We start from the raw sequence: 144,179 nt of genomic DNA, 5'->3' as shown, positions 1-144,179 counted from the left end.
GCCTTTAGTGTATATGTTTTTTACATTTATTATTTTTTATATTGGCAAAATGAAGTAAAACCTATGAGAAAACTACTCCATGTGCATTCTTTTTAACATACACTGCTTTCAATTGTTTTCCACTAATTTTTCCCCTCAGACTTCTAATGTAAATTTTTATTTACTATACTGCATGGGTATGTTTTTATATATTACTTCCTGTATAGTAAGAATTTGTAGAGTGATTTGGTTTGTGTATCATTTTCTATTGGTTGCTATTTGCTAACATATTCATTTCTGCTTCTATAACATATGGGATGTCTTTGAGACGAAGTGCAATCAAAAGAAATCTCTTAATCAGTTGTTCTGTTTTTCATGGTCAGAAATCCCAGTGTCTGTGCATAAAATATGGTTATTTTTATAATATATTGTGAATCCCAAAACTAATTCTAACATAAGTGTGATACAGTACAAATGTTTTTAGGAGCTTATTTTAAACATTTTTTTTTAAAGCATAAAAATATGTTGCTTACAAAAACTAAACCTGGCTGTGTTTTTAAGGGGTCACTTTACAAACTACCTTTTAACAGTTGAGACTAATTAGATACTCAAAGTTCTGGCATGGTTTTCACACTTCTGTTTCTGTTTCCTCTACTGGTTGGAAGTGTTTTTTTTTCTGAGTAGTTTTGTTATTCCAGTAGGTTTTTCCCACCTGGCCAGTGCAGTTTTTTCAGGGTTTTTGGAGTGAAGTGAAAGCCTGGTTAAAAAAATATGTATTTTTTTCAGGACATTCTAATTGTTGTAAATTTTGTCAGCTTGAACGTGATCCTAATTTATTCCAAATTACCATTAATGACTTGACCTCAGAGTGTAGGGCTTTCTTCTTGTAATCAAAGTTATTTGAAAAATTTAGTCATTAAGCTTTTCTTTGACTTGCTTCACAAACTATAGTAACTTCAAAGTAGGGATGCCCTATTGAATGCCACAGTTCAAATATAATTCAAATAGATTTCAAAATCTCTTCAAAGGCAGAAGCTGACATTTGAATGTGAAAAAAGGTTTGTTTTATGTGGCACTAATTTAAGTATTGTTTTACTACAGTCACTATAGAATATCAAGGTAAAGATATCCATCGACATGCGTCTTATCTAGCCACATCTGATCGTACTTTTTCTAAGGTTTATAGCAGGTATCTATATCTGTCCAAATGTATGGAGATGGTGTATCATGCACTAGCTCCTTGTGTCCAATCTTGTTCACTTGTGTCTCCTGTGTGCATTTTGTATTTCATAGCTTATATTTTTTCATAAAATCAAGTGCATCATAGCCCATGAATAGAACAAGCTTAAAAAGAATTGTGATACACAGCACAGCAGGTGGGATGGTCTGATTTGGACCCAGAAAAGGAAAGAGGGTGGCCAGTGCAATGTGAAGACTGGTGAGGACAGTGATCCCCTTTGAAGACAAGGAGGATGAGTGGTGTCTCTCAAGTCTAACAGAGGTAGATGATTAGGGTCGTTTATTAATCAGATAATAATAATAAACAGTTTTTTCAAGGACAATTAAAGAGCTGCTTATGTCAGAGTGTCAGCCTGTTACTCACTCTCTTCGTCTTACTCAACAATAACAATTTTGAAAAGCAAGGTTCACTTAACGTTTTGTGATATTATTGCATCTTATGCTTTACTGGTATAGTTAACCTCTCCCCTATAATTGTCAAGAGATGCCCGTACTGACTTACTAGAATGTAAGTTGATGGATACCTGCATTTTACAGATTCCTTTTTTGCATGATCCATTTTGATTATGCCTCTTTGAATTTTTAAATGTTAGAATGTATTGTTTTTAGTAGAATGAACAGGTTTCTTTTTCATAAACACACACCTTCACAACACACTTTAGGAGAGTTTTTTTTTTTGGTCTAATCTCTGCTGTTGGAGCTAAACTTTGGGCCAGGAACACATTTGTAAATACTCCTCTTACAGCCTAGAAGTTTTTGTCATATCCTGATCTCTTTAATGTTCAGTTTTAAACCCAAGATCACTGATTTTATATGTGTGTGTATGTATGTATGAATGAATGAATGAATGACTTGGCCATTCAAGAATTTTCCACTTCTTTGCTTTAATAAACTCCTGGGTTGCTTTGGCTGTATGTTTTGGGTCATTGCCCATCTGTATCATGAAACGCCGCCCAATCAGTTTGACTGCATTTAGCTGGATTTGAGCAGAATTCACTCGGCTGCTTCTGTCCTGTGTCACATCATCAATAAACACTAGTGTCCCAGTGCCACTGGCAGCCATGCACGCCCAAGCCATCACACTGCCTCCACCGTGTTTTACAGATGATGTGGTATGCTTTGTATAATGAGCTGTTCCACGCCTTCTCCATACTTTTTTCTTGCCATCATTCTGGTAGAGGTTGATCTTGGTTTCATCTGTCCAAAGAATGGTTTTTCCAGAACTGTGCTGGCTTTTTTAGATGTTCTTTAGCAAAGTCCAATCTAGCCTTTCTATTCTTGAGGCTTATGAGTGGCTTGCACCTTGCAGTGCACCCTCTGTATTTACTTTCATGCAGTCTTCTCTTTATGGTAGACTTGGATATCGATACGCCTACCCCCTGGAGAGTGTTGTTCACTTGGTTGGCTGTTGTGAAGGGGTTTCTCTTCACCATGGAAATGATTCTGTGATCATCCACCACTGTTGTCTTCCGTGGACGTCCAGATGTTTTTGCGTTGCTGAGTTCACCAGTGCTTGCTTTCTTTCTCAGGATGTTACCAAATTGTAGATTTTGCCACTCGTAATATTGTAGCAATTTCTCGGATGGGTATTTTCTGTTTTTGCCGCTTAAGGATGGCTTCTTTCACCTGCATGGAGAGCTCCTTTGACCGCATGTTGTCTGTTCACAGCAAAATCTTCCACATGCAAGCACCACACCTCAAATCACTTCCAGGCCTTTTATCTGCTTAATTGATAATGACATAATGACGGACTTGCCCACACCTGTCCATAAAATAGCCTTTGAGTCAATTGTCCAATTACTTTTGAGCCCCTGAAATGAAGGGATTGTGTTAAAAAATGCTTTAGTTGCCTCACATTTTTATGCAATTGTTTTGTACACCCCACTGAATTAAAGCTGAAAGTCTGCACTTCAACTGCATCTGAGTTGTTTCATTTAAAATTCATTGTGGTAATGTACAGAACCAAAATTAGAAAAAAGTTGTCTCTGTCCAAATATTTATGGACCTAATTTTGTGTGTGTGTATATATATATATATATATATATATATATAATATTCACGGCATTCGTACTCTGTGTCACAATCTGATTGTATGGGTGGTTACCTACCAGGTAACGCTTGTGGTTGGCCAGCAATCTGCTAACATCCGCCACGGTGCCCTCAGTTTGTGAGGAGCAGATCATAGAATGGTTGAAATAGTTTACTGTCAAATAAATGCAAAGAGTACACGACACGTGTTTCGCCCTCATTCTGGGCTCATCAGGTGTACACACTCCACTGCACTCCCTCTCGGGAATCGAACCTCGGACGTCAGTGCCAGAGGCGATGCCCCTAACGCTGCGCCACGGCGTGTGGTTCATTTATTTGACAGCATGTAGATCGGGGTAATTACATTCACGGCATTCGTAGTCTGTGTCACAATCTGATTGTATGGGTGGTTACCTACCAGGTAACGCTTGTGGTTGGCAAGCAATCTGCTAACATCCGCCACGGTGCCCTCAGTTTGTGAGGAGCAGATCATAGAATGGTTGAAATAGTGAACCACACGCCGTGGCGCAGCGTTAGGGCAATCGCCTCTGGCGCTGACGTCCGAGGTTCGATTCCCGAGAGGGAGTGCAGTGGAGTGTGTACACCTGATGAGCCCAGAGTGAGGGCGAAACACGTGTCGTGTACTCTTTGCATTTATTTGACAGTAAACTATTTCAACCATATATATATATATATATATACATACAGTCATATGAAAAAGTTTGAGAACCCCTCTCAGCCTGCATAGTAATTTACTTTCAACAAAAAAGATAACAGTGGTATGTCTTTCATTTCCTAGGAATATCTGAGTACTGGGGTGTTTTCCGAATAAAGATTTTTAGTGAAGCACTATTTAGTTGTGATGAAATGTGAAAAACTGGCTGTGCAAAAATGTGGGTCCCCTTGTAATTTTGCTGATTTGAATGCATGCAACTGCTCAATACTGGTTACTTGCATCACCAAATTGGTTGGATTAGCTTGTTAAGTCTTGAACTTCATAGACAGGTGTGTCCATTCATGAGAAAAGGTATTTAAGGTGGTCAATTGCAAGTTGTGCTTCCCTTTGCCTCTCCTCTGAAGAGTGATAGCATGGGATCCTCAAAGCAACTCTCAAAAAGATCTGAAAAAAAAAATGTTCAGTCTCATGGTTTAGGGGAAGGCTACAAAAAGCTATCTCATAGGTTTAAACTGTCAGTTTCAACTGTAAGGAATGCAATCAGGAAATGGAAGGCCACAGGCACAGTTGCTGTTAAACCCAGCAGGTCTGGCAGGCCAAGAAAAATACAGAAGCAGCATATGTGCAGGATTGTGAGAATGGTTACAGACAACCCACAGATCACCTCCAAAGACCTGCAAGAACATCTTGCTGCAGATGGTGTATCTGTACATCGTTCTACAATTCAGAGCAATTTGCACAAAGAACATCTGTATGGCAGGGTGATGAGAAAGAAGCCCTTTCTGCACTCATGCCACAAACAGAGTCGCTTGTTGTATTCAAATGCTCATTTAGACAAGCCACATTCATTTCGGAACAAAGTGTTTTGGACCGATGAGAGAAAATTGGAGTTATTTGGTCATAACAAAAAGCGCTTTGCATGGCGGAAGAACAAGACCGCATTCCAAGAAAAACACCTGCTACCTACTCTCAAATTTGGTGGAGGATCCATCACGCTGTGGGGGTGTGTGGCTGGTTCAGGAACTGGGGCCCTTGTTAAAGTCGAGGGTCTGATAAATTCAACCCAATATCAACAAATTCTTCAGGGTAATGTTCAGGCATCAGCTACAAAGTTGAAGTTACGCAGAGGTTGTATATTCCAACAAAGCAATGACCCAAAACACAGTTCGTAATCTACAAAGACATTCATGCAGAGGGAGAAGTACAATATTCTTAATGTCACTGCTGAAATACTACTGTTTCCATAAGGCATGTCATATATTAAAAGGAAGTTTCTACTTTGAAAGCTCAGCCAATGATAAACAAAAATCCAAAGAATTAAGAGGGGTTGCCAAACTTTTTCATATGACTGTGTGTGTTGTGCGTGTGTGTGTATATAATATATATATATATATAATATAAAGAGATACATATTTTTTTGGATGTTAAACATCCATTGCAGCAAGCAAACTTGGACTTTTTTCTTATTAAAGACATTGGAAAGTAACTGTCATACGTCTTTTTATTTATTTATTTATTTATTTACTATTTTTTTTTTATACCCAATGACTTTAAAGTCACAATTTTAATGACCCTTTTCAAAATTAGCAGTATTTATTTGACCAAACTTTGCTAACACACAGTTTGACATAGACTCACCTTACCTCTCATACAAAGTATTGTGTTGAGTCCTGTTCACCTAGTCTTTTCAACAACTGCTGTTACAAAGAAGAACTGCTTAATGACTTTGTTAACTGAGGTGTATGGTGTTTTTTGTTTTTTCTTTTACATTATTGATAGATAGAGGCGCAGAGTGCTTTCTCTTTGATTTCATCACTTTGTGAGCACAGAAAATCCCACTTTTGTGAAGGGCTATGTTACTAAATGTCATTTTCATTTGAAGGCTACAATATTCTCCTCCTTTTAGGCAACTTTTTAAGAGTCATAAGCACTTCATGCAGTATTGACAATTTTAATAAAAAACAGAACATGTGCCACAAAGGTACATGTACCACTCAAAATATATTTGAGCAAAGGTTAAAAATTAGATGTATTCTTCTGCACCAGAAGATATCCTAGTCATTTCATCTCCATAATATTGATTTGTTTCCTGCAACAGCTAGGCTTCTGATATATTTTGGAATGCCCCAAGGTATAGCTGTATGTTTTTAATGTGCATAATGTATTTATGCATAGGAGCAACACAGTACAACTCCATGAAAGTGAGTTTAAATAAATCACTAAGTACATCCAAATAATGGAAGACCTGAACTATCTGTTCTTCATGGTGCCACTGTTTCTGCTTGGTGCCCATTCCAATGTATGTGTTCACGTAAAATCTGAAGCGCAAGGTGGGTTAAGCACAGTCTTTATAATGGAAAACCTCGTTCACAGTTTTCCAACAGAAACCTAATTTCAAAATTGAAAACCTTGAAAGCTGAATGCAGAATGTAAACATGGGCAGAGCATTTGTTATTCATTGAATTCTCAGCAGGAATTTCTTTATGTTTGGACTTCTGTTTTGAGATTTCCCTGGTCAAAACTATGTAGTACAAGCCAGGAATAAGCTATACAAAATCTAGTACTACTTGCTACATTTAATGTTGTTACGATTCCTTAAAAGTAAAACCTATCATATTAGGAGTGATTTGAGCACAAGGCTTTAAGCTGATAAAGATGTAGCTGAAGAGTATATCTGTCATCACTGGTACTGAGGAGAGCCACAATCCCACCAAAGATGACATACAAGTACTCCTTGCACATCGTGGAAAAGGGCCTACTGATGACAACTTTGCCCTGTTTCAAAGAAGGGCTAAGTCCTAGTTCTCAAAGCATGTAGTAAAATGTTTTCTCAACTGTTTGCCAACCTGTCTTGCAAACACCTGGCCACAACATGGTTCACACTTAATGCTGTGCAGTTCTAGACTCCTTTGTTCAAATCATGCAGTGTATGTATTTTGCATGTTCTTTCTGTTCTGTTGTGGCTTGTACTTTCTCACTTTAAAGTCATTTGCTTGTAACGTGTTGCTGTTTAGGCTGTTCCTAGTCAATCTATTTTCCTGAGCAGTATGTGGCAGCAAGCACCCAATTGATGCGATGTTGCTGTATTTTGAGATGATGATTTAAGAGGAGGCAAAAATGGGAAGTTTATCCTTTCAAAAGTGATGTTCAGTAATGAGCAGAGTAGGATTGTTTCAATCGAAGCACAACATTTGTCACATATAATACGTGAAGTAGTTTTTTTTGTTTTAGACATTGACAACAGTATTTTATGTACAGTAGTCATTTTGACATCTGTTTATAATCACATTTTGTTGCTTTCAGGACTGCTGTCCTAGGGAAAATTCTACTGTGGAAGATACGGGCATCGATTTTGAAAATGACTTCACTGACATTGAAACCTTTGGCACAGACTCTCTGTCTCTAAGTTCTAAAACTCAGGAAAGTGAAAATAGAAAAAAACCTTTAAAAGACTTAACAAAATCAACTGAACATTGTACTTCTGAATTTATTAAAAATGGGAAAGAGACAAAAATGACATTTGTAACAGGAACTCCGATCAGTACGTTTTTTGGTTGTCATACTGACACTAATGAAAAAATTGCAAATGAAAAAAATTTAAATCACTTACAAAATAATTCAGCTTGTGAACATTACCCGGTTGATAGTGTTGTGAATAAATTTGAAAACTCTTCGGATAAAAGTAGAGTTTCAGTTCAAAAACCTGCCTTTAAGAATTTACATTCTTCAGAGGTTGAGTCTGATGAAGAGCGATTGGTAATTGATGAAACTTGTTGTAAAACCTCCGAAGACCTAAAGGTGTGTCAGTCTGAAGAAAACCAGAATTCCGATCCTGTTTTAAATTCTGTTCCTAATACTCCAGAATCGCAAACAACTGAATTTTATATGGCTCATCAAAAGCCAGATATTTTACCACATGCAAGTACGAATATAGCTGAAAAAAAAAGTAAAGCAAGAAAATTGCCACAGCAGTGTGACCAGCTTGGAGATATCCTTAAAATGCAAAGTGAACTGTTGAGGCCAGTCAGTAAACCTTCTCTAGAACAGCCTTTGACAAAACCAGTGCAAGCTGTTCAAAGCAGTCCGCATTTACTTCTGAAAGCTTCTGTTTCTGCTGTTTTGGGGTCTGGTGAATCTGCAGCTAAAGATGTTCGTTCACCTGAAGAAGTCATATGTCCTTCTGTTTTCCAACATGCTAGTCAGCTAAAATGTAAGTTTTTTGCTTTTATGCATTCAATTTTATGTTGTAGGTCCTTGTCTATTGTTTGGCAGTCTTGTGTGATATGTCTTTTGATATTCTCAGAGATTAAATTTTTAGTGAACAACATTTAGTATGGGGAGTAATTACCTATTTATCCTGTGGCTGAAATATGACATGCACTGTACAGATCGGGAAGTGAAAATCCCCCAGGAGGCGTAGTTTATATACACATTGCACATATACAGTCATGTGAAAAAGTAAGTACACCCTGTGCAATGTTTTTCTTTTTTAACCTATGTAGTCCATTTTATAATTTAACCCCTTATGCACTAAGAGGTTTTTGGCTGGCTCCAAAATTCGATGAGCCTCTGCTCCATTTGCACAGTCATTTGCACGCCCAAGCCATCACACTGCCTCCACCGCGTTTTACAGATGATGTGGTATGCTTTGGATAATGAGCTGTTCCACGCCTTATCCATACTTTTTTCTTGCCATCATTCTGGAATAGGTTGATCTTGGTTTCATCTGCCCAAAGAATGTTTTTCCAGAACTGTGCTGGCTTTTTTAGATGTTCTTTAGCAAAATCTAATCTAGCCTTTCTATTCTTGAGGCTTATGAGTGGCTTGCACCTTGCAGTGCACCCTCTATTTACTTTCATGCATTCTTCTCTTTATGGTAGACTTGGATATCGATATGCCTACCCCCATGGAGAGTGTTGTTCACTTGGTTGGCTGTTGTGAAGGGGTTTCTCTTCACCATGGAAATGATTCTGTGATCATCCACCACTGTTGTCTTCCGTGGACGTCCAGGTCTTTTTGCGTTGCTGAGTTCACCAGTGCTTGCTTTCTTTCTCAGGATGTACCAAACTGTAGATTTTGCCACTCGTAATATTGTAGCAATTTCTCGGATGGGTTTTTTCCGTTTTCGCCGCTTAAGGATGGCTTGTTTCACCAGCATGGAGAGCTCCTTTGACCGCATGTTGTCTGTTCACAGCAAAATCTTCCACATGCAAGCACCACACCTCAAATCAACTCCAGGCCTTTTATCTGCTTAATTGATAATGACATAACGACGGACTTGCCCACACCTGCCCATGAAATAGCCTTTGAGTCAATTGTCCAATTACTTTTGAGCCCCTGAAATGAAGGTATTGTGTTCAAAAAATGCTTTAGTTGCCTAAGCTGAAACTCTGCACTTGAACTGCATCTGAGTTGTTTCATTTAAAATTAATTGTGGTAATGTACAGAACCAAAATTAGAAAAAAGTTGTCTCTGTCCAAATATTTATGGACCTAACTGTACATGTTATAAGAAGGATCTAGGAGTCACATTGGACTCATCAACAATGACAATAAGAACATTTATTTATATAAAAATAATAATAATAATTCATTACATTTATTATATAGCACGTTTTTCATACAAATTATGTCACTCAAAGTGCTTTACAAGATGAAGAAAGAAAAAAGAGGAATATTAAAAAAAGATTAGGCAATAATAATAAGTAACAAAGAAGGATTGGTTCCTGCCTTGTGCCCTGTGTTGGCTGGGATTGGCTCCAGCAGACCCCCGTGACCCTGTGTTCGGATTCAGCGAGTTGGAAAATGGATGGATGGATGATGTATGAAGTACAACTCAAAGGAGGTTATGCTTAAGTTATATAGCATAGTAGTGTGGCCTCACCTGGAGTACTGTGTACAGTTTTGGTCTCCATTTTACAAAAAAATACATTGCAGTGCTAGAGAAAGTCCATAGAAGAACAACTAGACTGATTATGGGTCTAAGAGGTATGAGCTATGAAGAGACATTGAAGGAATTGAACATTTTAATTCTAAGCAAATGGAGTGGCTTGATTTAAGTGTTTAAAATGATGAAAGAAATTTGTGGAATGGATCACAGGTGCTACTTGAAAGTAAATGTTACAACAAGAATATATACAGTAATCCCTCCTCCATCGCGGAGGTTGCGTTCCAGAGCCACCCGCGAAATAAGAAAATCCGCGAAGTAGAAACCATATGTTTATATGGTTATTTTTATATTGTCATGCTTGGGTCACAGATTTGCGCAGAAACACAGAAGGTTGTAGAGAGACAGGAACGTTATTCAAACACTGCAAACAAACATTTGTCTCTTTTTCAAAAGTTTAAACTGTGCTCCATGACAAGACAGAGATGACAGTTCCGTCTCACAATTAAAAGAATGCAAACCTATCTACCTCTTCAAAGGAGTGCGTGTCAGGAGCAGTGACTGTCACAGAGATAGCCCTATTTATTTGTTTGCATTTCTATCTGTTTGGCTTTTAAGTATGCGAAGCACCGCGGCACAAAGCTGTTGAAGGCGGCAGCTCACACCCCCTCCGTCAGGAGCAGATAAAGAGAGAGAGAGACAGAGTTTGTTTTTCAAGCACAAATCAATACGTGCCCTTCAAGCTTTTAAGTATGCGAAGCACAGTGCAGCATGTCGTTTCAGAAAGCAGCTGCACAAAAGATAGCAACTTGAAGATAATCTTTCAGCATTTTTAGACGAGCGTCCGTATCGTCTAGGTGTGCGAACAGCCCCCCTGCTCACACCCCCTACCTCAGGATCAGAGAAAGTCAACGCAAGAGAGAGAGAGAGAAAGTAAGTTGGGTAGCTTCTCAGCCATCTGCCAATAGCGTCCCTTGTATGAAATCAACTGGGCAAACCAACTGAGGAAGCATGTACCAGAAATTAAAAGACCCATTGTCCGCAGAAACCCGCGAAGCAGCGAAAAATCCGCGATATATATTTAAATATGCTTACATATAAAATCCGCGATGGAGTGAAGCCGCGAAAGGCGAAGCGCGATATAGCGAGGGATTACTGTATGTCAAAGTTTTTCTTTTCTTATGTGGAACTCTATTACTTCAGGGTCCAAAATGCTGCTTTTTCTGGCAGATACTGTGACTCATTTTATTTTCTTAATTTTGCAGATTTACTTCCTGATGACCTTCTTCTGGATGAAGAGGTTGTCTCAGAGTATACACCACCGGTAAAGGGAAACATCATCTATAAGCTTTACAGCCTTGAAAATATACTTTTAATGGTTCGAAGTAATTTGCAGAAGCTCAAATCTGTCTCAAGAAAATCTTGTGCAAAACAGGTATTTTTTTGTTAAGCTAATGTAATGAATGCATGAACTGTGTTTTATATGCAATACCATTGATTCCAAAATGAACAAAATAAAATGCCAATTGTGAAATAATTATATATGCTGTACTTTTGCATGTGATCGAATTTGAGCAAAGTAGAACTAAAGATATTATGCAGCCTAACATCTACAATCAAGGAAAAGTAATAGACTGAAAATGATTAGGCAATAGGAATAGGTTTAGCCCACTGGTTTTGATTAACAGATGACCAAAGCATCATGAAAAGGGTCATTCTGAAATAAATAACACTGCTATTAAAAGAGACATTCAGAAATGTGCTGTTCTGAAAAATTGCATTGTGAAGTAAATATCGTCTATAAATATAAGGTCATTTTGAAATAAAATCTGTAGTAATAATAAAATGATGGCATTGTATTTTATAATAATTGGATGACTTTCCTTTATACATTTTTTTCAGAATTTGTTGACTCAAATGTTCTTTTACATGTGATTATTTCATTATTGCTGTTTTATTCATTTCATTTTGCCACAAAGTGCATTCCAAAGTGTCATCCACATTTACTGTTAACAATATTCACTACCTTTTATAATTTGTGTTATTATGTGAAAAATAACTTTATTTTCATTAAAATGAAAAAAATTTCCATTGACTGTATCTTAAGCCACAGAATATAGTACATTATAGGGAATTGAAGTTGTGCTTATGTTTTGCAGGCGGCACGCGTTTTCTGAAAGCTTAACTTTCTTATTTCTTACTATATTTGACGTCGCTACATATATATATATATATATAAAATCCAACGTCTGTCTGTATGTCTGTCCGCTTTTCATGAGAGAACTACTTAATAGATTTAAATCGTGTCTTTTTCTATAATTTGCTTGAACATTCCGATTGATTTTACGACTTCTCTCACCACACTAAGTATCATAGTTCGCTTGCAGGAACGATATATTCACTCTGATCCTAGACAGAGGCTGTGGGCTGAGGGGGAAGCATGGCGTCAGAAGTAGGAAGCCGGGCAGGTCCCTCCTCACTCATGTGCCAGCCTCCGTTTTAGTCGCTCTACCTCTGTGTTTTGGAGTGTACAGTAATCCCTCCTTGATCGCGGGGGTTGCATTCCAGAACCCCCCGCGAAAGGTGAAAATCCGCGAAGTAAAAACCGTATGTTCATATGGTTATTTTTATATATTTTAAGCCCTTATGAACTCACCCACACTCTTATAAACATTTCCCGCACAATTATACAGCATAAACCCTTTGTATTCTCTTAGATATTAGGTAAGATTCATTGAAATTTATGTATGTAAACACACTGATAATATACAGTAAAACCTAAATATTATTTTAAAGATATCACGCGTCTCCGATATCACATATGTTACAGCCATTACGACAGGCAGGCCACCAGCAATAAATATGTACAATGCAAGAAAAATTGTATACAGTAAAATGTGTGTACAGTGATACTAAACTATGTACATGTAATAAGTACTGTACGTAGAAAATTAATTATGTTACTAACCAACAATGACACGGTGACTTGTCCGATAACGATGAGTTTAATTTTACTGCACAACAAAGGAGAGCGTTACAGTTCTTCTAAAGGAGCCTCTTCAGGTGACTGTGTAGCACTGCAGTTGTTCTTCTTCTGGCAGTCTTCAATCCAGATCCCTAAAGCAGATTCCATTTGGACTACCGCCTTATTACATCCACTTACAACTCGTTTTGCACCCTGGTTAAAGGACACTGCGGCCATAGATCTTATATTCTTTTCCTCCTTTTTAAATAAAAAAGAATCGTGGACTCATTGATTAATGAGTAATGGCGTCCTGCAGCGGTGTAGCTGTTCCCTTCCTTCAACATATCCAAAACTTTTACCTTTTCGGAAATCGTTAGCATCTTCCGTTGGCGCTTGGGCACGACCCCTGAAGCAGTAGCAGGAGCACGTTGATGCTGAATGAGCGAGACAAGACTTCCTGGTTAAGGCAGCGGAATTGAATTCTGTGCTCCGTTGCTGAGCCAATCAGCACACAGGAACTTAACTGCGTGCTCTGATTGGGTAGCTTCTCAGCCATATGCCAATAGCGTCCCTTGTATGAAATCAACTGGGCAAACCAACTGAGGAAGCATGTGTCAGAAGTAAAAAGACCCATTGTCCGCAGAATCCCACGAAGCAGCGAAAAATCCGCGTTATATATTTAGATATGCTTACATATAAAATCCGCAATAGAGTGAAGCCGCGAAAGTCGAAGCGTGATATAGCGAGGGATTACTGTACTTTGCCGCCGCTTAGCTAGAGATACCTGTTTGCTTATTGATTTTTAAAGTTTGTCCTGTGGTCCTCTGGAGACGCCTAGTAATCTATAATCTACAAAGCGAGATTCAGGCAGCTGGTCAATGGTGGCGTGATGCACTTGGCCAAGCATACACTTCATTTACTTTGTATACTATATGTTACAATAAATCTGCATAGCTGCATGGGTTTGTGTTTTTGAAAAAGCCAATACTCTTGTCCATCTGCTTTATTGTCCTTAAGTGCACAATACCAATCAATGATCAGTGTTAAGCACTTTTTGAAGTTAAAAAAACAGAGGAAATAAACAAAACACACTACAAATTATCTAGGCTCAATTGATCGGTGATGCCCTTTATTATGAAGTTCTACTGCAATCTCTTTCAGACCAACACAACCAGGGACATAGAATGTTCATAGAATGTTCAACAGTAAGCAGTTCAAGTGAACTAGCAATGTTACCCCTGGTAAAAATACAAATATGGTATACTGAAAAGTACATAGTTGCTTAGTACTTCTGAGACATCCGATTCAACAATGACACTATTACCGAGGCACCTTGATTTACAAAACACAGCTTGTATGCCATATGAAAATTTCAGATGTTTTAAGCAAGCATTCCAGGATTAATTTTATTTTACATTACCCTGCTCTATTAATTTTCTCCATTACTGTGTACTTCATTTCCTTTTAGTTTTTACCAGTTTACATCCTACCTAAGGTTGAATATCAGGCCTGTTATGGTGTAGAAGTTGTCACTAAAGATGAAGCCTGCCGTTTATGGATGGAAAAGCTTTTACATTCAAAAACTAAGCTGTATGTAGGTAGGTCTATTTTCAGGTTTGTGTTCTGTGTTAATTTCCTGCTACTTTATTTCTTATTTAAAAACACCTTTGGAATCTGAAGTATTTTTATTGTCTCATATCTTGAGGTCGCTGATTTTAATTGTTATTCAGTGACAATAGAGAGGAGTTTCTTAAATATACAGTGCATCCGGAAAGTATTCACAGCGCATCACTTTTTCCACATTTTGTTATATTACAGCCTTATTCTAAAATGGATTAAATTCATTTTTTTCCTCAGAATTCTACACACAACACCCCATAATGACAAGGTGAAAAAAGTTTACTTGAGATTTTTGCAAATTTATTAAAAATAAAAAAATTGAGAAAGCACATTTTCATAAGTATTCACAGCCTTTGCCATGAAGCTCAAATTGAGCTCAGGTGCATCCTGTTTCCCCTGATCATCCTTGAGATGTTTCTGCAGCTTAATTGGAGTCCACCTGTGGTAAATTCAGTTGGTTGGACATGATTTGGAAAGGCACACACTGTCTATATAAGGTCCCACAGTTGACAGTTCATGCTTGGTTTGTGCTCTGACATGAAGTCAAAGGAATTGTCTGTAGACCTCCGAGACAGGATTGTCTCGAGGCACAAATATGGGGAAGGTTACAGAAAAATTTCTGCTGCTTTGAAGGTCCCAATGAGTACAGTGGCCTCCATCATCCGTAAGAAGAAGAAGTTCGAAACCACCAGGACTCTTCCTAGAGCTGGCCGGCCATCTAAACTGAGCGATCGGGAGAGAAGCGCCTTAGTCAGGGAGGTGACCAAGAACCCGATGGTCACTCTGTCAGAGCTCCAGAGATCCTCTTTGGAGAGAGGAGAACCTTCCAGAAGGACAGCCATCTCTGCAGCAATCCACCAATCAGGCCTGTATGGTAGAGTGGCCAGATGGAAGTCTCTCCTTAGTAAAAGGCACATGGCAGCCCACCTGGAGTTTGCCAAAAGGCACCTGAAGGACTCTCAGACCATGAGAAAGAAAATTCTCTGGTCTGATGATACAAAGATTGAACTCTTTGGTGTGTGAATGCCAGGTGTCACGTTTGGAGGAAACCAGGCACTGCTCATCACCAGGCCAATACCATCCCTACAGTGAAGCATGGTGGTGGCAGCATCATGCTGTGGGGATGTTTTTCAGCGGCAGGAACTGGGAGACTAGTCAGGATAAAGGGAAAGATGACTGCAACAATGTACAGAGACATCCTGGATGAAAACCGGCTCCAGAGCGCTCTTGACCTCAGACTGGGGCGACGGTTCATCTTTCAGCAGGACAACAACCCTAAGCACACAGCCAAGATATCAAAGGAAGTGGCTTCAGGACAACTCTGTGAATGCCCTTGAGTGGCCCATCCTGAGCCCAGACTTGAATCCAATTGAATATCTCTGGAGAGATCTTAAAATGGCTGTGCACTGATGCTTCCCATCCAACCTGATGGAGCTTGAGAGGTGCTGCAAAGAGGAATGGGCGAAACTGGCCAAGGATAGGTGTGCCAAGCTTGTGGCATCATATTCAAAAAGACTTGAGGCTGTAATTGCTGCCAAAGGTGCATCGACAAAGTATTGAGCAAAGGCTGTGAATACTTATGTACATGTGATTTCTCAGTTTTTTTTATTTTCAAAAAATTGGCAAAAACCTCAAGTAAACTTTTTTCACGTTGTCATTATGGGGTGTTGTGTGTAGAATTCTGAGGAAAAAAATGAATTTAATCCATTTTGGAATAAGGCTGTAACATAACAAAATGTGGGAAAAGTGATGCGCTGTGAATACTTTCTGGATGCACTGTAGCAAAAAATTTTTTTCAAAGCTACCAGTCCCATCTTGTGGTATTATGCTTAATTTGAAAGTGTTCATTTAAAAAGTAGTGGCTCCTAGAACATAGTGATTCTACTGCTGTTTTAAAATAAATGTAATTAATTTTACTGAAAAAAGGTTTTTGTGCATTATTTAATGTTTTTTCTTGGTTTTTCTCCTTACCTTTCAGTGAAGTCCAGTTTACTCTGTTGTTGTAAAAATAAGCACTTTAGATTATTTTTCAATTATGAATTTATCCAGTATTGGAAAATGTGTATTTATTCACACGACTATAAATTAGTGTGGTCTGTCCTGTTGACCTGCCCACTGCTGGTTATAGCTTTCTGCCTATTGCTTCCCATGTCCCTGTAGAGGAAAGATTTGTTTTATTAAAAGATGCTATTTAATCCAAATTCCTCTCTGGTTGTTCATATCATATTACACCTTTTATGATCTAGCGTTTTATTAACATTATAAACTCAGAAGATATTAATAAAAAGGTATCTTAGAGCTGCTGCATGTCATCTGGTAGAGCATCATATGGTATGTGCCAGCATGGATGGAAAAAGTTTGGGTATCGGAAGCATACAGTGAAATCTAAATTTAAAGAACATGCAATAAGCATGAATGTATTTTTTTTTTTTTTTTTTCTTGTAATAAGTATGGAATTTCCCTAATACCAAGTTCTGTTGCTAGGGCACCCTTTACCGAAGTTATAGATCATAATAACCCAAACCACTAATTTGCGTCATTATGAGCTTAGTGACGTTAAGAAAAGTATAGACTGCACATGACTACTACTCTTATAGTTAGCATGGTATAATTTTATAAAAGTTTTCTGTAGTTTTGAATAGCTGCTTATTTTTACAGCAAACAGCAGTCTGCTCCTTACAAGACATTTTCTTAATTTGTGGTGATATTACATTTGTATATACTCCCTCCAAGTTCTTCCACTATTTTTTTCCACTGTGTTATTTTTGACACTGATTACACCTCTAGTTTTCACCTTTACACATTATCTAAGTGCTACTGTTTCTAAATAAGAAATATTAAAATAAGTATTTTGTTAAATATGCATTGTATAGAAATGCTAGTTCATTTGTTTGTATGTAGCAGAAATGACTATTGTGGTGCTTTTTTAGGATGTTAAACCTTTTCTGCTGTACTGTCTAACACACCTAACTAGGTAATACTGGTAATAGAAAATGCAAACTAGTAATAACATTAAAACCCACATTAAAAGAGCTCTCAGATGTGAAATGTGATCCTTTTGTAACTTGTATACATGTTTCTCCTTACCTTGCCTTTACAGTCTGTCTAGGTTTGAGACATTCTGTCAAAGTTGAGGGTAAAATTGATGTACCCTGTACAGCTTTAAAATGAGAAGTTGACCGCTCCAAGATGCTGGGTCAATTGATGTGCCTAGCTGAAGCGAATGTGGCATCTATTTGTATCTTTTTTATTTTGCTAAATAATTAATTGTGTCAGTTTGTTTTGCTGGATGTTAGTAAGCCCAAATTCTTTTCTCTTCTTTGTGTCCTTTAGTTGCGTGTAGTGTTAGTGACAGATGCATAAATCATCACAAATGATTAAAGAAACCACGTAATTCCATTTTACTCCACTAAAATCAGTACTGGCTTATACCATATTACTCAGTGGAATGCCAAAAAAAATTGGTCCTTGGCCAATTAGCCACACCATTTCATAAAAGTATATATCTTCATGTGTACCAAGTGATCTAATAATTGAGAAAGCAGGAACACCACACACATGCTGTATTTTTCCATCTATAATCTACAGAAACCCAAGCAAAAATATCAATCCAATTAAATGCATTCATTAATCAATTTTTCCTTTTCCCAGCATTTTTTTCAGTGTATGTGATTTTGAACAAATACAATCTGCACATGATTCTGACATTAGTGTTGTTTCTGTAATATTGAAGCTGAGTTAGTGCTGAAAACAAATTATGGATCACTTTAAAACTACTACAAATCACAGGGCATGGCACATTATTGAAGTTCCTTCATTTAGCCAGAGACCCCAATGTGTCAATATACTGAAATCTGAGTCTGACCTTAAATTAGAAATTTTAGTTGCCTTTAAAATGTTTTCCTGAACTATGTAAAGATTTTGTCACTTAAAAATTAATAACCTTTGTGTAATAGTAAGAATAACTAGTAAGCTAACACTGTAGCAAGTTGGTGGGCTTTTACAGTTCTTTTTTTACATAATGACTTTTCTGAAGTTCTTTCTGTGATGAGTGACATGATTCTTTTGAATTGTGAACTAAATGAGATTTTGAATTATCTTTAGGTAGAAAAGTATCAAAATGCGCAATAAAAAGGGGAAGCCTGATCTTCCTAAATGCAGTGACATACTTGTATACATAGACATTCTTGTTTAGTTTAGTGTTGCATATCAACCTGTTTACCTTTAGACTATAGGATTAAATCTTAATCACCAGAGGAAACTGAGGGCGACATGCCATCATCACCCAGAAGCCAGCAAATCTCGGAATTGGAACTGAGAATATAAAAATCTGAAAGACTGTTAGTGATTCATAGATATGTTAATGTCAAGTTGCATAAATACTCGTGTAGTTTAATGTCTGTTGTGATTAGTGTATGTGTTTTACTGTAAATGTTATTTTTATAAAGTTATGCTTTGAGCCTACATACTGAGAAGGGTCTATCTGCCTGCCTGTCTTGTAACCTCTGTATCCAGTTCATCGTCTTAAATACTAGATGATTTTACCAGAAGCTTTGGGGGCAAGGTGGAAGCCAGCACTAGTCTATTAAACTCACATTGAAACAAGTTAAAGTTTACACTTAACTTCATATGCAGGTCTTTGGCTGCAAGGGGCAATGTGGAACACACAAGGAAAAAACTATACTTCATGCTATTGTACATTAATCTTATTGTTGTTCGTTCTATGTATATTTTTACAGAGACAATTTTTTGTTTTTGGTCATTTCAATTTAATAAAAAACAAAAAAAAACTGCTTAATCCCGATTTGGTATGCAGTATGCCAGAGCCTATCCTGGCAGCATCAGATATGAGGTGCGGGACCAACTTTGTGTGTGTGTGTATGTGTACCAGTCCATTGCAAGACACGAGCATTGGTCCAATTTGTAATCCACAATCATCCTGTTATGCATATTTTTAGGATGTAGAAGGAAAGCCCAAGTCTGCAGAGGCAGGTGTACATAGACATGGGGTAAATATGCAAACTCCATCCAGACAACGACTGGTAATGGATTCAAACCTGACGTACTGGATCTGTGTGGCAGAGGTGCTAACCTCTATGACGTCATGCCACCTGTTAATAAATCATTTACCCAATGAAAATTATGATGTAAAATATGCAATAAGTGTGGCCTACAACCATGGAAGATTGTGGGTTCGCTTCCCAGTTCCTCCCTGTGTGGATAGCGCTTTGAGTACTGAGATGGAATGTACAATTTATTTGCAAAAATAGAAAGTTGTGATGAATTCAATAGGAAAGATACTGTTAAGGTGAATGAATACATAGGACATGGGAATACATGTGCTTGGATTGCTGATTTTAAATAGATATAAGTGATGATATCAAAATTGAAAACATCAATAAAATAACTTAAGAATTATTTTGAAGAAGTAGAAAGGGAAGGAATCTATGAAAATTTGCAGAAATTAAGTTAAATGTCAAAAGTGATTATTAACGTATATAGTAGAATATGTATAATAATATACCTCATTGAAGAAATAAAGGAAAAACCTTTCACAAATATGAACCTGTAATAGTGCTACTTAAAAATATGAACTGTGTTGCAAAATTGTAGGATATTTTAATAAATATAATTTAGCAAGTTGATTGCTTACTGTGTGCTAAAATAAAACGCCACAATCTTTACTCTTATTAACTACTTCTGATTTCTTTTAAATTCACAATACAGGTTCAGTTGACTTATAACTTATTCCATTTTTTACAATTATTTGTTTGTCAGTTTACCAGTTTAGTAGGTTTTCTGTTTCACCCATCAATGGCTAATTAATAGATACCTGGTTTAGGAGTAATTTCAAGTCTTATCTTAAACACAAAAGTTACATTTAAAGCACTTTCTTGTTTAGTCATTTTCTAAGATGTCTTTTCTGAGCACTTTTTTGACTTCTGCTCTGTTGCAACCACTTATTGTGTAACTTCATTCACAACTCTGAAATGCTTTTAAGATACTCCAAAGAGAGCCAGCCATATCTCAGACTTCTGACTGTTGTGTAATCACTGACTAAATCCAGGCTCTGGCTTTTCTGTATTTATCTTGGGTGTGTTTCTGTGTAATGTATGAACAGGCATAAAGCTTAGAATGAGTTTTAACAAGCTTTTACTTTTTATGAAGCATGCATTTTTACACTGAAAACAATAGATATGTCATGAAAAATTTTTCCTCTTCATTGTACACCTTTGTTATCTGCGTAAAAATTAAATATTTTCTAAAGTAATTTAAGCATCCATCATGTCAAAGTACAAGGCTGGAATAATTCTGTACTCAATTGCAGTTAATTTTTGCCTCATCAGAGTCATAGTAAATCATGTGCAGTATTATCCAAACATTTTTATAATATTTTGCATTTTCAAGAAATGGATTGGAATTTTAAAATAAATATAAATGGGTCATTGCTTTTGGGGCAGAAATGCTCTTTCTAATTAGGTAATATGGATCAGGGTTGTTTGATCCGTCCAAAACTGAAGTGTAAACACTGCACCAATTTATGCCTTGACATGCACTGCAAACTCCTCTAATGCTACCCTGTTTCCCTCCAATAAGTAATGTGATGGTTTGTTGTTAAGTTTACCCAGTATAAAAACATTCTAATTTTAAATTGCAAGAAGACCTGATGCAACTTGCAGAGTGCTTATGCTGGGCCTTTGTGGTTGGTTCACCAAACCAGATAAAAATATGGACTAGTATTTAACATGCTTTAAGATGCTAATTAGTATCGGTAGATAAGAAATATATATATATATATATATATATATATATATATATATATATATATATATATATATATATATATATATAAAATAAAAAAATATATACTCAATGTCAAATATACTGGCCACAAAATGTACACTCAATTTTAAACAGTAATAAGTGAAGTCCAGAATCTGTTTTATAGTAATAAAATAGTACAGAAATATTGCCTAATCATAGGTTTTTGTTTGTTTTTATTACATGTAATATAGGCTTTCGTGTGCCGAGCTTATAATTGAAAGCATTATAGATTTAAAAATAGTCGTTTTTTCATATAAATTAGCTTACATATCACAAAGTAGTCCTAAATCTTTGCTGTACAGGTGTATCTGCCTCCTTTTAAGTTCTTATTTGTTGTGTGTAATAAATGGGTACGTGACGTTAAAGGTAGACGGGAGTACAGATTTGGAGGGGATCGAATTTGTAAGCAGCAGCACAGGGTGAGCCTATTGCATATACATTTCAGTGTTCACCGAGACTAATTCAGATATAGTGTAGAATTTTTTTATATGTTATTATTTATTTATGTACTCTTTGAAGTGATCAAGATTTCTTCCCTTTCAGAATCATGTAACAAATTTGAGAACTTTGGGGGGTTTTTTGAATAGCAAATGTATACCTATAGATAAGCAAAAGTACTCATGCAAAGCCATTAGACTGGATGAGGTTTAATTATAGTGTAAACATGGCTCCTATGGTTCAGAAGCATTGATTCAAATTCTATGTAGTGTAATCATGTCTAATTTTCACTGTTACCATAGACATGTCTACTGTATCCACAGTTTTATCCTGCACTTTACCACAAGTGTGTACTGGAAACTTTTATGAGTTATGACAGGAATGAGACTGCTTCTTTGCTGTTTGTGGGCACTGAAGTTTTCAGTAGAAAGCGGAGTATGATCCACAAGATGTATTGTGTGCACCCCAATTTATACAAATTAAAAAAATTAAAAACTTTTTTTTTTTTTTCTAATTTTTTCCATTGTTATTTTTCATATTTGTAGTTGAAGAACTTAACATATTTGAGGGACATTCTTAAGGTCTGTTTTTTTTAACTGACACCAAGAAGTAAATACTAGTAGTATAAACACTTTATAAATTTGGTTATTTATTTTACAATTTTTCTAATTTAATGTTTTTCTTTTGATGACAATTTGAAAATTGTTTAGTGTAGACCAAACTTGGTAATAATGATCTTACCATTATTGTAAGTTAAAGGTTTTTTAAATATGTACAGTAGTTCTCATGCCACACTATGTAGTTTTAACTGTAAGTTTTATTTACTTTTAGGTCATATTGATGTTTTCACATCTCATTTGTTTATGATGGAAGAAGCAACAGATAGACTTGCTGAAAAATGTGAAAACTTTAAGTAAGTTCTATTAATATAGTATTCAGTTCACATTTTTTAAGCAAAAGTGCTCAGTCATTGCATTGTATCATTTGCATAAAACAGGAAATTAGTTTGAAGTAGGGGTGTGTGATATTGGCAAAAAAATGATTTCTCTATTTTCTGGGACTTTGACTCTATTTTGAATTCTTTAAAAACATGTTTCTAAAAGGCTTCTTAATCTACCTTGGTCTTGATAATAGGTAGCTTACTAATGGAAACAACAATTAAGCTGAAGTAAAATAACACAAAAACATTACAATCACCATTCAAAGTATTACTGAGATCAAACAGTTCAAGTATGAGTAAACCATTTCAAAGTGGGCTACAAGGTTTACACAAAAAATTGCACTACGACCATCAAAACTATTGTAATGAGAGCATTTTAAACAGACACCCTTAATATAAACAACATATAAATCCAAAAGAAATGAAATACTTGAACTACAGCATTTGAATATTATAATCTGGATTCACATAAACTGCTCAGCTGTAAGGTGAATTGTGCAGTATACAAGCAGTAACAAAAATCTAACATACTCTACTATAGTGTAAAAGTCCAAATTACTCTGTCAAATACTGCACAGGGAAAAAAAACACTATAGCATTTGTAAACAAGTTCTGTCATATTTTGCACAAAGATACAAAAAAGCACAAACCTATACATTTTTTTTTTTCTTTTTTGCTTCCTCTGATGTGACATCACAAGGCAAGGAGGCAGGGATCTGTACAAGTGCTTTAAATAATAATTAAAATAATAAAATTGTGCTTTGGAATTGAGGACCCCCAACCAAGATGGCTTGCGAAATAAAACGTGCCCAATAGGCATACGCTTCTTTTAGAAATAAAAGAATCAGTTTGAACGAATTAGTAATTTGGGACTCTCCACTAGATCAATTTCACTTCACAGATGGTGAAACAAGTGAGTTGTTGAGCTGTCTTTAGTGGCAAACGATTTTTAGTTTGTAGATTGCTGTCTTTTAAGCAATATAAGTATTTACAAAGCCAAACCACCTCCATGCGAGTGATGGTGAGCCAGGTTTGGCAATTTAATCTAACAATGTAGATTGTTAGATCCTTTGGTGCTGTTTGCCCACTCAGATTTAGGCAGCTACTCTAGCTTCACTTATGGTGTGCTAACCGTGAATGCACGCACAGTAGTCTATCCTGTTAGGTTACATGAGACAATGATTGCATGGACTCTGTGGCATGTTTTTTTATTGTTTTTTTGCTATTTCAGCTTGAACATCTTTAAAACAACAAATAAAGTATTATCATAGACGATACATGTCACACACTCTCTTAGTTTGAAGTCACTTTGCATGTTGAGCTTCCATTTTTTTGCTAGTTCAGTTGATTTTGAAATTGCACTAACTATATGACATTGAGACAGTTCTGGCATGGTAGTTTGCTGAAAATACCCCTTTCAAGCACCTTAACTTCATTAATAGTCTGTTGAATGACTTACCACGGAATACTAATAGTCAATGCCACATTTGTTAAAGACATTTTTCTGACAACACATCCTTTGAAGGATATACCATGCATTCTGTAACAATGCTAGTAATTGTAGTGCATACCAATCATTATTAGTATTAATCTTTGAAGACAGTAGATGTGTCCAGTCCTATTAGTTACATTCATTGTTGCATCATGGTAGAGGTGTTGTAATTGTAGCTTTGCTTTTTCCAGGATCTGGAATTGAGCTGCTACTGAGTTGGTAAGGCAGGCTCGGCATGAGTCAAACACGTAGAAAAGAACTTTCTCAGTCCAATAAAGTTTGTTTTTAAAGGGTTTAGTGAAAATTCAAAGCAAAACAGTTCACGCAAAAATAGAAAAAAGTTGCTACTCATACAGAAAAAAAGGAAATGTTTCTTCTTTGAAATGTTTCTTTTTAAACTTCGGTTGTTTTCTATACTTTATGCTTAATACATTCTGTACATTCTGTACTGCTGCAGTGTTCAATAGAGCATGTTACATTATATACATCACGGCATGGTTTGATACTGTGTGCCCTCCATGCCTTACACACTGCAAGGCAGATCACTAACTGAGACTAATCTGCAGTCAGAGAGACAAGAAATAATTCGAATATTCCATTTCAGTTCAGCTTGTGGAGGTTATAATAGAACCTCCCATATACTATGCACTAATATATAGGCAAACATTTAACATACTGAAACCAAGAAAACACTTATCTCAGCTTAATCTAAATAACTAACAAATAGCTTTTACAGTAATTGTTTACCGAAAGTTTGAATCATTTACCGTATATGCATGTGAAATTTTCAAGAACATGTCACCTAACCATATTTTTATTGTTTGTTAGTTGACTGGCAAAATTTATAGTCACTTTGAAAAAGATATTTCTGTACAGTTACTATATCCAGGGATCACCTGTGCCTTCATCACTCAGATCCACTGTTATTTTGCAAACATTAATGAGCTGAGCTGTTACTTAATACATGTCCAGACACAAATCAAATAGCAGCTGGTAAAATATTCTTTTATACTCGTACATCAGTAGACAGTTGGGTCTGAACCACATTATTATTCTTGACTGCAAGCATTCTGGGATACTATTTACATATCACATACCTTTTTAGTTTAGAAAATAAGTATTAACTGTGTTTTTAATGCACATCTAACTTCCAGTCTTTTTTTCTTATTTAAAACTATATTTGAATGCTTTAGTAACATTTATTTTTTTCTGTAAATACAGGCCATCAAGTTCTTTAAACATCCTGCATAATATTTTAAACAAACTAATCAGGTAAGTAAAATATTATTCTTCATATTTTTATTTGAAATGATCTGGATGTAATTCAGTATTTTAAGGCTGTCCTTTTTTGTGAAATAAACAAACATGTAAACAAAGCACCATTACTCCAGCACTGTCTGTTTTTGGTGCTTGATGTATAGTCTTTACCGGCTATGTTTATTGACATGACTTTCATTTCTGTTGTCTTGCATACTATTGTTTGTTGTTGTTGTTAGAGCTCTGTTTTTATTTTACACTCTACAGTTGTCAATCTTTATAACTGTATTCAAATACCACTTACAAAAGTAAATTATTACATGTTAACAGAACGTGACTAAATAAGTTTACAAGTTGAAACAACAATTTAAATATAATTTAGTTTTAATTACTATCTGCATATTTTCCTATTAGAGCTGAAGGATAATACCTTAATGGTGATTATTGAGTATTTTAATCTTGATAATAATAAGCTTATGGCTTTTTTTTTTTTTTTTTTTTTTTTCATGGTTTTTGTTTTTATAAATAGATTGTACGATTTACATTTACACCTGGAGTTAAATTCCGTCTTGAGTATTCACTTGTTGTTATCTGTGCAGTACAGTCCACTGCAGCTACTAAACAATTGTTAGAATGGAAACTGGCTACCCATAATGATCCAAAAAAAAAAGACAATGATATGCAACACTGCCCTAAAGAACTGTTGCATTTTAGCATAATGCTCAAGATTGGCCAGTCTCATGAACTAGATGGTTGCTTGAGCTAACACATGCTACCTCTACGACTTCACTCTCTGTCCACAGGCACACATTTTAGGGATGGCCACCCTTCCTTGGCCTACCTGTCTTGATTACAGTAGGTGGATAGAAAATACTTTTACATTTCCTTTAATGTTAAGTGTGATTACTATTCATTTTTGACCAACTCCTTATTTGCTCTGTGTGATACATCACCAGTGCGATCCCACTGGATTTTATTTTATGTGGTTTTAATATCACATGATTGTCACACAAGTTAGTGCAAGCGTAATCAGAAGTACTGCTGCTCCCATTTGACTTTATGTGCTGACGTAACTTTTTCATTGAATGTTGATTTTGGTCACATTACTGCTGGTAGCTTTCTAAATCTGCTGCAATTTCCAAGAAAAGAAAAACTGATATAGAGGGAAGGCAGTTTTTAAGAAAGATGAGAGGCAACAGTTTTGCTTTTCTTTTCTTTTATTAAAACCCACTTGTGCATATGTTGTAAAGTTTACATCCTTTCCACTTAAACACTTGAGTCCCACCTGCAGCACAAAAATTGAATCTTGTTCTATGAAGTATTAAGGAGGGTTATGGAAGACTCGCTGGACTTCACCTGGAATATGTGCATTTAAGTGTCAGTTATGTGCTATGTAAATTAAGTAAAATGCTTTCTCATAAATTTATATAATGTGGTCAAATATGCTGACAACTAAAATGTTTATTTTTTTATATTATTTATTTTCTTAAGAGTTTGGATGTTGATAAAGGTATTGTGGCAGGCAGTGTGGTGTGGTGACTAAGACTCTGGACTCCAAACCTTGAAGTTGTGGGTTCAAATCCTACTACTGATGCTGTGTGACTGGGTAGGGGTGGACAAAACAAAGAATTTGAACCAGTTATATCTCAAATGTTGTACATCACCTTAGATAAAGGTGTTCATCAAATAAGGCAATGTATTATTTTAGCTTGGAGTGGAAGCTATAAAATGAATGGCTGAAAGTGCAGTCTGTCAGTTTTAACTTAATGTTGGTGACAGACTTCAATGGTGTTCTGCATTTTTCTCATTTGGAAATGAGCAGATGGTTTCATAGGCACACAGTGGTCCACACATTTTTGATGAATCTGTTACTTATCCAGTTCTATTATGCAATCTATAAACAGTATTATCTTTAAACATTTAAACTTCTTAATTTTCTGCTGTAGCATAAATAAGAATAAAGATTTGATTGCTGGGACATTTCTTTCTTGGGAATTCAATTTGCTGCAATTTACTCTTATATTAAAATTCCATGATGAGAAATCAGTAGTTTCTGGTTAGTTTTAGGAATTTTTGGCCACCTCTAGGTTCTGGACTTGCACTTGCTCTGACTTGATTATGGTATCATGTTTTCTTATTCATCTGTGGTTTAACTACATTTTGGCAAAATGTGGGAAGAGAGGTTTATTTACTCTGTAATTAGACTTATACTTTTAATGCTACAAAGTTGATCACAGAATGTTTTATTATTATTCACTTTTTTAACCCAAACTCCTTCATATAATGAGCTGTGTGCCATGGTTCCATAGATGTATTTTATTTTATATTATTTTTTTTTTCCTTCTAGCTTGCAAGAAGGATCTTACATTTTGAATCACAAAGCTGGGGATTCTTTTCTCACAATCTATAAGTCATGTAAACAGCTCACCCGAACTTCCTACAAATTACATGAAGCCCATAGTTCTCTGCCTTTGGAACCTGCCACACAGACTGTCCCTTGGGTGCCTGTGGATCCAAGCCAAGCTCTGCCATATCACTCCAAGCATGGAAGAATTCCTTGCACATTTCCTCCAAATCCAGAACAGAAATCAAAAGATCAAAAGGTATTAGTCTAAAAATCCCAAACCGCCTTCTGTGTGTGTGTGTGTTTTTAACAAAATATTCTATGTGTTCCTTTCATTCTTTGTTTGAATGAATGACTTCATATTCTCTTGTTTGGCAACTCATCTCTAGGCAACAAGTATTTGGAGAAACTCCAATATCCCTGTTTATTGTGACGTTCAGTGAGAGAACAATTGCATAACTGATCATAGTACTTTCACAGGGAGCTTCCATTCAGATGTAGTTAACACTAGAATCCCTGAAGCCTATGAAAAAAGTTGTAATCCCGGGCCACCTTAAATTTCTTCAAACCTCTCCATCAGCGTCTTTGTTTTGCAAATGTGTCAATCAGCACAAGCAGCAAGCAGCCTACTATCTCATTCCCCCAAAGACGCAGATGAAGTTCTCCCAGTTCAAGTCTCTTTATCTGGGTGCGAGGTGCCTGGAGATGTATAAGGTAAATAATGTATCATTATTTGGAATACATACTGTGACGTGTGAGTCACTGTCTTGCACTGCAAAACACGAGGCTGAGTCACAGTACTTTAGCAAAATCAGCTTTATTCTACTTGAAACAGGAACCGTACGGTTGTTTATTGTAGCGGGTTCTTCCAGTCCCCTATACATAGACAGAGCAAATGGGCAGGGTCGGAGCCAGTTTAGTGACCAAGTTACACTTTTCCCTGCATTTATAATGTTCTTTGCATTATCCATCAGTGACAGGCACTTACAGAGAATCCATGATCACCTCGTGGTTGCTTTTGTGGCGCTATGCTGCTGCGCTGTGAACCTGCGTTTGCCTCGGTGACAGCCAAGTAGCCTTCCACAGACGTGACACTCTTGCTTCAGAGTGTCATTCTGTTGGGGAGGGTCCCAAAAGGGTTCAGAAACCTCACATACAATTCATGTGTGTTCTGTGTCTACAACAATCTGGGTAAATGTAGGATAACAGGAAATGTGAGGCAAGAAATGCTGAACACATACCTAAAACAAACATTTTCCATGTAATAGTAATAATTACGTGAAGTGTACAATGTGTGAAGACTTTAGTCCAAATATCAAATAAATGTGCACTTTTATTCAAAAATATAACCAAAGAAAAAATAAATATTCAGTTTACATGTTGCTGTCAATGAGTTAAAAACCCATGCGCAAATATCAATCAACAGAAAGTTGATATGTCTTCTTGGATGGTGCAGTGGTAAGAACTAGTGCCTTATAACCAAAAGGTTGCAGATTTGAGTAGTGAACTGCTATTATTATTGCTATAATAAAAACATAACATTTGATTTGAGTCTGTAACACCCAGTGTAAATTTTGGCTACTTGTAAAAGTTAGCACCATTTTTATTATTATTCAGCTTTATTCTGTCAGTGATGTTCACGTGGTACAACAAACTTGCCTCTCACTATGGCATTGTATCTGATTGCCGGTAGAACAAATAGTTCTGAGCAGGCATCAGCCACAGCACCAACTGTGGTCATCGCTGCTCTTGTGAAAAGAATGGAGATAAACGTCATCGGAGAGGGAGAGTCAAATTTGTTGTACGACGTGAATGTCACTGACAGAATAAAACTGAATAATATAAAAGGTAGCGCTTTTTTTTTTTTTTTTTTTTACACCGAGTGTTACAGACTCAAATCAAATGCATGTTTTTATTATATTTTAGTAATAATAATAGCAGCTCCCTACTCAAAATGAGGAGCACCCAGACTCAAATCCACAACCTTTTGTTTATAAGGCAACTTTTATTTCCAAAACAAAGACACTGATGGAGAGGTGTGAAGGAATTTAAGGTGGTCTGAGATTACAACTTTTTTCGTAGGCTTCAGGGATTCTAGTGTTAATCCAATCAAACAAAATGATTCCATTGTTCTGCATGTATATTCTATCTCTTTCTCCCCTTTTCTCCATCTTCCGCTCTAACGACTAATTTTACTGACTCCAGTAAAATGCTGTGTACCCATTTTGTTAGTTGTGCAGGGTACATGGCTAGTCCACCATGGGCATAATTTGCATGGTGTGGATGAGGGGAGGGCACCACACAGCACTTAAATTTCTATTCAGTGACCTTCATGTCCTGGTTATGCATAAAGTACCTGTAACCAGATCTCTGTGAACACGCATATGGCATGATCAACATGCACACAACAGCCCAGCTTCACTCCATGAACAAAAGTGAATCTAGCAGTGAGGTTACGAATATAGGACAAAACATTAACATTACAATGAACTGTACTGGTCTTATGAGTAACCCATTACTTATAGAGCCCACATTTTGAGCAGGAGTTAGGTATCTTTGTACCTTGTCATCCATTGCAAAGATACTGTATGCAGTATGCAACCAGTGTGAACTCTCCATCCAGTAGGTAATACCAAAGTTTATCAGCCACCCATTTATTACCCTGAGCCTCTTCCACTCAAGTCTTCTAGCACTGTTTCCATCTTGCATACATAACTGAGTGTTGTTCATCTACAGCAACCTTTGCCGACATTAGCATTTGTCTGGTAAATAAAAGGTTGAGGGACGTTAGACACGGTTAACAATCTAGGATATCCAATGGTAATCTTAAGGTAATTCAATGCTGTTTTGGCCATTGAAGTGATTTATGGGACTCCAGCGAGAACCAACTAATTCTAGGAAAGGTTGAGAATTTCTTTATTTTAGGTTTAGATCATTTGAAAATTATATGTACTTTGAACATCCTAGTTATTTCTTGTAACATTTGAATGGGTTATTGTGGAGGTTGGTAGATTATAATTTTAAGGATGACACTAGGTGGAGTAAGTGTTCCTTCCGAAGTGTTCAAAAAGACTATAATATCATCTTTATACCCCACAATTTTAAGTTCTTTCTGCTACTAGTGCACTAGGCTCTTTGGGTTTTCTTACTTTTTTTTTTTTTTTTTTTTTTTAACATGTTCAATGGAAATATCCCAAAAAAAAAAAAATGTGAAAATGTTTTGTATCTCCCACTCAGCTTACCTTTTTTGTTGATGTTAATTAATTCTGCTTTGTTATACTGGGATTTCATTCTGTGATGCACCGCACTTAACTATAACATGGAAATATTGTGATTAAATATTCAGAGTACGCACAGCTGCTGCCATTTTGTAGACACAGGTATCCCAATGTATGTAGTTGGTTCTCCATATCTGCAGGGGATTGGTTCCAGAATTCCCCGCGGATACCAAAATCTAGTAGTATTTGCTCAGAACCCCTGCTCATTCCCACGTATACTTTAAGTCAAATCAACCAACATGTTACTTTTCAAAAGATTTTTTAGACAGTATTTTATGCCCTTTCTTAGCCTTTAAGGGATTTCTTTGACCACTTAATTTCTTTTGTTTTTTTCACAGAAACAAAGGGTGTAAATGTAACCCCTCTTTTAAATAGGGTCCCTCATTTCCTGGCATCTCCCATAATAAGATGCAAGTTCAAATTCTTGTAAACTCCAGGTAGTGTGCTCTGCATTGTGTAAACTATGTCTTATCTGGTCAGATAAAGTCAGCCACAGATCACTGTTTAAATACCCTTTAAACTTTATTGCCTGTTTTAAAGTTACAATTAGGCTCAGACGCTAAAAAGAATACAGAAATAGTTGAAATCGGCAGAAAAAATACAATACTTTATAAAGTATCCAAACCTTTGAACATTTCTCTAGTTTTACTGAATAACAAATCCTACTCAGAAATTTTGTTCTTCCCGATATTAAAAGGCTATATAGCTCCAAATTAGTTTATTGTAACGGTTATTTTAGAATAATTCTGGGGGGGGGAGGATTGATATGCCCTGTTTATGTAAGCATTCAGTCCCATTGTTGTAGAAGCTCTGTATTTACACAGGTGAAAAGCAGTTGCCTAACCTAATAATTACATCGCAGTTGGCCTCCACCAATAATTAATTCAAATAACTAGTACACTTTCTGGATAAGAATCTCCCATTTAAGCGTTAAGCAATTTTTTAAATAAATAATCATGGGAGGGTGTGAGCGAGCTTGCTTTGCTCCCTGGTTAATTGGTGTGCATTGTTGTGAATACAGTATGAAGGACAACTGTGATAAAGAAAACTAAAAAGAATCATAAATAAGTACTGTATATAAATTAGGGAATGATCCAAATACTTGAATATTGTTTTGTATGTGGGCTTTTTTTTCCTTCTTTTCATTTATCAACAAGTACAGGCTACATCAAACTACATTGATACTGCCTGGAAAAGTTTGTGATTCAGAACTCTGTGCAAACAAGGAAGAGACATGTGAGAGAACTCACAGAAAAATCAACAGACACGCTGAAGGAGATATACAGTTCAATAACAGACACTGGAGCAAAGGAGCAGCAGTCAAGCAGAGCTCTAGAGTTCTGCTTAATATTCAGAATCAGAAAACTTTATTTATCGTGAGGGAAATTATTTAATACTAGTTGTGTAAGCAGCATGGGGTCTTAGAAACTATCGAAATCGTCAGAAAAAAAATTGAAATGTACAGATGTCAGGTAATTGAAAGGAACTACTCGGGGCATCCTGGGAGGTTTTGTGTTAGCAGCCTTAGCATTAGCAGCTAAGCAACTGTCTGTCTTTGGAGTCGTGCTCGCCTCGCTTGTGTATTAGTGGCGGGAGGAAAAGTAAAAAGGATACTGTTTTTTGACGATGTGCTCGCCTTGCTTCTGTATTAGCCGCCTAGCAAGAGACTTTCTTCGGAGGTTTCGCTTTGCCGACGTGCTGGCCTCACTTTCATATTCTCGGCGGTGGAGGCCTTAGCCCGACTCCACCTCTCACTTCCAGGATGGACAGACACACACATTTCCACGCGTAGATGTTTATATATAAGATTGCTTTTTAAGGGAAGGTGACATAAAAAAAAACATTTCTAAATAAGAACCTTTTGCAAGAAAGCAAGAGAGTGACTCAGTTGTGATGTGGGAAAAGGTTTTGTAGTCAGATGAGAACAAGATGGAGTTTTCTGGCAAAACTGCAAAGACATGTATTAGATACCTTAAAAATGTTCTTTTCCTGCAGTTACTTTATGTGGTAGCTGTTGAGATGCTGTGGCACAATTTGAAAATTTTGGAGTAGAAGCATCATCTAACTAACCTGAGCCATTTGGAACTAATTTGACTGTAAGAATATGCCAGGATTGCTCTTGAATAGTGTGTGAAACTGGCACAGACTAACTCAAAAGAATGAAATTAGTTATTCCTGTATTTTAAGTGTGGGAATTGATTACACATACAAACAGGAAATCTTATTTTATCCTTCTTAAGACATATTCCTAACCTAAAACAATGTCATATTAAAAAAAACCTCAATTTTGGTGCTTTGAAATAAAAACTTCATAGAAAACAAATTTTAGGATTTTTTATTTCAATAAAATTAGCAAGTTAATCAATGGTCTGAATACTTGTGCAAGGCACTGTATTTAACCAGTGATTATACTATACTTTGAAAAGCTCAAAGGAAAATATAATTAAGAATAAATCTTTTGGCCTGCTTGCTGTATCTCAAGTCCTTATACAGTATATGAAAGTACATCCACCATGATATTACTCACCAATGTGTGTAGCGCTCAACAAGGTACCTGTGCTCATATGAGACATAGCAGAGTGAAACTGATTACTTCTGCAGTGATGTTACATTGCCATGTCAAACAAATTATGTAAACGGGGAGTAATGCATCTGATAGAAAAATGTAAGGGAATAATGACTAGCAAAAAACCCATCGGTGAAGCCTGAAACCAATGCCCTGTGCTCACATATGCAGTGTAACAATGTATGTGTGTAAATAGAACCTTTTTTTAGACCAGGGAACACTCCTAAGCATTATAGTACATATATTTGTAGTTGAAATGTCCCTAGCCAGAACAGGAAATTGTTTTTGCCCATGGTCATTAATATGTGCAGTATGTACATATGTCAGTATCTTTAAAGAAATAAAGTGTGCATCAGTTGCTATAAATACAACATGTAAGTGTACAAATTAATGTTATTTTGCAGTTGCTTGGGCTCCGTACTAAATGCTATAACAGAGATAGACATGGCATCTTAGTGCAAGTCCAGCACAGCCAGAGTTAGAAAATATGGTAAAGTAAGATATACACACACAAGATGATATATGCTGTTGATAAGACAGAGCGAAGTATGTCTGTGTCATGGCCTTTTTCCTGCCGTTGTGAGTTAAGCAGTGCATCTCTCTTTCTCACACCATTTTGTGCAGTGGTATGCATAAGAGATTATAAGCAAGCACACATTTCTACCAATACGTGCCAGAGTATGCGAGAAGGAGTGAGATTATAGGGTGGAGCTCATCTTGCTGATTTTTCATGGTGTGGTGAGAATGACAGAACACACGTACAGGTACCATGGATCTTTGGATAGTGAGTAAGAGAGAGTTAAGAGTAGGTCTCTTCTAAGACTATATAAGCAAAAGCACCACTCTGATTTTAATTTCTGTATTTGTTTCTTTATAAAGTTGAATGTGCATATTTTTAATTAACACAAAGTTTTACTGTATCCTAATAGGGTTAAACAAATATTGTGCAATTTTTCTTTCAAAAACAATGTTCATTAGTTGATTGATTGTTTGAACCCACTTATACATTTACTGGGTCACTGGGTCAGAGCTTACACTAGTAGGTTTAAGTCAGCCCTTTACAAATAATGATTATCTGTATACAGTATATAATTCACTAAGTCCATGGCAAGCAAGACAGAGCCCCGCCCACCAAATGGGATAGGACGACAACTCACAGAGCCACGCCCACCAGCTTGGACGCGACAACTCACACAACACGGCGTCCGACAACTCACAGAGCCACGCCCACCAACTTGGACGCGACAACTCGCAAAACACGGCGTCATTTGCGTTCGTCTCTGCTACAGTCCACATGCACCTCTGAGCCACGTTGACTTTTCGGTTACAGCACACGAGCGTGTCCACCATCGCAAACTGTTTTACACGCTACATACAGCGATTCACATCTGCGACAAACATGCTTCTTCTTAGATGGTCCTGCAGGAACACAGAAAACGTTTGTCTACACAATACTCCTTATTCCCCGGCCCGCGTCCACCCTCGCTATCCAGGCAACAAACACCATGAAAGTCGCTTTCGTCTCCATTGCACACGCACAACAGAGCCCCGTCCACCAACAATTCGCGCGAGGGCGAAAGCAATTGCCAAGAATGTTGTCATTAATCAAGAATGAAAGTCGGAGGTTCGAAGACGATCACATACCGTCGTAATTCCGACCATAAACGATGCCGACTGGCGATCCGGTGGCGTTATTCCCATGACCCGCCAGGCACCCGGCATGTTTGTCGCGGATGTGAATCGCTGTATGCAGCGTGTAAAACAGTTTGTTTGTCGACCGGGGCACGCAAAAAGCAGCACGCAAGACAGACCATGTGATACGCACGACGGAGCCCCGCCCACCAACAATTCACTAAGCAGCCGACCATGGCACACGCACGTCAGTGCCCCCGCCCACCAACAATTCGCGTGAGAGGGAAGGCATTTGCCAAGAATGTTTTCATTAATCAAGAACGCAAGTCGAAGGTTTGAAGACGATCACATACCGTCGTAGTTCTGACCATAAACAAATGCCGACTGGCGATCCAGTGGCGTTATTCCCATGATCCGCCGGGCAGCCAAAGTCTTTGGGTTCCGGGGAGAGTATGGTTGCAAAGCTGAAACTTAAAGGAATTGACAGAAGGGCACCACCAGATGTGGAGTCTTTGGCTTAATTAGACTCAACACGGGAAACCTCACTCGGCCTGGACAAAAAGAACAATGAAAAGTCAACGTGACTCACAGGTGCATGTGGACTGTACACAGACGAAAGCAATTCAGTCGAGGAGTTGGGGGTGGGCACGTGAGCAGTCAGTGTGTACTGAAAGATGACTAAGAGATGACTGTTCACCCATCAATACATTGTCCTCACTGGGCGTCCTTCCCCTCACACCCCGTTCCGCCCGCCGTCCTGCCCCGTCCCTCGCTCTGGGAGGTGGGGGCGTGGTGGCGGTCCTTTAGTTTTCCGTCACGGACAATTGTATGTTGGTCTCTCCAGAGTTCCCTTACAGTCGTATCCTCAAACCCACCCCATAAGAAGAAGCATGTTTGTCGCGGATGTGAATCGCTGTATGTGGCGTGTAAAACAGTTTGCGAGGGGTATCACATGGTCTTACAGTTGGTGGGCGGGTCTCTGTTAGTTGCTCTTGCGAGCGGGCACATGACCAGGCAGTGTGTATGCTTCGAGAGCGAGGGTGGACGTGACAGGACCATCTAAGAAGAATCATATTTGTCACGGATGTGAATCACTGTATGCAGCGTGTAAAACAATTTGTTTGTGCGGAAGTGAATCGCTGTATGCAGCGTGTAAAACAGTATGCGAGGGGTATCCTATGGTCTTAGCAGTGTCTATGCTTCGATGTGAATCGCTGTATGCAGCATGTAAAACACTGTATTGTATGTTGTCCTCTCCAGAGTTCCATCTTTTCATTCACCTACAGTCATATCCTCAAAACCAACCCCATTTGAACAACTGTGTCTTTCAGGAAGTGTTCACCCATCAATACATAATTATGCGGCGAAAGCTACGCCGCGGGTTGGCTAGTGTACTATACATTCTGTACATGAGAAGGGAATGCATGAACTCCAGTAGGAATTAATTTTCTTTCCCATGGTGCAACTAACCACTACCTCACTCTGTTAACTTTCAGAGAAGACTGTTTTCAAGTGCTGCGTGAACTGCTAAAAGAAATGCTGTACATATTGTACAAACGATAAGAAACTGAATTGTCAAAAAGGGTTGAGTTCCGAAAAACCCCATTTACTGCTGGAATGGCAATATAGAGATGGAAACAAAATAGCAAATAAAGGATGTAATCTGTGCTTCATCCATGCTGGTGTGTCTTGGGTATGTTTTGATCCTAAATTGGGGTTTAGGGTTATAGTCTCTGGAGACCCAAAGGGGTGATGCTTCAGGTCAGAGGCAGACTCGGAGGTATTCTTCCAAGTAGTAGTAACTCCAGCTATAGGGTAAAGGGACAAACAGTCAGTCCTTAATTTAACCTCAGTATCCTTTCCCTAGTCCTTTTGAAATTGCTGTTACGGTGTGCAGCGCCTCTAGCATGTGACTTCATTAAATATATATAGTGGTTTAGCTTTTGTAACACTTTTATTGGTAAATATCCATCAATTATTCAACCCGCTATATCCTAACTACAGGGTCACAGGGGTCTGCTGGAGCCAATCCCAGCCAACACAGGGCGCAAGGCAGGAAACAAACCACGGGCAGGGCGCCAGCCCACCACAGGTCACACACGCACACACTAGGGACAATTTAGAATCATTGGTAAATACTGAATATCTTAAATCACTTTTTAACACAGTTTTTACAGAGCTGCCTATGTGTGATAGATGTAGTGACTAAGTTGGTTGCACATTAAGCTAGAGTTTGTAATTACAGCCTTTCGGTTTTTAGCCCAATGTTTTAAATAAGGCCCTACTGCCTTTGCATATTTTATTTGCTTTATTTTTTTTTGTTAACTTTGTAAGAGAGGAATACGCTTTGCAAGTTAATGTATGTTAGATGTTATTGAGCCACACTTCACCACAAATTAATGTAAACATGAGATAACTGGCCATTCTTGTCAATGCGTATGCAATTTTTATGTCTTTAGGCAACTTTAACATACTTTAGACAGAAACCAAACATTTTATTTTTAATTTATACTAGGTTGAGAAACAATTACTAAGATAAGGGGACTTCATCCATTTTGACCTCTTAGTGACCATTGAAGTGAGAACCTTCACAGAATCAACAATGGATGAACATTTGGCAGTGTGTTTAAGTGAATTTTCAGCATGGTTAAGAGGCAGGCAGCACCCCTGTGTCAGCCACAACTAAATTAAACGTTTAAAAGAAAGTTCAAATTAAAAAAAAAAAAAGTGTGTTGTGCCTTATCTGAAACACATGCTTCATGCTAGTAAAGACAGACACTAAAAACTTATTTTTTTGCAGTCATAAAATTGCATAACACTTACCATAGCCAGTCTGATATGCTGTTGTGTCAAGTGTTCTAATAGGTTACACAATTCAGTGTGACTGAATTCTTGACACTCAGATGTTAAAAATAGAGGTAGAGTGGCCAGAAAGTATTTCATAAACTATTTGTGTTGAAATACCATTGCCTTTGTTAAATGAAGCCCTAATGCTAATAGTAGGTTTATAAAATAATTTCTTGTTGATGTTATTTTTATTTTGTCACCACTAAATAAAGTCATAACACTGAGGCTTTTACATCTCAACCATATGTAATATAGTTAGTATTACATTTGCCAACTCCATTCCAACCTAGCCAACAACAGAATATCAGACTAAAAGCTTTGCGTATCTTTTTGTATATGGCACATGCGCTAGATTTATATACTTTTCCTGCAGTGACATTGACTCAGTGTTCATGAAATTGTTCAGAATTCTGAGCCATATTTATGCTCGCAGAAGCATATGTTGATGTTAGAGTTAAAAGAGTAAGATGGATCTATGTAGTGGATTTGTTGTTTCATTGTGATTTATCAGCTCTTTTTTAAAAAAAAAAACAAAAAGGGGTGAAGTACAGGGGTTCAAAAATTTCTTTTGATTAATATTACTCTTATGGTTTATAATAGATGTCAGACCACATAAATTCCAAATACAACAGCTTTTCATTATTGTTTTAAACATGTAAAGGTACAGGGGCCAGAGCAGATTGCAGAAATAATGGGTGCAATACAGGAACCAGCCTTTAACTCTCCTACTCATATACTGATAGTTTAGAGTCACAATTTTTTGATAGCATGTTGTACCATGCTCTGAGGTGTCACTACCTCTTACTACAGATGGAAGGAAAAGTAAAAATGAATTTGCTTAAAGTTTGGAAGCTGGTTATACTAATTGTTTTAATAAACTCACAAACCTGTTACCCACCCTACATCAAAGAGTACCTTTTTCTTCTTTTCCGTGACAACATAGCAAATAATTGTAGGACTACATTTTATGTGAAATTAGTGAAAGTAAAGCATTTTTTATCTAACACAGTAATGTGTAAACCATTAAACTACCTTAAGTAAAAGTATTTTGCATATTTGGTACTCCTTATATTGATATAGTATAAATGGTAAGTTTAAATAAAAACTGTCTGAATGGTAATTACACCCAAGGCATCTGGGCTAGTTTTAAAATAACTCAAGTAAATTGCATTATAGATGACTTTTTTGACACAATAAAATTATTTAAATCCTAAGATTAGTGTGGGAATCTCAAACAAATTACTGAGCCATGTAGTTGAAATAGAAACTTTCACTACCTTAAAAGTGATTTGGCTGAGATACTGGAAATATTTAGCTATTAGCTAACCAAGTTAGCTTTATGGACAGAATGGAGTCCTCATGTGTCAAATTTTTTGTATGTTACAGTCTGTGTCAAGCATGTTAAGAATGTATCTTGGATGGAATTTGATCCCAGGATTATTTAAGGTACTGGTACTGGCCACCTGACATAAATCTTTTATTATAGAATAGTTGGTTAATATGGATTGGTTGGCCAAGTAAGAGGAGCAGTTAAAACAGAACTTGGAAGTGCCTCTAGGGTCTCCCATTATAACTGTTTTGAACTTTTTCTTGCAGTGGGGCAGCTTATTTATATACTGTACCAAGCTTACATATTCAATCTTACCTGTCTTCTTGTCCATATTCTTAGCTCTTTCTTATATATCTTTCATAATTCCAGTTGTGCATCCATTTAAGTATAGTGGTTGTTAGTGACACAACTCCACTTTTTCCAAGGTCCTCATAACCATCTCAAAGGCACTATGTAGTTCAGGACTTGCATAAAAAGTCCCGGAGCATCACTTTGGGGAGGGAAGAAAAGGTTTTTGATTCATTTAAAGATGGTAAGTTGATGTTAGGACAATTATTTTTTACAGTGTACCTCTATGCAGTTTATTAAAATTTGTAACCTTTTGCTTTGTATGAACCTCATTATACTACTTGCTTTGCTAATTTTGAAAACTGAAGTTGTTCAGAAATTCTTCAGTTTGAAATACTCCAGAAATTTAGTATATGCAGATTTGTAAAATCAGTGAATTGTGATTAAAAGTTAAGCGAAACCATTACTAGAATAGAGGACTTAATTTGTGATCCATTGGCAAAGTGTGATCTTTTGTATGTGTAAAGTCAAAGGTTTGATGTGGTCCCATATAAGGGAATAACCTCTTGAAAATTGTTCACTATAGACTTATTATCTTATTTGTTGAGGCAAGGGACCTCCCTTACCATATATATTTCAACAAGCTAATGACAACTAAGTTTTGGGAATGGCTAGGAGTAAACGTGTTACTATACATGTAATGGGAACTAATGAAAAGTAATGCAGATGCATGACACAACTAGACTAGATTTTTTTCATTGGTGGACAATGGTCACAGAGGTGGTTTCACTTGATAACACATAGCCATGTCAATGTAGCTCTCTAGGTCACACCCTGTACTTAGTCAGGGCCCACTTCAAATGTCTTCCTCTTTAGTGAGTCAACAAACACACCCACACCCAAGCTTTTTTTTTTAAATATAGAAAATGGGGCATACACCGCAAAGGTGGTTTTGTGTGCCTGACCTAGTTAACATTGTAGTTAAATGTCATAGATGTAGTGTGTCTGGTGCATTCTAGAAAGCAGTTTTCGTCAATACTTAATTTCTGAACACAGGACAGAGTATTTTTAAGAACCACCAACATTTGCAGTTTGAGCTTAAATCCTGAAATTAAACTGTGTCAGGAGAAGGACAGACTATTAAAGTTGGAGAAGCAGGCCTAAGAATGTCAACCAGACCTGGAGCAGTTAGTATGAAATTTCCATATGTATGATAAATCAGTATAAAGACAGGTGAGAGCTGTGTGTGTTACTGAACCAGGGATCCACTTTCATTGTCCAGCCTGGTAAGTGTATAGAGTTTTGCACAATCACTGTTTATATTTGGATTTTGTCCATGTATTCATTTTTCTACTCCTTCCCCAAAACATGTCGTTATGTTAATTGGTGTTGCTAAATTGACATTTTCTAAGTATGGGATGACTGGTGTACCACCTAAGGTTTGGTTTCTGCCTAGCTTCCAGTGATGCCAAGGTAGAATGTGGCAGACCTTCAAACTGTAACATAAAAGTGAAGTTTAGAAAACAAATGGATGAATGGAAATGTATAAAGTAAATAGAATGGTGTCTAGTAACTTACGTTTAGCTTGATTATCAGAATCTGCACAGTTTAAAGGGACGTTATGGTTCAAAGCTTCTATATTGATAGAGGGAAAGAGAGAGGTTGGGAGCATGCGCTGATAGCGTTTTGCCGCACCCAACACACAACGAACCTTCTGGATTGGGACCCGAGTACAGCGACATCACAGTGTGATGTTGATAGACTAGACTTTATTTTTGCTGTGTTCTTCATTACATCAATGTACGACTCCAAGTACAGTTTAGATTTTATAGATTTCAATCTTGCTATTCCCAAGCAGTGTATAGTATAAAGCTATGCAACCTATTCAAGGGCGGAGTGGTGGCCCTGAGGCTAAGGATCTGTGCTGGTATCCCGAAGGTTGCTGGTTCGAATCCCCGTCACTGCCAAAAGAGATCCTACTCTGCTGGGCCCTTGAGCAAGACCCTTAACCTTCAATTCCTCCAGGGGCGCTGTACAATGGCTGACCCTGCACTCTGACCCCAAGGGGTATGCAAAAACTAACAAATTCCTAATACAAGAAATTGTATAAGGCAAAATAAAGAACAAAAAAAAAAAACCTACGGAAATGAATGCAGTGAATTTGTAAATAATAGAAAATACACATCAGAAATTCCAATTTGGACAAGCCCCATAAAGAATACAGATTTTAAACCTGATGCAAGCATGGTGCCATTTATTCATCTCTGTCACTTGGCAAACTTTAGATATTTTTGGTATTAATTTATCACTGGTTTATACCTATGACTTTGTCTATACCAACCTCAAGAGCAAAAGTTAAAGTTCTTGGTGCAGAAAAGCAAGGAAAACTAATTTCTAATAAAAACTGAGCGTTTTACTCAAAATATTGTGCATAAGGAACTACTTTCTGTGTAAATTTAATTCAAGAAAGAGTTATGTAAGCATATACGTATATTGTATACAATTTTTATGTATATATAGAAGCATTTAAACATACAAGTTATTTGTGCATTTTATTATCCTTCATTTGTCCTTACAGGTGTAAGCAGTACCCAGGTAATATGAGTTATTTCCATGGGCATCATCACATGCTGATACAGTCAGTACTTTATAAGTAAGAGATGCATGTGGTAATTTTTTTAATTTGACTTTTTTCACAAATGTATTGAGTTTCTTGTGGGAATAATACCATACCTCTGCTACAAAGTATTTAAAAACAAAAAGCAGAAAACACTCCCAACTTCCAAATCAGTTAATGAAGTAGCACCTGAATGTTACACTATATGTATACATTTACTAACTTCTTAACATAAGAAAGTGCTTCTTTTGCCACAATTAGAATGTGTAGACAAATAGATTTAAAAACATGTTTTCTGTCATTTAAATATTGTTAATGGTATCTATGTCCTTTCTCATCCGTTACACTATATGTATACATTTTCTAACTTCTTAACATAAGAAAGTGCTTCTTTTGCCACAATTAGAATGTGTAGACAAATAGATTTAAAAACATGTTTTCTATCATTTACATAGTGTTAATGGTATCTATGTCCTTTCTCATTGTGATGACTGACTGATAAGCCAATTTAGATTGGAGCCGTCCTCTTGGAGTCTGCTGAATTGGAGCCTACATTACACAGACCATCATGCAGAAATTGCACAATCCTTGTTCTTTTTCAGGTTTAAAATAGCTGGGTTTTGAAGGTGGATGGATTGATATCAATGATTGACGAGTCATTGAAATGTGCAGTGAAATGGGACTGTCACGTTCACTTTATTGTCCTGCATCCTGGAGTCACTAAAATTCCAATGCCAAAAATGTCTTTGTAGGACTTAAGGATGGTTGAAACTTTCCATAGCTTTAAGCAAATTTACAAGCCAAGTTGATATTTTATAAATCCTGACTTTTGTGTAAGAGATAGCTAACACATTTCCGAGCGTAAGCAAGTTGTATACATGAGGCCCCATTGACAAGATATGTATAACAATGTTGTCAGTTTTGATTGTTTATGCTAAAATTTGTTTTTTAGGCTTCCATTTATCACACAAATCAGAGGCAAGATAATGTACAAACATTCTTTGTGATGTATTTCTTTCAGGGAAATTCTGAACTTAGTAAAGAGAAATGTGTGTTTTTATTTTACAGTGATTGCAAATGTGCAGTATGTTTTTTTTTCTTATTCAGAGTGGGAAGTGTTTCTTTTTTCCATTTATTTTAGGCCCACGATCCTGTGGTAAAGTGTGCTCCTTAACTATTGGGTTTATGACGTTTGTTACTGTGACTCATGCCAGTGGAAAACTTTGGAGTATTCCACATATAAAGCTGGCTAGCCATATTGTAGTTTGGCCACAGCTTCAAACAAGCATGTTATTAAAAATAGTAAAAGTAAAACCAAAATGCAGAATGCTTTTCGTTAAAATATGTCTTGATTACATTTTCTCTCTGTGGTTTTATCATTAGGACATACAAGTATTTATTCCCTTTACAACAAATTGTTTGAAAATAATTTTGAAACACTGTTCGTAATTGAAAAAGAAAACAGAGTTTTAAATACTAAAATAATCAAAGTGTAAAGTATTGTATACTATGCCTTTTCAGTATAGTTTTTCTAAAACTAAGTGAATTTCTAAGATAAAGGTAGCAGTCAGTCAGTCTTTTTATGTATGTATTTTTTTTAAGTTGTAAGGCTTCCAAGATAACTGCACAAGTTCTAACATTTTTTCTCTGTTGCTGTTTTGTTTCAGAAGGGTAGGGCAAAGTGGATAAAGCACACAAATCAAGAAGACAAGACTGTTGACATAGAAACCAAGTCTGAAAGGCTGCTAAAGCAACCTGGGGGACACGGGGGTAGGGTGAACAAAAAGAAGAAAATCAACAAAAAAAAAGTATGGGTACACAAATTGAGCCGTTATTAAAAAAAAAAAAAACAGATTTAATTACAGGAAGCTGCACTTTTTATTTTTATATAGTTGGTTTTGTATTTTATTGTCTTTTTTTTCCTTTTAACCTTCTGCCTTGTCCCCATCCCATTGAATCATTTCCTGAAATTTGGAAGCACACCTTGCACTATGAATTTTTTTTCTTTAAAAAAACAAAGAACACGAGAGTGGAAAAGTGTAAAATTAAATGAGCACATTCTAATATTAATAATGTATTTTGTAATAAACCATTTATATTAATTACATTTTGGTTGTGCTTTGGCTTTTTATGTTTTAAGTTCACCACAATTTGTAAATCAAGATAATTCATTTTTTATATGAATAAATATTTAGCTGATAGAAAACATTGTTTACCTTTAAAAGAAGAGCTTTTTAAATTCCTGTTTTAAAGTGGATTTTTTGTTGTGTGAGTTATTTAAGTTTAATACAGTGGTGTCCTTGCTGTTTTTGGTTCATATGACTTCTTAACAATTTTATATCCACATGAAATATGAACTTTAGGAAATACTTGTGACCTAGAGAGATCTGTCACATGGTCCAGGTATTATTTTCTCTTTACACTCTTCTGACTTAGAGACCCAAGTTGATGTTTGTCCAAATACAACCATTGTATATAATGCATCAAAATGGAAAATCATTGTTGTTGAAGATTCAGAAGCTGAAGCTTGCTGGTTAATGGCATGTGTAGTCCTAGGAAGTAGTATTTGTCCCTTTTCTAATTTTCTTCATTAGGGCATATTTTTCTTAGTGAATTTAAGTCAGATCTGTTTTGTAGGTTGGAGCAGCATATTAAAGAGATGGTGGCGCAGTGGTACCGATGAGCTGGCGTCCCGTCCAGGGCTTGTTCCTGCTTTGTGCTCTATGCTTGCTGTGACTGGATGGATGGAATAATTAAACATGTATAACAAAGATTTTTTCAGTGTTCCTTAAAAGTTTAAAAAAATCAACATTCTTAGCTTGCAGCTGGTTTTTAATTAATTACATACAGGCACTTATTGTGCAGCAGATTTGGGGGTTAGTACCTTTTGACAGACACAGTACCGCTGCAATAAATTATTCCATCCATTTTTGTGCACATCACATTTGGCATCTTGCAGAACGCAGGAACAATCCCTGGATGGGGGCACAAGCTCATTGCTATGACAGCACCAAAGTGCCCCCACATGTTTAATACAAGCTTTAATGCATTTCTTCATGAAAATGATATCAAGTATACATCTTAATATATTCTAAAATGTTCAGAGAGCTGTAATATCATGAATGTAAAGTATTCTGTGTGGTGATCGCTGCCTGCATGCTCCTGTCGGCATAAGAGAAAGCTGCTTTAAGAAGCACATAGAGATTAACAATTGGGTCGGGGAACACTTAAAAAACAAAGCATTTAACATGCTTCTTTAGGTACATTGGGATCTGAGAAACTAGTAAATTAAACATCAATTTTAAGATGAAGTTTATGATGTTTTACTTTAATGACAAAATAAACTACGAGATTGATTATAGTTTAATTTCGAATTTAATCTTGACATAGAATTTTTTTTTCATCAGTGTCCCCCAATTTTTTTTCTTTGTGTCCCTAATATGTTTCCAGGTGACACTCTGTGACTTGCCTTTTCACATTGACTGACATTGGACCCATTCTTTTTTGAAATTCTTTTATTTATACTTGCTCTTACCTTTGTCTTTTATCAAAACAATGAATAGAAGGAGCTATTTAAATTGATTAAAATTCACGTTGATTGGGATTTATTAAGGGGAAGTTTGTGGAACTTTGCCTACACACAGTTGTATGCATCTGAATTTTTTTATGCATAAGCACATTTCTATTTTTGTCCATACGCCATGTTTTAGTGTGAATTCTATGTACGATATTATATGTGAGGCCTGTGGTCTACAAAAAGCAGAGACAGCTTTCTAATGCCTTCGAAATGGCCTCCCTCCCTTCCCCGGCTGTGTCTTTTTAGCCTGTCCATGTAAATTACAAAGAGAATATGAGACAAAGCACACCCCTGGCAGAGTCCCACAGCTACTGAGGACAGTTCTGATATTTTCCTGAGTATACAGACACAACTTTCACTGTGATTTATACAGGGACTGAATAACCCTTATTAAAAAGTCCCAGAACTCCCCCCAGAACCCCTCGAAGAACATGGTCATATGCCTTCACTAAGTCCACAAAATATAAGTAGATTGGTTGGACATACTCATGTGCCCCGTCCACGATACATCATTACAGTATAAAGTTGTTCCATAGTCTGGGCAGAGTCCACATTCCTTCTCCTGGATATGAAGTTCCACAACTGGCAGAGATTCCTCCTTTCCTGTACCCTAGCATAACCTTTCACAGGGAGGCTGTGGGTTGTTATCCCCAGATAGTTGGAGCACACCCTCCATTCCAAGGTCACTGCTCCCAACAACCATGCAACATTGGAAGGCTTGTCCGCCATGACAGCCCAACAATGCTTAGAGCCTTCAGCATTTCTCTTCTACACTTGGGAGACCTTGCCAGTGTGGAGCTGTTTAACAACATAAGTGACCTCCCTCTTGGAAGTGGACAATTAATCTCGTATCAGCATCTGGCTCTACCTCCTCCAGAGCCAGAGTTGGTGGGTGAGGTGGAGCACTGTCAACTAGAGAAGCTGGGTTCACATCCAAGCTTCCACATCGTTCTGGAACCAAACCTCTCGAAAAAAGCTAGACTATCTTTTATTCTGCAGCTGCCCCGGGAGAAAGGCGTTGGGAGAAAGTATGATTCTTTTTGAGCTTCTGTCTGGTCAATGCCATGTAGGGAGTTTGTCCCAAAGAACAAGAGGGCTGCCTTTGTGTGGAGAAAGTATGATTCTTTTTGAGCTTCTGTCTGGTCAATGCCATGTAGGGAGTTTGTCCCAAAGAACAAGAGGGCTGCCTTTGTGTGACTGAAGGTTGCAGAGGGGTGGACCCTGCCATATGTGCTTATGCATTAAATGGCAGCTCGAAGTACCAGGCCTCCATGGAGGGGATCCGGCTGTGTGAATTAAACGTTCATGTAGGTTATGAAAGAGAGACCTGGGGAGTTGTAATCGGGTGGAATGACCTGTCGGATCTAAACCCGAACAGTGTTTTGTTATTAGACTCCTGTGCTAGGCATAGATTCTCCATCATGAACGCCATGTTCAAGTATAAGGTGGTTAATAAGTGTACTTGGTACCATAGCACCTTAGGCCAAAGATCTATTTGATTGATTTTATAATCATCAGATTTGTGGCCATATGTTCTGGACATTTGGTTGAAGAGAGGGGCAGAGCTGGAAAACGTTCAACTCACACCTCTGAAGAGCTCTCCCCACATTCTTGGGAAGGCTGAGGACATATAGTCTGAATGGATCTTGTTCAAAACCTCCATTGTGAAAGCAACTGCCAAGATCTGTGGCCTGAAGGTCGTAGGTGCCTCTTGAGGTGGCAACCCAAGGACCCAGTGGAGGACACCAGAAGTGAGTGATGACATCAATCTGCAGAATGAGGCTTTTTGTGTATGTTTAGTAAGAGAGACACCCAAAGCCACAGAGTGGTACCGACTCGCTAAAAAGGCTTTGGTCGTAGCACTCGGAAGCAAAATTCCAGGTGTGAGAGGAGTTCGGAGAGACCATGGAAAGCGACTATCAATCACTGCTTAAAGAGGTTCTGTCAAACTGTCTGATGATTCAGCTGGGGGAAGGCAGGGCTCCACCCAGACTGTTCTCAACAGGGATAAAGTAGTGCTAACTCAGACCGAGGATGTAGTCTGGTGGTGGAAGGAACACTTTGAGGAGCTCCTGAACCCAATGGGCCCACCCACTATGGAGGAGGCAAGCACTGCAGAATGTTTCAAAAACCTTTCAAACAGATATTAATATTAGGACAGAAGAATAATGGAAAAGTAGTTGTATTTAACATGGTGCTGGAGAGTGGTGATGTGTTGCATGTTGTTTAGCACCTGTAGGTCCAAATTTGACTGTACTCTGCACATTTGATAATATCGACAATGTTACCTCTATAAAGTAGTTTTAAACTATAGAAATTTGAGACGCGTTGTTTACGTAGGAGTGCCTATTCTGTAAATACAGTGCCAGTAAAAAGTATTCACCCCCCTTGGAGGTATTTACATTATATTGTTATACAGCACTGAGTCACGGTGGGTCTAGTTTGGCTTTTTTTTTTTTTTTTAAACTGATTAGAATTTAAAAGATCAACTTTGGTCACTCAGTATGGTGATCTAACCTTCACAATGAAGACAAAATAACACTCCATGCAACTCCATGAAAAGAACAAGTCATGGGATGGAGAAGAGAAAATATCCAAGTCACAGAATATTCCTGGAGTCCAGTTAAATCAATCATGAAGAAATGGAAAGAGTGTGGCAAAGCTGTAAATCTGCTAGAGCAAAACTGAGTAGTCATGCAAGAAGAACAATATGATATTTATAACTAGGGGGCTTCGCTCGTCAACCCCCCGGCCTGCGCTACACGCCAGCCACTTCACGTCTCTGCCGCTCGTGTATGTGGATTTCACTTTCACCAAACAAGAAATCTTTTAATTCTCGTGGATACGCTTCTTCATTGGGAAGAAACACTTCTTTTCCCTGATGGTAACACGAATTAGACGATCTACAAGTCATCCAAACAATGTATTCAATCTCTTTTCGCTGTTCCGTTATTTCACCGAGTAATAATTTCCATTTGTTTGCGCTAATGTGATCTTTACTATCATTTTTTTGAGACTTTCGAATTTTAGTACTTTCATTATCTCTACCCTGCTCTACATGTGTATAGCACCAACGTTTTTGAATTCTTTACGAAGTTCTACTTTGTCATCTACTCCTTCTCTTTTGTTTCTGGCCCCGGCATGGTTAAATCTCTTGGCACAAAGTCTCGTTTTGCGGGACGTGAAAGTAGCTCTCTGAAAAAGTCACATCTCGTCCCAGGATTTTTTTTTATTATAATAGAGATTTGTTACTAACCCTCACCTATTATGTTTCTCTTCTCAGTACTCAAATGTGGCACTTGGTGCCACTGTCCACCTGCCAAGTTGTTTTGCCTGCCTAATGTAAAGTCATCCCTGATGGAGGATCGCAGGAGTCATTGGGCAGAGGGGTCTTTTCATTGGATTGGCTGGCCCAGTGCTGTCTCAGCTGTGGAATGGCCAAGTGGGAGAGGCAGCTTGATGGCCGAGGTCTCCAGGACTCTAAACAAATCCAAATCATGTTTTGTGATATCAGCTACTGTTAAATTCTGCTCTCTATTTGTAATATTTTTATTTTACTGTATTGAGGATTACTTGTGTTCTGTTTTGTGTATTGTATTGACCCCCTTCTTTTTGACACCCACTACACGCTCAACCTACCTGGGAAGGGGTCTCTCTTTGAACTGCCTTTCCCGAGGTTTCTTCCATTTTTTTGTTAGGAGTTTTTCCTTGTCTTCTTAGACAGTCAAGACTGGGGGGCTGTCAAAAGGCACGGCCTGTTAAAGCCCATTGCAGCACTTCTTGTGCGATTTTGGGCTATACAAAAATAAATTGTATTGTATTGTATTGCAAAAGCAAAGGAGGCCACCAAGTGACCTGTGAGGGCTGTGAAGGTGTTACACGCTACAGTAGCTAAAAATGAAGTGAGTGTGCATACAATAACTTTGACATTAAAGAGTCTTCTTGATCAATGTAAACATTTCTAAATAAAATCCACTGTGATGCAATGTTGTAGAACAATAAAATGCAAGAACTTCCCAGAAGAAAAACACATTATATTTATAGAGTGCTTTTCAAGACACTCAAAGTGCTTTACATTGAGAGGGGGAGCCACTTCAACCAGCACCAGTGTACAGTATCCACCTGGATGATGTGACAGCAGCCATTTTTGTGCAATTGAGCTTACCACACCTTTGTTATTGTTTCCTTAAGAGGCATTAGCTCTCTGGAAATGTGTTCTTTTATATTGCGGCGTTTTAATTAACCTGAATTATAAATTATTATAAATTAAAAAGGTATTATCCTACCCAGCATGCAAAATGACGGTTACAAGCTTACACGACAAGTTAGGATAATTCTAGCTCTTTATTGACGGTTTCACGCGGCATTACAAACGGGAAGCTTATGAAAGACATATCAAGCCGTGGGAATCTTGATCTGTGCAGTCCGTCATCTTTCGTTGCCACGCTGAAAGAATTTTAGCCGGACCGAAGACATAATCTTCGGCCCGGCTTCGAACGGAAGACATACTCTTCCGCCCGGAAGCTTCAAAGTGTTGGCCGTAGGTGTCCATCCTTATATGCTGGTTGCTCCATGTGCAGGTTCTTTGCTCCGGGTCCAAACAAGGACAGGACAGGACTCAAACCCCACCTTCAAACATACAGGAATAACACAATGCCTACATACAGTTCTCATTCTCCCAACAAGGAAAGAGGATTTTTATGCTGACAGAAGACCGAAATATACTAGTCTGTCTTTAGGCTGACTATTCAATTGTCCAGTTGTCTTTGGCTCTCTAGTCCTGTGCTTTGCTTGGCAATTCTAAATACTGAAGCTGTGCTCCTGTGTACCATATTTGGTCTGCCTGTATGAATGAGTCTATAACAGTGGGCACAGAGAACAGTGACATTAAACTTAATAAAAACACATAGTTATCAGGTGGTGAAGGGAGTAGAGAGATACTTAGGCAGTTAGAGATGGGGATGATTGATGGGCCAGAATGGACGAGGTCATGATGGGCAATTTAGCCTGGACATCACGATCAAGTCCACTGGTCTCAAAAGACAGACAGAGATCTTTAATGAGCTTAGAGTTTTAGGACCTTGGTTTTGCATATCATCTGAAGGATAGATAGATAGAAGGATGGCACTTTTTTGTTACAGCACAGCATCCCTGTCACTGTGTGACTGTGCGGGTCGGCTCCTTGCTCCCACTGCCATTTTGGGAGCCCCTTGAAACCGACACAGTCGATGACGTAATCGAATGAGCGTGGCAGATGAGGACAAAACACACCTGAAGCAAGGGGACGGTGCAAAGTGTTCAGTGCTTTTATTAAAAACAATCCAACAAAACAAGCCTCCATAAAGTGCAGTGCTTCAAAAAAAGTTCAGTAAATAAATAATCCATAAAAACAAAGGTGAGGTGGAAGTTAAAGTTCAAAGAAATAAATCCATTAAAATGAAATATAAAAACGGCGAGCCCCCAATGCTCCCCTTTAAAAACTGGCCTCTCTTCCACTTATTCCATTCGTATTTTGCAGTGTAAGGAGACGTCCATGACAGGTGCCGTCAGCTTTCTTCATGGGGCTCCGTTTCCTGGCCGCCCTTCCTTCAGCAATTGCAGGGAAACCCGACAAACCCCGCATGTCTCTCAGGCCGCTCCTACTCCCCGAGAAACTGCTCAGTATAGTAGCGCCCTTATCCATAAGCTCAGGTGCTCTGTCTCTCTCCATCTCTGCCTCTCTGTCTTCCATTTCCCTTTCAATCTTCTTCTTCTTCTCCTGCTCTCGGTCATTGGCCAGTCTGTTTTCCTCTGTTTTGTCTTGGTAGAGTAATATATTGCTCTACTTTCCCCTTTTGTATTATTAATATGTAGCCTTTGTCAGAATGCCTAATCTCACAGACTTTCCACTGTTTATAAGGTATTATTGTATATAACTTATCCCCACCTTCCATTCTATATCTATAACCTCAGGCAATTAGATGTAGTAAAAAGACAAGCAGAAGTTAAGTTACACATAAGATAATGCATTATTGATAATTTTCATAAATAATAACAAAATGCAAAGTACATTTGAATATTGGCAACCATACAACCTGATTAAATGGTGATATGTAGTTCAGGCGGCACACAGACTTGTAGTTACTTAAATGTCTCTAGTTAAGGAATCATTGGTGCTCAGCTTTCTGCCACATGTCTGTTCAAAATGGCTGCTGAGCTGTGTTCTTCATTGTGTTGTCTTCATCATCACAGGTTAGCAAGAGAGATGCTTCTTTCAGATGTTGGTTAGTAAGAGAGAGAGAATGTGGTTGAACAAGCAGATTTATAGATTCTCTGTCCAACCCCTACAGCCAATAGGACATCATGGTACTTAAAAGCTTCTGATCCAAGTCAATTCCAAACTGCCATACTTCAGACCAATGGGGGAATACAACATCTTAAAACCTGCCACCCCCAAGACCATATGTCTTTACGGCTTTCTTGAAAGACTAAAGCAGAGAAACACTCGCCAAACTGGTTTAAAGCACACCCCCCAAATCCTGTTGTAAAATTCAAAGAAACTCAGTCGTAAAAGGGGCAAACACAATGCCTCTCACCAAAGTAACACTAAATTACATTGCTTTGCCTAAATTACAAATAAAGACATACAAAATATTTATCAAGTTATATGTAAAATCTCACATCACAACACCTCCATTCCCCCTTTTTTTTCTATCTACTCACACATCCCTTTTAAAAGCAGGGACGTGGCACAGCTACAGCAATCAGCACCTCCCAGTGCCAATTAGGGTCGCGGGCAATCCTACACCTGTGCACCGAGTGCAGGGCCACCCACTCCCGCATTGCGCATGGGAACTGCTCTCATCACGCGTCCACACCCTCCCTCCACACACACAGAGACACCAGTGCGGCAATTATTTATTTAAAATATGGCAATCAGCTGCGGACCTCACTTTACCACACGTTGCACTGGGGTATTGGAATCCGTACATCTAGTTTAAGCGCCCCCTGCTGGCCTCACCAACACCTCTTCTAGCAGCACCCCAAGCTTTTCCTAGATGCTCTCTTATCCAAGTACTGGCCGGGCCTGAGCATGCTTAGCTTCAGGTGGATGACCTACTCTGCGGTCAGGGTGAATACTTCTAATAGGCACTGTATTTCTCCCCAGGACAAGTTCTCACGTTATCTTTGAAGTTACTTGGCTACAAATCTGAACAACTGGGGACACGAAAGACATTTCTCACCTTGGCTAAAGTAAATTTTTACTATCGGGATGGTAGAATGAAAGAACAACTACAACATTTATTTCTGTAGCACGTTTTCATACAAATGATGTAGCTCAATGTGCTTTACAGGATGAAGAAAGAGAAAAAATATATAAATTTGGCAATATTAATTAACAAAGAATAAAGTAAGACCTGATGGCCAGGGAGGACAGAAAAAAAAACAAAAAACTCCAGAATGCTGGAGAAAAAAAAACAAATTCTGCAGGGGTTCCAGGCCACGAGACCACCTGGCCAGCCCCCTCTAGGCATTCTACCTAACATAAATGATCTCAATCAGTCCTCAGGGTTTTCAGGCTTCACGTGGAAGAATTAGAGGATGATGGTGGACCTCTGGCCTTCAATCCATCAATGTAGGGACATCACAGTACTTTGATCAGATGGTGGTGCAGATCACCACAACAGGAAACCGGAAAGAGAACAGCACAGAAAGTAGGGGTTAGTACGGATTCAGGAGACATGAAAAGAAAAAATGATAATTAAATGCATATACAGAAAATCAGGGTTACACTAAAATGAAGCTCTGAGAAAGCCACGTTAAAGTAATGAGTTTTTAGCAGTTTTTTAAAGTGCTCCACCTTATCAGCCTGGTGAATTCCTATCGGTCAGCTATTCCAGATTTTAGATGCATGACAGCAGAAGGCCGCCTCACCACTTCTTTTAAGTTTAGCTCTTGGAATTATAAGTAGACACTCATTTGAAGATCAAATGTTACGATTTGGAGTGTAAGGTGTAAAACATTCCGAGATATAGGATGGAGCGAGATGATTTAAGGCTTTGTAAACCATAAGCAGTCAATTCTAAGTCAATTCTAAATAACACAGGTAACCAACGTAGTGACATCTGAACTGGGGTAATGTGCTTGGATTTTATTTTCCTAGTTAAGATTCTAGCAGCTGCATTCTGCACTCGTTGTAATCGATTGATGTCTTTTTTGGGTCGTCCTGAGAGGAGTGCGTTACAGTAATCTAGCCGACTGAAAACAAAAGCGTAAACTAATTTCTCAGCATCTTGCAAAGTTATAAGAGGTCTAACTTTTGCTGTATTTCTTAAGTCAAAAAATGCTGTCCTAGTAATCTGATTAATATGTGATTTAAAATTTAGGTTAAAGTCAATAAGTACCCCTAAATTCTTTACCTTTGTGTCAAGGTAGCAAGTTTGAAAGCGATGTTCACAAATAAATTCATGAGTGTTGCGAAAACGTTTGCACTCAACACAGATAAGGTGGAAAGAAATCTCTTGCCAATTTGCACCCCATATTACATGGTAAGAACCTCAGATGATCAAGCATGGTGTAATATGAGTCATTGCTGGAAAATGCTTTGCTGCGTGGATGACTGTCATTGAAAGAATCTTTCATTTTGCTGTCTATTGTAGACTTGCAAGGGGAAAGTTGGGCAATCTGTCTGCGAAACAAAGCTGAAGAGTGTTTGGTGAAAAGGTAGAACAATGGCCTAAAACATCCATCAAAGAAAAAAAGAACTTTTGAAATTCCCATTGGTCTAAACTCTTTTGAGAGGTAAACCAATACTTAGTGCTCAGAAATGTCATAGGGCTTAAGTAGTTCAGCAGGGAGGCGTGGAGCAAAATTATTTTGCCGTGAGATACTGATTAATAATGACAGGAGGTGCCTGGCTGAAGTTATTTATTTATTTATTTTTTACTAAAGGTGGCATAACTGGTTATCCATTCCAAAGAGCAATTACTTTTTATATTGAGTATTGTATAATTTTCTTTAATGAGTTAATGAGTTTTAATGAGTTTTAATCTTAAAGTTTAGTTGAAAGTCTAGTTGTGTTCCCTCCATCCATTTTTCATATAATAAATGCAGTTTAGGCTGGTAGTGGCATTGGGCATAAACGGATAACAAAACCAGGATGTGTTACCAGTCCGCTTCAGGGCACGCTTACGCACACAGTCACACTCTGTAGTACCAAGGCAATTTTCAATTAATTAATCTATCTAGCACATTTTGTGATGTGGACAGAAATGCCTTATGAACATTGACAAGTGTTCACTGTGAAAAATATGACATTTTGAAAAAAAGAAAAGAAAAAAAGGCAGAGGGGAGGACCTTTTACCAAAGATATCCAATGTTAAAAAGTTATAGCAGCAAGGGGTGTCTGTCCTGTTTTACAAAGGTGTCACCACTTGGGTCATTCCAACACCCCAAACCCCAGACACAAGTCCATCCATTTTCCAACCCGCTGAATCCAAACACAGGGTCACGGGAGCCAATCCCAGCCAACAAGGCAGGAACCAGTCCTGGGCAGGGTGCCAACCCACCACAGGACACACACAAACACCAAGCACACACTAGGGCCAATTTAGAATCGCCAATCCACCTAACCTGCATGTCTTTGGACTGTGGGAGGAAACCAGAGCGCCCGGAGGAAACCCACGCAGACACGGGGAGAACATGCAAACTCCATGCAGGGAGGACCCGGGAAGCAAACCCAGGTCCCCAGGTCTCCCAACTGCGAGGCAGCAGCGCTACCCACTGCGCCACCGTGCCACCCGACACAAGTCCCAGTTTGAATAAAAGGTTTGTTAAGAATTAATTGCCTAAACAAAGGCTTTTTTTTTGTAACAATTACACAACTGGAGCACTTCTTCATCTTCATCCTCCATAGCTGAATCCAGTTCACCTGGATGAGGAAGATCAGCTCCTTTTATGGAAGACCCGGGAGTACTTCATTACCAATAGGAAGCACTTCTGGATCTGGCAGAAGCCCATCTAAGTAGGGATCATCTATCCCTGCAGCACCCATGGAACCCAACAAGACTGCTCCACAATAGTACAGTTCCCAACATGCCCTGCAAGTGTCCGTATGGTACAGAAGCACAGGGATGCTGCCATCTAGTGTATCTGGGGAGACTGTAGTTACGTCCGGTTGCCTCCCCCTGTCCTTCTAATATATTGGCCTCCTGACTGGGTAAAGATCTTTGCTCCATCCCAGTACTCTGTATTATTAGCATCTTCTGCCAACCTCCTGGCAAAGACAGGAATTATTCTGTCCTTTCTTCATCCTGACCTCCTGGAAAGCTAATAGATCAACACTAATCCCAGAAGAGATGCCAACCCATAGTTTGTGTCTATCACAAAGGTTAAGGACAAAACTTTTTTTTATCTATTATGAATACTGACGTCTTGCACCACAGATGCGATGTTTGCTCTGAGGATGTTGAAAGAGAACTATAGAGAAGGCCAGAAGGAGTTGCATTGTGTCTTTGTGGACCTGGAGAAAGCATATGACAGGGTGCCTCGAGAGGAGCTATGGTATTGTATGAGGAAGTCGGGAGTGTCAGAGAAGTATGTAAGAGTTGTACAGGATATGTACGAGGGAAGTGTGACAGTGGTGAGGTCTACAGTAGGAGTGACAGACACATTCAAGGTGGAGGTTGGATTACATCAAGGATTGGCTCTGAACCCTTTCTTATTTGCAATGGTGATGGACAGGTTGACAGATGAGATTAGACAGAAGTCCCCGTGGACTATGATGTTTGCTGATGACATTGTGATCTGTAGCGATAGTAGAGAGCAGGTTGAGGAGGAGACCCTGGAGAGGTGGAGATATGCTCTAGAGAGGAGAGGAATGAAGGTCAGTAGGAAAAAGACAGAATACATGTGTGTAAATGAGAGGGAGGTCAGTGGAATGGTGAGGATGCAGGGAGTAAAATTGGAGAAGGTGGAGGAGTTTAAATACTTGGGATCAACAGTACAGAGTAACAGGGATTGTGGAAGAGAGGTGAAAAAGAGAATGCAGGCAGGGTGGAATGGGTGGAGAAGAGTGTCAGGAGTAATTTGTGACAGACGGGTATCAGTAAGAGTGAAAGGCAAGGTCTACAAGACAGTAGTGATACCAGCTATGTTATATGGGTTGGAGACGGTGGCACTGACCAGAAAGCAGGAGACAGAGCTGGAGGTGGCAGAGATAAAGATGCTAAGATTTGCATTGGATGTGACGAGGATGGACAGGATTATAAATGAGGACATTAGACAGTCAGCTCGAGTTGGACGGTTGGGAGACAAAGTCAGAGAGGCGAGATTGCGTTGGTTTGGAGATGCGCAGAGGAGAGATGCTGAGTATATTGGAAAAGGATGTTAAGGATAGAGCTGTCAGGGAAGAGAAAAAGAGGAAGGCCTAAGCGAAGGCTTATGGATGTGCTGAGAGGACATGCAGGTGATGGGTGTGACAGAGCAAAAATATGATCCACTGTGGCAACCCCTAACGGGAACAGCCAAAAGATGAAAAAGATGAATACTGACTTCTATTAGTATTGTTTAAGTAAACCTGAATGATACTGAAATGCTTTTGGATCTTTCAGGATCATGATGATTGAAAACATTACAGAAGAAGATAAATACAATTCCAGCCCTCAACTCCCATCTCAACAGGACCTTCTAGCATCAATGCTCAAAACGTAATGCAGTTTGCCAGGTAGGAATGAACTAAAAAAATCTTTCATTATTATTGTGTGGCCAGTCGATTAAAGGAATTGTTTGGAGGCTTAAACTAAAGAAGGTGCGACATGTTAAGGTAACTATCCTTGGATGATGGATATCTTTATTTTTTCACTCATGTACACTTCACCTATTTAAAAGATTTGCCAGTATTTTGATAAGATTCTGCACCAGACATGAGCAAAGATTTAGGAAAAATATAATAGAGTGTGGGCGGCACGGTGGCGCAGTGGGTAGCGCTGCTGCCTTGCAGTTGGGGGACCTGGATTCGCTTCCCGGGTCCTCCCTGTGTGGAGTTTGCATGTTCTCCCCGTATCTGCGTGGGTTTCCTCCGGGCGCTCCGGTTTCCTCCCACAGTCCAAAGACATGCTGGTTAGGTGGATTGGCAATTCTAAATTGGCCCTAGTGTGTGCTTGGTGTGTGGGTGTGTTTGTGTGTGTCCTGTGGTGGGTTGGCACCCTGCCTGGGATTGGTTCCTGCCTTGTGCCCTGTGTTGGCTGGGATTGGCTCCAGCAGACTCACGTGACCCTGTGTTCGGATTCAGTGGGTTGGAAAATGGATGGATAATAGAGCGCAAAAACATTTTCATAAGACTGTTCTGTGTTTGAAAGCAACTTGAGGGAATGCAGAGCTTATAAGTAGGACACATGGCTGATTGAATCATTTTTTTTTAACATTGCACAACAAAACATCATTTCATTTTTTGTTTAGAATCAAAAATGTTACAGGATTAAAGAGTCTTTTTTTATGAACAGCTATCTTCTGTAACATTCCAGAAGCATAACAAAACAGTTATTGCATCCAAAATCAACACAGGCTTGCATAGTTTGGATAAGAACAGAAACATGAGAAAGCTGCTACTCTTCTTCCCTGGCTGGCTTACTAACTTTGCAATTGGTTGTATTTTCTGGACATCAATTTATCACAGCCACCATGATTCAAACTCATTTCTTGGTCTTTTATCAGCATGAAGTTTCTCCTCATGTCTGTTAGTCTTTCTACAGGTACTACATGACGGTAGTGAGACCAGCTGTGCTATATGGGTTGAAGACGGTGGCACTGACCAGAAAGCAGGAGACAGAGCTGGAGGTGTCAGAGTTAAAGATGCTAAGAATTGCATTGGGTGTGACGAGGATGGACAGGATTAGAAATGAGGACATTAGAGGGTCAGCTCAGGTTGGACAGTTTGGAGACAAAGTCAGAGAGGCGAGATTGTGTTGGTTTGGACATGTGCAGGGGAGAGATGATGAGTATATTGGGAAAAGGATGTTAAAGATAGAGCTGCCAGGCAAGATGAACATAGGAAGGCCTAAGAGAAGATTTATGCATGTGGTGAGAGAGGACATGCAGGTGATGGGTGTAACAGAACAAGATGTAGAGGACAGGAAGGTTTGAAACAAGATGATCCGCTGTGGCAACCCCTAACAGGAGCAGCTGAAAGAAGAAGAAGAAGACTTCTGTTTCATTCTACATCTTAACAATGAGTGACTCATTTGGTCCAGTGAATGAGAGAGCATTCCCTAGTAGTGACGTAGTTTCTCTAGGGTTGAATCCCACCATAAAAATAGCTGTGCCTGTATTTATCAAATGTCTTAAAAGTCTAACTCTGCTAAAATGTGTTTGAGAAGCAGTTGTGAAGTGTCCCACCCCTGCTCCCAGTGAGGATTTTTTTTATTTGATAAACTTTATTAATCCCCCAGGGGAAATTGTCTTTTTGGATGACCTTTGGAGGTCAGAGTGCAGGGTCAGCCGTTGTACATCACCCTTAGAGCCTTGCTCAAGGTATCCCCCTGGCAAGAATGGGATTTGAACCAGCAACTTCCCAGATACCAGCATACATCCTTAGCTTCAGAGCCACCACTCCACACTTGAAGATTTACAATAAAGGATGTTATGATGTTACGACACAATGGCACTCATAAAGCCTCTTGCAGTTTCCTTTGAAATCATAATGATATCTTGCAGTTTTCTGATAGTAATACTAAGGCTTAACCACAAAGATACTAATAGTAATAATAATATCAAAGGGACATGACTACATTCAAGTAAAAGGTTTATGCCACTCATATGAAGTACTTTAAAGTCTTGTGTTGAACTGGGCCACTTTGCAACAACATCAAGAATAATACTGGAATGAGCATCAAGATGGAAAGACTAAGACACACACACCAAATGACAATAAAGGCCGATAATGGGTGAGTTTTTTGAATAATACTGTAGACCCGTGCAAAGTTGCGGTTCAGGGTTCGCGGACTCAGTCGTTCGCGGATTGTTCCTTAGAACCTAACTATTAATTGTTGGCATAAAGCGCAAATATCCTCTGCAATTTTTTATGGCTTTTTTCATGGCAATACTGTGCTGTAGAGAGAACAGGAAGCAACCGCTGAGGGAAATGCAGTTTGGGATGGTGAAAGTAGCCAATCTGAGAGCGTTATTCATTTCTCCTTGCTGCTGATTGACTGCTGCCCTGTGACGCGTCTCCAGCTGAGTGTCCTCGTGTTTTCCGTTTTGTTATTATATTCGTTTTGTTATTCTTAAACGCACAAGATGTCGCCGAAACACCCTGCACCTTCTAAGACTTCTGGCACTGAGCCTAAGCACCAGAAGAAGTTTATAACACTCCAGGAGAAGGCTGAACTACTGGATTTGCTCGGGGAACTAAAAAGTTATGCTGCAGTAGCGCACCACTATGGCATTAATGAAAGCACCTCACGCTGCATAAAGAAGAACGAAGCAGCGATCAGGAGTAGTGTATTTGTAAGTTTCTGTGATAATGCCAAAAAGATAACAACCGTAAGGAATAAAAATATCGTCAAGATGGAATCTGCCTTGGCACTGTGGATGTCCAACTGCAGGAAGATGAACATCCCCTTGGACAGTAACATCATCTGTGAGAAAGCACAGAAATTGTACCAGCAGTTCGCTACAGGAGACAATGTAGCAACTTCCCATCACAATGTTCCTGAGACCTATAAAGAAAAGCCAGCACGAAACCCCACTGTACAAAGATTCGACTCCTCCTGAAGCGCCTGAAGAAGAGGCGCCACCCGAGGAGTTTTAGATCCTGTGCATTGTACTGCACAGCTGCTTCATCATCAATATCATTCATCATTGGTGAGTACCCGTATATTTTACTGTATTTTAATTAAATGAAATTATTATGCATTTACTCTACTTATAACAAAGAAAATGACAGTGCATACCAAAGAAAATGCGCTTGCATGAATTACAGTACGTACAGTGCATCTGGAAAGTATTCTCAGCGCATCACTTTTTCCACATTTTATGTTACAGCCTTATTCCAAAATGGATTAAATTCATTTTTTTCCTCAGAATTCTACACACAACACCCCAGAATGACAACGTGAAAAAAGTTTACTTGAGGTTTTTGCAAATTTATTAAAAATAAAAAAATTGAGAAAGCACATGCACATAAGTATTCACAGCCTTTGCCATGAAGCTCAAAATTGAGCTCAGGTGCATCCTGTTTCCCCTGATCATCCTTGAAATGTTTCTGCAGCTTAATTGGAGTCCACCTGTGGTAAATTCAGTTGACTGGACATGATTTGGAAAGGCACACACCTGTCTATATAAGGTCCCACATATGACAGTTCATGTCAGAGCACAAACCAAGCATGAAGTCAAAGGAATTGTCTGTAGACCTCCGAGACAGGATTGTCTCGAGGCACAAATCTGGGGAAGGTTACAGAAAAATTTCTGCTGCTTTGAAGGTCCCAATGAGCACAGTGGCCTCCATAATCCGTAAGTGGAAGAAGTTCGAAACCACCAGGACACTTCCTAGAGCTGGCCGGCCATCTAAACTGAGCGATCGGGGGAGAAGGACCTTAGTCAGGGAGGTGATCAAGAATCCGATGGTCACTCTGTCAGAGCTCCAGAGGTCCTCTGTGGAGAGAAGAGAACCTTCCAGAAGGACAACCATCTCTGCAACAATCCACCAATCAGGTCTGTATAGTAGAGTGGCCAGACGGAAGCCACTCCTTAGTAAAAGGCACATGGCAGCCCGCCTGGAGTTTGCCAAAAGGCACCTGAAGGACTCTCAGACCATGAGAAAGAAAATTCTCTGGTCTGATGAGACAAAGATTGAACTCTTTGGTGTGAATGCCAGGCGTCACGTTTGGAGGAAACCAGGCACCGCTCATCACCAGGCGAATACCATCCCTACAGTGAAGCATGGTGGTGGCAGCATCATGCTGTGGGGATGTTTTTAAGCGGCAGGAACTGGGAGACTAGTCAGGATAAAGGGAAAGATGACTACAGCAATGTACAGAGACATCCTGGATGAAAATCTGCTCCAGAGCGCTCTTGACCTCAGACTGGGGCGACGGTTCATCTTTCAGCAGGACAATGACCCTAAGCACACAGCCAAGATATCAAAGGAGTGGCTTCAGGACAACTCTGTGAATGTCCTTGAGTGGCCCAGCCAGAGCCCAGACTTGAATCCAATTGAACATCTCTGGAGAGATCTTAAAATGGCTGTGCACCGACGCTTCCCGTCCAACCTGATGGAGCTCGAGAGGTGCTGCAAAGAGGAATGGGCGAAACTGGCCAAGGATAGGTGTGCCAAGCTTGTGGCATCATATTCAAAAAGACTTGAGGCTGTAATTGCTGCCAAAGGTGCATCGACAAAGTATTGAGCAAAGGCTGTGAATACTTATGTATAGTGCTCAGCATAAATGAGTACACCCCCTTTAAAAAGTACGAATTTAATCAGTAGGTCAATGAACAAAAGAACAATGTCCAAAATTTTCACAAGGCTGAGTTTTATTGAACACTTGTTAAACTCCATAACATGAAATTAAGGTTAATAATATAACTTAGATCACAAAATCTTCACTCAAATTGGTTGAAGCAAAAATGAATACACCCCGCAACAAAAACTACTACATCTAGAATTTTGTATGACCACCGTGATTCTTAAGGACAGCACCAAGTCTTCTAGGCATGGAATGAACAAGTTGGCGACATATTGCAACATCTATCTTTTTCCATTCTTCAAGAATAACCTCTTTTAGAGCCTGGATGCTGGATGGAGAGGGATGCTCAACTTGTCGCTTCAGAATTCCCCACAGGTGTTCGATTGGGTTCAGATCAGGAGACATACTTGGCCATTCAATCACCTTCACCCTGTTCTTCTTCAGAAATGCAACAGTAGCTTTAGATGTTGTGTTTTGGATCATTGTCGTGTTGGAAAAGTGCACGACGACCAAGTGCACGGAGTGATGGCAGCATCTTCTCCTTCAGTATAGAGCAGTACATTGTTGAGTTCATGATACCATCAATAAAATGCAGCTCCCCAACACCAGCAGCACTCATGCAGCCCCACATAAGGACACTGCCACCACCATGTTTCACTGTAGGCACCATGCATTTTTCTTTGAAATCCTCACCTTTACGACGCCATACAGTTTTGAAACCATTAGTTCCAAAAACAGTGATCTTTGTCTCATCACTCCAGAGTATAGAGTCCCAGTAGTCTTCATCTTTTTTAGCATGGGCCTTAGTAAATCCTAGGCGTGCTTTTTTGTGCATGGGCTTTAGGAGAGGCTTCCTTCGTGGACGATATCCATGCATGCCATTCCTCGGCAGTGTGCGCCGTATTGTGTCACGGGAAACGGTCACTCCAGTTTGGCTTTCTACTGCTTTAGCTAACTGCAGTGAACTTGCATGCCGATTTTCTTCAACCCTTCTCATCAGAAGACGCTCCTGTCGAGATGTTAACTTCCGTGGACAGCCTGGACGTCTCTGTAAGATGGTTGCACTTCCATCTTTCTTAAATTTTTGGATCACTTTTGCTACAGTATTTTGACTAATATGTAAAGCTTTGCTGATCTTCTTGTAGCCCTCACCTTTTTTGTGTAAAGTAATGATTTCCTTTCTCAGATTTTTTGACATTTCTCTTCCATGTGGAGCCATTGCTGACAGCATGAAATGGGAAGGGCTTTTCTTTGTTAAGTAATGCCCTTTTATAGTCTGCTGGACACCTCTTAAATGAATCATTAGACTCACCTGTGGTTGAATGCCTGTTAATTGGACTTTTGTAGTCTTAAGTGTGGCTTTTCTCCTAAGACTATAATTGGGGTGTACTCATTTTTGCTACATGGGCTTGAATGAATTTGTTAGGATAATCACTTTTTTGTGTGTGCAAATTAACAAATCTTGTTTGCAATCAATGGCCCACATTTGTGGGAGTATTTTGTAGTACAGTATCTCATAGACAATATTGATACTGAAAGGAAACTAAAGGTTTTCTGACAAATGTAGTGGGGTGTACTCATTTACGCTGAGCACTGTACATGTGATTTCTCAGTTTTTTTATTTTTAATAAATTTGCAAAAACCTCAAGTAAACTTTTTTCACGTTGTCATTATGGGGTGTTGTGTGTAGAATTCTGAGGAAAAAAATGAATTTAATCCATTTTGGAATAAGGCTGTAACATAACAAAATGTGGAAAAAGTGATGCGCTGTGAATACTTTCTGGATGCACTGTATAGCGGTAACATCAGTATTTTACATTCTAGCACCGCGGGAGACACAGCAGCACAGTACTTTACAGTAGACGGGTTTACCTTTACATTCTGTTTTTAGGTAATGTATTAAGGTTATTTTTTAGGTAATGTATTAATGTATTAAGCTGAGTTTTCAATGAAATTAAAGTGCTTTGGGGGCATACTGTATTTAGGGTTTAAACTATAAAAATAGGCATTTAAAAGGCATTTTTAACCACATCCAAAAGTTGCGGTTTTTCACAATTTGTGGGTGCTCTAGGAATGTAACACCCGTGAATTTTGGGGGTGTACTGTATATGATTCACAGCCATACTTCCTGAATTAATTGCCTTCCTGCTGTTTAGACCATCAGAAATGCCAGTACTTTCAGTACCATCCAGCCATCCCTGTTAAGGGGTAAAATCAGAGATACGTATGTGGGTGGATGATGCAATGGTGTTCTGGATACTCATCTGTCTGGCAGGCCGCAGTATTGGAGACTTCAAGGACTGCGTAAGCAACACTGGCACACCACAAAGAACAGGTCTGTCTGCTTCTCTCTTCATTCTGTACACCTTCAACTATATAGACAACAGCAGGACAGGTCACTTGCAGAAATTCTCAGATGATTCTGCACTTATGGGGTGTACTGATAAGAGGGAGGAGACAGAGTTGAGAAGTCAAATGGAGAACTTTGTTTCTTGGTGCAAAGAAAATTGTCTGCAACTTAACATTAATAAAGCCAAGGAACTGGTTACTGACTTTTGCCGCAACAAAGAGCCTCTATGTCCGGTCAGTAGAGGTTGTCCACTCCTACAATCACTTGGAACTGCAGAAGAAAGCAGCAGGCTCTTCATCCTTATGAGACTGCATTCCTTTAATGTGGGAAGTGACATTCTTCACATCTTCTACAACTCTGTAATTGCAGTCTAGAGTGATTACAGTGTAATTGCCTATGCTGTGGTGTGCTGGGCTGGTAACATCACTTCAAGAGAGGCCCACTGAATTAACAAGCTAGTTAAAAGGGCAGGCTCAGTTATGGGACACACTCTGGACCCCCTGGTGGTGATAACAAAGGGGAGAATGAAGACAAAACTGAGTGCTTTTAAGAACAATGTTGCACATCCTTCCTCTGACACACACAAATTAAAGGAACACTTTGAAAATACATCAGATCTCAATAGGAAAAAAAATCCTGCTGGATATCTCTACTGATATGGACTGGGTAATGTGTTATGAATGAAAGGATGCCACATCGTTTGCTTGAAATGAAAATTATCAACCTACTGAGGGCTGAATTCAAAGACACCCCGAAAATCAAAGCGAAAAAATGATGCAGCAGGCTAGTCCATTTTGCCGAAATTTCATTGCAGCAACTCCAAATGGTACTCAGTAGTTTGTATGGCCCCCACGTACTTGTATGCATGCTTGACAACTTTTTTTGCTCCTAATGAGACAACGGATGGTGTCCTGGGGGATCTCCTCTAGATCTGGACCAGGGCATCACTGAGCTCCTGGACAGTCTGAGGTGTCGGATGGACCCAAACATAATGTCACATCCAGAGGTGTTCTGTTGGATTGAGATCAGGCGAGTGAGCATGGGAACAGTCATTGGTATCAATTCCTTCATCCTCCAGGAACTGCCTGCATATTCTCGCCCCATGAGGCTGGGCATGGTTATGCACCAGGAGGAACCCAGGACCCACTGCACCAGCATAGGGTCTGACAATGAGCCCAAGGATTTCATCCTGATACCTAATGGCAGTCAAGGTGCCGGTGTCTATATACAGTATGGTGACACGTGCGTCACTGTCTTGCACCCCAAAACACGAGGCTGAGTCTCAGTATTTTATCAACACCAGCTTTATTCAGCTTGAAACAGGAACAGCAGGGTTATTAATTGCAGCGGGAGCTACCAATCTCCTATACACAGACACAACAAACAGGCATAGTTGTGGCCATGTTATACTATTCTCACCATTTATAATTTCCCTTGCATGACCCATCGCCCACAGGTGCATATAACGTGATCTCAATCGGCTCATAGTTGTTTCTGCGGCGCCCTACTGCTGCGCTGCGAACCTGTGGTTGACTCGGCAACGGAGAAGCAGTCCTCCATAGATGTGGCAGGTGCGCTTCAGTATGTCATCCCATTTTGTCCGAAAAGAGTTCAGAAACCTATCTATCTATCTATCTATCTATCTATCTATCTATCTATCTATCTATCTATCTATCTATCTATCTATCTATCTATCTATCTATCTATCTATCTATCTATCTATCTATCTATCTATCTATCTATCTATCTATCTATCTATCTATCTATCTATCTATCTATCTATCTATCTATCTATCTATCTATCTATCTAGCTCTGGCTAGTTTTCTGTATAGAAAAACTTCCTAATGTTTGTGTGAAATTTACCCTCAACAAGTTTCCAACTGTGTCCCCGTGTTCTTGATGAACTCATTTTAAAATAACAGTCTCGATCCACTGGACTAATTCCTTTCATAATTTTAAACACTTCAATTGTGTCTCCTCTTAATTGTCTTTTGCTTAAACTCTAAAGGCTCAGCTCTTTTAATCTTTCCTCATAATTCAACCCCTGTAGCCCTGCAATCAGCCTTGTCGCACTTCTCTGGACATATTTAGCGCTGCTATGTCCTTTTTGTAGCCTGTAGACCAAAACTGCACACAGCACTCCAGATGAGGCCTCACCATTGCATTATATAGGTTGAGCTAACCTCCTTGGACTTGTCCTTCACATCTCAGGGTGCTATATAAACTGACATTCTGTTAGCCTTCTTAATGGCTTCTGAACTCTGTCTGGCATTTGACAGTGATGAGTTCACTATGACTCCTAAATCTTTCTCATAAAGTGAACTTTCGATTTTCAGACTGCCCATTGTGTATTCAAACCTAACATTTTTACTTCATATGCGTAATACTTTACATTTACTGACATTAAATTTCATCTGTCACAAATCTACCCAAGCCTGTATGCTATCCAAGTGCTTCTGTAATGATATAACTACTTCCTTAGAAGGCTGGCATCCTTCAACATCTGTAATAAGATGCTGCAGATGTTCTATCAGACGGTTGTGGCAAGTGCCCTCTTCTACACAGTGGTGTGCTGGGGACGCAGCATAAAGAAGGACGCCTCACGCCTGGACAAACTGGTGAGGAAGGCACGCTCTATTGTAGGCACGGAACTGGACAGTTTGACATCCATGGCAGAGCAACGGGCGCTGAGCAGGCTCCTGTCAATCATGGAGAATCCACTGCATCCACTGAACAGTATCATCTCTAGACAGAGGAGCAGCTTCAGCGACAGACTGCTGTCACTGTCCTGCTCCACTGACAGACTGAGGAGATGTTTCCTCCCTCACACTATGCGACTCTTCAATTCCAACCTTTTGGGGGATGGGGGAGGGGTTTGGGTGGGTAAACCTTAACATTATACAAAGTTATTGTCTGTTATACCTGCATTGTTATCACTCTTTAATTTATTGTTTTTTATCAGTATGCTGCTGCTGCTGGAGTATGTGAATTTCCCCTTGGGATTCATAAAGTATCTATCTATCTATCTATCTATCTATCTATCTATCTATCTATCTATCTATCTATCTATCTATCTATCTATCTATCTATCTATCTATCTATCTATCTATCTATCTATCTATCTATCTATCTATCTATCTATCTATCTATCTATCTATCTATCTATGCTCATCCACTCTTGCAGCAATGACCTTTATGTGTGTTCCATCAATCACACCAACAACTGCAGGAAAACCAGCAATTTACATTACCTCACGTGAAGTGGTGGGGAAATGTCTCAATCTGTGTATTACCTCACATGTTCAAAGTTTGGTGCACAGTTTGGGAAATGGTTGGTTGTGAAATACTCAAATCATTGCTATTGTAAAATTGCATTTTTACCATAGCCAAAAATATAACGTTACTAACACTTTCATGTGGTTGATAGCACATGACTGATTATTCCATCTCTGTCAAAAATGATGTCTTTTTACGAGTTCATCATTGCCCAATTGAAAATGTATGCCAATCTCTGTCTGAATGCCATCTTCTGCCAGCTGTTAGAGAGTTTGGACACCTCTTAAATCAGAAGTAGTTTTCTAAATTAGGAAAATGGATGAAATGCTGTTTTTCGTTCTTCTAAGGGTAGGACCAAAGTTGTGTCACTCTGAGATGTTTTGAGTTTATTTTAGGACCACTTTTCTACTCTGAGATGCTTGATAAATACAGGCCCTGATCTCAGAATTTTGTTATGGAAAAGAAAATACAGAAAAATGGGTAAAGGGTACTGTTCTTAAAATAAATAAGTAGTGTGGTCTCTTGATTAATGGTGTGACTTCTGGTGCTGACTAGTCATCCTGGGGCTTACTTGTTTGTTTGATCTGCTTCTTCTTCCTCTTAATCTTTTCCCACTTCTGTGTGGGGTTGATGTGTTTGATAAACCTTCTCCAAACAGCTTGGTCCTGCACCTCCTCGCCAGTCAAGCCCTTTTTCTTCAGATCTTCTTTTGCTTTATCCATCTGCCTCCACTGAGGACTCCCTTACTTTATCTTCCTCTGTACTTCCATTGCCATCCCTCTTTTCCCTACATATCTGTTGTCTCTCCTCATCACTTGTCTACTTCAATCTACTTTCCTGTACTTTCTTACATATCCCTCCCACTTTGTTGTACCTCTGATTCTCTCATTTCTCATTCTGTCCATTTTTTTATTACTTCACACATCCACCTCAACATTTTCCTTTCTACCACATCCAACTTCTTCTCATGTGTCCCCTTTACTGCCCATGTCTCAGCCCTGTACCTCAATACAATACAATACAATACAATACAATACAATACAATACAATTTATTTTTTTATAGCCCAAAATCACATAAGAAGTATCGCAATGGGCTTTAACAGGCCCTGCCTTTTGACAGCCCCCCCAGCCTTGACTCTCTAAGAAGACAAGAAAAAACTCCCAAAAAAACCCTAGTAGGGAAAAAATGGAAGAAACCTTGTGAAAGGCAGTTCAAAGAGAGACCTCTTTCCAGGTAGGTTCGGTGTGCAGTGGGTGTTAAAAAAAGGGGGTAAATACAATAGAATACACAGAACAGAACACAAGTAATCCTCAATACAATATAATAATGTAACAGAAATATTACAACTGCTGAGCAGAATTCAACAGTAGATGATATCAAATAATAGGATATGAATTTGTTTAGAGTCCTGGAGACCTTGACCATCAAGCTGCTTCCCCCAATATGGCCATTCCAGAGCTGAGTCAGCACTAGGCCAGCCAATCTAGTGAAACAAACCCCTCTACCTGATGATTCCTGTGATCATCCATCAGAGGTGAATTTACCTTAGGCAGACCAAACAACTTGGCAGGTGGGCAGTGTCACCAAGTGCCACATTTGAGTACCGAAATGAGAAACAGAATAGGTGAGGGTTAGTAACAAATTATAATTCGTATTACTTATGTTTTAGTGCTAATAACTAACAACAGAGATGCAGTCTGTACAGTTAATCAGCAGCTCTAGTCAGGGTATGCTAAACTGAAGTAGTGAGTCTTCAGCCGGGATTTGAAAGCTGAGACTGAATGGGCCTCTCTTATAGTAGCAGACAGACCATTCCATAGTTTAGGGGCCCTGCAACTATTTAGGGGGTCCTGCAACTACATCACTGCTGGTCTTACCACTGTCATAAAAAACTCACCTTTAACCTTTGGTCACGCAATACTCCTGATACCTTCTTACAATTGTTCCATCCACACTGGACACTATGAGTTATCTCTGTAACTAGTCCATCTTCGTCTACCTCTGATCCTAGATGTTTAAATTTATTCACTCTTTTTCCAGTACCTTTCCTGCAGGCTAACGTCTGAATCCTGATCATCATTAATCCTTTATTAACCGTTAAAATGTTGCGCAAGCAGGTGGTTAAAATAAACAGACTTACAAGCTTTCATTGTGGGCTTTGACATCAATGGTATTTCAGTAACAAAGCTGGCTGCTTTTCTCTTGGCAGGAAGTGAAACATGTACCAGCCCAGTCTTGAAAGCAAGCTTACTGTTGGAAGGAAAACAGCATTTTTTATCAAAGGTGAAAATCCTTCTTGTTCATTAAATAGAGTAAATTTAAAATGTTTGGTGGAGTTCTAGGGATATTAAAAGAGTTGTGTCTGTGGTCTATTGTTCATAAAACCATCAGTGTTATCTGTCAATTAACAGTTGTATGCTTCTTTTTGACATTAGCAGCCAACCAAACAGGATTATAGCAGGTGAAAGGATGCCATACTAACTGCATGTTTAGGATGAATCCATTCTCATGGTAAGTCCCTTCTTTGTAATTTATATCCTTTTTTTCCCAACGAGCCCTTAGAACAACAACAACATTTATATCTTTAGCACATTTTCATAAATTAATGTAGCTCAAAGTCAAGATTAACATCCTTCCCAAGCTTCTATTTCCATTACAGATCATCCCTATATACATTAACAAATCATTCTTTAAGAAACTAGACTTAATTAGAACCTGGAATTTGAGATGGCCAATGCATTCAAAAGGTGACTCCACAAAGACCTGAAGCAGACGGTGGCATGGCACTATCTAACTTTCAATTCTTGTATTACTGGATGGCAAATATACAAACTATAAAGACTTGGGGGCCTCATTTATAAAGCTTGCATACAACACAAAAAGAGGCTTGAAATGTGCGTATGCAACTTCCCATACAAACGTTAGGATTTAGAAAAGAAAACTTGACACGAATGCCTGCTTATATTTACAGAAACTTGGACCCTTGTATAAGCAACTTTTCAGAGAAACTGGAAAATGACGACACCTTAAATAATAAATCATATCACCAAGCTTTTATTATTATGTGTGTTGAAATGACAAACATATTAAACAGCAAAAACAATGAATATGATGCACTGACTGTACTTTAGTTCCATTTTAAATGGCGCCATTGATACATACTGAAGAACTATTTTATAGTTTATAGTTTTGCTAGGTTATATCAGCTAGCTGTTGTCACTTCTTAGTACTGTATATTGACTGTCAGGTCAGATGGCCAGGGAGGACACAGATATAAAAAAAAACTCAAATGGTGGGATGTTAAAGAAAATAAACATTTAGAGGTTCTAAGGCCAACATACTGCCCAGACCTTCCAGGGCATTCTACAGTCCATGAATTTGCCACCATTACTTTTGTAAAGCTCTCTTCGTCTTCCTAGCATACTTGGGCCATAGTGTCACCACAGAGTACAGGAAAAATAAAAGGAAACAAAGGAAACTAGTGATGAGTGACCAGTCTTTAAAACAGCAAACAGAACTGAAGTTCATAAAATGGACTCATTTACTCCTCCCCTCCCATTTGAAGAAATGTTATTTGTGCTACTAACTCCATAAGTGATCATGAAAGCCAGATTAAAGAGGTGTTTTTTCATTTTTTTTTAAAGTTCAGCAAAACTGCTCTGATGTCTCTAATGGTAAAAAAATTCCAGATTACATCATGAAGACCATTAAGAAGCTGAACCTAAATCAGCTACAGGCCTAGATTCAGGCTAACTGCAGAGGATCCAGATGTTCTATCACGCTGTTATAGGTGTGGTAGATGCTCTGATCTACAGAGTCTAATCCCACCTGGACAAAGACAGCACCATAGTCAGGATAATGTTGTTTGATTTTTCCAATGTGTTTCACACCATTTTGCCTTATCAACTGGGGAAAAAAATCAAGGCTTTGCATCTTGATGCCCCCACAATCTCCTGGATCATGAACTACCTGACCAACAGACAGCAGTTTGTGAGGCTGAGGGACTGTGTGTCAGAAATGGTGATGTGTAGTACTGGAGCTCCTCAGAGAACTGTCCTGTTTACCCCATTACACAACAGCCTTCCAGCACAATACCAGCACTTGCCATCTACAGAAATTTTGAAATAACTCCTCCATCATCAAATGGATGGAGATGAGTCAGGCATTTCCAGAAAATTATGGGTTCTCAGAACTCAACTTTCTTAAAGGAACGTTGCATACTTTTTACTACCCAGGTTCTTCTGTCCTAGGTTCTTCTGTAGCATGCTACCCTTAGCAATATTCTTACTTGTGCTGAAATGGTGACCTGCATTATCCCAACTAGTTTAGGTTTTGCTCTCTCTCTTCTTTGTAGGAGCTGGCAGAGCCCTACCACTGCGATGTGGCAACCATTTCTAGCCACCATTCCCCTTTTGACACTGCCATCCACCACACTATCATGGTATATCTTAAAGAGCAGACCTCAGTATGTGCGTCTTGGGAACTGCACGTCTGACATTGTGTTCAGCAACACAGGAGCGCCACAAGGGACTGTACTTTCTCCGATCCTGTTCAGCCTATATACATCGGACTTCCAACACAACTCGGAGTCCTGCCACATGCAAAAGTTCGCTGATGACACTGCAATCGTGGGCTGCATCAGGAGTGAGCAGGAGGAGGAGTATAGGAACCTAATCAAGGACTTTGTTAAATGGTGCGACTCAAACCACCTACACCTGAACACCAGCAAAACCAAGGAGTTGGTGGTGGATTTTAGGAGGCCCAGACCCCTCATGAACCCCGTGATCATCAGAGGTGACTGTGTGCAGATGGTGCAGACCTATAAATACCTGGGAGTGCAGCTGGATGATAAATTAGACTTGACTGCCAATACTGATGCTCTTTGTAAGAAAGGACAGAGCCAATTATACTTCCTTACAAGGCTGGCGTCCTTCAACATCTGCAATAAGATGCTGCAGATGTTCTATCAGATGGTTGTGGCGAGCGCCCTCTTCTACGCAGTGGTGTGCTGGGGAGGCAGCATTAAGAAGAAAGACGCCTCATGCCTGGACAAGCTGGTGAGTAAGGCAGGCTCTATTGTTGCCATGGACCTAGACAGTTTGGCATCTGTGGCAGAGCGACGGGCACTGAGCAGGCTCCTGTCAATCATAGAGAATCCACTGCATCCACTAAACAGTGTCATCTCCAGACAGAGGAGCAGCTTCAGCGACAGACTGCTGTCACTGTCCTGCTCCACTGACAGACTGAGGAGATCGTTCCTCCCCCAAACTATGAGACTCTTCAATTCCACCCCAAGGGGGGTAAACGTTAACATCATACAAAGTTATTGTCTGTTTTTACCTGCATTATTATCAATCTTTAATTTAATATTGTTTTTTGTATCAGTAAGGTGCTGCTGGAGTATGTGAATTTCCCCTTGGGATTAATAAAGTATCTATCTATCTATCTATCTATCTATCTATCTATCTATCTATCTATCTATCTATCTATCTATCTATCTATCTATCTATCTATCTATCTATCTATCTATCTATCTATCTATCTATCTATCTATCTATCTATCTATCTATCTATCTATCTATCTATACATTTACCTTAGAGTCATAGACAACAATGAACTTGACTGTAGTCTATTACAGGCCGGTTTTAACCATTTTTTTTTTATAGTGTAAGGGAAACCTGTGCAAGCGCAACAACAACATAACAGGAGTTTTTCGGAACAGTCAGCATGGGTTCAAAAGAGGGAGGTCGTGTTTTACTAACTTGCTGGAACTATATGAGGAAGCAACCAAAGAATGTGATCAAAGTGGAGCACATGATATTGTTTATCTTGACTTTCAGAAAGCATTTGATGAGGTGCCACATGAGAGGTTGGGCATCAAACTAAAAGAAGTGGGAGTTCAGGGTGATGTTTTTAGATGGGTGCAGAATTGGCTCAGACACAAGAAGCCGAGGGTGATGGTGCGAGGAACCTCATCAGAACTGGCAGATGTTAAGAGTGATGTCCAGCTGGGCCCAGTGCTAGGGCTGCTGCTATTTTTAATATATACTGTATAAATGCTTTGGATAGGAATATAAGTAACGAGCTGGTTAACTTTGCAAAGGATACCAAAATAGGTGGATTAGCGGATCATTTGGAATCTGTTATAGATAGATAGATAGATAGATAGATAGATAGATAGATAGATAGATAGATAGATAGATAGATAGATAGATAGATAGATAGATAGATAGATAGATAGATAGATAGATAGATAGATAGATACTTTATTAATCCCACGGGGAAATTCACATACTCCAGCAGCAGCAGCATATTGATGCGCCCACAGACGAAAAAAATAAAAAGTATTTGTTTATTTTACACGTGCCTTCCATGTCCAGTCTGTGTCAGGTTGGGAGCTATACAGCGGCCATCTTACACTGTTTAAATTCTACATCCACATCCCAGTGTGAGAGCGGCAGGCGCGCAAAGACGCTAGCGTGTAACGCTGGACAGGGGGTTGGCAAGCGAAGTGAGCAGGGGGCAAAGTTTAACTAAAATTAAACTCTCACACTAAATGGCACATTTGTACTGATACTGTATCAGATCAGAGGCCCACAGGACATGCAACTATTCAATTTTATGGCTTCACAAAAGGTTTTTTTTTTCTTTTACAGTCTCACGTGAAATTGTGTGGTAAGACCATTGGGTGAGATTCTCAGCACCCATGCAATTTGATACTGTGAAGAATGATGGGATATTTTGGTACATTTCTTTTTTTACCGAAGTTGAAATTTGGCTACTGTATGCTCAACTGTCAGTGTTCACCCTGCTTCTTAGGACTGTTGAGCTCTGTTACATATGCTAATCTGTTCATAGTACAAACATGCAATGCTACCAGGAAGACCGACCTTCAAAGTGTTTCTTGCGGTGTTGTGTCAATTTGAGAAAGCACTCAGGAGATCACGCCTCGGGCTAAAATTGCACAGCATACGCCTGCCCTTGGAGTGAGTGGCATGATGATTTAGATGTTGTACGTCAGACTCCAAGGTTGCTGGTTTAGTCCAAGCAACCAACTCATTGTGTCACTTTGAGCTATTTGCTTAAACTGCCTGTGCTCTGGAGACTTACAGTAGTGGCCATTTAATAAGGTACACCAAATAGCATGCTCCTCTAAACAACAATACAGTCGATTTAAAAAGTATTCAGACCCTGTCACTTATTGCACGCTTTATTGTGTTGAAGATTTAATTTAAATGGATAAACTTGTCATTTCTGTCCAACAATCCATGCTCAATAACCCATAATGACAAAGTGAAAAACATGCTTTCAGGAAAGTTTGCAAGTTTATTAAAATCAAAAACTGAAATCTTTCCTTCATAGAAGTATTCAGACCTTTTACTGTGGTTAGGTGCAGCCTGCTTGCTTTAATTCTCCTTGTGATGTGTCTAGAACTTGATTGGAGTGGAAAAATGAATTGATTGGACAATTTAGAGAGGCACACCCCTGTGTATAGCAGCTCCCACAATTCACACTGCATGTCAGGACAAAAAACAACCCATGAAGTCCAAAAACTCTCTATTGACTTCCATGATGAAATTGTTGTAAGGTATAGTAGATCAGGACAAGGAGATAAAACCATTTTCTAAAGCTTTGAGTGTTCCCAGTGGTCTCAATAATTGTGAAATGGAAGAAGTTTGGAACCACCAGGACTCATCTTAGAGTTGGCAATCTGACCAAACTGAGTAACCAGGCAAGAATAGCCTTGGTCAGGGAGGTGACCAGAAACTCAAAGGTCATTCTAACAGCCTTCTACTGAGTTGGGACAATCTGTCAGAAGAATGACCATATCAGAAGCACTCCATTCATCAGGTGTTAATGGTAAAGCAGCTAAATGAATGCAACTCATGGAGAACTCCACCTGGAGTATTCCAAACACCATTTGATTGGAGAAAAAATGGACTCTTTGGGCAGAACTCCAACCAGTATGTCTGAAGAAGACCAGACAATGGTCATCACCTTCCTACTATCATCCCTGTGGTGGAGCATGGTGGCGGCATTATACTATTGGGGTTTCTCAGCAGCAGGGACAGAGAGACTAGTCAGGGTTGAGGGAAAGATAAATACATGCAGCCAAATGCAGAAAGATCCTTGAAGAAAACCATCTCTAGAGTTCATGCAGCCTCATACTGGTATACTGGTGTGATGGTTCACCTTTCAGCTCAACAATTACCAGAAACAAACAGCCAGGACAACACTAGAGTAGCTTTAGGACAAGTCTTTGACTGTCTTTGAGTGGCCCAACCATATCCCAGATTTAAACCCCATAGAACATCCCTGGGGAGTCCAGAAAATGGCAGTTTACAGACACTTCCCATCCAATTTAACAGAGCTTGACAGGATCTACTAGGAAGAATGGGATAAACGGCCCAAATCCAGATGTGTGAAGCTTGTAGAGACTTACAAAGGAAACTCACAGCTGTATTTGCTGCCAAATGGGCTTCTTTAAAGTACTGAACTATGGGTTTGAATACCTACACGCATGAGATATTTCAGTTTTTGATTTTTAATACATTTGAAAAACTTTCCTGTTTGCAGAGAGATGAATGAAAAAAAAAAACCATTTAAATGGAGGCAGTTTTGTGGAATATAAACACCCTGTGGTCAGATTAGAAAGGCCAGGCTACTTAACTTAACTTAACTTGTGATAGGAGTTACTGAGCATAGTTTGATAAAACATTAAAAAAGAATACAAGGAAAACGCATTACGCGTTAGTCTGAGTGATTAAATATTTTAAATGAATATCTGAATATTTCTTGTGTGTGTGTTTTTTTTTACTTTTATTTCACTAACATTTTGCTCTTAACTGGTGAGAATAACTCAAATCCATAACCACTGATGATGAATCCGCCTGGTGCTTATTAATTTCTGGTGAGGACTAAAAATAACTATTTTGACCTAAATGACTGAAATTAGTATATTGTACATCTGACAAGATTCAATAAATGAAACAAGATTGAGTTATGTTCAAAAGTGGAACATAAACAATACATGTAATATAAAGTAAATACATTTTTGTAAATATACCAACCTACCATTTCTGTTTTTTCAGTGTAAGTGATATATTAAATGTTTGCCTATATATTAGTGCATAGTCTATTGGAGGTATTATTATAACCCCCACAAACCACCTACAACTGAACACCAGCAAAACCAAGGAGCTGGTGATGGATTTTAGGAGGCCCAAACCCCTCATGGACCCTGTGATCATCAGAGGTGACTATGTGCAGAGGGTGCAGACCTATAAATACCTGGGAGTGCAGCTGGATGATAAATTGGACTGGACTGCCAATACTGATGGTCTGTGTAAGAAAGAACAGAGCCAGTTATACTTCCTTAGAAGGCTGGCGTCCTTCAACATCTGCAATAAGATGCTGCAGATGTTCTATCAGACAGTTGTGGCGAGCGCCCTCTTCTACGCGGTGGTGTGCTGGGGAGGCAGCATTAAGAAGAATGACGCCTCACGCCTGGACAAACTGGTGAGGAAGGCAGGCTCTATTGTGGGCATGGAGCTGAACAGTTTGACATCAGTGGCAGAGCGACAGGCGCTGAGCAGACTCCTGTCAATCATGGGGAATCCACTGCATCCACTGAACAGTGTCATCTCCAGACAGAGGAGCAACTTCAGCGAAAGACTGCTGTCACCGCCCTGCTCCACTGACAGACTGAGGAGATCGTTCCTCCCCCACACTATGCGACTCTTCAATTCCACCCAGAGGGGTAAACGTTAACATTATTCAAAGTTATTGTCTGTTTTACCTGCATTGTTATCACTCTTTAATTTAATATTTTCTTTATCAGCATGCTGGAATATGTGAATTTCCCATTGGGATTAATAAAGTATCTATCTATCTATCTATCTATCTATCTATCTATCTATCTATCTATCTATCTATCTATCTATCTATCTATCTATCTATCTATCTATCTATCTATCTATCTATCTATCTATCTATCTATCTATCTATCTATCTATCTATCTATCTATCTATCTATCTATCTATCTATCTATCTATGTACAAGGTGAATTGAATTGGTACAGTATATTCTAACTATTTCTGGTCTATCTGACTATATGGGCAGAGTGGTGGCTCTGAGGCTAGGGATCTGCACTGGCAATTGGAAGATTGCCGGTTCAAATCCTGTAAATGCTGGTCTCTGCTTCATTGGGCCCTTGAGCAATTCCCTTAACCTGCAATTGCTCCGTAATGGGTATGACGTTAATCTGCATGTAGGCCCTCCAACCTGGAGGGAAAAACTTGGGGGTTGGTGGCAGAATTGGCACTCCAACCACCATAAAAAACCTCACCCTGGTTCCAATGTGATGTCACCCATTGCATGGCTACACTCAAGTCTTAATCTGGATCCTGAGTTGGTTTGTCATGTGGTGGGTGCGGCAATGCGCTGTATCAGTACATGCTCCTAGCCTCTGACTATAGATAAGTCTCAGTTAGTGACCTGCCTTGCCGTGTGTAAGGCATGGAGGGCATACGGATTTAAACCAGGTCTTAACGTGCTCAATAATTGAAAGTTAACGTGCTCTATTGAACGTACAGTGCCATACATTCAGAGCGTACTGAAGGCGAAGTAAAGCATCTTTAAGTATATAAACAACTGAATTTTGACAAGAAAAGCTAAGTTTAGAGAAGAGACATTTTTTCCAATTTTTTTGCCTTTTATTCTACATGTGTAACACCCTTTTTCTTCATTCTTGTGTTGAATGTTTGCTTTGAATGTTCACTAAACGTTTTAAAACAAATTTTTGGACTGAAAGCTTTCTTTTAGCACGCTTTTGACCCGTGCTCGATCCTACCTTACTCACCTGCAGCAACACTAAGCAATAAGGTAGTGCCGCAGTTACTGATGTTGCCCCCTATCTCCAGGAGTCCGGGTTTAAACACTGTCCTATCTCCTCATGTGTAGGGTTTTCAGTTTCTTCTGACATAGCAAACATGTGTAAGGTGGGTTAACTGGTGAGTGTTATTATGAATGTGGGTGAGAGTGTCTCATTACAGACTGACAGGCCAGTTCATGTTTGTTCCCATCTATGTTTCCACCAGACTAGGCCTATGGCTCCCTAAAAATCAGTTTAGAATACAGAATAAAATCAGAATACAGTTTATAATAGGGAGAATGAACCCATTCAGACATTAAGGGAATGTGCAAACTCTAAACAAACATCAGCCAGGCTGTGATCTGAACCACAGTTATCCAATGTTTATTTAAACTGCCGCCAACATTTCTATGATGCAACACAGTAAAATGCAATTGACTGTCTTACAGTTTTCTTTTTCTACTTTTGTTTTGTTCTTTCACACCTTAATACTTTCTAATTTCTAATTTCTAAATTCTACATAAATGCTGTTAATGGATTCATTGATAATTGTGATAGAAGCCCAGAGACAGACAGACACTGAGACAGCCAGAAGTTCAAAACACACACACGTTTATTTTCTTCTTTTCCTACAGCACCACACAATGCTCTAAATAGCTATAATTATCTCACAATTCCTTCTTTTCTTCTCTTTTTCTTCTCCTTAGCCTCCCTCACTCCTCCATTTGCAAGTTCCGTCTTCTTCCTCCCGACTCCAGCTCCCTGAGTGGAGTGAGGTGGCCCCTTTTATGATGCACCCAGACGTGCTCCATGTGCCCCGTGATGACCTTCCTGCAGCACTTCCTGGAGTGACGGAATTGCTGCAAGGGCACCCGGAAGCATTACAGGTGTACCTGCTTCCTGTTCCGGCAGCACTTCCTGTTGTGGCAGAAGTGCTGGAGTCCATGTCTCCAGAACTATCCGGGGACCCCATGGCGGTAGCGATGGACATCAACAGGGCTAATCTTCTAAGCTCTGATCCCGTGGCCCCCATGCAAACCGGGGCGGCTGCCCTCTCATGGACCAGGGGAGGTATTGTCCAGGCATCCTGGCCATCCGCCTCATAATTCGTACTTATTCCCAATTTATTAGTCTGGTGTATGTCTACTTATGTTCATTTAAAATATTTCTGCTTTAAATTCAGAATGTCTGATTTTCCCACCTGAATCTAAATTTCACCCTCAAAATCAGATTTGTTTTCTCAAGGGCTCTGGAATGGACCCTTTAAGGAACCTGAAAATGAATACGTTCTCAGATACCTTCAAATAAAATGGAATCTGTGTTGGTAGGCCCATCTGAAGGCCCAGTACCTCCTTCTGTTTTCAGTCTTCTACACTATATATAACATTACATTTCCAAACCGCTTGGACTATCCCTCACACTCACATAAGGTCAATTTGGAGTCAATAATCAACCTAATCAGCAATTGATGTATGAAGAAACCTGAGGAAAACCCACACAAAGGTTCTTGTCAAAAGCACATCAGCGAAAGTTACTGCTAGCAAAGTCATATGCTGCGTTCCATTTACCTTGAAAGTCGGGTGTCAGAGCTGGGAGTGATGTCACACCTGAGTTGACTGTATTACTGTGAAAAATTCAGAAAACTAATATGGATGCATCCAGGAAAACCTTTATTTGTGCTTGCTCCATCAGAATAAATAGCAGTTGATAACAATACAATGCATTATCTGTATTTTCCATATCCAAACACCATAGCAACATGTCCAAAGATTGGAGTTGGACAGTACTGTGTGAATGACTGATTTAATAAGACACAAATAGACAGACATGTTAATATACTGTATAAAACTACTGCTTTCACTAAAGTTTGTAGTGTACATTGCCATTTTGGATTGATGTCATAATCTAAAGTCGGACAGGCTCTGAGTGTTTGAGTTAGAAATCCAACTTAAGTGGGTATTCCAGTTAAAAATTAAAACTAAACAAAATTCGACTACCTACTTCAGATGGAGTGCAGCAAAGGACACTGAATCACCACTGCCTGCATTTCCAGACATACTTCTTAAGCAATTGGCATGTTCTCAAAATGTTCTTTCTACCTTCTGACATTATCTTTAGTAGTTATTCTTCATTGTTGTGGAAAATAATGAGTATTGAGCCATCACTATAAATAATCTCAAACATGGACATGCTTTATTTACACCACCTGGTGGAGTCCCTTGAGCTCTTATTAATACAATATAACTGGAGAAATCTAACAGATTAGCTTCCTTTAATCAGCTAGGTTCATTATATTGTAAATGCTGGAATGGATGGATTGGCCTCCCAATTAAGACAGACAGTGAAGCCTTACCTGGCCAGGAGGCCATAATGGGTGGACTACATAACTGGAGATGCAAACCAGCCAGGATGGCTCTAGGTTCCTATTCCAGTCGGGGCAATCCTATAATGGATGACCTGTGAGGCCTGGTTATTGAGAACAGTTTACCACCGCAAGGTGAAAGCTGGCAATGCTACTCTAGTTATGTACCAGTTACATGGGGCCTGTAGTTTGGAAGGGCAACCCTGTCATGGTCCCTCGGTACTTCTAGAAGGTGCTGCTGGGAGAGGATGTCCCTACTTTAGGGAGCTTCTGAATGACAAGTAAGTGCTTCCACTATGCTATAAAAGGAGCCATCTGACCTCACTTAGGTGAGTCAGAGTCAGGAGGCAGAGGGCAAAGCTCACCTGGAGGAGTTAAAGGAGAGGATTATCAAATCATTTAGGTAATTCTAAAGCAATCGCTAAAGCATTAAAGGACAAGGTACATTTTTGTGACTAGCTAATTTGCCATAACTGGGTGTTTCATCTTAGAAATAAAATAAGCTTCTTTGTATATGTCCACTTTTTAAACATTACAAGAAAAGTCATTTTCTTTCCAGAAGACTTCTGGTCATTTCTCCAACACCATGCTGTCCTCAGGTCTTCATGCCTCAAGCATTCAAGTCATCATTGTGACCCATTTGAACTTTTGTAGCACCACCCTAAGTTTTGGCCTACACACTGGGGGAAAACCTAAAGAGCCTGTCTGACTAGATTCATGACAGGTGTGCCATCAATACTATGCATTATTCATGTTGACTTTGAATTTGTCTTTCTTCATTTCTCTTTAATCAGTTGTAAGCTAAAAGCACCATATGGTGAAAGAGATTATCCATGTCAAAGTATAGATGAACAATTCTCATTTTGCACCCATCTGCATTGACTCCTAAAGGCCCAGTCAGGCAGTAACTAACCATAAAGTAGTAAATTAATAATGCTTCTGTCAATTAGGCTACAGTAGTATAACGTCATATTTATAACATGATTAGGAGTTAGCGTCCATGACGTTCGAGATAACTAAGAAGGTTTATCTATAAAAGGCAATAAGAACAAGCGAACAAGGCGAGATTATCATCGTGTCAGGATGTTTGCGTTGCACCAGAAATGCCTTGACAACGACGCATTTGTGTTTGAACGAAACTGAGTCATTGGAAAACACAAAACTGGTGGTCAGTAAAATGTACCAGTCCACTTACTGACATGTGAGAGTTGGACTGTACTCATGAAGTTATGTGCACCTGTCCGGAAGGATATTTGCGACCTGTAGAAATATTTAGAACACTGCTACAGACTGATCAGAGGATTATGCAATATACCATCAAAACTCCTTTCTTATGTCTTTCAACTTTCTACAGAGATGTTACACTATTCTGGAATTCCAACTAGACAACCTTGATAGAGAAATTAAATGTGCCTTAGGTGGCCAGTTCAGCAACTGTATGACCTCATGCCATGATACACATCTACTTGTATCTTTCACCACAGACATTTTACTCAATACAATCTGGAAAATCATTATTTAACTGGAGATCATGTAGAGTAGTTTTTAATGTTCATTGAACCACTGCTTCTGGGTGGAGACATTTTTTTTGTGTTTATAAGAAAACACGCTTGGAAATCACTTCAGTTCTTTTTGTCTGGTGCTTCCTGACTCACCGGTACAAGACAGAAAAACTCCAACTGTACAACTCGTCTTGATGTCTAGTTATGCAAGATGCCGAGCTTTTTAGGGATCCCCCCTATTTTTCACCCTCTAGAACCTTTATTTTCAGCCCATTCTTGGACATATTTAGTGCAGGTGACTGACTATATACTGTGGTGGGCTGGCGCCCTGCCCGGGATTTGTTCCTACCTTGCGCCTTGTGCTGGCTGGGATTGGCTCCAGCAGACCCCCGTGACCCTGTGTTAGGATATAGCGGGTTGGAAAATGACTGACTGACTGACTGACTATATATAATTGAAAGCAAAAAAAAAAAGATGTAAGGAAATACACAGTAAATGTGGAGTTCTCCAAATGAACTGAACTAAGATGGCAGATCTTCTGGTTTTGAGGACTTCCAGCAGGAAGTGGCAGGTTCTGGTGGATGAACACTGGAAGTGATGCCAGTAGTGGTAAACCCATCGATCATCCGGTCTGCAGAGGGAGGAAGAGAAGAGACATTTTTGCACGGCACCAACTCGTGGAGCAGAGTGGAATTACAATTAATAGAGCCCTTAAGCTGTCCCCTATGCACAGAATTGTGAGAATTGTTTTCTCCAAATTGACTAATTAAGAGCTCCCAGTTCAAAGGGTTTTTGCATTAAATTTATGAATATGAAGTTCATATTTGCTATCTGTTTGATATTATGTGAACGCTGAATTAGAATTTCTATAGTGGGATTTAGATAGATAGAGCCTACTGTGAAGAGAGGATCCCCTCATGGTTAGAAGCCTAATTAGTCACTTAGGCCGATCAACTGGCTAAAGCAGTTGCTTTCCACACTCTGCATTAGATGCAGACCTTCACATCCCAGTGGCTTGTTATCCTGTGAAGGGAGTGCTACAAATCCAAAGAAAACCCATTTGAGAGAATGTCACGTAAGACTGGCCTCACCGTGTACAACCAGGCTTTCTCTGACCACCAAAGAGCTTACAGAGAAGCACTAACTTCTGCCAAGAACACCCATTATGGCAGAATAATAGAAAGTGGCCATGATAACCCAAGGGTTTTGTTCTCTGTAGTTAATAAACTACTCGAACCCGCATCTGGTCTAACTACCTCTTCTACTGAAGTCTGTGAGGAATTCCTCCACTTTTTCCGTAACAAAATTAAAGATCTAAATAATTCAACTAACATAAATATATCATCTGTTTATATCTCTCCCTGTTTTCCCACTCCATCCAGCTCCTTCTCTAAGTTCTCACCAGTCACATCTGCGTTTGTTAATAACCTGCTTTGTAAGATGAGGCCGACTACTTGTGTACTGGACCCCATCCCCACCACACTACTTAAATCCTGCCTTCATGCCATAATCCCGACTGTTACAACAATAATAAACTCATCCCTTGACACTGGCTCTGTGCCGCTCACTTTTAAAATTGCTTCTGTAACCCCAATGTTAAAAAAGTCTGGCCTTGATGCTGACAATCTTAACAATTTCCGGCCTATTTCCCACTTACCTTTCCTGTCAAAAGTTCTTGAGCGTGTTGTAGCTTCCCAACTCACCAATTACCTAACCTCTAATAATTTGATGGAACCCTTTCAGTCTGGTTTCAGGGCGCGGCACAGCTGTGAAACTGCTCTGCTACGGGTAACCAATGATTTGCTTATGGCAGCAGACTCTGGACAAACTAGCATATTAATTCTGTTAGACCGCAGTGCAGCATTTGACACTGTTAGACATGACATCCTACTGTCCAGAATGGAGAACATGCTGGGTATCTCTGGCACTGCCCTCCAGTGGTTCAAGTCCTATCTGACTGATAGGCAAGAGTTTGTTAGTCTTGGCAACAGCAGATCCAGCTCAGCGCCAGTCACACAAGGAGTCCCTCAGGGCTCTGTCCTCGGTCCTCTGCTTTTCTGTATTTATATGCTTCCCCTTGGCCATATTATCCGCAGTTATGGATTGGGTTATCATTTTTATGCAGATGATACTCAGCTCTACTTCAATGTTAAAAGTGGAACTTCATCAGAGCTTTCTCAGCTCACAACCTGCCTTAGTGAAATTAAAACCTGGATGGAGCACAACTCTTTAAAATTAAATTGCAATAAAACTGAACTCCTGCAAATTGGGACTAAAATGCAACTTAATAAAATGAGCTCCTTCCCAGTCCATCTTGGCAGTGATCTCATCAGACCTGCCTCTACTGTAAAAAATCTTGGAGTCATTTTTGATTCCTCTCTCACTTATTCCGCCCACATAAATCACATTAAGAAACTTTCTTACTTTCACCTCCGTAACATATCCCGTGTTCGCTCCTTCCTCTCCTTCTCTAATGCTGAGAAACTTGCCCATGCTTGTATCACATCCCGCATCGATTATTGTAATTCCCTACTGGCAGGTGCCCCTTCTAATCTTATATCACAGCTCCAGCTTATTCAAAACTCAGCTGCAAGAGTCCTTACTCGAACCAGCAGCAGCGAGCACATCACACCCATCCTGCTCCGTCTTCACTGGCTCCCTGTGTCCTACAGAATCGAATATAAAATCCTACTAATAACCTACAAAGCTTTAAATAACCTCGCGCCAAACTACATCAGTGACCTTCTCCATCACTATGTGCCTGCCCGCCCACTAAGGTCCTCTGATTCTGGTAATCTTGTTGTGCCCCTCACTAATCTACACTCCATGGGTGACAGGGCCTTCAGATGTATAGCGCCCAGACTCTGGAATGACCTACCGAAATTAATCAGGTCAGCAGACTCCATGAATTCTTTTAAAAAACAACTCAAAACTCATCTGTTCAGGAAGGCTTTTAGCTCTGCTTGACTTTATTACCCTTCTCTCAGTTTACTTCTCTGTCAAGATGCTCATGTAACCTGTGTGTGTGTGTGTGCTAGACCATCAATTATGTTGTCTGTTTTTTTTTTCAGAATTTACTTAATCTTCTTTATTTATTTATCTGGTTTGTACAATGCTATATACTGTATATTCTGCCGTTCTTTATTATATTCTGTAAGTGCCTTGAGCATGGGAAAGGCGCTATATAAATAAAATGTATTATTATTATTATCTCAGTCCATCTTCTTTCTGCACTCTATTTTTACTTTCTTGTATACAAAGTAAGGGAAAGCATTGTAATCGTCCAAAGATTCAACCTCAAGATCTTGACCTCGACGTTTTAGACCTCCCTGAGTTCGATTTACTTTCTCATTGGGAAAGTATTGTAATCGTCCAAAAATTCGGCCTTAAAATAAAAGGTGGGCGCTTTTGCTAAGATTTTAAGAAGTGTTTTTTGAATGTTGATTGATGAAAAACGCTCACGCTTTTATTTTACGAGTGATGTATGAGAGACTTATTTTTTACTTTTTAGTACACTTTTAAACTTAATATAAGTGTGGCTTTTAAAAAGTATCATATATATATATATATATACTGTATATTATTTTCAACTTTTTAGTCTTGGGTTTGTTTTAGTATCATTTTGTACTCAATATTTTAACACTTCCTTTAATATTTCTATCCATTACTAGCGCCATCGATTGGTGAAAGTTTTAACTATTCTTCATATGGAAAATTTAATTTCTTAATTAACATGGATTAATTGGTCAATTAGTGAAACTGATTATTGATTCATGTATTGTCATCAGAAGTGAGTTTAAGTGTGAAAAATTTCAAGTCATTTGGACAATAGGAAGTGGGTTAAATATCGATTACAAGATTTGTACCAGACAACAAACAGGTGAAGTTAAAATAATCGTGGTAATAATAATAATAATAATAAAATAAGGATGAATAAATGAGATACAAAAAACAGCAAATATGAATAGCGCAATATGAACTTACATAACAAATATATGCAAGGTAAAGTGAAGTCAGAATTTATTTCCAAGTCTCTAACAAGAACTCTAATGCTATGTTCAAATGGCCAGAGGGAACAGAAAAAATGGACAAGAAGCTGGAGAAAAAAGCCAAAATCTGCAAGGGTTTCAAGGCCTGAAGACCTCCCAGCCCCGACTGGGTATTCTGTCCAACATAAATGTGCTTAGGCAGTTCCTATAATTTTTTTGAGCTTCATGTTAGAAGACTTCACGCAGCGGGGTTTTGTCGACAGTTGGCGCATCCACTTTCGTTCCAATGGAAGCAAATAAATTCAATGTCCAAGTGTATGCCAGCATGATCATGTGCATATTTTTTATGATGTTGAAGGTGTGGTTCATGTTGCCTCCAAAGGCCCACAGGACTGATTGTTATTACACTCATTTGCATTGGCGTTTGTGTCAGTCAATCACAAAGCCATAAATTATGTTCTTATTCTTCATGACAGTACCTTTGCTCACATTGCTTGGTGTTGGCAGGTGGCTTTTATGTGAAACTATGGTTTGTCACGCATGTGCACTAGAGGTTTCACCTAAAATAATGTAAGTAGTACCAGCCCGGGAAGAGTGGGGGTGCAGCCAATCACAGTCTTGTCTCCTTTTCCCCTCCCAGCCTCGAGAAAGTGTCCATTGAGGGCATCGACGCTAAAGAAGCCCCACCCCTTTTGGCCTGCACAATATAAAAGGAAATCACTCACAGAGCATGGTGTCTCATTTTAGATGCTGTCCCAGATTCTGTGCTGATCGAAGCCAGCAACGACCACTAATGAATGTCCCATAATTTATTGTTAAAGAACGCACATTGAAGTGCTTGATTTTCATTTATTGTTGCCTCATTTTTTATTTACAATTACCAGTTGGCACCCCAAGCAACCTGGTATGTTCTGCACCATCATTTTGCCCCGCTACAGAATCCAAACAGACATCACTCTCACCACATTCTCCAGACCTGGACCCGTGTGACTACCTAGCTATAGGGGAGCATTTAAACATAGTTTTGTGAATATTATAAGAAGAGTTATTAGTGTTCACAGGGATAATGCTGAAAAATAAAACCAGGGTTTGTCTTAGTAGATCAGGCTCCAAACTTTCAGATCAGCCCTCACAGACCCTCACGAGTGTTTAGTGACAACTAAGTGTCAGGGCTTAGTGTGGTAGACCTAATGAGGCTCCAAAGACTCCTGCCCCCAGCTCGACCTGGCACTTACTCCTCAGCTATGTCTGATCTCATCCTTTAAGACGGGTCCCACCCTTGTTCTTGCTGCTTGCCTATGCAGTTTTTTTTTTTTTTTTTAAGAGAAACTTCCAGCATTGTGGGCTGAGTCACTGGCTGCCATAGAGACAAGCTGAGTGATTTTGAAAGACAGCAGTTGGGGCGGCTTTTGTGCAGACTTAACTTCATACTGTACATGATGACAGAGGTATTAGCATTGTGTCACAGGGCAAACGAAGGCAGACATTTCCATTTGCAAATGATGTCAAAGAGTCTGCTGGGTATACAGAAGTGTGTTTTAAGACTTACTATAAGCTTTTATTCATGTGTTTGAAGGAGAACAGATCCCCGTTAACAGAGCAAAAAGTCTAAGTGTTCTTTGTTATTTCCTTTCTCTCTGTCCTGTAGTGTAATATGGCCGACATTTGTGCATTAGTTTCTATTTCAGATCACTTCCTTAACTTAATGACAAAAGGCAGCATGTCAAGAAGAGGCCTGCTGCTACTTTGTTTCATCTCCTTTAGCTCAGTTCAGGTATCACTCACATGAAGCTTCCTGCCTCTCTGGCTCTCTATGCATCGTGGGAGTTTTTTTTTTGTTTTTCTGGGGCAGGGCTGAGGGTGGCCACTGCAGGCAGCTGCTTGTATTTAAAAACCACACCCTGCTGAACCATTTCATAGCTGAAGCTCTTCTGCAAGAACGCAGCAAGCCCCACACAAAGGTAAGAAGCTCTCTTTGGCCTGTTTTCGTTTTTCTTTTGCAAACCACATCTTCAAATTTTATTGAAATACACAAAAGATGATAACGTTAGGCATAAAGCCAGATTGTGCAGTTCTCTTGAATTTTTCTGCAGTCGGTTTTCCGTTTGAGGCTGGATGTGGACAGATTGCTGGCACAAAGTCAAGCCCTGTGCTTTTAAGACTTTTTCATCTCTCCCTGCATTTGCAGTGAATATTTTTGCTGTAAAACGTTTCTACTTGGAGCATGAAGATGGTATCTTTTAACGGTGTGGGTTCCGAATGTCAGTACATTATAACAGTTTGATAATGACAAGAAGTTTCTTACAGGACCAATTGATTATCTAAACTAATTATTCTTTGACTCAGTGATTTTTTTTCCTTTATGGCTGCTCAGTTTTGTAATTCCTTTAGCTCCTTCCAAACAAGCCATTCATCCACATAATTTTGGGCAGAACCATCATCTGTTCTTTGAATGATCATTCACTTACACAATAGTGGGATGTTTTTCTTTGGGTGTGGAATCAAATGACATAACCCCTAGTTAAAAAGTTTGGTTGTTGGCATGCTGCCTCCCAGCTCCCAGAGTCTTGGGTTTAAAGCCTGAGACATTTGCAGATGTTGTTTTGTGCTGCAAACAGAAGGATTTGTATAAGGCTGCTGTTAGATGTATGATGGAGGACAGTTAGAGTTTGAAAGTGAAATCTGAAGTGGGGAATAGAAGTGGTACAAGCAAAAGGGCTGGGAAATGCTTTAAAGGAGTTAATCCTGTGGGGAACGTTATACGTGGCAGACTGTGCCCAGGTGGAGATGATCAGACCCATGTTTTGGGAGTGCAGCTGGGCCCAAGGGGTGTGGATAGATGTGGAAGGATTATTGGAAAAGATAGAAGATTCTGATGATTTGTCTTATGATTTCATTTTAAGAGGTGACGGTCTAGCAGGGAATGGCTCAAAGGAAGATGATTATTAGTGGGCGGCACGGTGGCGCAGTGGTAGCCTGGGACCTGGGTTTGCTTCCCGGGTCCTCCCTGCGTGGAGTTTGCATGTTCTCCCCGTGTCTGCGTGGGTTTCCTCCGGGTGCTCCAGTTTCCTCCCACAGGCCAAAGACATGCAGGTTAGGTGGACTGGAGATCCTAAATTGTCCCTAGTGTGTGCTTGGTGTGTGTGTGCTTGCCCTGTGTTGGGCTGGCACCCTCCCTGGGGTTTGTTTCCTGCCTTGCACCCTGTGTTGGCTGGGATTGGCTCTAGTGGACCCCCATGACTCTGTAGTTAGTATATAGCGGGTTGGATAATGGATGGATGGATGGATGGATGATTATTAGTCATGGGATGCCAGGTGTACTCTTATAAAGTGAAATGTGACGAGAGATGTGTAGTGGGTATAAAAGAGTTTGGAAAAGGAGCCACAAATGAAAGTAAAGAGAAGTGGGGATTTGGAGAAATGGAAGGGTTTTGTGAATATCAGGGATGAGGAAATAGGCCTTTTGTTGGGAATTTTTTTTTAATCAAAGATAATTGTATGTAAAATGAATGGATGATTTAAGTTGTGAAAAGATAATATGGGAAAATGAAGTTTTTTTCATTAAGAATTTTTTTGATTATACTGTGTAATGGAACAAGGTAGGGCATGGTGGCGCAGTGGTAGCACTGCTGCCTCGCAGTTAGGAGACCCGGGTGGAGTTTGCATGTTCTCCCCGTGTCTGTGTGGGTTTCCTTTTCCTCTGGGCGCTCTGGTTTCCTCCCACAGTCCAAAGACATGCAGGTTAGGTGGATTGGCGATTCTAAATTGGCCCTAGTGTGTGCTTGGTGTGTGGGTATGTTTGTGTGTGTCCTGCGGTGGGTTGGCACCCTGCCCAGGATTGGTTCCTGCCTTGTGCCCTGTGTTGGCTGGGATTGGCTCCAGCAGACCCCCGTGACCCTGTGTTCAGATTCAGCGGGTTGGAAAATGGATGGATGGATGGAACAAGGTATATAATAATAGCAATTGTAATTCATTGGGGGGTGTTGATATAAGTGATGGAAGCTCTGAAAAAAATGCTTTGTATTTTGTTATGCATAAATAAAATGAAGCCGGGCACTGCCTATGTGGACTTTACACATTCTGCCTGTGCTTGCATGGCTTTTCCAGCTTTCTGTCCACATTCCATTTAGATTAACGGTCTAATCTAAATTGTTTCCATATGAGGGGTGGAATATGTATGGGAGGAGTGGCCTGCAATGAACTGGTACTCCACCCACAGTTGATTCCCGCCTTGTGCCAAGTACTGCCAGGATGGGCACCAGTCTACCGTGACCCTCAAGATAGCTGGTTGGATTGATGAGTATTAGAGGTGGGAGTCAACTGAATGCATGCCTACTTATTTTTCCTTAAATCTTTTTTTTTAAGCACCTAAAATGTTCAAAGAAAAAGCTGTAGATGAGGAAAATGAACATGATTATAATAGCACTTGAGAATATAAAAAATGTAAAATTGAGTTGGGACTATTCAGTCTATTCAGCTCTTCTGGATAGCCAACAGCTACAGTAAGTTGTTCCAAGACCCCATATCTCATCCAGATGTGTTTTGGAAGCTGGCAGGATTTCTCCTTCCGCTGCATGACTCTGTAGTTTGTTCCAGATTGCCTTGATTCATTATCTGAAATAAACTGTCCATCCATTTTTATTCCTCTTATCCAGTACAGGATCAAGTGCAATTTCCTAACATGGAAGCACTGAGCTCAAGTGGGGTATCGACCTGTATGGGGCACCAGTTTTCTTTGGAATAAATGTCTCCAAAATACTTGTTTTTAATGTGTAGCACTCATGGTTATAGCTGTTGAAAATATTTCAAATGATCCAGCTTACTTACAAAATTACAAATGCATTAAATAGAACTTAAAGTATGCCAGCTTTTATGGTACATCTTTATTGCATATCACATATCATCATCCTGCTGTAACTGTTTAGTTTATACTGAATCGCAATGGCATCATTGATCAATAGCTGGCACAGCCATCTCACAAATCCAAGCAGGTTATTCTTAAACTGTATGAAATGCACAGGTCTCCTTGTGCCTTCTTGGGTTCCCTTGCACATGCCAAAATGTGCCTGTTAAATTAATTTTATAGCTCTTACCTGCCCTGGTATGCATTAAGCTTGTGGGCACTCCATGACACTCTAAGGGATTATTTGGAAGTAGCTGCATAGTGCCACAAAGGTTAGCAGTGCTGTCTCAAAGATGCATAGACTTGCTTTTGATTTCCCTCTAGTTGCTATCTGTGCTGAAGATGTGTGTTCTCTCCTTGTTTCTGTAGGTTTCTTCAAACATGAAAATTTAAACACAATATTTTCGAATCTAAATTGGCCTAGTCTGTGGCTTTATCCTGTATGTGACTGTAGTCTGCAGTTGAATTGTAGCCAGTCCAGGCAGGCCTCAGAACAGGTCCGAGATGAAAAGTCATCTCTGATAAAGGAGCACTGGAATCATCTTGTGGGAGGGTCCTTTCATCAGATTGGCCGGCCCAGCCCTGACTCAGCTGTGAAACGGCCAATAGGAGGGAGGCATCTTGTTGGCCAAGGTCTCCAGGGCTCTGAACAAATCTGAATCCTCTTATGTGATATAAGCTACTCTTGCATTTTGCTCTGCATTTGTACTATTACTATTGTACTGTTGTATTTTTTTCCTGAGGTGGCAATGATAGATTGGCCATCTAGATGTGTGAAGAGGATTACTTGTGTTCTGTTTTGTGTGTTGCATTTACCCCAATTTTTGACACCCATTGCATGCCCAACCTACCTGGAAAGGGGTCACTCTCTCGCTTTCCCATGATTTCTTCCATTTTTATCCCTACAAGGGATTTTTTTCTTGTCTTCTTAGGGAGTCAAGGCTGGGGGAATGTCAAAAAGACCATGTCGGCCCTCCTTGTGTGATTTTGGGCTATACAAAAAATAAATTGTTCTTGTTGTTGTTGTAATCCACTTGACGCCAAGGCCAGTACTTGGATGGGAGACTATCTAGGAAAAGCTTAGGGTGCTGCTGAGAGACTTGTTGGTGTGGCCACTTCCCCTATGGTCTGTATGTGGATCCCAGTGCACCAACAGGGACATTTTTGTGCAGTAAAAATTGGCACCATCCTTCGGATGCTACATAAAACTGAAGTCCTGACTCTCTGTGGAAATACTGTCTCATAAAAAGTATGGTGTTCTTGAAGTCCTGGCTAAATTGCACACCATGGTCTGGTCATTCTGAGAGGCTAATTGTCCTTGGTACCTTGTTGGCTAACTATCTCTCTCTTACCCCTTAACCACCTGATAGTGTACTGTCATAAGAATGACTGCCATTTTATCATCTGGGTGAATGTTACACATTGGTGGTGACTGAAGTGGTCCCCCATTGTCTGTGCAAACTGCGCTATGTAAGTGTAATTAGTTATCATTATTCAGCCTCTGGGCACTCCATGACACTATAGCACATTATTGGCAGTAGCTGGCACAGTCGGGGGTGGATCTCCTATTAGACTAATGAAGCTTAAGCTTCAGGGCCGCTAATCCCGTTGGGACCCCAGAATCGACTTTAATTCACATTGCTTAAAAATTTAAGGTGTCTACTGTATGAGAATGTGTTCTTCAAAAATAGTAATATTAATTGAATATGTAATTCAATAACAACCACAACAGCAACATTTATTTATATAGCACATTTTCATACAAATGATGTAACTCAAAGTGCTTTACAGGATGAATAAAAAGAAGAAAAAAAAGACAAAATATAAAAATAAAATGTGGCAATACTAATTAATGTGGAATAAAAGTAAGGTCTGATGGTCTGGGAGGACAGAAAAAACAAAAAAAAAAAACACCAGATGGCTGGAGAAAAAAAAAAACAAAATCTGCAAGGGCTCCAAGGCCACGAGACCATCTGGCTAGATCACTCTAGGCATTCTACCTAACATCAATGATCTCAATCAGTCCTTGTGGTATTAGAATTAGATTATGATGATGGAAACTCTGGTCTTCAATCCATCAATGTAAGGACTGCATGGTGCTTTGATCAAAAAATCGGAAAAAGAACAGCAGAGAAAGTAGGAGTTAGTATGGAGCCACCAAGAATGATAATGATAATTAAATGCATATACAGAATATCAAGGTTAAACTAAAATGAAGCTATGAGAAAGCCATGTTAAAATAACGGGTTTTTAGCAGTTTTTTAAAGTGCTCCACCATATTAGCCTGGCAAATTTCTATCGGTCAGCTATTCCAGATTTTAGGTGCATAACAGCAGAAGGCCGCCTCACCACTTCTTTTAAGTTTAACTCTCGGAATTATAAGCAGACACTCATTTGAAGATCTAAGTTTACGATTTGGAGTGTAAGGTGAGAGGCATTCAGAAATATAGTAAACCGTAAGCAGTATTGTAAAGTCAATACAGCAATTTTAATTAAAATTTGGGATCTAGTGGTTACATTTAAAAAAATGTGGTGATCTGTGGTGGAACAACCCCATTGAAAAAGATAACAGCACTCCCTTAAAAATAAAGGTGCCAGAGAGGTTCTTCAGAGAGATGCCACTGGAGAAACATTTTTCATTCCAAAAAGACCCATCCACATGAAGGTTCCAGAAGGAATCTTTTATTTATTTAGATCTGTAGCTGGCTCCATACAGTAAATAACCATGAACAGATGGTAACAGATTTGAGGGTTATGATTTTAAAAGGACTCATACAGTAACACAGGCCAAGTCCAGGTTTTCTTAATCTGTTAGTGTCCTGCTGGGCAGAATACATTAGAGATGTAGCCATACATTAAATATTTCAGGTTTCTTCATCTTCTTCCAGGAAGTTTTTCAAACCCTTTCCAGAATGAAATGGAATTTGGTCAAGCAGTAGTTCTATGAGGAATCACATAACCTAGCAAAGAACCATAAAATGCCATTGAAGAAGTTACCCTGTCCTTGTTATGGGTTGTGAAGGGGACCCTCATAACAGTAGGTCTGCCACTGAGCTCAGTGCTACACAGGTTAGGAGTCCTGTCTAAAAAAAAAAAAATCCATGGACTTTGGAGTTTGATTTCATTCCAGTTGCTATCTGTGTTGAGTGTGCATGTTCTCACTGTGTTCCTGTAGGTTTCTTCATACATCAAATTGTATTATTTGTTGAATATAAATTCGGGATAGTGTGTGTTTTTATGCTGTACATGAGTGTAGTCTGCCTTTCCATTGCTACCAGTTCAGGTAGCCCCTTCTTATACTATGCTACTTTGGAACTGAAATGCTGAAACACCATCTTCTCGGTGCAGGTTGAGGGTCCCAAGTAGTTGCATACACCCAGAAACAGCTCAAAATCCAGGGTACATTTTGTACCTGGTGCATGATGCCGGTACTGTAAGACAGACTTCAAATCCTCGAGACCCCTAATACATGGACTATTCAAAAGTGAGTGGACCCTGCAGTGGTTGGCACTGTTTTTTCAGAGTTCCATGAACCTTTTTCCTGACCTCCTATTCACTCTCAGTTTATGTTGACTTCTTATATGCTGTCTGTGTATTTTCTCACAGCATCAAACATCATTAGGAGGTTAGTGGGCGCCTCTAACCTGGTGTGGTGCGGATGAGTCTTATTCATTGGACTGACATCCCTGCCCAGCTGGGTTTAGAAAAATGGATGAATTCTCACAAGACGCTACAGAGAGAGAGCTGCTTAAACTCTTGCTCTGCACAAGTCAGTAGTTGCATACCATTAGTCTCAGGCAATCTCAAACAGACTGGAACATTCTAGCATGGGCTCGCCCACTCTTCACTTTGTGTTAATCATTCGCTCTGCACACAGGCGCTAACTGTTGCCAAGTATATTTCAGAGGCGGCGACTCCTAAACAGAACTTTCCAGCCTGAGGCTTGTCAGGGCGTGAGGTGCTGCACTGCTTTGTATAAAACATATTTTAGGAAAACTGGATTCAGCTTTTGCTAATTACATAGAGTACAGCTATTAATCAATGTTAACTTATTTTATAAAGCCTACCATTGCAAAGGAGCTTGGTAATATAGGGCTACAATTCTGCAGTGCACTGCTAATGTTGACTCACTAATGAGATCTGAAGAACTGGAATGTTCTGCCAAAAGTTTTCTTTACAGATGTTTATGTGTGTGTATTAGCAGGACTTGGAGACTGTGTCTTTAAGAATGAACTCAAATGCCAAACAGTCCATCCACTCTTTATGAGCACAGTATGTAGCAGCGGGAACAAATAAAACATTAAGTTCGTTGTGATGCCAAGGAGACAAAACATCAACGCCTGGCAGGGGAACTTAACAAAGGCCCTGGAAAATTCATGTATCCTGGAAATGACTCACTTCTGCTTTCAGATCATTTTTTCAGTGTGTGAAATTTGATCTTGGATGAGGACAGAATAGCAAAGGCTTTTCTCTTGTTTAGGTCGACCAGAGTTATTCAAGGTCTGTGCATAAATTGTATTCTTTGGCCCTTTGGTAAGTTTGGAATGGAAAAAAAAAAAGAGCAAGGCCTCCTCGAGGGGTGGGGGGGAAATAGAAAGGCATAAACACGAGAAATGAGACTTGGCATGTACCTCTCAGGAATCATGTCTACATGTTTTACATGGCATTGTTAGAATTTCTTTTGCATGGGGCTACTTTATACGTATCATGACCAAGGGGGGGGGGGGGGTTGTTTCAGACCCCCAAACTGCAATCACAACTACATTCCACACAAGTGTCAGATTCAAATTCAAATTTATTTAAAAAAATAACTTTGCCAAATCTGCATCTTCTTTTCTTTTTGTCTTTGCTGTTCTTTTTTTTTTCTTTTATGTCTCTCCATAAGAGCTTTGTCCTCCTCCTCCTCCTCCTCCTCCTCCCCCAACTCCGACTCTGTGAAGTTCATTTGCTGATTAGCGATCTCTACTTGTAGTTGCCACACTGGTTCAGCAAGTTGTTGAATGTGGGTCCTGAAGTCCACTTGGACTATCATCATTTTCAGGAAATCCTGTCGACTACGCCACTGTAAAAGAAAGACAAAAGGGCAGATTAAGGGGTGGTGGCCTGTTTAATGTCCAGCGGTTTGAAAATGACATAAAATATGATTGTTACGATTAGTACACTTTATTACTTTTTGTGACTTTCCCTTTGTACTCTTTGCTGATCTGTGCAGCTAAAATTTTTTTTTGTATCTGGGAATCTAATTTTGATATTAGTTACCTCTATCTGAATTCCTTTGAAGCATATTCATTTTTTTTGTCTTCCTGCTACGCCCTTTCTTGTGGTAAGAGTGTCAGCTATTGCCTCGGCAACTCTCCCAGAGTTCTGTGGGAATTCACATCCCATGTTGTTATTAACGTGACCAATATGTGAGTAAGATTCTAATTTATCCCTGTTGGGATAAAAATGCTTTACGTGTAATTCCCTCTCTTTCTGATCTTGGTATTCTGACTTTCTTTTCATTCTATGGTTTATGATTCTTCTACTGGATTAGAAGATGGTGTGGTGTGGTCTTATGTTTCTGGCTTGGTAAGATTGGTTTATCTTTTTGTGTATTGACTCCCCACTTGTAATTTTTGAACATGTTTTAGCTCCTGAACCTTTATTTAAAATCTTGTAGCTGTCTCTTGTTGAGACAGAAAAGCAATGAAGGACTTCTACCACAAGGTGCAATTTTTTGCACAGGTTTTTACATAAGCAAGAGAGAATGCTTCTTGTTATGGAGCTCCATCTCCTTCAGAAACAGGTCACAAAATGAACGCTGACTTCTGGGTGTGTCGTTGTTTATTTGCAGGCAGAGGCAGGCAAGCATAGTCTGGGTGGAAATGATGTCAGTGGTCTTCCAGGGTGCTCTCCTCAGGGAGACCAAAACAGGGTTATCCATTATATATCTTTGTTATCCTTTCCTCTGTGTTTTCTCTTCCACTCACCCTTACTCACATGTCTGAAAATATACATATCCATCCATCTATTATACTTTCTATATCGGGGTCCTCAATCACAGTCCTGGAGGACCGCAGTGGCTGTAGGTTTCTGTTCTAACCCGGTTGGTTAATTAGAAAGCAATTCTTGCCAATAATTTAATTTCATGGCTTGTTAGTGCTTTAACTCTGTTATGTCAGGTCACTCTCATATCCAAGATTTTCTTCCCCTTTCTAAGGATATCATCCAAATGATTTGAAGGCTAAAATGGAGGAGTAATTCTCAGTCCTTCACTTTTTCTCGTCACTTTCCTTCCAAGTATTAATTTAAACCCAATAGTGCACGATAAATACACACGGTTATAAATTTTAACAAGCTAAATGGAGAAATGCTGGTCTCTTTTGTCACTTGCATCTTATTGCTAATAAGGAGAAATTAAAAACCAAGACTACATCTGTTTTAGACTAAAATAAGCAATAAGAGTCTTAACGAGCGAGACAACTAAAGTGAAGCACAAGTGTTTCTTGAGCAATAAGTGCTTTTTATTAAGCAATTGGGTTGGAGCAAAAACCTGCAGCCACTGCGGTCCACCAGGACCGTGATTGATGACCCCTGGTCTACATCAACAGCGAAAGTACATATAGGTTTACACCGGCAAAATGGTTACACAAATTATGTCTTTAAATAATAATTTGAATAATGTCTTCAAATTAGATGCAGTGTACCTGATATATTTAGAATGAAGAAATTTGTAACACAATGTAATTTTCTCAGACCTACTGGATCCAGTTTAGGGAGGCAGAAAATGTCATGGCAGCCTCAGGAGCAAGTTAGTAACCAACCCTGAATAGTGCGCTAGGCCATAGAAGGGTCCCATCTCTCACACACACACACACCAAGCCAGCATACAACTACCAAATATGAACATCTTTGATAAGATGCATTTATATCTGACATTCTCTTTACATTGAGCTCATAGAAAATACAGATGTACTATTTCTTTTATGCATTTTTAAATTACTTTTTATTGAAATAAGATTTGGAAAAGTTTACTCATAGTTTTCAATTCTTTCGTTGATGTTGGTGATTTTGTTCATTGTGTGTTTTTTTGCTTTTTGTATTAAAGTTGAATGATGACATTGTGTTGTGTAGCACCAGAAAAGAGGAAGTTGGAAGAATGGAGAAGGGCTTTGGAAGAAAGAGGGTTGAAGATAAATTGGAAGAAGAAGAAAGAATATATAAGATTTAATGATGATCAGAATTGAGAAATTAGCCTGCAGGGGTAGCTGTTGGAAAGAATGGAGAAATTTAAATATGTAGCATCAGGGGTGGGCTGAGCTGGAAAACTAGATGCAGAGATAACTCACAGAGTGTAGTGTGGATGGAACAATTGGAAGAAGGTATCAGGAGTAGTGTGTGATCGAACGATTAAGGTGAACATTAAAGGTAAGGTTTTTAGGACCAGCAATGACATATGGAGCTGAGACATGGCCTGTAAAAGGGGTTGAAGAAAAAGAATTAGATGTGATATAAATGAAAGTGTTGAGATGGACAATAAAGGACAGAATAAGAAATGAGACAATGCGTGGTACAAAAAGAGGGAGAGATACAGTAAAGTACAGGAAAGAAGGCTGAAGTGGTATAGACACGTGGTAAGGATTGACAATGAATATGTGGGCGGAAGAGTGATGGGAATGGACGCACAAAGGAAGAGAGAGTGAGGTGGATGGGTAAAGGAAAAGAAGATTGGGAGGAAAAGGTCTTGATTTGCAAGGAGTTGCAGAGCTGATTGGAGAAAGTTGATCAAGCACATTAACCCCCTTATAGAAGTAGGAAAAGATGAAGAGGAAGAAGAAGAAGATCCATCCATTATCCAACCCGCTATATCCTAACACAGGGTCACAGGGGTCTGCTGGAGCTAATCCCAGCCAACACAGGGTGCAAGGCAGGAAACAAACCCCGGGCAGGGCACCAGCCCACCGCAGAGCACACACACACACACACACACACACACCCATACACCAAGCACACACTAGGGACAATTTAGAATTGCCAATAATAATAATAATTCATTACATTTATATAGCGCTTTTCTCAGTACTTAAAGCGCTATCCACACAGGGAAGAACCGGGAAGTGAGCCCACAATCTTCCACAGTCTCCTTACTGCAATGCAGCAGTGCTACCAATGCACCACCCTGCCGTCCAAAGAAGAAGAAGATATTAAAATTAAACAATACGAAGGCCAACCAGGACTATTTCTTTTTGCTGATTAAGGACTTTAAAAAATTTTTAAATTCCTACTTACTGTCTTCATTGAGTTTCTCCATTTCGTGTCTTCATGAGTTTTCTCCAAGTCTCAGCAGGTGTGTAATGAAGTCTAAATTGACTCATTAGAGGCGTACATCAGTGTGGTTTACAATGAACAGGCATTCCATGCTATTTGCTTCCAGAACTGGCTTCAACTTCCCATGATCCCGGGGAAAGAGCAAGTTCATAAAATGGATGAAAGGACAGGTGGAATATAATGTCTGAGCGGGATGGCAGTTCATTGTAGAGTACGCTCACTCATACTCTACTAATGCAATTTAGAATCACCAATTAATCAAAAATGTACCTCTTGTACCTTTTGGGTTTGTAGGAAAAATTCAGTAAGACATATGGAGAACATGCAAGTTTTACACAGACACTGACCAGACTGCAAAAATGAACTCCTCAGCATTACTGTAGCACCCACAAGCAGTCACCTAACATACAGTAGAGAAAAATCTTTCATTTTGCAATTAAGGTATCTTATAGATGGGGAGTCTTTTTCTGAGACATTCATCAAAGCATCGTGTAGTAACTAATCCACATCGACTGCAATTTCCTGGCATGATTGTTTCCTGACTTTTACCTTACATTGGAGTAGACTCTGGCTCAGAAGACCCTACTTTGTATTCACTGGGTTTTATATTGAGTGACTGAAAACCCCACCTAGATCCAAATTACAGGCTTAATTACAGGTGTTGGTGAGGCCAGCAGGGGGCACTCACCCGGTGGTCTGTAAGTGGATGCCAATGCCCCAATGCAGTGATGAGGCACCATCCTTCAGATGAGATGTAAAACTGATTCTCAGTGGCCATTAAAGATTTCTGAGCATCCTTTGTTAAGAGAGGGGTGTATGCGAATGTCGTGGCTAAATTGCCCACCATGACTTGGTCATTGTGGCCTCCTAATCATCCCTCTTTTCTAATTGGCTAGCTATCTCTCTGACCACTTCACCACGTGATAACTAATGTGTGGTGAGCGCACTGACAGGGAATGGCTGCCGTAGCATCATCTAGGTGGGTGCTGCACGTTGATGGTGGTTAAAGTGGCTGCCCCTTTCTACATAAAGTGCTCTGAGTGTCTTGAAAAGAGCTATATAAGTGCAAGTCTTCTTCTTCCTAATTTATTATTGTTTTATCTTTCTTTTCTAGCAACAATGATTTCCGAATTCCTGGGTGAGCTGACTCTGGCTTTTGGTGGTGTAAGTTTATTTATTTATTCATTTTTACCTACTCTTTGTCAGTTAGTTTTACCCTTTTAAAAGTATTAACCCAAATAATTTAATATTTTGTGCCATGTCGGCAAGAAACAGTAAGACCTGGAAGTTCAGATTAAGGCAGGTTTATGTTGTGCATAAAGTTCATACTGTAGGTATAACTAACTGATCCTCTAATAAACTTCAAATTCTTAATTATTTTCATCCTAATGGCATAATACCAAACTCCCTTTAAGCAGAGGGACATTTTGTCAAAGCAGGGAAGACACCTAAAGAATGCTCTAAGCAATCCAGGAGGGAGGAAGGACAACCGCTGCCTAAGCGAAAACCTTTGGTGATCCCTTATGTGTCAGGAGTATTGGAACAGCTGAGACACATTTTTTCAACAGGTCTCGGTGGCTTTCAAACCCAAAAACACGTTACGGTAAAAATTGGTCCACCCCAAGGATTCGGTGCCCTGGCACAGACTGAGTAATATAGTTTATGCAGTTAAGTGCCAAGAGGGGAAACCAAAGAACCACTGGTGAAGCAGATGGCACAACACAGAAGAGCTACCTCATCAGGCCAGGACTCCGCAGTCTGTTTACACCTACAAGACAGTGGTCATTGTTTCAGTGATGAAGATGTGCACATCCTGGACAGGGAGGAACGCTGGTTTGAGCGAGGAGTCAAGGAGGCCATTTACGTGAAAAAGGAACGACCATCTCTGATTGGAGGAGTGGGCCTAAGGGTACATCTTTCACCATCTTACATAGGTTGCTGGGATTGCAGCCATTCCCCAACTCTCTGTGAATGGTACTCATGGCCATTGATCAATGGACAATTTGAATATCACACAGCCCGTTGTTAGTCAATGGTGCTAGTTTGGTCATTAGGCCAAGGTACTGTTTATAAGGTTGGAGAAGCCTGCAGTCAACTGAGACTGAGAAAGTCGTTTGGATGAGTGATGAAACGTATCTCCCTTGGAAAAATAAAACTACGTCCAGATGAACAGAATCAACTTTCTAGAATTTCCTGACCTGGATTATTGAGCATGCATTGAGACATTTTGCCACTGAAAAAAAAATGGTTTTTTGGTCATAACAAAAACAAACTGTTTGTGGATTTTGCATAGTCTGTGGTAAAACCCATGAACTGTAATATGGTATCCATTTTATTTTGCATGTTTAAGTTTAAAAAGTAAAACAATGAAAGAAGACATTAAGTATATGTCAGTTGAAGACTTGCCGCTTACTGAAGATTAGAAAATAGTAACAATTATTTCTCTCTCTCTCTCTCCATGAAGTAATTGTCATTGAACTTACAGGCAAGGCAAGCAGTTTTGCTCAGGACATAGCATAGGAAGCATAAAAAAGGTTGGACAAAAAGCTGAGGTCTGAGACTGTAAATAATGCTGTGACAACACATACTGCGAATGAAACAAACATACTGTATATGCTTAAGTAAATGCTAATGATGTTTGATATAGATTACAGAAAATATATTAAAATTTGATTTAACCCCTACAAAAACTATGATGTTACATGGTATCTGTAGACACTGTATCTGTCTATGACTGACATCCAAATGGTCCTTCAGCTTTGGTCAGTATTTTGGATGTTTCCTTTGAAACCTTTCAAACATGCCAAAGCATTTCACTAAATCAGCGTAATGAAGAAAAAGCTTAGATTGCTCCTGGAGGTGATGGTGAGGCCATCAAGTGGCACTTACCCTGTGTGGTCTGTGTGTGGATCCCAATGCTCCAGTACAGAGATGGGGACTCTGAGCTTTAAAAAATGATGCTGTCCTTTGGAGGACACATAAAATTGAGGTCCTGACTCTCTGTGGTCATAAAAGATCGCTCTGCATCTTTCGAAAAGAGTAGGATGTTTCCTAACGTCCTGGATGAAATTGTCCACCACGACCTTGTCCATTCTGGCCTTTAATTATTGCCTGTCTCTAACTGGCTAATAATCTCTCTCGCCCCATCACCACCTAATAGCCAATGTGTGGCGAGCCTACTGGCGCAAGAACGGTTGACATCACATCATCTGGGTGGGTGCTACACATTGGGGGGGGGGGGGGGGGGGGGGTTGAAAATATTGGCAGATTTATGTGAGCATTTGCAACAAAAAAAATATCAGAATGGTGATTACAACCTAAGCTGGTCAGTTCATTAAGGGTGCCTTTTATGAGAGTTAAGGGCTGAGTGCTCCATAAATTCTGCATTAGGTACACAGCGACGTGCCAGTTAGGCATTTGACAGGGCGCATTCACACCGGACACTGAGAGGGACACTGTTTGTGCACTGTTACCCGAGGGGTGCCATATATTAAAAGTTAAGGGGTATATGCATCGTAAATTCTGCAGTTTGTACACAGAGAAATTCCATTTATTTAGCTAAAGGGGAGTGCGTTATGGACACTGAGGGGGGACCCACCCAGTCATTGAATATAATATAATATAATATAATATAATATAATATAATATAATATAATATAATATAATATAATATAATACTGACTACCCACTATGAATACTGAGGGGCACTGTCCTCCAAGTGGGCTTCAACTGCCAGTGCTTGAAATGGTTCCTCACTGTCTATGTAAAACACCATAAAAATGTGATTTAAATATTAAGTTTCATCTAAATGGGTTCTTGTCCCAGACTTCCTGTCACAGTTACTGAATTCTGCTGACCTTTGTGTATAATTAGCATTTGCGTACAATTGGAAGGACACTTGAAATATCAAGGAGTTGCCAGGGTGCCAACCAGATTATCCCTTTTAATCCAAACCTGAATAAATTCATACAAAAAGAATAATCAATGGCATATACAAAGGTCTGTGGTGGGCTGGCAACCTGCATGGGGTTTGTTTCCTACCTTGCTCCCTGTGTTGGCTGGGACTGGATCCAGCAGACCCCCGTGACCCTGTAGTTAGGATATAGCGGGTTGGATAATGGATGGATGGATATACAAATGTAAGAAAATAAACTAAACGGGATTCTTCTTGACTTCTTAACGGGAATCATAGCTCCGTGCTGTTTGCAGTTTGGGTCCAATATGAGATGCCATTCTCTGGGGTGACCATTCTTTAATAGTCCTCCAGCCAGTAAGGTCAATTGCCCTCAGTGGATGTCTTCTCGCTGCTGTGGGTGACAAAAGAGACAACAATGTTGTCAATTGCATCCCCTCTCCGTTAAACCTGGATGGAGATTCTCTGATGCACATTTGTGATACTTTCTAGAAAGCCTTTTTCCCATCGAAGGGTTTTCATAGAAAATAGCCTTTTTAAGAACAAAAGAAACGGAGAACGACTATCCTCATAACAAGACTGGTGTCAACTGTTATCTTGTTATTATTAATAAAAGCATAACCTTTCAATATCAGTCATGCTGTATTTTTTGGGCACACAGGGCTCAGATGAGCGATTCCCAACTGTGGTGGCTGCTGATGACTTTGACGCTGCTAGAGATGCTGCAAGAATAGAAACAGCTATCAAGACCAAAGGTAAGATGGAACAGCTTTGTAGAAACACCAAGAGACACATCAGTGGTTCGGGTATCTGATTGCGCACTATAATCATATGCCAGCTTGGAGAGGACTGCTTATGGAAAAGTGCTTTTATAAAATGCAGACTCCACAGGAACATATGAATCATAGATCTAAATATTCATCTGACCAAAGTGACACATGAGCCAGGGTGGAGCTTGTATTGAAACCACAGGATTGTTCAATTCTATTTGAACTCCACTATGATGAATACATAAATGCAGTGTATTGTTTATCTTTAAAGGTGTGGATGAGCAGACAATTATCAATGTTTTGACAAAGCGAAGCTACCCTCAGCGGCGGGACATTGCATTTCAATATGAGAAGAGGACCAAAAAGGTAATTAAGTAATTAAGTCTATTAATTCCTGGATTGTACCAAGTCATAAAATGTGCTATTAGGCTAATTAGTCATTCGAAAATCAGCCTGGTATGTATAGTGAGTGTACTTAACATAAAACCGGTGTCCCCACCCAGGACTTGGTTCTCCTTTGTCGTTAGTGCTGCCAGAATAGCTTCTGCTCCTATGGGACTTTGTAATGGAATAAGTAGGTTACTAAAGGATGCTTAGCCCTAAATGAACAATCAATTAATCAATAAACTAAATGGTTAGAGAGAGATAATAATAACTTAGCTGACAAACTAATTAATGAATAAAGGGCTCTGGCCATTCATACATCCGTCCATCATTTCTGCTTGGTCCAACCCATAGGAATGAAAAAGGTCTCCTTGATATTTTTTTGGTTTCTCCTAGACGACATTGAGACCAGAAAGAAATGAAATGGAGACATGCTCTTTTGTCTCCTGCTTCTTGGGGTTTTCTCCATAGAAAAAAATACCCCAAATTCCTCACAAGTGTCTCCTTTTGAGCTTTAGTAGCAAAGTCACACAATGGATGGGCTCAGATTTTCCAAATAGTGTCTTGACATTTTTTTTTTGCTCAGTAATACTGTATGTGGTGACATGTATGGACAGTTGTTTGTGGTAATAAAACATTTGGCTCTGATGACAAAACTGTAGTTCTTGCTTGAATATTATTAATTTATCCAATATTTTAATAATAATAATAATAATAATATTGCTATGCTACAGTTAGGTCATACTCTTTCTGGAAGAAAAGGTAGGCAGAGTGGTTAAGACTTTAGACTGAGGTTGTGGATACAAATCCCACTACTGACACCAGTGTGTGGACATGAGCAAGTCACTTCATCGGTCTGAGCTCTAATTAGAAAAACAAATGTAACTAATTGTATCTCAAATGTTGTAAGTCACCTTGAAGAAAGGCATCCATCCACTAATAAGTAAAACTATAAAGTCTTAAAAGACATTAAAATAAGACTAGAAAGGGGTCTCACAAAATATAACATGCTTTTCAAACCAAATTCTCAATTTTGGTTCCTTTTACCTCAGTTGTATGTCATGTCTCCTTTTTGTCTAAATCTGTTTCTCCTAAGGAATTTTAGGAGAAATGTTTAAGTCTTCTAAGTTTCATAAACTGTCAAAAGAGCAATCTTTGAGCAGTAAACATTTCCTATTGGCGCTTCGGCTCATATGGAGCTACATCTTATCCTGCCATTAATGGGCACAATGCACAGACTGATCCAGGATAGATTTTCAGTTCAGCTTTAACTGTTTATTTAGTTTTTTCAAACTCCATGTTTATTTATTATTTTGGAATCAACAGTCCTCATTAAGGGTAGTGCTGCTGCCTCGCAGTAAGGAGACCTGGGTTCGCTTCCCGGGTCCTCCCTGCAAGGAGTCTGCATGTTCTCCCCGTGTCTGTGTGGGTTTCCTCCCACAGTCCAAAGACATGCAGGTTAGGTGCATTGGCAATCCTAAATTGTCCCTAGTGTGTGTGTGTGTGTGTGCCCTGTGGTGGGCTGGCGCCCTGCCCGGGGTTTGTTCCTGCCTTACGCCCTGTGTTGGCTGGGATTGGCTCCAGCAGACCCCCATGACCCTGTCTTAAGATATAGCGGGTTGGACAATGACTGGCTGACTGACAGTCCTCATTAATTGCATAATCTCAAAAAAATGGTTGATGTTAAGGTGCTAGCCATGTTGTTTATTGCTTAGTGTACCCTTTCATTAATGTTTATTCATTTTTATTGTGCATTTTCCTATTTCCTTTTTATACTAGGATATGATTTCAGCTTTGAAAAGTGCCTTGTCTGGTTCCCTTGAGTCTGTCATCCTTGGTCTAATGAAGAGCACACCTCAGTATGACGCCTATGAACTGAAAACATCCATGAAGGTATGATAAACTGAAACCTATGGAGTTGTTTCCATCCTTCCTTCTATTTTGTGAATTGTTTGTTATAAGGTGTGACGGTGTGGGTCGGCTCCACACTACCTTGTCATATCTAAGTGCGTCTTGAACCCACACAGACCAAGATGAGCCAGGCCAATGAGGACACACATATTCAGCAAGGGGTTAGTGAAAAAAGTGTCCAGTGCTTTTATTTCAGATCCAACTCAAAATAAAAAAAACAGTGTTCAAAAGGTGCAGTGCAACAAATTCTTCGATAAATAGCCAATACATAAATAATCCAATAAAACCAAAGTGAACGTGGAGGATATAAGTCATTAAATAATTCTATAAAAACAAGGTTAAAATCCCAGGCAGGAAGCAGTCCTTTAAATACTTACGAGTCTTGGTGTATCCTTCAAAAACTGATGTCTTCTCCGCTAACCCCAATGGGATCCTATACCAACAGGCACAACCAACCCTTTGACTGGATTGGGCCCTTGCTGTCATCACAGACTCCTGGCTAGGGGGCCGCACCGAGCCTCATTCCTCTGACTCCCGCTGCCACTCCCCGGCCTGTTGAGGGAGCCCTCCCGGAGCAGTCATTCAGTTCTGTTCTCCAAGTTGACAGCAGTCCCCTATTGAACGGCAGCCACATGCTCCACTCCTGAGTCTCCTCCCAGCTGCCTGTCTCCATTCCCTCGCACCGGTTCTCTCCTCCCAATCCTGCCTTCTTTCTCCCCTCTTTACCCCCCATGTCTCTTTTCCTTCCTCTTTTTCTTTCTCTCTCCTCTCTGCCGTGCAGGTTCCTTTTATATGACCCAACTGGGTGCAGATGAGATGCGCTGCTATGCCTTTGAGGTATGTGAATGAGGCTCCTGACTGATCCTTTTACCATTACACATGAATGCGCAATCAGCTAAGCACCCCAATCAACACTAAAGCGAAGCACCCGATTGGAGCATGCACTTTATGGGACATGATTATTTATTTAAAAGCTGCACTGCGTCCCAGACCTCTCATCACATAAGCTCATGGAGAACTTAATCCTCTCCCAGCTACTCTAGGCTCAAACCAGCATTTAGGTTTATATTGTGTATACACAAATTAGAGGCGTGAAATGTGCTGTGAAGCCTAACCTGACACCCCAGACACAGACGCACAAGTCCCAGCACTACACAGGCTTTATTTACAGCTCACACAGTAAAACGCCTCACAGTTCCTTTCTTTCCTTGTCTCTTCTGCCTCCACTCCTCCCTCAAGCTTCGTCCTCCACTTCCCGACTCTGGCTTCCCGAGTTGTGGCAGCTGTCCCCTTTTATTGAGCAACCGGAAGTGCTCCAGCTGTTCTGCGATCTCCTTCCGGCTGCACTTCCGGGTGTGATGGCAACCCCGCAAGAGGAGGGCTCAGCCATTCTCCACAGGCCCCCTGGCGGTGGCCACGATCCTCAGCAGGGTTGAGCTTCCCTGTTCCGTAGCACTGTAGCAAGCCAGGGGGGCTGCCCTCTGTCATCTCAGGGAAGGTATTACCCTGTGCAAGCTTCTTCCCCCGGTCCTTCCCTTACGGAGCTATCCCGGCTGCCCATTACAGTGCATATGTGACTTTCCACGCAAATGCTGGCATTTATAAAAGACAACTTGACGGGGAAATGTGCATATGTCTACAGCAACTCTGACTTATGTGTACACAATAATTCAGAGAAAATGGGAAATGACGACACCCTTGATCAAGTAGGAAAATGCAACCAAATCAGATAAATGACAACTTGCGTGCATAATTAATATCACTGAGCTGTGATTATAATGTGCGTTGATGTGACAAACTTATTATGTGATGAAAATGATGTACAGATTGTGTTTTAATTCCCTTTTAATTGGACCAATGCTGCGTATTTGCACAGAAGCACTTTTCTGTTTTTTTCTTCGGCAGTTTAGCGTACCTCTTGTCATTTCTCAGGTAACTGGCTGACAGGTCAGGAATATCTCAGCCAAGCTTCACTCCATCGTGGCTACTGTGCTGGAAGCCATTAACCGGGCGACGAAGTACAACATCCAGTTTTCGTATGGTGTGGGTGCACATATCTTATATACTAGCGTATAAGTCAGGTCTTGAATCCCGAAAAATCGATCATACAATCAGACCCCGACTTATACGCCCGTTCGAAAATTTACATTATTTTTTACATCTTCTTGCTTCCTCCAATCTCACATCAGTTTCTCAGACACATCAAATTTTGTTGCAACAACGCAGTTACCAATTTCTTTCTCCACTTCAATGACTTTTAATTTAAAACCAGCTTCATACTTTCTTCTCAAACCCCGCCTGGTTCCAACCTGAAATAACCATATATGGACCATGCTAATCAACCTCATACATATGCAATCAGGATGCTGCAGCCCGAACACTCCATCGTAGATAAGTGATGCTCTTACGATAAAGGTGTATGAGGGTGTGAGATACAAAAAACACAGATCAGTACAATCGTCGATTCTGAATAGTTCGGGTATTATCGTGTGGTCACGTAGGCACAAATCATAGAAAAAAAGGCCGTGTGCTCTATGGTTACTCTCTCAGGTGGCTGTTAGCATATCACAGTCTCTTGGATTGATAGCGTGAGTTTTCCACATTCGACTTATACGACCGACATTATAAAATACCGGAAATTATACGGTAAAATCAAGCCCTGATTTATCGGCGGGAGAACTTAAACGCGAGTATATATCTTACATATAACATAACATGTTGTTACCAATATAAAAAAAAAAAACAATTTGCACCAGTGTCCATTTTCCTAACGTAACTGGAGCACTGTAATGCACCCATATTGCAATAAGGGCACCTTGCGAGAGAGAAGCTGTTTTTGTTAACTGTAAGCAGTGATATTCTGTTAACATGCAAGTCATCTGTGATGCCAAAATAAGACTAACAATCGTCAGGACTGCTCTGGCATAAGGCCACATAAAAAGGCATCTCTCATTGCAGTTTCCTCTCGCAGATCGAAAATCAGAGATCATCGATGTGTTTTTTCCTACTCCTGTTACATGCACACTCTGCCGGTGACCAGTAATCCGCTTCTTCTTGTTTTTTTTAATATATTATAAGCATAGTGTGGCTGGAGCTCATGGCTTTTACAACAGCAGTAACATGTTGCCACTTAACATATCTGCACTTGTTGCTGACTCCCACGCTTAGGCCACCAAAAATGTAGAGACGCAAAATTCTGTCTTGTGCTAGTGGATGCATCATGTGACTGCACTAACAGCCAATTAAGGGCTGCAGCATCCTGATTGCATATGTATGAGGTTGATTAGCATGGTCCATATATGGTTATTTCAGATTGGAACCAGGCGGGGTTTGAGACACATTTACAATTGCACATTTAGAAGATGATTTTGAAATATAAAGGGTAAATAGTGTAGAACTGTGTGTATGTATTGTTGTCCGCATATTGATTTGGCTAAATTTTACACCGGATCCCCATTTATCTGGGCTTGGGTGTATGCCAGGTTTTATTTATCTAATATTTTTTTGTGTGTTTGGCGTACACATTTTCCTGTTGTTTTGGTGTAGGCGTATTTTTATAAGTTTTATAAATTAGACCCCAGGACGACATTTCAGTCCCTCACATAGTATATTACACCAATACACGTTCACCCCATGCGGCGATTATATGCCCAGCTAAACCAGACTTGTGTCTTTATACTGTAGAAACAAATGAACACAAATCCAAGGAAATCAGGCAGACCCCACAGTGCTCTTGGGAATTTAAACATGGTGTAAAGTGCCGCCATTTCACAGAACTGTCCTTCCATTCATTTAAGTTTCCTTACCAGGGCAATGCAGATAAGATCAGAAGCAGTGTTGTGCACTTGTTCAAAAGAGCGCCTTCATTTAATGCACTAATTTTTCTAAGAACGGTGAACTTAACGTAACGTATCTGCAAGTGAAGAACTTGAACGTGAGCTAGTTCAGTTTGATGTGACGTTCTGGATCTGGTTTAGGTTCAGATTAAACGTTTTGTCTTACCTTGTAATGTAGGGGTGGTGCCGAATCTGAATACGGTATTCAGATAAGCACAGATAGTGGATTTTTTACTAATATTAATTTCATACTAATGTTTTGCCATATATTTGTACTCGGAAAAAATAACATAAAAGCTACTAGGCCCTGTTCTGTGTCTGCCTGCTTGTGCTTAAGCTGCACCCCCACTGACACGAGCTTGCGGTGAAGCTCCACTTTTGCTTTTAGGAAAACATTGTACTTCACGAGGCCTATTTGTATTTTTCCACCTTTGGACATGCAGTATGTGATGCGAATTTTGACCGGCAGCGTAATCGGTTATTTCACATACATGCTAATTCCGCAGTCACCCTTTGTGTCACACGGTTGGAAATAGAGTGGTCATTTATATGAATACTTGCATCTGTTTAATGTCTTTTTTGTCTGGGAGGATATTAGTAATATATGGTTATATGTGTTTGTTACTGGGTATGACTCAATATAATGTATTTAAATTAAAAGAGTCTTCATAATTATTGTATTTTATTCAAGAACACTGTAATAGCTTAATATAAGGCATGCAAAAATGAAAAAATTAAACTCGGGGGTCATTGTTTTCATCCATCCATCCAACCCACTATATCCTAACACAGGGTCATGAGGGTCTGCTGGAGCCAATCCCAGCCAACACAGGGTGCAAGGCAGGAAATAAACCCCGGGCAGGGCACACACACAATTTAGGATCGCCAATGCACCTAACCTGCATGTCTTTGGATGGTGGGAGGAAACCAGAGTACCCAGAGGAAACCCACACAGACACCGGGAGAACATGCAAACTCCACGCAGGGAGGACCCGGGAAGCGAACCCAGGTCTACTAACTGCGAGGCAGCAGCGCTACCACTGCATCACTCCTTAACAAATACACAATGAACTGAACATGAACTAGTTCAAAAATTGAAATGGTGAACTATGAACATGAATTTATTCATTTTAGTCTGTGTGAACTGAACTTTGAGTTAGTTCTTGTGCGGCGTGAACTTGCACAACACTGGTCAGAAGAGTGCAACAGCAATGAAGGCAAGACAGGGACTGGGCCATTGCAGCCCCCTTTTACTCGCCCAGATGCCACCTTATTTGTATGTCCTCATTTGCATTTTTATTTGCATGCTTCTGTCGGGTTAAGTTCTACTGAAGAGCCTGAAACACGTGAACATGACATTCTTTAAATAAAAATAAAACACATAATGCATTTTTTGGGTGACCTTAAATCAAATGATTTATTTAGACTTGAAAATCCTCTAAAAGGCAGTTCAAGTCATGCTGTGTGCTCTATGAAAGTGACCTTCATCTTATAACAATCTGACTTTTGTTTGGTGTTTCTTTTACTTGAAGGTTATGCTTCTTAGGGAATTGATAACACGCCAACTTTGATGAATAAATACTTTACAATCTGCAGTGTCTAGGGCTGCCCAGACTGGTATCATGTGAAGAATCCTGGCCTGTCTGCTTAATTGTCCTAATCCACTCTTATATATTTTTTCAAACTAAATTCCATGGGAGCCTCCAAAAAACAAAACCAGAAACAAAAAAGTGATTGTGCAAATTATAGCCTTTTTTTAAAATGACTTCTATCTATTTGCTGACATTTCTCAGTCCAAAGGTGTCAAGTTGCTAAAGATTATCCTATACAACAACCTGAATGTGGCTCTGGTGTTTTCACGCTTGAGAAATAAATTCTGGCCTCAGTTTCTTGCCTTGTGTCTGATGCTGCCAGGGTAGGCCCCAGCTTCACCACTGTTCACCGTGGGTTCATAAACAGACAGGTAGAAGCGAAGGTTTTGCATTTCTGTTCTTCCATTCCCTCCTTGCCTAAATTTCCTGAATGCATCATACACTAAATTGATAAATGCTAACTCATGCCACCAAATTCATGTGAATTAACTCTATTAACAGAAACACTTACTAGGTCAGGTTTTCATCACTGAATAATGAAAGATTCACTTTAGAGACAGTTTTGAATCACACAAATAATTATTTTGATGGCAGGGTCTTTAAAATTTACACTGTCTAAATATGTTCAAAAATATCACCTATGTTTGCTTTCTGTACTGACTTTTTCCAGTATAGAAAAAGACCCCAGAACAAAGAAAGAAAGAACAATAAGCAGTAATAAGCTTTTGCTGGGACACCAATCCATCATAGGGCAAGAAAATATCCATTGATCCATCCATCCAACTTTCCATTTTCTTACATACTGGTCCAGTTCAGGATCATGGGAACATAGACTCTGGCCTCTCATGACCCCGAATCATTGAAGCAGGTTTGACATACCTTAATAAAATGATAAGTGTCTTGTGTGTCCATCTGGTTACTATGTCTCTGTCATTCCAACAGATGGCGCATCAAAACATTAACACTGCTTTTATGAATTTCAAACCACATTCCAGCAGATGACAAATCACAAACATTTATAGTAATGCATTTTATTACTGCAAATGTTTGCAATGTACCATCTGTTGGAATAACTCATGCAATGCATTGCAAACATTAAGGTCTGTGTTGATTGCTTAGATTTCAACCCATCTTAGATGGGTTGTACAGCATGGTGCATATATGAAATGGTAAGGTCTGTCCATCTGTCATGCAATTTTCTCAAACTACTTCGGCTCTACCCTTAATCTTGGTCTTAATAGAAAGCCTATGACCTTATATGTTCTGGAAATGAAAAACAAATTAGTTAGCAGCAAACTGGTGACCATGACCTGATCACTTCTGACTACAGCAAAGTGATTGAGAAGCCGAATGATAACCACCATTATGGCCGAAAGAAAAAGAAGAGAAGCAATCTCTGCTGAGCATCAAGCACATTGCAGAAGATGATTAACTGATGAAGAATCAGAAAGAATAAGAGGAAAAGATGCTGAAACACACAGATGAGCAAAAAGTAATCCTGAATACCAAATTTTAGGCAGTGGCAGCCTGGAGGCTGTAAAAGACGGGAAAGTGACCTGCGGTTGTGTGCCTATGACAAACTAATCGAGTGACAAAGTGCTAACTGCCATAAAGGCAGAAAGAAAAAGAAGAGCAGTAACATCTGCTAAGCATCAAACACATCACAGAAGGTGATTAAGTGATGAAGAAACACAGAAACACATAGACAAGCAAGAAGTAACCTGGAATTTAGCTTGATATGCTGTGGTAGTTCCAAAAATTTGAAGCCATGGTGTACTGGTGGTTATTTTACTGAAGGCTGGAAAACTTTATATGTAATAAAAGTAGAGTCCCTTTGTTCAGGATTCATTATCAAGTGCAAGTGCCATGCTTATTGATCATCGAACATAAAACTTGATTACACCTAAATAAAAGGACAGCAAAGTCGTGTGTTTATGGAACAGTGATAGCAAAATCGCAAAAAGTGATAACCACCATAATGGCTGAAAGAGAAGTACAGTATTAAACACATCATAGAAGGTGATTAAGTGACGAACAAAAGCTGAAGCACACAGACAAGCAAGAAGTATTCCTGAATATAGCCTGATATGTTTTGACAATTCAAAAAATTTTAGGTCTTGGCAACCTGGTGGTCACTTTATAGATGGCTGTAAAACTTTATTCTAATAAGACTACAGTCCCCGCATTCAGAATTTATTATCAGGTTCACATATTGTGCTTATCGATCATCAAATATCAAACTTTATCACAGTTAAATAAAGGATGGCACAGTGACCTGTGGTCATGTGTTTACAGAAAAGTGACCACAAAGCAAAACCATAATGGCAGAAACTAAAACAAGAGCAGCGATATCTGCTGAGCATCAAGCAAATGGCAGAAGGCCATCATGTGATGAAGAATCAGTCAGTCAGTCATTCTCCAACCCGCTATATCCTAACACAGGGTTACGGGGGATGGGGCACCAGCCCACCACAGGGCACACACACGGACAATTTAGGATCGCCAATACACCTAACCTGCATGTCTTTGGACTGTGGGAGGAAACCCACTGAGACACGAGGAGAACATGCAAATTCAACACAGGGAGGACTCGACATGTGAACCCAGGTCTCCTTACTGCGAGGCAGCAGCGCTATCGCTGTGCCACTGTGCCGCCCCCAATGAAGAATAAGAAAGAAAAAGAAGACAAAACATTAAACTACATTGACATGTAAGAAGTAATCATTTAGAACAATTGAGCAGCAGATTGGCTCGTGTCCATGCAAGATAAAGTCCAGAATGCACAATGCAAGAATGAGAAAGAGGCAGAAATACACGGTCAGGGATGTAGCACAGGACTCTGGGCCCTATACATGAGTAGTCTGTCTGGGCTCCTTCCTCTTGAAAACAAGGTTTTCATTCCAGACTTCAAGGTGTGCCATGGGTAATCATTACCCTTTTTAACCCCAATATGAAGCCCATGTGCATGGTAACAACTGAGAAGATTATTTATCAAAACTTTCAACCACATGAAAGCATTGCATTTACATCCTTTCATTGATATTTCTTTGAAGAACACCACTTAGTAAAGTTACATCAGCGATGTGAACATTGTCAAGCTGTATTTTTTAATGTTGAACATATGAATATGTTGCCAAAATAAGAAGGTTCCACTTCCTCTAGATTAGCCACCAGAGTTAATAAAAAATAAAAGTATGAATAGCTCCTTATAACTTGTTTTTTATTTGCCCTTCTTTTGGACTGTAGGTGTGCTTGTTTCACTGTTAGAATATTTATGCACTTATTATCTATTTTAAATGAAATAGAGCCATCTGCTGGACAATATTTGTCATTCAGTTTCCTCTGTTTGGTCTAATACATACTGTATATGAAAGAGCCATTATCTCAAAATCCTATTGGAAAAAAAGTAGAAGTGTCCAAGTGTTTGATTAATTAGTTAAACTTATTTAATTATTTAATATAATAGAATAATAGATAATATTATACCATTATCTAAATTATCTAAATTGCAAAAAAATGAATGATATTTAGAAACAAATTAACAGAGACTTTCATTGCAGGGTCTGGGAACAGATGAAGACACTCTGATTGAAGTCGTCTGCTCTCGCAACAATGAAGAGCTTGCTGAAATTAGAAAAGTCTACAAGGAAAGTAAGGCAACATTTTATTTTACTCTTTTATGTCATCAAAACTATGTGCAACAATTATTTAAAAACAACTGTGTTTTAAATAGTCCTAGGATGTCGTCTTAATTTCTAAAATCAAGTTCTCTGGAAAATACTGTGTATATCATTTTTTAAATTATTTTTAATAAATTTGCAACAATTTCTGAAATCCTGTGTTTACTTTATAATTATAGTGTTTGATATGGGGAAACATTAATTTAAGTGATTTTAACACAAGGCTGCAATATAGCAAAATGTGAAAAAAGAAAAGGGGTCTTGATACTTTCTAAGCCCACTGTATGTCTAATAAAATCCCTGTCATACAGAGCCCTCCATAACGTTTGGGACAATGATGTTTAATTTACCACCCCTTCAAACAGTCACTGCATGCAAAGGATATGCAAGACAATATTAAATATGACTTCAGTATTAGACCTGCCTGAAATGGGGGGCCTGTGTATAAAAAGTGTTGTGTGACCGAAATGTATGCAAACCCCCTTAAAACAAAGTCTGCAATGTTCACTTTAATCATGTCTGAAGTGTTTGATTTGTAATTTTAAACTGTGGAGCCAAGGGGAAAATCAAGGAAAAGTGTGTTTTTGTCTCAAACATCATGGCTGGATTTTACATTTTTACTACTTTTGTTTAATTCAATACATTCATTCATCCATTTCCTAAACCCACTTTTATTCTGAGTAGGGTTGTGGAAACCTGGAGCCCATCTTAGCAAGCTTAGGGTGCAGGGCAGCAGCAATTCCTGAACAGGCTGCCAGTATAGTGCAGGGTGAGAACACACACACACACACACACGCACACGCACACGCACACACACACGCACACATACGCCCACACAGACACACACACGCACACAGAGGTCAATTTAGCAGCATCAATCCACCTAACCTATATGTCTCACAGACATGGAGCGAGCATGAATCCTGGTCTCCTTACTTCAAGGCAGTAGTGCTGCCATTGTGCCATCCCAATTCAATTCAACAGGTCCATCATACTGTTTGTGACGACACATCCACTCCATCACAAACCAATATGAGAATAAAAATGGAAAAGTCAGGAGTGCTGAATTAAGAACATTTACTTCAAATTAGTAAAGAAGTAATATTAGACAGGAATATGAAATAACAGAAGAAGCTAACTGTTGTATGCTACTGTATGTCAAACATCGTCACCTGTTGTGCTGACTGATTGTATTTGGGAAAACAATCATTGGATGACAGATCATTTTTACGACTTAATCCTAATAAAACAGAAATCTTATTAGTGGGTACCAAATCTGTCCTCTCTACCCTTCGTGGGCTAAAAATTGACGTCGATGGGATCCTGGTCGAATCCTCAGCATCAGTCAGTAATTTGGGTGTCATCTTTGATTGTCTTCTTACTTTTCAACCACACATTCACTCAATAGTACAGATGGCATTTTTTTCATCTTCGTAACGTTGCTAATCTGCATTCTGTTCTCAGTGTGAAGGATACTGAAACACTCATTCATGCTTTCATCACTACCCGCCTGGACTATTGCAATGCATTGTTTGATGGCCTCCTGACTAAATATATCAATAGATTACACCAGGGGTCTCCAACCTTTTTTCCCTGAGAGCTACTTTACAAAATGAAAATGGCAGAGAGCTACTCCTGTTTTCTAACGTTTATCCTCATAGCTTATTTCAACCCAAACAAACTGAATAAACTTGTTTTGCCTGAACATTTACAACATGTTGGTGTTCACAACTCATATTTTCCATTAAAACGTCACAAAAAATATTTAGTTCACCTGCAAGTGAATCTTTGTATGTCTTTATGTATTTCCTAGGGTATCTGACACGAATTAAAACATGAATGATATCAACACAAAACAATGCAATTCCAAATCCACAGATATTTCTTATTCATTTGTCATTTAGTTCCATGTCGCTGTGTCACTTTATTCACAGGTCCAGTTGCATGTGGGATGTGTTTTTTAGTTAGTCAGATGACTGGCACTGAGGTGTCTGGTGGAGTGGAGTCACTCAGGTTCACTCTTATGGGGTCTTTTAAATGTTCGTCTGTCAGTCTTGTTCTGAACTTTGATTTCATGACATTCATGTCAGACTCACAGAGGTATGGAGACTCAAACAAAGCAGACATTTTCAGAGCTGCTTGGTGAAGATTCCTATAGTTATCTCGCTCTACTAAGCTCCAGAAATGCTGAGAATGCTGTTGAGACTTTAACTGCAAATTATTTTGAAGGTTTACTAATATATAATATAGAAAATCCATTGTCTGTCCGTCTGTCTGTTCGCTTTTCATGAGAGAACTACTTAACGGATTTAGATCAGGTTTTTTTCTATAATTTGCTTGAACGTTCCAGTTGATTTTGCGACTTCTCTCATTTCGCTATGTATCAGAGTTCGCTTGCGGTACTGATGTATTTACGTGAATCCCAGAGAAACATGCAGCGGGCTGGTGGAGTGGGGTGGAGACTTCCACTTAGGTAGCAAAAGAGAGAACAATTGAATTCAACTTTGTTTGATATTTAAAATAAAGTGTTACTTAAGTCTTGATGACTTTGAGTCCGGATATTCTCTTAAGTGTATGCCACATTGAAAAGAGAGATTGCAGTTGAGATTGAGTGGGTCGTGATTTTGTGTTAAAAGGATCGTGATATGATTTTTTGGAAAGATCGACCACCCCTAATTTGACTAATCAAGTTTTCAAATTTATGTAGGATTCATTAATCCTTTGGTGAACTACTGGGAAAGGGGTGGTGAGTTACTGGTAGCTTGCGAGCGATGTGTTGGAGACTCCTGGATTACAATATGTTCAGAATTCTGCTGCTCGTTTACTTACACACACTAAAAAATCTGCTCTCAACACTCCTGTCCTTTATGATTTGCATTGGTTATCAGTCTTTTCAAGAATCAAATATAAAATTATTCTTCTCACCTTCATGGTTTAGCCCCTTATTATCTGTCTGAGCTGCTGCTTCCTTACACTCCTGCCCGTGCATTAAGATCATCAGACGCTAACTTACTCACTGTACCTAAATACAGGTTAGGAACTATGGGGTGGCAGAGCTTTCAGTGTGAAGGCCCCTAAAATTTGGAATGCTCTTTCTCTCAGCATTCATGAGGAAATATCTGTTATTCATTGGAAAACTGTTAAAAACACATCTCTTCAATGAGTATTATTCATTTTCTTGTATGTAACTTCTATTGTCTTGTTAATGTGGTTATTGAATTGTAAAGTGTTCTTAAGTGTATGAAAGGCACTACATAAATAAAACGTATTATTATTATTATTAAAATTACGAGGCTTCAGCCATGATTTAAGATCTAAGGGAGACTGGTCAGCTCTAATATTGGTAAGTGTGTCATTCCAGAATTTGAAACCCTAAGCCTAATCCTAACCCTTTCTGCTAAAGTCCCTGTCTCCTACAGTAGTTTTATATGTCAATGTATCTATTTCTGCAGCCTCTAGCGTCTTACCCCAGTGGTCTTTCAACTGGTGCACATAAAGAACATTCCATTGGATGAGCTTGCCTCATTTTATAAAGATAACTGTGAAATTATTTCAGAGGCCTTTATTAATAAGCCAGTTTGCTTCTCTTTCAGTTTATAAGACAGAACTGGAAAAAGACATTACATCTGACACCTCTGGAGACTTCCGTAAGTTGCTCCTGGCTCTGGCAAAGGTAAAACAATACATCAATATATATTTTTATAATCACTGTATTCCATAGACTACAACCTGTTTTTGCTGTGCAAATGTTTCTAATAAACTAATACTTAGGAAGGGCCAAACAGTTACTAAGAAAAAAGGTTAAATGCAGTACTACACATTGATCAGTAGCAATTTCTTTAATTACTTGCTTTTGTAATGGCTAGTATAGAGACATAAAGTTTATACAGTGTATTAACATATAAATGCATACAGTATATAGTATTTAAAACTTAATTTACAGTATCCCATGCAGTTACATGAGCCCCACCATTAGCAACAGATTTACACAAATGCTGATGTTTGCCCACTGTGTCCACCTCAAGCTACTCACAAGTGTTTTAGTTTCTTCATCTCTAACTCTCGACATGCAGGCTTCCTTCTCAGGTTACGACTGCTCTTCTGTGCCTTTCTCTGGCACTCTTTTTAAGTAGTAATAATAGTTAAAGGAGCATGATATTGTTTAAACAAAAGATCTATTTCAACCAAAAAATGGTATTAGTACTTATATGGATTAGATCAGAAATATAATAACATGTATACAAGCACCAATGTAAAAACATACAAAGATGTAAATCAAAATGTTACAAATAATAAATTATCTGGGGTAAAGACCCAATAAGACAATGTCCACATGTCACAACACTTAAATCAGAGTCTCAAGAATGAAATGCAGTATCCAGAGAGCAGACGGGAGTCCAATCTGGCTGATGTGTTTCAGAAAATCACCCCTTCTTCAAAGCCACATCCATCAGTTGGGGATAAAACATAGACAACCCTCAAATATTTTGTAAATAATGTATATAAAAAAGGGGTGGCATGGTGGCACAGTGTTAGCACTGCTGCCTCACAATAAGAAGACCTGGGTTTGCGTCACAGGGCTTCCCTGTGTGGAGTCTGCATGTTCTCCCTGTGTCCAGGTGGGTTTCCTCCGGTTGGTGCAGTCTCCTCCCACATTGCAAAAACATGTAGGTTAGGTGGATTGGTGTGTGTGTATATGTGTGTGTGTTCACTCACCCTGCGATGGCCTAGCGCCCTCTCCGGGGTGTTCTCCTGCCTTGCGCTCTATGATAGCCAGGATGGGTGCCTGCAACCCTGCTTAAGACTGTATACAAAATAATGCATTTTATTGGTAGTTATCAAAGCTATAAGTATAGCATAAACATATATAAACAAAAGGATAATGGATAAAAATGATAATTACCTTGTGTACAGATGTACATCATCATAGAAAAGCAAAAAATGAATAGTTTACAACATCTGGGGAAGTGACACTAAAGCCACTCTTTTAAAACAGTACATTTTCAGACTAGTCAGATTATCACCATAATTAGTCGTAATTGCCCACATTCTTCTGCAAATTAGTAGTTACTGTATATGAAGTGTGGCCTTTTCACATGCTGTTTTAGAATGGCAGCTACACCCCCAGTCATTTATTAAATGCTGTACGTATGAAGGATGTGGTGCATTGCTTAGCACTGCTGCCTCCGGGATTCAGAATCCTGGGCTTGAATCCTTCATGCGGTGATTATTTGCGTGGAGTTTATACATTCTCCAATTCTCCTCTAGGAACTCCAGGTTTTTCTCCAGTGTTCCTAAAGATTAGGTTAATAGATTGAGTGTGGGTGTGAGTGTGTGAGGGTCCTGTGATGGACTGGTTATCTGTCCAGGCTTATATTCTGCCTTGTGCCCAGTGCTTCTGGGAGAAGAATTAGATGAAGTAGGTTTAAGAATGTCATTCATGTACTGTATGCATATTTATTTACTATATACTATACTATATACACTATACTATACTCTACTGTATATACTTACTATTTACTATATACTCTACTATATATATTTACTATTTACTATATACTATACTATATACACTATACTATACTCTTGTATATCTATTTACTATTTACTATATACTATACTATATATACTATACTATATAATATACTATATACACTATACTATACTCTTGCATATATATTTACTATTTACTATATACTATACTATATATACTATACTATACTATACTATATACTATACTCTACTATATATATTTACTATATACTATACTATACACTATACTATACTCTACTATATATATTTACTATTTACTATATACTATACTATACTTAATACTATACTATACTCTACTATATATATTTACTATATACTATACTATACACTATACTATACTGTACTATATATATTTACTATTTACTATATACTATACTATACTTAATACTATACTATACTCTACTATATATATTTACTATATACTATATACTATACTATATATATTTACTATTTGCTATATATTTACTAATTGTAAACACATTACATATTATTATACTTTATGTATAGGTGATTTATTTTAATTTGCCACACAATATGTACAATGTTGTTGTAACACAAATATATAGTAAATAACATAACAATATTTTTGTCAGTTTGAATACAGTGATGTAAAAAAAGTTCATTTATGGTGTGTGGTATCCATTTGTCTATCATATAGTACCTTTCACTATCTATCTATCTATCTATCTATCTATCTATCTATCTATCTATCTATCTATCTATCTATCTATCTATCTATCTATCTATCTATCTATCTATCTATCTATCATAAAGTGCCTTTCACTATCTATCTATCTATCTATCTATCTATCTATCTATCTATCTATCTATCTATCTATCTATCTATCTATCTATCTATCTATCTATCTATCTATCTATCTATCTATCATATTTGATATTTCAGCATATTTTAAGTGTCTTTTAATGGCCTCTTTTAAATTCTCTGTTTCTAGGGCAACAGAGTTGGAAGCAGTGGAATTCAAGACTTTGAAAGAATTGACCAAGATGCTAGGGTTAGCAAAACTACTTTGTTTTATGATTTTAAAAAGCATGGTTTATATATTTGATCAGTTTCATATTGTTCTAAAACACAAATCTTTACTTTGCACCATGTAATTGCTGCAATTTCCTGTTTTTAATAATTCTTCAGGCTATATATTCTGCTTGCAAATAGTATTGTACAGGGTACACATAATGTTGTTAGTCCAGCAATCATTATATCATACACCACCATTAACAGCTTGTACTACCATTTTGTGAACTTGCTTGATCGATTGGCTTTGACTGAGAAAGGCCCTGTTATTTATTTCTCCCTCCATGTTGTCTTCCATCCATATTCAAACCCTTTTACTCCAGTTCAAGGTTACAGAAAGTTGCAATGACGCATATCCTTATTATTGAGTGTGACAATCTACTGTAGTTCATGTTGTCATGGGGTTCATATGCTTTCCAAATACTGGAAAAAAATGTCAGTCAGTCAGTCATTTTCCAACCCACCATATCCTAACACAGGGTCACGGGGGTCTGCTGGAGCCAATCCCAGCCAACACATGTATTCTGTGAAATTAATGGTCACAGATTGCATGGTATGTCCACATTGCATTATGCAAAGTCTCTCTTTGTACGTTTACCATCCATATTTCAAATGTGCCCAGTTTGGTCAGTTGCCTCGCACATCTTTGAAGGTATTGGAGGAGAACATTTTCTTGAGCAAGTTCAAACTTTTCAAATTGTTTAATGCTTATAATATGTCGTTTATGTATGAACCTTGTAGTGTTGATCAGGAAGACTTAAAGCAAAGCTTGAGGGCCAATGGTTTAGATCAGTGGTTCTTGCATTTTTTTTCTCGGCACTCGAGACCCATAATCGTGGTGGGATATCATCTCCCCCCCCTTGGAGAATCACCGCCGACCATTGTCCAGGGAGGAGGTGTGAAAGGATTGGGTGCCCTAGGAGAATCACAGTTGTTTATCCGTTTCTCCCCCTTGTAGAATCACCACCAATTGTTGTCCTTTTCCTTTTTGAAGAATCGCCACTGAACTTAGAGGGTCTGTTTAAGCCCTGCAAATGACAAGCCATTTCAAGGTGTTTTCATGATCCTTTCCCATTCACTTCAATTGTGATTCACAACTCAGCGCAATCCAGTCTTGCAGAACAAAATGAGTTGCTACCCATAGTTTAAGAAACACTGGTTTAGATGTTTTTTTACGAAACCTAAATGTGCATGTCAAGTCATTTAAAAGCAAGGGCATATTCATTTTTTAAATTTTTACTTCACTAATACTGTTGTATTGGTCAGCAGTAAGGAGATTGTGGGTTCGCTTCCCGGGTCCTCGACCATATTTTGGATCTTTAATGGAAAGACCGATTATAGGCAGTGACAAAGCAAATCAAGGAAAAGAAAGAAATCGGATTTAGGTCAACAACACATTTGCTGAGGTTTTGACATTCTCCTCTAAAGAATTACATGTATGAGATGTCTGCCTGCTTGTTCGTGATCTCTTTGACGAATCCTTTTCCATTATCTTATTTTTAAACATTAAGTTACGTTTTGCAAAAGAAAGTCTAAATATCTCAGGCATGTCATAGGCTGATTTGTGACATCCACATTGAATTTGCTGCTGCCAGTTTGTTGGAAGCATCTGATTAATGTAAGGTTAAATTTAAGAATACTTGCTCATCTTAAAGACACACGTGTTACTTTAATTAGAGATCCTAAATTGTAACACTTTGGTAAAATGTGAGTGTGTACACGAGTGGACCCCGCAACTCAAGTGTTTGTTCCTTTCTTGCATTTTAGGCTGCTGGCCTCCTATAACTCTCTAATTGGATTAAGTCGTTTTTAAAGATTGTACGTTAAGTTATATATAGTAAGAAATAAGAAGAGCAAAGATGGAGTACAATGGAGGCAATTGAAAGACCTGCCTTATGGCAGATAGCTTAATGAACAAGAAGAACTAGAAGAAGAATACATGCTAGGGGTGTGCTCAGTTAATCATAATAATTGGCTTTTAAGCATTTATTTATGCCTAGGAATTCTTTATTAACAACATGAAAGCTGTAAAAAAAATGCAACACAGAAAAATGTTTAAGGTTTGTCCGTGACCCTGTATAATGAAAACAAATGAAAACATAAATGATCTTTTTACAAAGATGTTAGCAACGTCTTTTCAATATCTGGTTCAAAGCAGGTAAGGGGCAAGTCCAGGAGGCCTGACAACAGACATGACGTCAGTGGTGGAATGGCCATCGGCCTTCCTTCCTGTTTAGGGTGGAATAGAGAAGGCATTAGAATACAGCGCCATCGCTTGGTTCGGCAGGTAGCTACCATCACCAGATCCCTCAAGTTGTCTCCCAAGTGTACGCATGTGACTATGTGTTTGTGAGCATCTCTCTCCTTCTAGAATAAGGTCAATTGAACTTCCATTTATGTTGGTTTATGGCCTTTTATATCCCCCAACTCAGGACTTAACCAGGAGGGTTGTCCTAAAATCCCCTCTGGACCTTTTTGGGCCTTGCTTGATTATCCACACATCCATCCAGAATGTGCAGTTCTGGTACATTTCTTTTGATGAGAAGAGGACATGCCTTGACCTCCTTGTGATTGACACTAACTGTAACTTAATATAGAAAATTTCCATAAACAAATGTCACTGAAATGATAATTTTATATTTAAATAATGTTTCTAATTTTGTATGATTGGTGACAGATAGGGGGCACCACTGAGCCCCAAACCCTAGAAACACGTGACACACAGACAGTCACGGGTTCAAAAAAAGTGTTGCCTTCCTTCCTCCCAGCTGTGACTCTCCAGAGGAGGCTGGACGGCTTCCTTTTATGTCGGACTCAGGAGTACATCCGGTGCCAGGGCATAGCATTTCCATGTCAGGCAGAAGAACTGAAAGGGATTGCAAATCCCATCAGCACCCCTTGGTGGCTCCCATGGGACCCAGTAGGGCTGACTCTTGGCACTATAACTCCCATGATGCCCTGCAGGATTCCACATGGCTATCTTGGTCTGGGATGCTGCCATCTAGCAGATGACGGATGAAAATATACAAATTTCGGAGCTTTCCCCCACTAATTCCTTATCTTGTCCTCCTGTCTGGGAATGAATCCCATTCTCATCCAGGCCGGGAAGTTAGATGATCCTGCTTGGCACTTATAGCCTGTATACAGTATCATGCAATCTTGGGAGTATGAAGGTAATGGTGGTTAGTGTGTCATAAACTACAGTGTGTGGCTCTTCATCTTCATGGTTCAACAAGTGTCTTTATTCATGCAGGATTTGTATGATGCCGGAGTGAAACGGAAGGGGACAGATGTGGCCACCTGGATTACTATCATGACTGAACGGAGTCTGCCCCATCTTCAACAAGGTAAGGCCCTTGTGTAGGGTGTCTCCTACATTAGATGATCTGGCACCCCCTCATTTGAAAAGTTCAAGTTCAAGTTCAAAGTTTATTGTCATGTGCACAGTAAGGAAACACTTTTCCCTGTACAATTAAATTCTTTCTTTGCTGTCCACACCAAATGAGAAAACCAACATATAAAGATAAACATAAATAATAAGTAGCAGATAGATAATAAGTAACAGAGGCAGCATAAAGTATAAAAACGGAATAGAAATATAAAGTGTAATGTGCAGGTAGGTGTGTGATGGACAAGTCAAATACAGTTACAGTTGTGTGAGGGGGTTAGAATGAGGTGAACCAATGGTTATAAACTCCACTCAGTTATTTAGGAGTCTAATGGCCTTGGGAAAGAAAGAGTTCTTTATCCTGGAAGTCCTGCATTTCATGCTTCTATACCTCCTGCCTGAGGGTAGAAGTGTGAACAGTTCATGTTGGGGGTGGATGGGGTCCCTGAGGATCGTGGCAGTTCTCCTGTGGACTCTGCAGTTGTAGATGCTCTGCAGAGAGGGCAGTGGGGTCCTGGTGATCTTCTCAGCAGTCTTTACCACTCTCTGCAGGCGTTTGCGTTCCACAGCAGTAGTGTTGCCGTACCACACGGTGATGCAGCTGATCAAGATGCTCTCAACAATGCAGCTGTAAAAGTTGCAGAGGATCTTAGTCGACATACCAAACTTCCTCAGCCTCCTCAGAAAGTATAGATGCTGCTGGGCCCTCTTGAGCAGCTGTGTAGTGTTAAGTGTCCAAGTGAGGTCCTCACTGATGTAGACGGCCAGGTATTTAATGCTGCTCACCCTCTCCACTTCAAGCCCTCGGATGAACAGTGGCTGGTGAGGTCTCCTCTCCTTCTTCATGTCCACTATCATCTCCTTTGTCTTGTCTGTGTTGAGGGTGAGGTTGTTATCCTCACACCATGACACCAGACTGGTCACCTCCCTCCTGTAGGCCACCTCGTCTCCACCAGTGATGCGTCCTATCACTGCAGTGTCATCTGCAAACTTTAGGATGATGTTATCTTTGTGGGAGGTGACACAATCCTGGGTGAACAGGGTGTAGAGGATGGGGCTGAGGATGCATCCCTGTGGGGTGCCTGTGTTTGTGATAATGGTGGCTGAAATATTACCAATCCTGACAGACTGGGGTCTCCCAGTCAGAAAGTTTAGGAGCCAGTCACAGAGGGTGGGGTACAGGCCAAGTGCAGACATTCCTGGTCTTGATGAAATCGGAGAGCCTAGTGTATTGGCAATAGATTAAAGTGTGCTCTTGCAGATTTCTATATCCACTCATTAATCTTAATGTCTTATCTCTACCGGCTTTTTTGTGATATAAACACTGCAGGTTGTTATATATTTCCACATTTAAAATGGTTTCCTTCTTTATTTTTCTAGTCTTCCTGAAGTACAAGAGCTACAGTCCTTATGACATGCAGGAAAGCATTCGCAAAGAGGTGAAAGGAGATCTAGAAAATGCGTTTCTGAATCTAGGTATGTGCCTGTAATGCTCAAAAACATACATTTGTGATTCCCTGATAAGTTACCAAAATTGGAAAAGCTTTAAAATTTTTGTCAAAAAAGGTTACATTTTGCAAGCAATGCATTTGGTGATTTATATTAAGTTATTCAGGTCTGCAAAATCCTCAAAAGGCATTGATTAAGTCGATCCATCAGAATTCTTTCAGCTTAATGATGAATCACATACATCAGTGGAAATTAAGGGGTAGTACATGTAGGGCTGAAGACAGAAAGCACGTCACAGCAAGGTGGGCGCAAGGCAGGAATAAACCCTGGACAGGGCACCAGCCAATCTATTATTATTATTATTATTATTATTACATGTAATTTTCTAACTCACTTAATCCAGACCATGGTTGTCATGAGTGCTGGAGTCTATCCCAGCTAACATATGGGGCAAGGCAGGAACAAGCACACAAGCACTAAATGCCCAATTTAGCTCTGCCAATTCACTTCACTTGCATATCTGTGGACAGTAGGAGGAAACCAAAGCAGCCCATGGGAAGAACATGCAAACTCCATGCAGAGGGAACCCAGGATGTGAGGACCTGGTCTCCTTTCTGTGAGACAGCACTGCCATGCCATCCCATATATCATTATTATTCTTTCTAAAGTAGGTGGCTGTTATGGAGTATTACTGCAATTACATCCACTTACAATGGACAAATTGAAAGTCACCAGTTAACCCAGCAAGAATGTCATTAGGATGTGGGTGGAAAACTGAAGAGCTGCATACCCAGTAAGAATGGACCAAACTGACATGGACAGATGCTAGGCTGGAAATTCAGGTCAGGCCTCTAGACGTGTGATCCAACAGTGCTCCTCTTAAATAATTCAGTCAGTGCTTAATGTAATTAACTGAAAAGCTACTGCTTTTCCGTTACATTCGGTATATGTTTTATTGGGTCAGGTTTATAACCAATCAGGGTATTTTGTGAATGCCTCAACCATAAGGCTATGTGTGCTATTACTGCACACATGTAAGTTATTTTGGAGTGATGGGGTTCCAGTATGGTTCTTTATAAAACAAAGCTTTGCTTGGTTAAAAAATGATTTTATGTTTTCAGTCAAAAGTTCACCACTTTTGAATTCTACTCACATTTACCAAATTTCATGATTGTTAGATCCTTAGGCATTGTTGCTGTAATCAGAACTCATTTGGGCTCCACTGACAGTTGGTTCATCTCTTATTCAAAATAATGGCAAGCATTTCATTTCAAGGGACACCCCTGTGACATGGTGGATCAATGCCTACAACCCCGAGGCATCCCTTCCATCTTCTGTTCAGCACATATAGAAGGAAAAGTACCACAAATTAAACAGCTATTATAATGTTATTCTTTCTTTGTTTCTTTTACAGTTCAGTATATTGAGAACAAATATCTCTACTTTGCTTCCAAGCTGCAAGACTCTATGAAGGTAAGATTTTAAAATAAATAATTTACTGGACCTGTGCGTTTTAGAAGTACGTAAATAATGAGCTGTGCTACCCTTCTAAGATGGGCTGAAATTTAAATAGTCAATATAGACCTCAGCAGTAACGTTTACAGTGCACCATGCAATGCATACATATGTCTCTACTATATGTCATTTGGTATGGGATTGGTAAAAGCAGCAGTTATTGTTATGATGCACCATCTGTTGAAATGACAGATGCAATGCATGTACCTACGTTATATATACCATTTGGTAAGGAATTCTTAAAAGCAGTGTTAATATTTGTGATGCACCATTTGTTGAAATGACAGATGCAATACATGTGCCTATGTTATATACGATCTGGTGAAGGATTCGTAAAAGCAGTGTTAATATTCGTGATGCAACATTTGTTGGAATGACAAGTACAATGCATGTGCCTCTGTTATATTCCTTTTGGTATGGGATTTGTAAAAGCAGTGTTAATATTTGTGATGCACCATTTGTTGGAATGACAAATACAATGCATGTGCCTCTGTTATATTCCTTTTGGTATGGGATTTGTAAAAGCAGTGTTAATATTTGTGATGCACCATTTGTTGGAACGACAAATACAATGCATGTCAGTCAGACATTTTCTAACCTGCTCAGACCTGACCAGGGTTGCAGGTGGTGCTGGACAGGTTGCCAGTCCATCACAGAATGCAATACATGTGGCTTTGTTATATGCCAAGTGGTATGGGATTTGTAAAAGCAGTGTTAATATTTGTGATGCACCATCTGTTGGAATGACAAATGCAATACAATTTATTGCTACAAATGTTTTTGATGCACCTTGCACCATCTGATGGAATGACAAATATAATGCATTTTATTACTAAAAATATTTATGATGTTCCATCTGTTGGAATGACAAAATCAGCGTATTTTATGACTAAAAATGTTTGTAATGCACCATCTATCAGAATGACAGACAGACACACACACAGACACTTATCCATTTATTAAGGTGGATAATGTTTAAAAATGAACATTCATAAGTATTTGTTTTTATTCTGAAATTGGTTACATATATATTTGCAAATTAACAAAAGAAGACTATACCTTTAAGCAATACCGGAGTTCTAAATAATTTTTGTTTTCTTATAATTGAATTAAGGTGAGCTGTGCATTCATGCAGTTTATACCACTGCCACACTGGTTCCAGTTCCTGCCTTATGCCATATGCTTACTGGGACAGGCTTAATTCCCCCCCCAATCCCCCCCCCCCCACCTTCCCATGACTTTTATCTAGATTAAAAGGGTGAGAAAATGACATCAGAGAGAATCAGTAAATTGGAAAAAATAACTGCACTCTTTGACACCAGCCTATTGAATAGTCTCCTTTCACATAGTGGGAATATTTAAAGTAAATTAGAATCTGCAGTTTAGCTAAATGCAAGTGCTTCACAATGTTGTAATTATAAAATATCCATGCATGTTATTCTGTTGCTGCATATTTTAGGGTAAAGGTGCCAAGGATAAAACACTGACCAGGATCATGGTGTCTCGTTGTGAGGTTGACTTGTTGAAGATTAGAACTGAATTCAAGAAGCAGTATGGCAAATCTCTCTACAAGACCATCATTGTAAGTACCTTTAAAAATAACGTGGTGCTGTTTAATTTTCAGTTTTCCTTAAACAGCATTCAATTTAAATCATTCTCCAGTGGAAGCCATTATCATTGCAAAGAATGCAAAGAGGCTTCACTCTGAATGCCCCTATGAATGACATGGCAGCCTATAATTCACCGACTTCATCAGGACCCCCTTTCTCTTATGGTCCACTTACATTCAATTCTGTCCTCTGCTACGCTTCCAGTTCTTGCATTTTTGGCCACACCACCCAAGAAAGTGCTCTTACTTGTGGGTTCCTCTTTCCCTGTTAGCCCTGCGGCATAGCAGATTTCAAAAGAATCCTTCTCAAACTGTGCCCATGGCCTTAGGGGGCACCCTTAATTGATCAGCTGCCTCCCCGCATAATCCTTCTCTCCTGCAGGCTCTAGTAGAAACGTGCAGCCACTTTTGTCAAGTAGCCAATGCTGACAGCCGTCTCTGCTAGACTAAACATATGCAAAGAGGATTAGGTTGCATCATGTAGACATGGGGGGCTGAGCTCAATGCAGGGCACAAGACTTGTGTTGGTTTTGCATCCAAGTCTCATTTGCTTTGGGTTAACCAGCAATGTACATATGCAGTGCTTAAGGAAAGTTTCAGATATTAAACTTTGAAGCTCTTCTTTAATTCATCTTTATTAACTTTGTTCTTCTTTGTTTGCTTACGTCCAGGAACACACCAAGGGAGACTACCAGAAAGCTTTGCTAAGCCTTTGTGGCTCAGATGACTAAGCCGCCCACGAGGTGGAGTGTTACGAGCGTAACACGATTGTCGGAGATGTTGATTCATTTTCCAGACTATCATACTCTGAAGCCAATTAGGCAACAGTATTCACCAATGTGTCATACTTTTGGGGCGCTCATCATATTGACACTTACCCTTTAGACAGTTACCCTTTATGCAATACTCATTTTTGTACTTAAAGCAAAGGAAACAAAGTTTCTGTACTATTGTCAACATACACAAGGATTTTTTAAAATAAAAAAAATGAAAGTTTTGTGGAATTTCTCTCTTCTTGTTGAATGCAGCAGAACAAAATTTCCAAGCCGCAAAAGATTCTCGGCAAAGTCCCTTCAGTCAAACCTCATCCATTTATTTTCTAACTTCATAATCCGGTATGAGTAAATGTGATCAGAGTAGTGTGCCCAGATGGTCTAATTGGTCCATAACTACAGGTTGTTAAATCAAGTCAGGTCAAGTTGGGGAGCATGCACTGGTACAGCGGGTTACCGCACCCACTACACGACAAAACAACTTGGGATCCCATTTGGCAACCCCCCAGGCAGACACGCGGTCCAGTCCCACCCTCTGGAAATGATCCTCTATCTGCCGCAGCCAGATGTTACGTGGGCGACCCCTTAGCCTGGTCCAGACACTCGGGTCCCCAATAATGAGGATCCTACGAGCCGGATCACCCTCGTTGAATCGCGCCACATGGTCATAGTGCCATAACTGACGCTCCCTCACAATGCAGGTAATGTGCCTCATTCAGAACTCTATGAGCAATACAAAGTCAAACCAATGGTACCCAAGGATTTTCCGGAGAAACACAGTACTGAAGGAGTCCAGTCTTTGTCTCAGGTCACTGGATAGCATCCATGTCTCGCAACCATATAGCAAGACAGGAAGCACCAGGACTCTAAAGACTTGGACCTTCCTCCTTTTGCGTAGATATCGGGAGCGCCACACACCCCTTTCCGGAAACCTCATGACCCCCCATGCTCTCCCAATCCATCTACTGACTTCATAGGAAGAGTCACCAGAGACACGAATGTCACTGCCAAGGTAAGTGAACCTCTTGACAAGGTCAAGACTCTCTCCACAGACAGACACACTGCCGATGGCTGTGCCCAAGAGGTCATTAAAGGCTTGGATCTTGGTTTTTATCCAGGACACTCGCAAGCCCAGACACTCAGACTCCTCATTCAGTCTCTCGAGCGCACGATCAGAGCCTCCATTGACTCCATGAAGATCACAGCATCGTCAGCAAAGTCAAGATCCTTGAATCTTTCTTTACCAACAGATGCCCAACAGCAGCTGGACTCCACAACCTCGCCCAACACCCAGTCCATACAAGCATTGAACAGAGCAGGAGCGAGAACACACCACTGATGGACCCCAGAATCAACTGGAAAAACACAGAGGTCCTGCCTCCACTCTGCACAGCACTCGCAGTACCAGTGTACAGGCTGGCTATGATGTCCAGCAGCCTCGAGGGGATCCCACGAATCCTCAGGATGTTCCACAGGGCAGCTTGGTCAACTGAGTCGAACGCTTTACGAAAATCGACAAAGGCTAAAAAGAAACTCTGCCGATATTCACATTTGCGCTCCATGAGAACCCTCAGTGCCAGGATGCGGTTGATGGTAGACTTCTTAGGTGTAAAGCCAGACTGTTCCAGTCGCTGGTAGGTGAGCATGTGATCATGGATCCTATTGAGGATGATCCTAGCAAGGACCTTACCCGAAACCGAGAGCAGCGTTACCCACCTGTAGTTGCTGCAATCCAAGCGTTCACCCTTCCCTTTCCAGATAGGGACGATAAGTCCCGTTTTCCAGTCAGTTGGGTAGAGTCATTATTGTCATGTGGGCATAGTGCAGTGATCATAATCCAGGGCTCTGCAAAGTTGATCCTGGAGGATGTTGGTGGCTGCAGGTGTTTCTTAATAATAATACAGTGATCCATTGCGGATTTTATATGTAAGCATATTTAAATATATATCGCGGATTTTTTGCTGGTTCGTGGATTTCTGCGGACAATGGGTCTTTTAATTTCTGGTACATGCTTCCTCAGTTGGTTTGCCCAGTTGATTTCATACAAGGGACGCTATTGGCAGATGGCTGAGAAGCTATCCAACTTACTTTTCTCTTTCTCTTGCGCTGACTTTCTGTGATCCTGACGTAGTGGGATTGAGCAGGGGGGCTGTTCGCACACCTAGACGATACGGACGCTCGTCTAAAAATGCTGAAAGATTATCTTCACGTTGCTATCTTTTGTGCAGCTGCTTCCTGAAACGACATGCTGCACGGTGCTTCGCATACTTAAAAGCTCGAAGGGCACGTATTGATTTTTGACTGAAAAACAAACTCTGTCTCTCTCTCTCTCTCTCTTCCTGCTCCTGACGGAGGGGGTGTGAGCTGCCGCCTTCAACAGCTTTGTGCCGCGGTGCTTCGCATACTTAAAAGCAAACAGCCCTATTGATTTGTTTGCTAGAGATTGTTTTTTCTATCTATGTGACATTCTGTGCTCCTGACACGCACTCCTTTGAAGAGGAAGATATGTTTGCATTCTTTTAATTGTGAGATGGAACTGTCATCTCTGTCTTGTCATGGAGCACAGTTTAAACTTTTGAAAAAGAGACAAATGTTTGTTTGCAGTGTTTGAATAACGTTCATGTCTCTCTACAACCTCCTGTGTTTCTGCGCAAATCTGTGACCCAAGCATGACAATATAAAAATAACCATATAAACATATGGTTTCTACTTCGCGGATTTTCTTATTTCGCAGGTGGCTCTGGAGCGCAACCCCCGCGATGGAGGAGGGATTACTGTAATAATAATAATAAAAATACATTTTATTTATTTGTAGGTGCCTTTCTAAACACTCAAGGACACCGAACAATAGATGAAACACACATTATAAAAAACAAAACTAAAATACAAAATTTAAAATCAGACAGAGCAATTGTAGTCAAAGAGAAAAAGCAGTCTTAAACAAATGAGTTTAAAGTTTAGATCTGAAAAGTGAGAATGATTCAATATTTCTAAGCTCAGATGGTAGTGAGTTCCAGAGCTGGGGAGCAGAGCAACTGAATGCTGTGCTCCCCATAGTGGTAAGATGGACGAAGGGGATAGTCAAGTGGATGGAGGAAGAGGATCTAAGGGGACGGGAGGGAATGGCAACATGGAGCAGGTATGGAGGGGCAAAGTTGTGGAGAGCCTTAAAAGTTAGTAGGAGAATTTTGAATTGAATTCGGAACTGAACTGGAAGATAATGAAGCTGCTGCAAGACGGGAGTGATATGGTGAGTAGGGGGGTTCGAGTAATGATGTGGGCAACTGAATTCTGGACCAGTTGAAGCTTAAAGAGATTTGCGAGAAAGACCAAAAAAAAGGGAATTGCAATAATTGAGACGAGAAGTGACAAGGCTATGAACGAGGATAGCAGTGGTGGTGTGGCGAATGTCAACCTAATTGCGTCATGAAAAGTCGATTCTTGCTTTTGAAGATTTTACCACTCATACAACATTCTTCTGCTTCATTTTAAGATGATGTTGTACTTCTGGATGAACATTCATTGTTTGTGAGGGCTGCTTCCAGTCATGGAGTATGTCAGACTTACCGACTGCAGTCGTTGATTTCATCGTCAGACCAAGTCACATTACATGACTGGCCATCGCTATCCATGTTATACTTACCGACTGACTGCCGACCTTCTATCACAGTTGTGGTCACCCCTTTTTCTGACAGCCAAATAGCCTGCTGCCTGACAGAACTGATCCTGAATGAAGAGATAACAGTTGTGACGAATTCAGCGGCAAGCTCTTCCCTTTATTTTCTTTTTTCATTCTGGTACGTGATACACGACGCATCAGAAAAATGAGGTTCTTGTCTGTTTTTGAAGTCCAAAACACTCTGCATTCTTCGAATGGTACTTCTGGATGAGCATTGGTTTGTTGTCCGCTTTCAAGCACACAAATCCCATCCCTACGACTTAACCCTGTTTGATTTTGTCAGATCGAGTCGAAAATGTGTTGGTACTAACTCTAGCAAATTCAGCAACGATCTCTGCCTGTTTTGTTCTTTGTTCGTTCTGTCGTGTTACGTAATACACAAGATATCAGGCAGACAAACTTCTCTTCGGTTTGTGAGGTCCAAAACACCTGCATCCCTTAATCTTCATTGCTGCTTTCTCTGAGTTGTACTTCAAGATGAGCTTTGATTTCTTGTCAGCTCTCATGCATACGGAGCCCATCTCTGTGACTTAAACCTATTTGATTTTATTGGATCTGTTTTTAAGGTCCAAAACACCCATGTTCTTTATTTCTCGTTGCTACTTTAAATGCATTGTACTCCTGGATGAACATTCATTGCTTCTCAGCTCTCATGCACGTACATCCCGCCCCTACAACTAAGGATGGAATAAAAACGTGATTGATTTTATCAGAGCACATCTCCGACTAGTTGGAGTGAGTCACTGGGTCTGTCACATTAGAAGTGTGCTGCTGACTGCTTCTGATTTACTAAGATGAGGTAAACAAAGGCTATGATTAAAAATACCTGGAAAAGTCATGTAATACGACATGGCCTTTAGTCACCCACCCTTCATTGCTTGTTTTAGATTTAAACAGCTACACTCACTGTTCTTAATGACTCCTTATTAGCAATCGATGCAAATGACAACGAAACCTACAGGTCTCCATCTAAGAGACTAACATGCCTCCATTTACACCTGGGTGTATTCATCTTAAACTATTTGATTGAATAGAATATTTGGAAAGAATCCAAAGAGAAAAAAGTGAAGGACTGAGAACTACTTTTCCACTTCAGGTGACAAATCATTTGGATGACGTCCTTGGTAAGGGAACACATTTATAGGGTGTCCCACTCGAGAGTACAACTTTAAAAATGCGAATTACTCTGCAACGCATGCATGTATCATCATGCAACAAGGTTAAAAATATTTCTTATTTAATGAAGAATTAATTCTGTGTCATAAAGAGTTGGGCACTATAGTGGGCGCCGCTACGGGGCAACAGGACGGAGCAACGTGCCATACCTCTCATGCCAGTATGGAAGAGATCCGATCGTTTTTTGGAGACCGGGTGATCTCGAAAGGTTTGTGGCCACCTCGATCGCCCGATTTAACTCCCCCAGATTTTTTTCTATGGGGATATTTAAAGGGCAAGGTTTATGCAAGCAAACCCAGGACCATCGAACAACTGAAAGCAAACATCGAGCATGAAATTGTTTCCATCGACAGTGACATGTTGCAGAGGACATTCTCAAATATGGAGCGTCGCGTTTCCTTGTGCGTGGACGTTGGGGGATGACATTTTCAGCACCTTTTGTAATGTGGACTTGTTTTCCACTAAATACAGGTATGTTCAGTTCTTATAGCTCGCCTTTACGTTCACGCGTTCGCGAGTAATTCGCATTTTTAAAGTTGTACTCCCGAGTGGGACACCCTATACGATATACACATGAGATAACAAGCCACTCAGTTAAATAGGATCTGTTACTGGTAAGCATCAGTTTCTAATTAGGCGAATGCGGTTAAAACAGAAACCTGCAGCCACTGCAGCCCTCTGATTTTTTGCAGAGCCCTGAAGTAACAGAATGTCAGCAGTAGTCTGATGTCTACTTCCCTGCACTTTGGCTTACAGTATGGAAGTGAGTCCTGAAGAAAGATGGTGGTTAAGTAACAATGGACACTTGACTGGGGTCTTCAATTAACAGAATACTGAATTTTAGAATATATATATTGTGAGACTTGCCCGGACACCACCAGTCGGAAACCACATCTATATAAAATGCACACGTTCATTATGCACAAATACACAGTCCCACACAGCACACAGTGCTCCCAGCGCCAAATCACCCCTATTCTGGCTTCTATCACAGTCCGTGGCCGCCTTTCCTCTCCTCCCAGGCGCTTCGTCCCACTCCCACTCCCGACTCTAGCTCACACATTGTAGGAAGGCTGCCCCTTTTATTCCCACCCAGATGTGCTCCAGGTCTCCGATAACGTCCTTCCGGCAGCACTTCCTGGTGTGGTGGAAGTGCTGCCATTTGCACCGGAAGCATCCTCCATCTTTCTGGGTGTGGCAGAAGTAAATGTCTCCCGGGTTCCATGATGCTTAAGGCATCCCCTGGTGGTGGCCACGGGTCCCAATGGGTTAGAACCTCCTTGCTCCTTTCTCGTTGTCCCCTCATGACCCGGAAGACAGAGATGTCACCTTCCGGTCCTTCCAGGCACACCGGCTGGGTAATAACCCCAGGCTTCTGTGACAATATATATATATATATATATATATATATATATATATATATATATATATATATATATATATATATATATATATATATATATATGGTATGTTCATTTTTCTGGTAACTTATATGGGGGTCTGCATATGTCACGTCAGGTCACAGTATCTTATTGAGTGAGTTCCCTCTATTAGCTTTTTCCAACTAAAACACTGCATATAGGTACAAATAAAACCATCATGTGTTTGTATTTGGGGAAGTATATCTAAGCTATAGTATTTACATGCTGTATATTTTATTAGAATGTAATGAGAAAAACAATCGTCTAATCAAAGTGAAGAAACCTGCTGAAAAGCAATCAAAGGGACCTGCCTGCCCGTTTACATTATAATGATTACATCTCGCCTGAACAAGGGGCCTGAGTTGCCTCAAAAGCTGGCATATTGTAATCGTTTTAGTTAGCCAATAAAAGGTGTCAATTTGCTTGACTTCTCACTACATTCATAATGGCTAACACGGTAGAACACCCCAGTACTACATTATAATGTCATGAAAATGTTATATTTACCACTAGAGGGGGACATAATACACTACATTTCTGTCCTTAATAATACTCTATGTGAGACTTAGCCCGTATATGGGTAAGCTTGTTATTGTGTTTATAACACATAAACATATATATATGTATGCATATATATATATGTATGCATATATATATATATATATATATATATATATATATATATATATATATATATATATATACTGCGGTGAGCTTGTGCCCTGCCTGGGGTTTGTTTCCTGCCTTGCACCCCGTGTTGGCTGGGATTGGCTCCAGCAGACCCCCGTGACCCTATAGTTAGGATATAGCAAGTTGGATAATGGATGGATATATATACTGGTCAAAAAAATGAAAGGAACCTTTTAAAAACACATGAGATCTCAAATGGGAAAAAAATCCTGCCGGCTATCTCAACTGATATGGACTGATATGGTTATGTGTTAGGAATGAAAGGATGCCACCTCGTTTGATGGAAATGAAAATGATCAACCCACAGAGGGCTGAATTCAAAGACACCCCGAAAATCAAAGTGAACAAATCATGCGGCAGGCAGGCTCGTCCATTTTGCTGAAATTTCATTGCAGCAACTCAAAATGGTACTCAGTAGTTTGTATGGCTCCCACGTGCTTGTATGCATGCCTGACAATGTCGGGGGGGGGGGGGGGAATTGGGGGGGCGGGGGGTGTATGCTCCTATTGAGACAACAGATGGTGTCCTGGGGGATCTGGACCAGGGCATCACTGAGCTACTGGACAGTCTGAGGTGTCGGATGGACCGAAACATAATGTATGCCTCCCCAGATATATCATCACTGACCCACCACCAAACTGGTCAGGCTGAACGATGTTTACAGGCAACATAATGTTCTCCATGGCTTCTCCAGATGGCCTGAGAATGCCCATAGTATGAGTGTGGCTGGGGAAAAGGACGTAAAGACCCCACTGCTAAGACTGTTGCCCCCATGATCACAAGCGGTGGAAAATAAATGAATACAAAAGCACAAGTTAATACATAACCATGGCAGGGGTAGGTGTGAACGACCATAGTAGTACGGATAGGCATGTCGTGGGTGTAAGCGGCCTGACGCCTTGTCCTATTAAAGTAATGCAACACTCAGTCTTCAGCACTTGTGTAACCCACGTTCAGATTCCACTATTATGTATCTGCACCGTGAAGCAAAGGATTTTCCATCCATCCATCCATTATCCAACCCGCTATATCCTAACACAGGGTCACGGGGGTCTGCTGGAGCCATCCCAGCCAGCAGAGGGCGCAAGGCAGGAACAAATCCTAGGCAGGGTGCCAGCCCACCACAGGGCACCCACCCACCCACACACACCAAGCACACACTAGGGACAATTTAGGATCACCAATGTACCTAACCTGCATGTCCTTGGACTGTCGGAGGAAACCGGAGTACCTGGAGGAAACCCACACAGACACGGGAAGAACATGCAAACTCAACGCACGGAGGACCCGGGAAGCGAACCCAGGTCTCCTAACTGCGAGGCAGCAGTGCTACCCACTGTGTGCCACCGTGCTGCCCTGCAAAGGATTTTTTAAGTAGATAATCCAGTCATTTGGGTGTTTTAAAATTTTTAAACTATGAATTTTAATATTTTTTTCTATAAGAAAAAAGCCAGTAATGTTCATGTTGCTCAGGTATGGAATATACATCATGTTCTGTGCTTTTGATATTATTTGAATTTGTTTTTTTCGTTAATCCTAATTCTTACTAAACCTTTAAACTCATTAATGTTTCGGACCTGCAGATGGTCAGTTTCCCATTGTGAATTTCCCATTGGGATTAATAAAGTATCTATCTATCTATCTATCTATCTATCTATCTATCTATCTATCTATCTATCTATCTATCTATCTATCTATCTATCTATCTATCTATCTATCTATCTATGGAACCGAACAATAATGTAAAATTTTTAAAAACTGCATAAAATCAATTATTTCATTGTTAATATACTTAAAGTGCAGTGTTCTGCCATTAAAATCCCATTTGGCATATCCAATACCGTGCCGCAATGGTTTTCTTTCTTCCCTCAGAATCGGCTGAATGGCTGTATCTCAGTTTGGCTTTCTTGAATGTCCTGATTCAGTTGTGTACAGTTTAATGGACGGACTGTTATCTAATACATGAGTGGGGTGTTTCAGAATTTCAACATTATTCCACCTTCTATGTTTTCCACTTTCTATATTTCAGATTTTTTTTTTTTTTTTTAATGTATAGACGTTTTGGAATCTTGCAACTACTGTATTTGTATTTGGATATACTGTGTACTTTCATTATCAAATATGCAGGTTCTTGCAGAATGAGATCTGCCCTTCAGAATGGCCCAGGAGTCTTCAATACTGAGTATGTATGCGATGGATACTTATTTGAAAATGGTCGAAGTGAAGAGAGAAAAATAAATCCTGTTTTCTTTCATTGCTTCAAAACTAAGAAGGGACCTGAGATACCTTGAAAGCCTACATACTGTAATCTTTTAGTTTAATAAAACGCACCAAAACGCACCATTTTACTTCACTGCTCACTTCTTCAAAAAAAGTAAAACTAGAAATTAACCCATAGATTTGTCATAGAATTTTTTTCCTGAGTGTACCTGACCCAGTCACCCCACAGCAAACATATTCCAACACCTATGGAAATTAGAATAACACTTAATGTGCATTTTTTGTGCATATTTTATTATATTTTCTGACCTGCTTAGTGCTGAACAGGGTCACGGTTAGGTTAGGGTAGGAGAGACTAAATTAATGCTCTTGTACACTAATTCAACATATTTCTCAAATTTATTTGTTTTTAATCCATCCGTTTTAATTTACACCATAAAAATCCTAAAATAGATAGATAGATAGATAGATAGATAGATAGATAGATAGATAGATAGATAGATAGATAGATAGATAGATAGATAGATAGATAGATAACTTTATTAATCCCCAAGGGGAAATTCACATACTCCAGCAGCAGCATACTGATAAAAAACAATATTAAATTAAAGAGTGATACAATTGCAGGTATAACAGATGTAAAAATCCATGTCCAAGTAATAAGAAAAAGGTAGAAATATAAAGTCGTACATGGAGCTGCTGGAAAGGCATAAATAAGGTTAAAATTGTAGGAAGAGCCATTAAAAAGATTAAAAATGCCCTATTAAATCATACTTAAATATAATATAAATAACATATAAAATTTGCAATAAATTATTTAAAATTTAAGTGGGGTTCAAAAATAGCACCCCCCATTGAAAATTTAAAAAAATGCATAAAAAATGATTAATTTATACTTTTAAAATGTATTGATAAAAGAGCTACATTTTGAACTATAAATATGTGGATAAATCCTACAACCAGCCTCCTATATTATGTAAAAAAGTTTTATTTCAAATTTTAGTAATAAATAAGGGGGCTTTTCCCCCTGCTCACTTCACTCGCCAACCCCCAGGCCTGCACTACGTGCCAGCCACTTGGCGTCTCTATCGTTCGCGTGTGTGGATTTCACTTTCACCAAATAACAAATCTTTTAATTCTCGTGGATACGCCTCTTCATTGGGAGGAAACACTACTTTTCCCTGATGGCAACATGAATTAGACCATCTACAAGTCTCCGACTTAAAGTTTAAATCCTAACAATATATTCAATCTGTTTTCGCTGTTCCGTTATTTCACCAAGTAATAATTTCCGTTTGTTTGTACTAATGTGATCTTTAATTTCATTTTTTTGGAGACTTTCGAATTTTAGTACTTCCATTATCTCTAACCTGCTCTGCATGTGTATCACGCCAATGTTTTTGAATTCTTTATGACATTCTACTTTGTCATATACGCTTTGTCTTTTATTTCCGGCCCTGGGCTTGGTTTAATCTCTTGGCACAAAGTCTCATCTCGCGGGACATGAAAGTGTCTCTCTGAAAAAGTCCCGTCCCGTTCCAGGATTTTTTTATATAATAGAGAGATTAGGGATAAAGGAGCTGAAAGGGTTCATCTTTAATTCCCAAGGCTAAAATTAACATAAGGGACCTAAAAACAAGATATTAACATAAGGGACCCGCCATACAGAGTACCTTAACATCAAGGAGCCTAAGAGAGCGAACCCCAACATCCAAAGCACCCCAAGGGTCAGTTTTAACATTAGATGTCCCAAACATCAGGGCCCATTCCCAATCTTAGCCTTAGAGTTATCATTAAGATTAGGGCCTTAAAACAGTGACTTTAAGGTTAGGGGTATAGGAAAGGGGATGGGACATTTAAGAAACAGATTTTCTTTATGCTTCTTACTTCTTCAACAAAAGTAAAACTAGAAATTTACCCGTAGATTTGTCATAGAATTTTTTTTTCTGAGTGTACCTGACCCAGCCACCATTTTACAGCGTATGGAAACTTATTCTAACACCTATAGAAATTGGAATAGCACTTAATGTGCATTTTTTGCAAACAGCAAACAATACTGAATTTTGCAACTGATTCTGCTGCAATATATTTGTACAACATATCAGTTTTAACAACTATGAAAGAGAGATTTCTGACCATCATTTTGAGGTGTAGAACATGCCTATTGGATGAAGTTATAGCCAGCAAAACGAGGCCAGGTTTAAAGGGTTAAGGTTGCCATTAATTCTTAAACCTTTAGAGTATAAAAACTTCTATAAATATTTCTATTTTATTTTCTGACCTGCTTAGTCTTGAACAGGGTCACGGTTAGGGTGCTGGAGCCCATCTCAGCCAGCATAGGGTGCAAAGCAGGAACAAACCCCGGACGGGACGCCTATTCATTGCACTGAATGAGCATTTACTTACTATGAAATAATGCAACAACTACACCTTCGTATTTCTTAATTTCTAATGAAAGCAACATGCTTGTTTTTTGGCTTCTGAATCAATAGGCCGGTGATGGTAACACATTTAACTGAATGATTTTAATTATCTTGATTTAAAATTTGGATGAAATAAAAACCAGCGGGCAAAAGCATCCACTGCTAGGGATGCCTTCCTTCCATCCAAGTAAAATGGACTTTTAATGAATAAAACGTTACTCCTCGAGATATAACGGACCTGGCTTATTCAACAAGCGTCTGTTAGCATGAAGTTTAACAATGCATCACACACACACACACTGCAGGAACTTCTTCAAACTGAGCAACATTTGCCCTTCTCAGACTAACCTTGAAATCCGTTTAAAGGCTCTTCATTAATAAATATATATAATTGCAAATCTATGCCCTGAAGTACTGTGTGTGCATCACACACTTTGCCTCAAGAGTAATTCTTCAGAACTTTATAAGGCTGAAAATTTATTATCATTAAGTAATAATATTGATGAGAACGTTACCCCTTTGTGATGTTTTATGTTTATTGCCTATAAAAGATAAAATATAGAGTAAAGGCATGTAAAATAGTATTTTGTAAAGCCAGGGTTAGATTTATGTTTAGATCCATTGACAGATTAATCTTCGGGTCATAAAGATGGGAGTACCTCTCATATTTTTCATTTTATGTGCTTGTACAACACGGTGTTCTTTGTCATAGGCAAGCCCGCTGGGACTTAAGTGAATAACAGGTCACTTTTTTTTTTTCCTTTCTGACAACTTAAATTTGGCTAAGGCACGGACTTCTCGGCACTTAGTTGATCAATGTTAAGGTCAGGTCACTAAGCATATCTTGTATGTAATGCAGCGCAGTAAATTATCGTGAAACTGGGGCACGAGAAAGACAGAAGCAAAACAGACTGGCAGGGTTTGCTTTGAGAAGCCTCCTTATTGATGGATTATAATTGTAGCTTAATCTATGTTATGTTACCATTTACTTACAGTATTAATGTTAGGAGCTGAAAGAATTGAATTAAACGGCTCAACTCTCTCTCCATATATATACTTATATATCCAGTCAATAGATATATTGTCAAACACAATTGCCTGGAAAACAACTTCAGGCCTTGTCGACTTGTAATGCCACCCCGAGCCAGGGGTTGGCGCTGCCTTATAACATTTCTCTTGTCCTTTACTCTGCAGCTCTGGCAAGCAACATTTCAAGGACATATGACATCACTTCCGGTCCTGGGGCTCCTGACCCCGCCCCCTCTGCCTCGTTGCCTTCATAAGCGGCACTACTGCCATCTTTCTCCAGTCAAATGATAGTCGTTACTCAC

At 39.5% G+C, this 144,179-nt stretch overlaps 2 protein-coding genes across 2 annotated transcripts in view; both read left to right on the top strand.

Moving 5' to 3' along the window:
- The window catches only part of ice2 (interactor of little elongator complex ELL subunit 2), a 69,213-nt gene extending 24,859 nt beyond the window's left edge, over nt 1-44,354 (top strand). Inside the window, exons 9-15 of the mRNA XM_028823116.2 lie at nt 7,226-8,132; nt 11,074-11,243; nt 14,242-14,371; nt 22,488-22,569; nt 25,310-25,360; nt 27,693-27,948; nt 43,915-44,354. Of these exons, the coding sequence (XP_028678949.2) occupies nt 7,226-8,132; nt 11,074-11,243; nt 14,242-14,371; nt 22,488-22,569; nt 25,310-25,360; nt 27,693-27,948; nt 43,915-44,085 (1,767 nt within the window). The 3' untranslated portion in view covers nt 44,086-44,354. The remainder of the gene's footprint in view (nt 1-7,225; nt 8,133-11,073; nt 11,244-14,241; nt 14,372-22,487; nt 22,570-25,309; nt 25,361-27,692; nt 27,949-43,914) is intronic.
- Nucleotides 44,355-88,481: 44,127 nt separating this feature from the next.
- LOC114668011 (annexin A2-like) lies at nt 88,482-131,470 on the top strand. Its single transcript, XM_028823591.2, has 13 exons — nt 88,482-88,584; nt 100,948-100,997; nt 104,408-104,501; nt 104,788-104,882; nt 106,680-106,793; nt 115,800-115,890; nt 119,513-119,592; nt 122,426-122,485; nt 125,759-125,852; nt 127,274-127,369; nt 128,757-128,815; nt 130,317-130,439; nt 131,138-131,470. The coding sequence occupies exons 2-13, from the start codon at nt 100,953-100,955 to the stop codon at nt 131,195-131,197; spliced, it is 1,011 nt and encodes a 336-aa protein (XP_028679424.1). The 5' UTR covers nt 88,482-88,584; nt 100,948-100,952; the 3' UTR covers nt 131,198-131,470.
- The last annotated feature ends 12,709 nt before the right edge of the window (nt 131,471-144,179 follow it).

The sequence above is a fragment of the Erpetoichthys calabaricus genome, chromosome 17 (assembly GCF_900747795.2).
Source record: "Erpetoichthys calabaricus chromosome 17, fErpCal1.3, whole genome shotgun sequence".
NCBI classification, from domain to species: domain Eukaryota; kingdom Metazoa; phylum Chordata; class Cladistia; order Polypteriformes; family Polypteridae; genus Erpetoichthys; species Erpetoichthys calabaricus.
Note: the sequence above shows the minus strand (reverse complement) of the source record. Positions and strands in the feature narration are given on the sequence as shown.

Coding starts and splice junctions, on each gene's coding strand:
- LOC114668011 (XM_028823591.2), top strand. CDS start 100,953: ATGATTTCCGAATTCCTGGGTGAGCTGACTCTGGCTTTTGGTGGT. Junction 104,883..106,679: donor ATGAGAAGAGGACCAAAAAG/GTAATTAAGTAA, acceptor TTTTTATACTAG/GATATGATTTCAGCTTTGAA. Junction 127,370..128,756: donor AAATGCGTTTCTGAATCTAG/GTATGTGCCTGT, acceptor TTTCTTTTACAG/TTCAGTATATTGAGAACAAA.